The 140,867-nt window shown below is 49.7% G+C and overlaps 8 protein-coding genes across 26 annotated transcripts in view; 2 read left to right on the top strand and 6 right to left on the bottom strand.

The window, feature by feature from the left end:
• Positions 1-18,356, bottom strand: part of arid4b (AT-rich interaction domain 4B) — a 33,856-nt gene extending 15,500 nt beyond the window's left edge. For all 3 annotated transcript variants that reach the window (XM_047029114.1, XM_047029115.1, XM_047029116.1), the window contains exons 1-9: positions 18,154-18,356; positions 15,789-15,848; positions 8,536-8,646; positions 6,789-6,854; positions 5,846-5,936; positions 5,365-5,444; positions 5,128-5,219; positions 3,408-3,549; positions 1,920-1,999 (exon numbers count right to left, since the gene is read on the bottom strand). In XM_047029114.1, coding sequence (XP_046885070.1) covers positions 1,920-1,999; positions 3,408-3,549; positions 5,128-5,219; positions 5,365-5,444; positions 5,846-5,936; positions 6,789-6,854; positions 8,536-8,646; positions 15,789-15,794 — 668 coding nt within the window. In that variant the 5' untranslated portion in view covers positions 15,795-15,848; positions 18,154-18,356. The remainder of the gene's footprint in view (positions 1-1,919; positions 2,000-3,407; positions 3,550-5,127; positions 5,220-5,364; positions 5,445-5,845; positions 5,937-6,788; positions 6,855-8,535; positions 8,647-15,788; positions 15,849-18,153) is intronic.
• Positions 18,357-18,806: 450 nt separating this feature from the next.
• ggps1 (geranylgeranyl diphosphate synthase 1) lies at positions 18,807-31,793 on the top strand. 4 transcript variants are annotated; one of them, XM_047029363.1, is made up of 5 exons: positions 18,809-19,102; positions 21,100-21,200; positions 22,377-22,447; positions 29,877-30,074; positions 30,218-31,793. In XM_047029363.1, the coding sequence occupies exons 2-5, from the start codon at positions 21,128-21,130 to the stop codon at positions 30,842-30,844; spliced, it is 969 nt and encodes a 322-aa protein (XP_046885319.1). In that variant the 5' UTR covers positions 18,809-19,102; positions 21,100-21,127; the 3' UTR covers positions 30,845-31,793. The 4 variants fall into 4 exon arrangements, with proteins under 4 accessions (XP_046885321.1, XP_046885320.1, XP_046885319.1 ...); XM_047029362.1 differs by having other exon boundaries at positions 21,097-21,200; XM_047029365.1 differs by lacking the exon at positions 22,377-22,447 and having other exon boundaries at positions 18,807-19,102.
• A 6,485-nt stretch (positions 31,794-38,278) lies between these two features.
• Positions 38,279-45,145, bottom strand: b3galnt2 (beta-1,3-N-acetylgalactosaminyltransferase 2). The gene is made up of 12 exons (XM_047029361.1): positions 44,889-45,145; positions 44,275-44,398; positions 43,823-43,923; positions 42,208-42,401; positions 41,502-41,597; positions 41,057-41,167; positions 40,895-40,973; positions 40,358-40,541; positions 39,733-39,858; positions 39,255-39,414; positions 39,060-39,116; positions 38,279-38,709 (listed from the first exon to the last, which is right to left on the bottom strand). The coding sequence occupies exons 1-12, from the start codon at positions 44,992-44,994 to the stop codon at positions 38,569-38,571; spliced, it is 1,479 nt and encodes a 492-aa protein (XP_046885317.1). The 5' UTR covers positions 44,995-45,145; the 3' UTR covers positions 38,279-38,568.
• A 1,179-nt stretch (positions 45,146-46,324) lies between these two features.
• On the bottom strand, positions 46,325-53,398 carry LOC124473719 (guanine nucleotide-binding protein G(I)/G(S)/G(O) subunit gamma-4). 2 transcript variants are annotated; one of them, XM_047029366.1, is made up of 5 exons: positions 53,143-53,398; positions 52,948-52,987; positions 52,240-52,297; positions 51,666-51,771; positions 46,325-48,278 (listed from the first exon to the last, which is right to left on the bottom strand). In XM_047029366.1, coding segments are annotated over exons 3-5 (237 nt in total). In that variant the 5' UTR covers positions 52,242-52,297; positions 52,948-52,987; positions 53,143-53,398; the 3' UTR covers positions 46,325-48,149. The 2 variants fall into 2 exon arrangements, with proteins under 2 accessions (XP_046885322.1, XP_046885323.1); XM_047029367.1 differs by lacking the exon at positions 52,948-52,987.
• A 2,939-nt stretch (positions 53,399-56,337) lies between these two features.
• On the bottom strand, positions 56,338-111,525 carry lyst (lysosomal trafficking regulator). 8 transcript variants are annotated; one of them, XM_047029351.1, is made up of 55 exons: positions 111,472-111,525; positions 110,522-110,876; positions 101,484-101,575; positions 97,396-97,654; positions 93,247-93,337; positions 89,935-92,047; positions 87,760-88,720; positions 86,773-86,934; positions 85,370-85,535; positions 82,967-83,181; positions 82,659-82,725; positions 82,380-82,489; positions 80,211-80,547; positions 79,536-79,692; positions 79,085-79,258; positions 78,626-78,786; positions 77,703-77,893; positions 77,177-77,422; positions 76,669-76,842; positions 75,403-75,552; positions 74,690-74,827; positions 74,371-74,569; positions 74,133-74,261; positions 73,128-73,764; positions 71,243-71,420; positions 70,873-71,042; positions 69,827-70,057; positions 69,078-69,244; positions 68,786-68,938; positions 68,523-68,684; positions 67,514-67,705; positions 67,207-67,400; positions 66,671-66,880; positions 65,892-66,068; positions 65,548-65,624; positions 65,237-65,425; positions 64,793-64,938; positions 64,571-64,667; positions 64,349-64,410; positions 64,096-64,151; positions 63,806-63,958; positions 63,415-63,659; positions 63,215-63,281; positions 62,462-62,618; positions 60,786-60,926; positions 60,128-60,345; positions 59,641-59,871; positions 59,242-59,431; positions 58,906-59,042; positions 58,462-58,560; positions 57,544-57,683; positions 57,316-57,413; positions 56,977-57,133; positions 56,797-56,868; positions 56,338-56,572 (listed from the first exon to the last, which is right to left on the bottom strand). In XM_047029351.1, exons 2-55 carry the CDS (start codon positions 110,600-110,602, stop codon positions 56,434-56,436), a joined length of 11,715 nt encoding a protein of 3,904 aa, XP_046885307.1. In that variant the 5' UTR covers positions 110,603-110,876; positions 111,472-111,525; the 3' UTR covers positions 56,338-56,433. The 8 variants fall into 8 exon arrangements, with proteins under 8 accessions (XP_046885307.1, XP_046885310.1, XP_046885308.1 ...); XM_047029354.1 differs by having other exon boundaries at positions 85,370-85,532; XM_047029352.1 differs by having other exon boundaries at positions 111,467-111,513.
• Positions 111,526-112,356: 831 nt separating this feature from the next.
• nid1a (nidogen 1a) lies at positions 112,357-126,365 on the bottom strand. The gene is made up of 20 exons (XM_047029346.1): positions 126,010-126,365; positions 124,118-124,429; positions 123,782-124,008; positions 123,345-123,640; positions 123,057-123,197; positions 122,692-122,943; positions 121,572-121,772; positions 120,932-121,165; positions 120,558-120,698; positions 119,412-119,540; positions 118,836-118,979; positions 118,101-118,220; positions 117,227-117,454; positions 116,949-117,121; positions 115,554-115,680; positions 115,176-115,347; positions 114,802-114,959; positions 114,593-114,716; positions 113,651-113,763; positions 112,357-112,927 (listed from the first exon to the last, which is right to left on the bottom strand). The coding sequence occupies exons 1-20, from the start codon at positions 126,211-126,213 to the stop codon at positions 112,797-112,799; spliced, it is 3,627 nt and encodes a 1,208-aa protein (XP_046885302.1). The 5' UTR covers positions 126,214-126,365; the 3' UTR covers positions 112,357-112,796.
• A 2,685-nt stretch (positions 126,366-129,050) lies between these two features.
• On the top strand, positions 129,051-134,088 carry gpr137ba (G protein-coupled receptor 137Ba). 6 transcript variants are annotated; one of them, XM_047030043.1, is made up of 8 exons: positions 129,051-130,263; positions 130,746-130,795; positions 131,155-131,398; positions 131,612-131,761; positions 131,947-132,075; positions 132,868-132,989; positions 133,473-133,579; positions 133,652-134,088. In XM_047030043.1, the coding sequence occupies exons 1-7, from the start codon at positions 129,889-129,891 to the stop codon at positions 133,576-133,578; spliced, it is 1,176 nt and encodes a 391-aa protein (XP_046885999.1). In that variant the 5' UTR covers positions 129,051-129,888; the 3' UTR covers position 133,579; positions 133,652-134,088. The 6 variants fall into 6 exon arrangements, 5 of the variants coding, with proteins under 5 accessions (XP_046885999.1, XP_046886001.1, XP_046885997.1 ...); XR_006956788.1 differs by having other exon boundaries at positions 129,054-130,263; positions 133,473-133,795; positions 133,832-134,088; XM_047030045.1 differs by having other exon boundaries at positions 129,054-130,263; positions 131,155-131,227; positions 131,336-131,398; positions 133,473-134,088.
• A 584-nt stretch (positions 134,089-134,672) lies between these two features.
• LOC124473810 (serum amyloid P-component-like) lies at positions 134,673-136,791 on the bottom strand. The gene is made up of 2 exons (XM_047029495.1): positions 136,087-136,791; positions 134,673-135,725 (listed from the first exon to the last, which is right to left on the bottom strand). The coding sequence occupies exons 1-2, from the start codon at positions 136,145-136,147 to the stop codon at positions 135,094-135,096; spliced, it is 693 nt and encodes a 230-aa protein (XP_046885451.1). The 5' UTR covers positions 136,148-136,791; the 3' UTR covers positions 134,673-135,093.
• Between the last annotated feature and the right edge of the window lie 4,076 nt (positions 136,792-140,867).

Raw genomic sequence — 140,867 nt, 5'->3', positions numbered from 1 at the left:
CACCTGCACTACACTGAGATACAACACCTGCACTACACTGACACACTACACCTGCACTACACTGAGACACAACACCTGCACTACACTGAGACACAACACCTGCACTACACTGAGACACAACACCTGCACTACACTGACACACACTACACCTGCACTACACTGAGACACAACACCTGCACTACACTGAGACACACAACACCTGCACTACACTGAGACACACAACACCTGCACTACACTGACACACTAGACCTGCACTACACTGAGACACAACACCTGCACTACACTGAGACACAACACCTGCACTACACTGATACACACAACACCTGCACTACACTGAGACACAACACCTGCACTACACTGAGACACAACACCTGTACTACACTGACACACACTACACCTGCATTACACTGAGACACAACACCTGCACTACACTGAGACACTACACCTGCACTACACTGAGACACAACACCTGCACTACACTGAGACACAACACCTGCACTACACTCGAGACACAACACCTGCACTACACTGACACACAACACCTGCACTACACTGAGACACAACACCTGCACTACACTGACACACAACACCTGCACTACACTGAGATACACAACACCTGCACTACACTGAGACACAACACCTGCACTACACTGACACACAACACCTGCACTACACTGACACACAACACCTGCACTACACTGAGACACAACACCTGCACTACACTGAGACACACAACACCTGTACTACACTGACACACACTACACCTGCACTAGGTGCTGATCAGCTGTGATACTGCTTGGTGCTGATCGGCTGTGATACTGCTTGGTGCTGATCAGCTGTGATACTGCTTGGGGCTGATCAGCTGTGATACTGCTTGGGGCTGATCAGCTGTGATACTGCTTGGGGCTGATCAGCTGTGATACTGCTTGGTGCTGATCAGCTGTGATACTGCTTGGGGCTGTACAAATCTAATCTGATATGTAGCGAAGACTCACATTGTTGTTTTATTCCTGTGAGAGCCACAACACTGTTGTCAGCCTCTGTGTTAACAACACTACCATTACCATGCCAACAGACAACACTACCATGCCAACAGCAAGTTTTAAACGCAGGGACGAGTACATCATCGGAAAGTTACCGTTTCCATGCTGATAGGAGCATCTTATGATCTAACTGTTACTTTGAACATTCCGCGACACTTCAGTGTTTACAGAAACGGTTGGAAAGTTGCCGCCTTCCCATTAGCTCCTAACTCAGCCAAACAGATGTTGTTTCCCAACAATATAAACAACTATTGAAAGTCAGGGTCTTAGAGAACTCTGTTCCTAATGGTGTTGCTGCCTGTGCTGTGCCTAGCTGCAGCTCCAGGATCAGCCTGTAGAGGGCGCTCCTGAACCAAACCCAGGACAGCAGCACAGTTCCACTGTGTACCCTACTCACTGACATTCACCCACACACCCCCTCACACACCTCCTCACAGTCACACCCACACCCCCACACCAACCCACCCTCACTCACACCCTCAGCCCCTGACACACACCCTCACCCCCTCACCCCCTGACACACCCCCTCACCCCCTGACACACCCCCTCACCCCCTCATCCCCTCACCCCCTGACACACACCCTCACCCCCTCACCCCCTGACACACCCCCTCACCCCCTGACACACACCCTCACCCCCTGACACACACCCTTACCCCCTCATCCCCTCACCCCCTGACACACACCCTCACCCCCTCACCCCCTGACACACCCCCTCACCCCCTGACACACACCCTCACCCCCTCATCCCCTCACCCCCTGACACACACCCTCACCCCCTCACCCCCTGACACACCCCCTCACCCCCTGACACACACCCTCACCCCCTGACACACACCATCACCCCTTCACACACTCAAAGCGACTGAGGACTTACAACTTTCCGTCCTTGAAGGAGCGGACGAAGATGTTGTCCTTTTTCATGGTGACGTCGTCATGGCAATCCGGGGAGATGACCTTGTTGAGGAGAAACAGTCAGAGTGAGGATATTGTCTTTCATCGTTTATCAACTTTTCAGCTTTGTCACTGGTTCCTACGGATGTTAGTCAGTAAGACATAATGAATTATTTTGCCGTTCCAATAACACATCACTACTACCTGACCCACAATCTAAAATAACTCAAATTAAATAAATAAAAGACAATCTTCAGGCCTCTGGTGACGCTGTATCGATTGTGACGGCCTGAGCTCAAAATAAGCCATCAAATAAAAAACTAAGGAAGACAGAGCGAGATTCAATATGCTGGGAGAGTGCTCCCAGCATGCTTCACTCTGCTGTTTACTGTGTGAGGACGACAGCAGGGGTCTGGCCTGCGGAAGACTACAGGCTCCAGACTACAGGCTCCAGGACACTACCCACCTCCTGGAGGTTTGATCTACACAGCCAAGCCAAGCCTCATCTCCGCCCACATCGCAGTTTCCTTTCAAGATTTCTCATCTTTCATTTCCTTCTGTCCTTTGCCGCTCTCTCTCTCTCTCCTTCCCTGTTTCTCTGTCGTGAGTCTCCACCCCTCCCTCCCAGACTCCCTCCTCACGTCCCACCTGAGCTACAAGACATCTGTTTGTTCCTCCTCCTCCTCACCTCGCCTTAGCAACAGCTCCCAGCGTGCTGTGCGGTGCCACAGCAGGGCTCTGCAGTACCGCGGGCCGCCACCAGGAGGCAGTGTGGCGGCCGGCGGCAGCAACAGCACGCCAAGAACAACAAACCCTGGAGGCGGAGCCTGCTGACTACACAGGAACACTTAAAGGGCCAGTGTCTGTGTCTCTGCTGTTCCCCATGATCCGCCTGTACCACTTACATAAACAAACAAGGCCTGTCACTATGTCCCTGGCTGCTCTCCCCCACGCAGAGCAGCACACAGAGCAGCACGCAGAGCAGCACGCAGAGCAGCATACAGCCAGGGTGTAGGGTGGCAGGGAAGGGCACACACTGAGTGATGATTTACACATCAAAACACAAGCCAGCTCTAAGGCATTTCAGCTACTGGTTCCAAGGCGCTTGCAGAGCAGCTGCTGTCTTTAAAACGCTGCAGGATTCAGTCATCCAAACCAATACTGCTTTTCTGCAAATCAATCAAATTGAGGCACTTTTGTGTGTTTAAAAAAAACCCATCTTTAAAGAGGAGACTGCCTAGCCCACTGTAACAGCTAACAGCTCTGACAGAGCAGCCAGTTTGGAGAAATTACGTAACAGCTCTGACAGAGCAGCCAGTTTGGAGAAATTACGTAACAGTCCAGTTCAGATGAAACGCTCTAATCCTGAGGATGAAGAGAACGCCAGGGGGGTTAGACCAGCCGGCAGCACACACATGCATGTGTGTGTGTGTGTGTAAACATGTGTGTGTGTGTGTGTGTGGTCACTCACCAGAGCAGGGTACCACGTGGTCTTCTTCTTGTCTCCCGTGACGACGGCCTCCACACACACCACCTTCCCGAACAGATCCTCATTCTGCTTCTGGTCCCCCTCCTCCTCCTCACTGGAGGATGAAGATGACTCCTCCTCCTGGCTGTGAGGAAGCACACACACGTACACACGCTCAGACACGTCTACACCCAAACACCTCCACCACCTCCTCTCCCTGCCTGCCTGGAGGAGTCAGTGGAGAACCACGCCACAGCAGCAAGACTACAACCAAACAGGCCAATAACACGCTGAAGCAGGGAGACAGCGACATAACCAAGCAGACAGTGTTACTGTAACAGTGTCAGTGTAAGGGGGGGAGGGAGTCAGATGGCTGAGCGGTTAGGGAATCGGGCTATTAATCAGAGGGTTGTCGGTTCGATTCCCGGCTGTGCCAAAATGACGTTGTGTCCTTGGACAAGGCACTTCACCCTCCTTGCCTCGGGGGGAATGTCCCTGAACTGCTAAATGACTAAATGTGATGTAACAGTGTTACACTGTAATAGTGTTAGTGTAACAGTGTTACACTGTAATAGTGTTAGTGTATCAGTGTTACACTGTAATAGTGTTAGTGTATCAGTGTTACACTGTAACAGTGTTAGTGCATCAGTGTTACACTGTAACAGTGTTACTATAACAACCTGCGCAGACCCAGTTGTTTACTCCCAGCTCATTACAGCGGACAGACAGAGGAGCTCAGACAGTGGAGTTCATTGTGATGAAGACACAGTGCCAAGCACCGAGAAAACACACGCACACACGATCACAGAGCAATAAAAGCTTGCAGAAAGCCATGTCCGGCAGAGCTAGCAGAGCTAGCAGAGCTAGCAGAGCTCCTCTCCATCCTGGTTCACTATGTCAGAGACAGAGCACCTGTGACCTAGCTCAGGAAGCTTCTGGTGTAACTGTGGTGCAGAGAGGAGCCTAACAATCCAGACCCACTCTGTTGAGAATGTCTAACGTAGGACAGTAAGAAGCAGTCAGTCCTGGTCCTCCCTGAGACTGAAGCTGTACGGCTGTGCAGCCGGGGCTGTTCAGGGTACAGAGAGCAGAGCTATGAGATGGTGTCCCTGGGCCAGTCTGAGAGAGTGCACCAGGGCCGTCTTCAGCCAAGAAAATGATTGTGTCTACTGCAACGGTATACTGCTCAGACTGATGGACAGTCTTCTTTATTCTCTCCCTCACACACACACTAATGGGTTTACACACTCTCTCTTCACACACACACACACACACACACAGATTCCAAACTCGGAAGAAGAAAGCAGGAACTCCTCCCCCAGCCTCAGGGACTGTTACAGGAAGGTCGACAGAGAGGGAGGGAGATAGCAAGAAAGACACAGAGAGAGAGAGAGAGAGACACAGAGACACACAGAGAGAGACAGAGACACAGAGACACACAGAGAGAGAGAGAGACACAGAGAGAGAGAGAGAGAGACACAGAGAGAGAGAGAGACACACAGAGAGAGAGAGAGAGAGACACAGAGAGAGAGAGAGAGAGAGAGAGAGAGAGAGAGAGAGAGAGAGAGAGAGAGAGAGAGAGAGAGAACTAAGCTCAGAACCCTCCACCGCCTGCTCCCCCCCGTCTCGTCTCGTCTCTCCCCGTCTCTCTTCCCCTCTCCTCCCCCCTGGTCTCCCCCCCCCCCCATGCTGTGCTAACTCTGGCTGGTAGGGTGCTACTCACACTGGGTTTGAGCGCCGGCCACGGTTGCCCTTCTTGCCGATGACAGGAGTTCCAAAGTGCTCTGGGTTGGTGAGAGGCAGCCTGTCCAGGGTCTGGAACACAGAGTCAACATCTAAATCAGACCCAAGCAAACGAGCTGTGATTCACCTACTCCTGCCTGAGAGGAAACTGATGTGCATGTGTAGCAGAAAGGGGGTGGAGGCAGGGACGTGTTGTGGTGTTGACAGGGTGACTGGCCTCGCTCTCTGCAAAGTGACGCGCTCCTTTGAGACACAGAGAGGAGCGGCGGAGGGTCTTCTCATCACCGTCATCGAACACTGCAGAGACACAGACAAGGAAACAGCTGAATGTAGGACAGAGCGTCTGCACACACACACGCGCGCGCACACACACACACACCACTACCCTCCAGGGCCACACCAGACAACACACTCCTCCATCTCTGTTCCAGTATCCCTCCTGCTCTAACACAGCCCGCTGCTCCCACCGTACCATGAGAACTGTTGTTCTTCAGAAACACACAGCCAAGCAATCAGACTGTGTTCCAGCTCACTGCTTAATATCACTTCAAGGATCCCTCAACTGGAGCGTCAGAAAATAGGACAGGGAACGCAGCCCCCAGAACTGCTTCCTGGGAGGGTTTGTGTAACCTGCGTGGGAGAGGGGAGGGGGGATGTGTGGGTGAGACAGGAGGGGTAAGAGCTCTCCTCAGACTCACCCACAGTGTAGATGCTGGCATCTGTCAGCTTGGTGATGGTGGCTTCCTGATAAACTCCATCCTGGTTCTTGACCTCCACAGCAGCTCCCACCTGCAGAATCACACAGACACGTGTCACCTGGACACGCCCTCACCTGGACACGCCCTCACCTGGACACGCCCTCATCTGGACACACCCTCACCTGGACACACCCTCACCTGGACACACCCTCACCTGGACACACCCTCACCTGGACACGCCCTCACCTGGACACACCTCACCTGGACACGCCCTCACCTGGACACACCCTCACCTGGACACGCCCTCACCTGGACACTCTTGTAATGCTGCTAGAATGGTTTTATACAGGAACTAAAGCGTCAAATTGTGATTGAATGCTGCTGTGGTTTTCTGGATTGACATAGGAGCTGTTTCTGTAGTAAAATCACTGGTAAACATCTGCTACAGGATATGAGCAGCCGGAGAGCTGAACTCCGTAGCTCTGAAGTCGTATAAAAGAAAGCATCCCAAAAAAGATTCAGTAATGATCTGTTTCCAAAACAAGACAAGAGAGTCGCAGTGATGCTTAGAAAGAAGGACTGAACCTTCCTTGTAGAAGCAGAACTGAAACAGCACCTCCTCTCCCAATCACCTTCAAACTAGCTGCTTGTGTTGAACCCTGTGATGAGTATGGGACTAAAGTAACAGAGCTGTGTGCTGAATCCCCAGCCTAGCCCCAGCCCCAGCCCTAGCCCCAGCCCCAGCCCCAGCCTCAGCCCCTAGCCCAAGCCTCCAGCCCTCTGCCCCAGCCTCAGCCCCTAGCCCAAGCCTCCAGCCCTCTGCCCCAGCCTCAGCCCCTAGCCCAAGCCTCCAGCCCCAGCCCCAGCCTAGCCCCAGCCCCAGCCCCAGCCCCAGCCCCAGCCCCAGCCCCAGCCCCAGCCCCAGCCCCAGCCCCAGCCTCACCTTTAGAGGCCCTCTGATGTGTTCATCTTGGACCTCCGCTGTGGACAGATCTGGTTTAAAGGTCACCTGGGGAAGGGAGAGGAATCAGTAACCAGAGTATACAAATATTTCTCCAAAAAGGAAAGGGATAACACACACACACAAAAGTCTTCCACATAACACACACACACACAGCGCACAGACACACAGCACGCGCGCACACACACACAGTGTGCCCAGCTCCTGACTGCTGGGGTCTCTGGCCAGGGGGCCGGGGGGTCTCTGGTAGATCTCTCTGGATCGATAGCCAGGCTTAACATGATAGGGTAGTCAGGAGCAGGGAGGTCACTGTCACAACACCCTGGTGGTGGGGGGGCTCTTCCTGCCAGCACCCCGCTGGTCAGCCCTCCCCTCCCCCACCCTTCCAACCCTTCACTCCCCTCCCCCACCTCCCTCCCCTCCACTACCGCGGTGAGCTCGTCATAATCTGATCAGCCAGTGATAATCTTGCATGTGACGGCGTATGACAGGCAGTATCCAGCACCCTCTCTCTCCTGCCCTCCTGGTTCTGACATGCAGCATCCGGCACCCTCTCTCTCCTACCCCCTGGTTCTGACAGGCAGCACCCTCTCTCTCCTACCCCCCTGGTTCTGACAGGCAGCACCCTCTCTCTCCTGCCCCCCTGGTTCTGACAGGCAGCACCCTCTCTCTCCTGCCCCCCTGGTTCTGACAGGCAGCACCCTCTCTCTCCTGCCCCCCTGGTTCTGACAGGCAGCATCCAGCACCCTCTCTCTCCTACCCCCCTGGTTCTGACAGGCAGCACCCTCTCTCTCCTGCCCCCCTGGTTCTGACAGGCAGCACCCTCTCTCTCCTGCCCCCCTGGTTCTGACAGGCAGCATCCAGCACCCTCTCTCTCCTGCCCCCTGGTTCTGACAGGTGCTCCAGCTGCAGCAGCGCTGCCTGCACGGAACACATCCTCGTCTTCATGTGCATTATTAAGAGCAGCATGTTCAGAGTGTGGAGATGAAACTGGCCTTCTGTACGCAGCCCACACTGATGCTCCAGCAAGAGACCATGTCCTCTCCTCTCAGAGAGAAACCATGTCCTCTCCTCAGAGAGAAACCATGTCCTCTCCTCAGATAGTTAGACCATCTCCTCTGAGGGAGAGACCATCTCCTCTCCTCTCACAGAGAGACCATGTCCTCTCCTCTCACAGAGAGACCATCTCCTCTCCGAGAGACCATCTCCTCTCAGGGAGAGACCATCGCCTCTCAGGGAGAGACCATCGCCTCTCAGGGAGAGACCATCTCCTCTCAGAGAGAGACCATCTCCTCTCCTCTCAGAGAGAGACCATCTCCTCTCCTCTCAGAGAGAGACCATCTCCTCTCCTCTCAGAGAGAGACCATCTCCTCTCGGGGGTTAGAGGGGTATAGTAAGACTGTCTCTAACAGCCGTTGTTACACGGCATTGTTGACTCAATTCTGATTGGTCAATTACAGCATTCTACAACCTGTTATTTCTGAATAGCAGACCGTTGCTAGCCTAGGAATAACAAACCGTTGTTATGGACGCACTTCTGATCATTTTCACAAAAAGCGATTTTAAATTAATATGTTGTGTCAAATTATCGATATCTGTAATAAGCAGCTGTGTAATAGGCAGAATAATGTGCAGCAAGCTCATGGTGATTCAGAAGATATACTACAGGCTAAGTCGCACAGTCAGGGTGTTTATCGCCAGGTGTAAAGAACAGGTGAACAGGACTCACCTTGGCCTTCACCAGCCTCTTGGCTGTCTTGATCTTGGCTTCACAGAACGCCCCCCTGTACTTGGCACTGACGTCCGTCCCCACTGTCAGGTAGGGGGGTTCCTCCAGAGTCTGGGGGGGAGAGAGAGGGGGAGGTTAGGGGAATATCAACTCTGGTGTGCAGCCCTGGGTGTGGAGGATGTGCCTCAGGGTTAGGGTCAGAGAGCCTGTCCCTCAGTCACACCTCAGGGTTAGGGTTAGAGAGCCTGTCCCTCAGCCACACCTCTGGGCTGGTTAGAGAGCCTGTCCCTCAGCCACACCTCTGGGCTGGTTAGAGAGCCTGTCCTTCAGCCACACCTCAGGGTTAAGGTCAGAGAGCCTGTCCTTCAGTCACACCTCAGGGTTAGGGTTAGAGAGCCTGTCCCTCAGTCACACCTCAGGCTTAGGGTTAGAGAGCCTGTCCCTCAGTCACACCTCAGGGTTAGGGTTAGAGAGCCTGTCCCTCAGTCACATCTCTGGCTGGTTAGAGAGCCTGTCCTTCAGCCACACCTCTGGGTTGGTCAGAGAGCCTGTCCCTCAGTCACACCTCTGGCTGGGCTGGAACAGCTCCCTCCAGGGCACACGTCTTCAGACAAGCTGAAACTGACCCCTTTCCATGATTCATCTGGAAAAACTAATCCCATCTGCTGTTGGTCTGTCCTAGACACCAGCACATGATGCCGATGCCATGCTCAGCATAACAGCAGCTGTTTCAGTGTGAGCACAGCTCTAATGTCTGGTGTCATGACGACATGTTTGTACACTACCCCCAAGGCAGCGAAGACACAGACAGTAAAAAGTGTGCTTTGTTCGATCCATGTATTCCACTCCTCAGCGGGGATCAGCTACCTGCCCAGTAACAAGCGAGGCAGTGAATTCACCAAGACCTTCCACAAACATCAGAGGGCGAGCTACATTACAGCTTCATACTCACACTGACAGGAGAGAGGAGCTGTCCTCAGCAGAAGGGTTTTCACTGAGAACGAATAAAAACAAACATGCTTGCCAGCCCCTGGCAGTGCTCACACTGAAAGCCTCGGTTACACCAGGATACACACACACACACACACGCTTCTTCAGAGAAGGAAGACTGCTCCACCTCCAGCTCTCACACAAACACTTCATTACTATGGAAGCAGTTTAGCTTCACGACCAGCTGGCTCACACAGCTACATGACGGAACATCGATCTACAGCAGCCTCTGTCTGTCTGTCAGACCCAACACAGAGCTGTCTGTCTGTCTGACCCAACACAGCTGTCTGTCTGTCTGACCCAACACAGCTGTCTGTCTGACCCAACACAGCTGTCTGTCTGTCAGACCCAACACAGAGCTGTCTGTCTGTCTGACCCAACACAGCTGTCTGTCTGTCTGACCCAACACAGCTGTCTGTCTGACCCAACACAGCTGTCTGTCAAACCCAACACAGCTGTCTGTCTGTCTGTCTGACCCAACACAGATGTCTGTCTGTCAGACCCAACACAGCTGTCTGTCTGTCTGACCCAACACAGCTGTCTGTCTGTCAGACCCAACACAGCTGTCTGTCAGACCCAACACAGCTGTCTGTCTGTCAGACCCAACACAGAGCTGTCTGTCTGTCTGACCCAACACAGCTGTCTGTCTGTCTGACCCAACACAGCTGTCTGTCTGACCCAACACAGCTGTCTGTCTGACCCAACACAGCTGTCTGTCAAACCCAACACAGCTGTCTGTCTGTCTGTCTGTCTGTCTGACCCAACACAGCTGTCTGTCTGTCAGACCCAACACAGCTGTCTGTCTGTCTGACCCAACACAGCTGTCTGTCTGTCTGTCTGACCCAACACAGCTGTCTGTCTGTCTGACCCAACACAGCTGTCTGTCTGTCTGACCCAACACAGCTGTCTGTCTGTCAGACCCAACACAGCTGTCTGTCTGTCAGACCCAACACAGAGCTGGAACACAGGAGATTGACTAGACCTCCTGCCCTCAACCCCTTCTCTCATTTCCCTTTCACACTCCCTCCAGCCCTCAGAGCGGGGAGGCTGGGAGGTTATCTTGAAGTATGTGTCTGTTAGAGCTCTTAAAATCAACCAGGCAAGTCTGATAACAGACCCAGGCCAGATTTGCAGTTTGTCATAATCACATGACAGCTAGAATAGTGGTTTTGGGAGTAATTACCACAGATAGCCACTGCTCGCGGTGCATTTCTCACTGATATGAATGAAGGGCACATTCCAGATGTGAGCCACATCAACATCTCAGAGAGCCAGGCTCCAGATTAGCTTCCTCCTCCGTAGCACTCTCTCACAACCCATCTCTTCCCTCTCTCACTTTCATTTCTGCAGGCACAACCCCTCCCCCCCCCCCCCCCCCCCCCGTTCCTGCAGGCACAACCCCCCCCCCCCGTTCCTGCAGGCACAACCCCTCCCCCCCCTGTTCCAGCAGGCGCAGCTCCCCCCCTGTTCCAGCAGGCGCAGCTCCCCCCCCTGTTCCAGCAGGCGCAGCTCCCCCCCCCTGTTCCAGCAGGCGCAGCTCCCCCCCCTGTTCCAGCAGGCGCAGCTCCCCCCCCTGTTCCAGCAGGCGCAGCTCCCCCCCCTGTTCCAGCAGGCGCAGCTCCCCCCCCGCTGTTCCAGCAGGCGCAGCTCCCACCCCTGTTCCTGCAGGCGCAGCTCCCCCCGCTGTTCCAGCAGGCGCAGCTCCCCCCCCGCTGGCTACGCTAAGGACCCAGGAATCCCCGGGCCTTCGGGAGAGGAGCCGAAACTCGCTCTGATACGGAGCTCTTCAGACTTAATAAGCTTGAAACCTCCAGCGCCTTAACACCTACTGCCTGGCTGTGTGTGTGTGTGTGTGTGGCTGTGTGTGTGGCTGTGTGTGTGTGTGTGTGTGCAGGGAGAGCATCACCCCCAGCTCAGCAGCATCCTGGCTCCAGCACACTGCACCTGCAGCAGCCGATCTCTTCACACACTCCCTCTGCAGGAGGAGGAAAGTTCTCAGGTCCTTTCAGCTTTTTGATTCTTTCATTTATCTCGCTGGATTGCTACAGTGGCTTTTCTTTATGAATAAACACGTTTATCGTTGATTATTGTTTAGCAACACAACCCGTTTCCTGTATGACTTGCTGATCTGGGATTTTTGGATTGGACAGTCTGTAGTGTGCAGTGAGGATACTCGCTACGTTCATAAGAGACCTTCCCTTTGAAGAGCCTCATCGTCCAGCAGATCAGTCAGAACACAGTCCAGGTGTTGACCCTTTCACTCAGAGTCAACAACTCAAATATGTTGCATGACTGCATTATTGTCACAGAAGAGATTTGACGGTTATAAAACATGCATGAGGAGGCAGTGAGACCTTGAGCCGGCTCCGGTTAGATTACAACATATTTTGTCTTCACTTAGACAACAACATACAGTAGAATCAGCGTGAAAAGCACCCCAGCACCAGTTCAGCTCAATATAAGACAATCTCCAGGTGGTGACCTTTTCAACAGCTGGCTCTGCACATCACAGACACAGTCATGAAACAGTCAGCGCGTCAACGCTATTTCTGGAACAGTCCACAGGGATAGCCTAATCTTAGCATTCCACAACACCATAAAGACACATCTAAGATCCTGAGTTCAGCCTGGAGAGGGCTGTGATCCCAGGGAGCAGCGCAGCCTCCAGAGGGAGCCTGGCCGTCTGAGACCCCCAGGCAGAGGCAGGCTAGTCTGAGACCCCCAGGCAGAGGCAGGCTAGTCTGAGACCCCCAGGCAGAGGCAGGCTAGTCTGAGACCCCCAGGCAGAGGCAGGCTAGTCTGAGACCCCCAGGCAGAGGCAGGCTAGTCTGAGACCCCCAGGCAGAGGCAGGCTAGGCGGGGAGAAGCTGGCCGTCTGAGACCCCCAGGCAGAGGCAGGCTAGGCGGGGAGAGGCTGGCCGTCTGAAACCCCAGGCAGAGGCAGGCTAGGCAGGGAGAGGCTGGCCGTCTGAAACCCCAGGCAGAGGCAGGCTAGGCGGGGAGAGGCTGGCCGTCTGAGACCCCCAGGCAGAGGCAGGGAGAGGCTGGCTGGCTGAGACCCCCAGGCAGAGGCAGGGAGAGGCTGGCCGTCTGAAACCCCAGGCAGAGGCAGGCTAGGCAGGGAGAGGCTGGCCGTCTGAAACCCCAGGCAGAGGCAGGCTAGGCGGGGAGAGGCTGGCCGTCTGAAACCCCAGGCAGAGGCAGGCTAGGCGGGGAGAGGCTGGCTGGCTGAGACCCCCAGGCAGAGGCAGGCTAGGCGGGGAGAGGCTGGCTGAGACCCTGAGGGCCGAGCGTCTCCCAGCAGGCTGACAGATGCATGCAGGACCGCCATGACTGTCTGCACTAACACTGTAGTCCTACTTTGGATGGAGTCCCTGCACAAACTGTACAGCTCTTAATTTATTTGAGCAACAGTCATACTGTACACATATTATTAGTAGTGTGTATTAGAGTATTTTGCATCTTGTCAATTTTTATATTATGCCTTTTCCTTACAGAACTTGTTTTATGTTTCTATATATTTCTACGTACTCTGTTGTTCATGGTTATGCACCAACCCACCAAAGCAAACTCATGTGTGTAAACGTACTTCAGAAACTTCTGATATGGGATCCTGATCTCTGTATTTCTAGATCTTTCTCGACGTATGTAGGCTTCTTTTGGTACAATTAAATTCTGATTTTGTCCATTCCTCTCAGGAAAGCAGTGTATAAAAAAAAAAAAGATATCATACAAGACAATAAAAAACAAAAACAAATTGTAGATATCAATGAAAACAATACAAACATGAAAGTTCTGTGATCCATGTTAATGCAGCTGTTCTCAGCGCTTCCCCCCCCCCCCCCCCCCCCTGGATCAATAACATCCTGCTCTGCTCCATATCTCAACTTAACGATCGCTCCAAACGCTGAGACGTCCTATGACAGCGATAGAATGACAGACCTACCTACAGGTCGCTAACTGTCATCACCATTCCTTTCAATAAACTGGTCCTATTTTGATAATTGCACCCCTGGCGACTGTAATAGTGTTTCCTGTTCCCTAATTGGCGGTGTTACACACCCTGCACCTGGCATCTGTGGCCCATTAGCTCCCATAATAGACCCAGCATCCCATAATAGACCCAGCCCAGATTAGACCTCATTTGGTCAATAACAAACACCAGCACAGAATGCATCCACGTAGCTCGAGATTAGCCAACGTCTTCTAGAGATCACAATCATTTGGAAGGAGAGAGAAGGTAACGTCATCCAGCCAGGACTGCAGCCCCCTGCGGACCGTACCCACGGCCAGCCAGCCTGCCCCTCAACAGAGCCCTCATCACCTGAAGCCTCTACACGAACACCACGCTTTAAAGACCTCTGAACACACCCGTCTCTAAACACAACTGTCTCTGAACACACCTGTTTCTGAACACACCTGTCTCTGAACACACCTGTCTCTGAACACACCGCAACACACCTGTCTCTGAGGACACCTGTCTCTGAGGACACCTGTCTCTGAGGACACCTGTCTCTGAGGACACCTGTCTCTGAACACACCGCAACACACCGCAACACACCGCAACACACCGCAACACACCTGTTTCTGAACACACCTGTCTCTGAACACACCGCATCACACCTGTCTCTGAGGACACCTGCCTCTGAGGACACCTGCCTCTGAGGACACCTGCCTCTGAGGACACCTGTCTCTGAGGACACCTGTCTCTGAGGACACCTGTCTCTGAACACACTGCAACATACCTGTCTAGGGGGGGGGGGGGGGGGGGGGGGGGGTTGTGCGATAGCCTGATGAAGGCAGACTGGCGTTTTGGAATGGAGGGAGAAAACAGGACAGAGTGACACGGAGGATATCGCTATTTTCTTTACAACATAGTTAAGGCGGCAGGCGTGTGTTAACTGTAAATTGCTGCGGGAAACCCTGGCTGTTGCCCCATGAACTGTGTTCAAAAGATTTAAGTAATGCATTTGTTTATGCTGAACAACTGTGCACAGCATCCAGCTACTTCAGGTAAACCCACTATCAACCCACTATTAAACCCACTATCAACACGCTATCAAACACACTATCAACACTATCAACACACTATTAAAAATAAACTCAAGTATATCCATCAGTCCAGTGTGCTTCATGTCACCCTTTCACAACCCAGCAACAACAAAGTATTGTAACTCTTCTGTCCTAAGACTCAATATCTTCAGTTAAAATAACTCAATATTTGGATTGTTTTCTTATGATAACTTCGCGCGATATGAAGTTTTACTTTGAAAACATGTATTTCAAAACATGCTTCAAGATAACTCACCATAAGAGAGCCAGACTAAAGTCACACTAACTAAAACAAACAATATAATTCTCTGTGCTGCCGTTTTAAGAATGAACTGAAACTGTGAAAAAGAATGTGTACTACTATGTAGTAGAATCAACCCGTAATGCAACAAGGCCATTCTCAGCATCTACTGGTAAAGTATTAGCCACATTCATGCTAAAAATACCCCCCAAAAAGGCAGACATGAGAGAATCCACCCCATATTGTGCAACAATGAACGGGTTTGTAACGCTAAACAAAAGAACACGGAAAAGGTATGCAGGAAAGAATTAAGCTTTCTCCGTCAAGCTCACACGCTGTACAATAATCCCGCTTTCAATCACCTCTTTGTCCAGGCCGGTCACTAGCGCCTCGATGGCAGGGGTTGCCATGGCAATGCCATAGATTTAACAACTGAGCATACATTAGATGATTTATAAATTAAATGTTTTTCTTACTTGTTGATTTTAATAGACTGCACAGCAGTTTGCTTAATAGGAAACAACAGTTTGTTCAACAGATCCAATTATGATGCACTGAGCCCCCAAAATTATATATGTATATCACAGTTAAAAAACGGCATGTGTGTGTTCGGGGGATCGGTGTTGCCGTGAACATATGCACATTCAATAAGACAGTGCTCTCCAAACACAACATCTGACTCAACCAATGAGGACTCCTACCCTGCATATGGTTACCATAGAAACAAGAGCAAAAAGCTGCTATCGTGAAAGTATATAACAATCTAAACAGAGCAGCAACTTTCCTGAACGTTGATCGCTCCATGTTGAAAAGAACAAACGTGCAGGATGTCCATATGGCGTGAAATGTACCAACAGCTCAATTTAAAAAGTAACAAATCCTTCAAACAGAGGAAAGTATACACAACTCCAAACGGCATCTCCTGCTTAATGTAAACATTAGGTTAGAATATTAAATCTACTGTATTTACCTTCATCTCCGTCCAAGTCCTCTGTGTCTCTTTCGAGTGACCAGTATGGGGAATCTGACGCTGAAATGTAAAAGTTGAAAGGATATTAGCCATCAATAAATCTAATCAAAGTTGCACCTGCAAACTGCCACCGCAAATAACAAAACAAAATGCAAGAAACTGAACAACGCTAGCTTATTTCACAGTTCAGCTTGTTTAAGTTTGGGTTGTTTTGAGCTGTCATTACCGTGTTTTAAAGGAAAAGTCACGAATTTTCCATTAATCAACTTTTCCCCTACACCGCCACTGGCTTGATTCTCTCTGACCTATGTAACATAAGTTACAGTCATACAAAAGTGTAGTGACCATAGTATTCCGGGATGACTATTAATTTAAAATGTTAAATGTTAAATAATGTATGTAATTCCCTGTGTAGTCAAAGTCCCTAAGAGCGCGTGGAACCCACATCGAGGCAATCGGTTGGCTATCAAAGTAAAGTAGCCTGTGGCAAGGCAAAAAAGGTTCCCTCTTTGATTGCAAATGGCCAGAGGCGTTTTTGCTTTTAAAAAGGGGGTCATCGGTGGACGAAAATGAATCCTAGTGTACGGGAGAATCATGTGGCGACAACTACAGTAGCCTGTTTTTTTGACCAGGTTAGCGTAATGTCTACTTGTGTGTAATACTGCACTGGGCAGGCGACGGCAATGGATGACGCCATTTCTGTAGCTGCCAGTCTGCAATACAACATTTCACTAGTCGGAAGATCGCGAGCACTAACAATCGCATTCGGAAATATGATTGGTATCAATCTGTTTCTCAAAACCATTGCTCTATGCTATGCAGTGACATTGTTTTAGAATGTAATTGAGGAAATGGCGTTTGACTTATCATTGTCCGACTAAATCCTACTATCAACATGGCACAGTACGCAGCCCTCCACATATTCCGTTGCACAGTTGTGCGATATTGGTAACACAAAACAAGCAAGACTTGGTTAACAACTGACTCGAGTCGTTTATTAATGCTAAATACACTGTACGTTACATGAGATGTATTGGAACACGACAAAGTTGCTTGAAGTAACATCGCGGTCAGAGTGAAGGTATATTTCGCTTGCCGTCTTCACATGCATGTTGATCTCTTCGAGTATCGCTACAAATTTGCTGACGGTCGACGAGTAGCCTAAGCTACACGGGGCTGTCTCTGACAAAGGAACAAATTGACAAAACATCTCGCAACAAGGTCAAATGATTTAGATAACATGTCGTGATTGTATACACGAAACCGCAATTTCAATCGGATACGTGGAAATTGGTGTTTAAGATTATACACTTTAAACACGTTTCCAGACGATGTTCGCAGTGGCTACAATGTCACCCCAACCCAGACAATTTTCTGGTCTAGTCCTCGGTCTCAACATGTCAATGCATTGCATACGGGAGTAACCTTAGCAGGTATTCTCCCTTCGCCCCTTCCCATAACAAGCTGAAGTAAAGCCTGCAGCTTAGCGGTCAACTATTACAGCTTGCCCTGGCCATAACTATGATGGGCTGTGCCAGCCATTTCTGCTCACTCATATTTCGACTACGACTAGGACAACAGAAGTATATCTCCGCTCTGCTAAAAATAATTACATTCCTAATTAAATATCCAGCTATATAGTGCCTACACACAGCGATGTAATATGTTGTGGTCTAATATTAGTTAACGTTCGCTGCTGAAAATATGGCTAGTCTAGCTACATTGCACTCGGAAGCTAGCGTTTACGTTACAATGCACAAAAGAGTCTAGACTAGCTGGCATTCAATGAGACTTCTCAAAAGTCTTGATCAGATCAGTGCAACATAACAAACTTATTTGAAATAACACGGAAAATACTTTCCTTTGCTTAAGCCAAGTACCCTTACGTAAGGGATAGGTCCATGCTATCTACACAAACAGCATTTGACTAATCGGTTCAGCGGTGGATAGTTTGTTTTTAATAACGTTTCTTTGCTAGCTACACTCGAAAATTCCACCAGTCGTGTGCTATGCTCTCGCTGCATTTATTTAGCGACCGTGGCTAACGTAATCCACAATGTACTCGACACGAAAAAAGTAGTATTGCTAGTCAACCTATCTTCATAACATGTAGCCAAAATATTGATGGCTGGCAGTCTACAAGTTCAAATTGACTAACTGAATAAATATATGTAGTAATAGCTAGCCTTGCTATCTAGTTCATTCATTATTTTAGGGTATCCATCTAGTCAAGGTTTAGGCAAACCTAGGCAATCTTGCCCCACTGAGTTTGAGGATATTTCTTTTCAGCATTGAAATAGAAGATCAGCCTAGAAATCTTGTTAGCAATTTCTTCACAATGCTTGACAAAATACAAATGACTTACCTATGCAGTCAAGTTGAGAAACTGGTTTCTTCTTTGACTGAATGTTGAAATTAATCCATACGATCATTTACGTAAATAATGTGTCAGATTTTGAGCGTCGCCCGTTCTACAGTACCCGGTTGGTGTGGATTCGACAAAGTCGTTGCTAACTAGCCCTCCAAAGCCGTGTTGGTCGCCTGCTCTTTCTCTGATCTCTCGCCTTTCTCAAACTGAATGACAGAACACAAAACCACCCACAAACCACACTGTGTTTTTCCATTGGATAACTCGTTAGTGTTAACGCCCAATACTCGATATTATTGGTTGGTCTTGAAAAAAATAAAATCCTAACATTTTAATGACGACATGGAAAGGCCGAATTGAGGGGTAGCTGGGAAATGTAGTCTTACAGACTTCACGAGGCATACATTCACAGGAGATCATACTTGCCACTAAACTGCAACTCCCAACATTCTCCACGTGATGGGAATGCATAAAGAAGTGGCGTTTAGTTTTCTATTTCAGCGTACGCTTCAGGTAAGTAAGCGGCGATGGATACCAGAGAAAGTAAGGACAACAAGTGTCACGTCAGAAAGTATAGAAGTAGAGTATATCTGGTATAAAATATTTTATTTTGAAATATATTGAGTACGTTCGTGCGTTAATTGTATTGGGACGAGAAACTCTTTTGGACGACAAATATGGAACTAAAATTCTGCCCACCCATAATCACGGGCTGTGCGTTCCTGTACAAACAAACGTGCGGACCCAATGTTCGGTTCCCCACCCACTTTTGCGCTTGCTCTGTGAGGAAACCATGGCGCACCGTCGTTGACTAGAGCGAGCAGCATTGTATTTCGACCTGGTCATCCTAGCTTTACGTCTCGCCGACTCATCACATCCCATCAATGTTATGGCCTGAAGAATGTAAAGACAGTTGATTTTAGGACAGTTATTTTACACCAAATACGTAAGTCATATCAGATCAATTATCTTCATGTGAATGTTTTTCATCTGTGAATAAATAGTATTAAATGGCGTTAATTTGCTAGCTAAGCAGTTAGCTAGCTATAGACCTGCTTTCTGTTGTAGGAAATTTGCTAGTTAGCTAGCACGGTAGGTACATTTGAAAACGGAAGTGGAGTATCCAAGTAGCTAGCTCGAGCTTCCAGAGATGGGCGGAGCTATGGTTTTGCCTGTACAATGCGAGGTATCGACACTGTCCCCCCCCCCCCCCCCCCCCCCATTAAAGAAAATAAAATTTAACTTAAAATGTTAGTCTAACACCTACATAAGCAAAGGAGTGTAGCCACGTGAGTGGCAACTAATATTGCTACAAAAGTTTAGCTTGAGTAATACCCTGTAGCAGTATGTCCTAAAATGTATATCACGGTATAATTTTGTAAAACCGACAGTAACGGTAGGCTATATATATCACGATATATTCATTTTTCTTTGGATGGGGTAGGCTACGGCAGGTGTTGCATGAGTTTTTTTGCAACTTCTGCAGTGCTTTGCCACATAAGAGCTAACATGTAGCTTTCAACAGTACTTTTATGGGATCACAAGAACGATATTTGTAGCAGTCCGACCGATTGTGGTGGGCCGGTCTAAGCAAAAATGCCTGTGCAATATTTTTGTCCCAGCCCAGCCCACCACAATCGGTCGGACTCTGAGCCACTGCATCTGACACAAGAAACAGAGGGGGAGGGGTGAGCCTGTTAAGTAGGGGTGGGGGGGAAATCGATTCACATATGAATCGCGATTCAGTCTTCTAGCGATTCACAAATTCAACTTATTTAAATACCTATCATAGTCAAAAATACCTATCACAGTCAAATATAAAGTAACACTAAACAGCAAACTTGAATCAAATGCAAGCATATATTAATCGAAATTTGATTAAAAATGGAAAAAAATCGTGAATCGTGACCCCAAGATTCGAATAGTGAAATACTGAAAGATTCCCACCCCTACTGTTAAGAGATATGATTGGGTCAGCACAGTGTCAGTATGACAAATGAACCAATGGGCCGCTGTCCCTGCTTAATTGGCCGGTTGTTGGCCAATATTAAATTCATAAGAAAAAAAAGAAAAAAATATATATCAATCAAGTGCGTCGGCCCACCGGGCATTTGCCCAGTATGCCAGATTACCAGGATTACCAGGATTACCAGTCCAGGCCTGATTTGCAAGCTGTAACAAATTATTACATGGCTGAATACTCGATTCTGTTTGTCCACAATAAACATTTCCTAATTCTAACCAACTTGTCATGTTTGCTTGTATGGCTTCACTCCTCCATGCTGCATTTTTTACTTAAGTCTGTGTAAACGTTGAAAGTTGAGTCATTTCAAACCGAATAATAAAGGCCTAAAACTATGCTCCAGTCTGCTCCATCTATGTAATAATGTTTGAGGATACAGAAGATTGCTTGCAACGTTTGCGTAGATTGATTGCGATTTTTGCGTTTTGAGCCTACAGTCAAATCTGTGCCAAAAGTCATGTGCGTCAAATTGGTGCCAAAAGTCACGTGATCTAAGTTCAGCTTTTTATGGCATGAATCATATGTTTTGTTCGCAAAGCTCCCTCTTAAGTTGCTCTGCACCTCTGTCGAGGACCAGAGGGCAAGGAAAACCTTCACTGACCACTGCTGGTTTGTTTTAAAGTCCATATTGTATACTCCTAGTACAGCCAGCTATGTTTGAAAAATGCCGGTAGATTCTGTTGGTCATATTGTCATGGTAACCCCCTTGACGTAACCGGTTCTCTCGCGGTTCTTACTTCTAGTCCAGCTCTCTTTTGGGGCTAAATTGGAACCAGTTTTGGGGTTCTTAGCCGGTTCTTATGCTGTCGAAAAGCAAAGAACTGGTTCAAGATCAAGCACTGCCTCCGAAGCAGCAGCCAGAATGCGTTGGTAGAAAAGGGGTAATAGTAGTGTTTAATTATAGATCTTTCCTCCAGCAGGTTCAACTAACTTGTAGAGACAGCTGAAATGGATGGTGTCAAGGAACTTTCCTCCGAGCGGATTCTTCTGGAACCATACAAGTATTTGCTGCAGCTGCCAGGTAAATACATGAAATGGCATCCTTGAATGGTGCTCTTTTACACAAATCTCTCATGTGATTGACATCATCGTGTGTTCTGCCTACTATGTCCGTCCACTGTTTGCACTTTCACGGCATGCATAGAAAGCAGATTTCCATCTCTGTACTTCTCTGCCATGTAAAATGTTTCTAAGCCTTTGAATAATTCAGTTGATAGCCTTACCTGCTACTCTTGCATAGATGCTATGAATTGAAAAGGAAACTCTGAGATGTTTTCTGGTCTCTGAAAGGCTTTGTCTCTTAAAACGCACATCTCCAGAGAGGCAGGCAGCGTTCTCCATTCTGAAAAGCCAACAATGTTATGCGACCCACTTTTTCCCAGAGTAAATGAGATGAATCTTTCCCTGTACATAAGACCACTGAGGAGCTCAGTAGGCAACACCATTTGCTCTTCTTTGGAGCCAATTTATTGTAATTGTACAACTGTTATCTACTAGTTAACCTGCATCAAATACCCTCATCAGTGCATGAGCCATATGTGCTGGATATGTTTCTTTGAACATTATGACATTCTAATATTTCTGATTTGTAGGTTCTTTAGTGACTAGCAAACATTCGTCTTTGTGCCTTTAAAGTCTCTCTGAGTCATCATATCAGTTGGATGAACAGCTGGGCATGTCTCCAGAAAGCTCTGATGGGTTTCAAATTATATTTGAGTTTTTAACCGTTTAAATGGATATTTCTTCAGTATAGCTTGGCAACCTCTAACGGGGCATGGCATGCTCCATATAGCTCTGACTCCTTACGATGGGTCTGGAACATCTAAGAGTCTTCTCCTCACTATGTTGAAGTATTAAGTACTTTCCCTTCAGTCTTTTAAAGTTTGATACTAATCTCTTGTGTGGGTGGACATGGGGAAATGGCAGGGTATCATTTTGAGTACAGTCTGTGTGCTCTATCCACAAATGTTTTTCATTTAAATCCTCAGGAGATTGATATGAATACCAACCAGTTTTCAGATGCAACGAGTAGCTAGTATTACTTCTCTGTCCCTGCTGCTGTGTTCCAGATGCAAGGCTTGGACTGTTGGCAGTGGAGAGAAGTTGTAAGGCAGAGATTGTCCTTTGGTTTTGTACTGTGAGTAGAAATGTCTGTTAAACTCATCTCCTTGTCTCTGGTTATTTTTCATCTTTTCAGGAAAGCAAGTTAGGACAAAACTTTCCCAAGCATTTAACCACTGGCTCAATGTACCAGATGACAAGCTCCAGGTAAGACCAGACTCAGTACGTTGTAAATTGTAGTGATGGAAGTGGGCTGGTGAAATGGCTTTTTTGTTTCTTTCTGGCGTGGTAATTGACTTGCTACTTCCCACCTAGAAATATTGAATAAGTTGATGTTCTTTGCGTGGTTTGAAGAATACATTGTTGTCTGAGGCGTTCCTGTGTTTGGTGTTCTTAATGAATTATTGGCCTGTTTTGCCTTTATATCTAACATGGGGGTTCAGTGAAGTGACAAATGTTTTATCTCCGGGGGGCGGGGAGGGGGGGCGGGTGGGGAACCATGAGTACTAGGGTCTAACATCACTATGTAGGGTCAGGCCTCAGTTATGCTCTCCAACAAGCAGATGACTGAAATGAATGAGGGCTATAAATGTCTTGCGGCTTCCTTTGAAGAGTGACTTATTGATTCAACAAGTTCTGCACTTGCCTGTCGACTAACTGAATACTGGTATTTGAATACATTTTTTCCCTCAAAGATTTATAAAAGGGTCTATAGTCTGATTCATTGTTTTTTCAGACCTAGTAATGACATGAACTGGCAAGGCATGAGCATTTATTTATGTTACCACCAAACTACATCTTTTCCTGTTGTGCTTTGTTAGGCTATATATTCACTAAATAACGTTTTGGTTGTTTGAAGCAGTTGCTTTATTTTCGAACCTCAGAGTGTGATTACTGGCAGTCTTTTGTTGTCTCACTGTCTGAGAGGGAAATATTCAGACACATTTTCTGTCTAGTTTACTTCCTCATGCCTACATGTAGTCATGTGACCTGCCTCCAGACTGGTCAGGTGACCGGAGTGGGAAGTGATCACAGTTGGTCTGCATACTGCAGAGCTTGCAAACATGAAACACCAGTTATGAGCTGCCTGGGACACAACAGCAGTTTGGGTTGCAGGAAGCAATAGCTTTTCTGCTTCCCTCTACCTTTCTGTAGTCGAGAAGGGTATAGAATAGTTCTCCCAGCCTCTGGTCTGGTTTTATGTCTGACCTTTCAACATTCCTAGTGTGTACACAATCTTTCACTTTAGTAGAAAAACATCTTTCTCCTGCCCTCTCCACCTCCGCGCTCCTATTCTTCTTTTCTGTCAAAAAAAATCAATTCTAATGGATTTTGGCACTTAACCCATCTCACTGTAGGCCATTTCCAGAGTGCAGCTCCCCCAAATTGAGTTGGTGCCTCGGAGTGGTGTAGTGTTACTGGAGACAGTGAAAGCAAGAGTGCCATGTGAGTCCAGATGGCCTCAAATTATACACATGATTCTGTTCTTGTAATGGCATTCTGAAGCGAATCTGAGAGAAATCTGTGGACTGTGAGTTGCGAGAAGGACAAAAGAGACAGCAGAAATCCTGTCTTGTGTCAAACAAGAATCCCACTATCAGAACATGGTACCAGACCAGGAAGATAGGGCGTCTTCAGCTTACTCTACATGTCTCCTGTGAATTGAAGTTAAAAACAAAGAACCATTGATCTACATTTGCTGAATACTCTGTCTATGAATCCCCCAGAAGACAAGTTTCTGACCTCTCTGGACTGACAGCGTTACCATTCTGGTTGCTAAACCAGCCCTCTTATCTTCTGATAAAGACAGGCTAATCTTGTCTTTGTAAATCAGCTGCCCTTGCTAGCGTACTGGTACTGAGCCTGTCAGGTTGCATGAAGTCGGCTGTTCAATAGGTCTTAGTACTGAAAGTTTCATTTATCCTCACCAGAGAAAGGACCTGAAACTCAGCCTGCAGCTTCCTGGCTGCACTGGTCCAGAGTACCTGGCTGCACTGGTCCCAGAGTACCTGGCCGCACTGGTCCCAGAGTACCTGGCTGCACTGGTCCAGAGTACCTGGCTGCACTGGTCCCAGAGTACCTGGCTGCACTGGTCCCAGAGTACCTGGCTGCACTGGTCCCAGAGTACCTGGCTACTGGTCCCAGAGTACCTGGCTGCACTGGTCCAGAGTACCTGGCTACTGGTCCCAGAGTACCTGGCTGCACTGGTCCCAGAGTACCTGGCTGCACTGGTCCAGAGTACCTGGCTACTGGTCCCAGAGTACCTGGCTGCACTGGTCCAGAGTACCAGGCTGCACTGGTCCAGAGTACCTGGCTGCACTGGTCCAGAGTACCTGGCTACTGGTCCCAGAGTACCTGGCTGCACTGGTCCAGAGTACCTGGCTGCACTGGTCCAGAGTACCTGGCTACTGGCCCCAGAATACCTGGCTGCACTGGTCCAGAGTACCTGGCTGCACTGGTCCAGAGTACCTGGCTACTGGTCCCAGAGTACCTGGCTGCACTGGTCCAGAGTACCTGGCTACTGGTCCCAGAGTACCTGGCTGCACTGGTCCAGAGTATCTGGCTACTGGTCCCAGAGTACCTGGCTGCACTGGTCCAGAGTACCTGGCTACTGGTCCCAGAGTACCTGGCTGCACTGGTCCCAGAGTTCCTGGCTGCACTTGACTTCCATATCAAACAAGCACTGCCTTCTTTATTTCTTCACTCTCTCTCTCTCTACCACTCTCTACTTCTCTCTTCGTCTGCTGCTGCTGTGTGGTTTATTTGGCTGTAAACTCTCGCTGAACCCATCATCCAGACCGAGCACGCTCGCTGTCATCATTAACAACAGCCTGCCAGGAAGTCGCCGCCTTGGAAACGGTGCCCGAGGAAACAGGCAGCGACTGGCTCGTCCATGTCTGAATCATCTGGGCATCCTTTCTCTGATCACACGGCACATCTGGGGCTCTGCTGCCCTGCTCCCTGGCTGCCTGGCTCTTACTCGTCTCGCTCTCTCTCTCCTCCGCTTTGTCTCGCTCCCTCTCTCCTCCTCTCTGTCTCGCTCCCCCTCTCTCCTCCTCTATGCCTTGGGCTAGCTTGTGCCAGACCTGTCCTATTGGCTGAGAGCTGCTAGGGGCTAGTTCTAGACCTGTTCTAGGTATATGACTGGTCTAGGGGCTAGTTCCAGGCCTGTCCTAGTTTTGTGGCTGGATTAGGGGCTAGTTCTAGACCTGTTCTAGGTATATGACTGGTCTAGGGGCTAGTTCCTGGCCTGTCCTAGTTTTGTGGCTGGATTAGGGGCTAGTTCTAGACCTGTCCTAGTTTTGTGGCTGGATTAGGGCCTTGGTCTAGACCTGTTCTAGGTATATGACTGGTCTAGGGGCTATTTCCAGGCCTGTCCTAGTTTTGTGGCTGGATTAGGGGCTAGTTGTAGACCTGTTCTAGGTATATGACTGGTCTAGGGGCTAGTTCCAGGCCTGTCCTAGTTTTGTGGCTGGATTAGGGGCTAGTTCTAGACCTGTCCAAGGTTTAAACCCTAGCTGTTTTTTAAATAAGGATGCCCAGAGAAGGAGAAGCATCCTAAAGGATTCCTCATGTGTTCGGTTTGCAACGGTTTTCACTTGCAAGTGAAACAGGCTGATGCTATAAACAAGCCTGTATTTAAGTTGTGATGTTTTTGGAGGTTCTCAGTATATGAGTCAGTATCTCTGAAGCTCTTACTACTCAGTCTGGAGAGGCCTTTGGTCTCCTAATGGAGAACTGATTGTTAGCTTGGCAAATATGACTGAATTACCCAGCCAATAACATTCAGTAATCAATGAAGTAGAAGGGAGACCTGCAGCCTCTCCAGCATCATGCCTGCAGACCTGCAGTCTCTCCAGCATCATGCCTGCAGACCTGCAGTCTCTCCAGCATCACGCCTGCAGACCTGCAGTCTCTCCGGCATCACGCCTGCAGGCCTGCAGTCTTTCCAGCATCACGCCTGCAGTCTCTCAGGCGTCACGCCTGCAGGCCTGCAGTCTCTCAGGCGTCACGCCTGCAGGCCTGCAGTCTCTTCGGCGTCACGCCTGCAGGCCTGCAGCCTCTCCAGCATCATGCCTGCAGTCTCTCCGGCGTCACGCCTGCAGGCCTGCAGTCTCTCCGGCGTCACGCCTGCAAGCCTGCAGGCCGGGAGCCATGCCAGAGAGACTAGGCTCTCTCTGTTTGGTAGTGAGGTCGTTTCTGGAGATGTTTTTAGTTATTGTTACTGGGGGCCAATGATGTAAATGTGATTATTTCTGTCTCCCATGTCTATTCTCATCTGACAGCAGTGTTTCCCACACATAGACTAATTTGTGGCGGTGCGCCACAGAATCAACACCGGCCGCCACACATTGCGTTTCGTAAAACATTTTTTTTATCGCTATTTAGGTAAAAACACGCAGCGTATTCGTTCAGCTGCATTTCCTTTCCCTGCTCTCCCTCCGTCTCTTTCACGCACGCGTCTTTCTCACATACACACACAGTCACTACGTCAGCACACGTTAGCAACAATGCATACGCCGTTCTAGTGAGACCGACAGCTACATCAGAGAGCCTTCAGCATTAGTGCCGTAGCTAAAGGTCTAGGAAAGTTGAGGCTACTTTTCGCTAGGTACCGACGGACACGTCTTAATCGAAGGTTCCCCTTCGTTCTTTTGGTGAGAAGTTTCAAGAGCTAGCTACTTACCCGGCGTCATGGAGCCGACCAGTTAAATAGTTATTTAGCACCCTGTATGCAGCGTCACTACCTGCATATGCAGAAATTATTTGTTTGTTGTTGTTGATTTAGTGAATTATTTCGACCCCCCCCCCGCCACATATAGTTTTCTAATCTGTGGGAAACACTGGACAGGGACTTGGAACTCTAAGCTTCTCATTCGAATGTGTGCACTGAAAATAATCTCATCCCAAGGCAGCAATAAAAACTGTTGAGATTCATCCCCCGTCCTGCTGTTGGCAGCACTTCTGTATTGACTGGAAGCTTTGAATGTAGTAGATCTGCCATAGCTGTGTGTGTGTGTGGGTAGTGCATGTGCGTGTGTGTGTGTGGGGGGGGGGTGTTGTCTCTGTGTTTGTGAGGGGGAGGGGTGTGTGTGTGTGTGTAGTGCATGTGTACGAACGTGTGTGTGTGTGTGTCTATAGTGCGTGGTGTGGTGGCAGGGAGCTGCAGGGGGAAAGCTTGTGTTTGGAGGATGAACGTCCAGGCGGCCGGGGCCTTGGCCCCCTGCCCGGCCTTCAGAGACTGTCTTTGTGCTCCCAGCCCCACACACACACACACCATGCACACACCATTCATTACCCAGGCACGCCACTTGTCCTCTAAATCAGCTCCTGCCACAGCCAGCACCATGACACCCTCCTGCCAGCACACACCAGCCAGTCCTCACAGGTCTGGAGCACAAGCACTTGGCTGGCTGGCTGGCTGGCTGGCTAACCGACTGGCTGGCTGGCTGACTGGCTGGCTGGCTGGCTAACTGACTGGCTGGCTAACCGACTGGCTGGCTGACTGACCGACTGGCTGACTTGTAGCACAGCAGCGCTTTATCAAACAAACTCAAAGTAAACAGTTTGCTCTGTCCCATTGCAGCCTTTCCCCAGAACACATTCCGTCTCTTCCTGTTGTGCTTGTAGCTGTTCTCCTAGGTGGTGCGCCCCCTGGCTGTGAGAGTGATCAGAGCAGGGCTCCTAGTTTCCAACGCTGTAGTTTGGCCTGCTGTAAGTACTAAACAGAAATACACAGCAACAAAGCTCTAGTTAGGATTGAAGGACGTGTTCGATAATGCTGACGAGTGTTTGGCTAGCCACTCTGATAGCAGAACCTGTGTGTCTGTGGGGGGGGGGTCAGTTGTGGGTCAGGCTGTCTGAACATGCTGACACAGCAACCCCCCCCCCCCCGAGAAAGAGCCCTGAGCGCTGGTGTCATGGTTAATTATCCTAACGTTACTACGTCTCATAACAGCCCCTGGTCATCCTCACCATATGCTGGCTGAGCACTGTCCGTCTGTCGTCTGTCTGTCTGTCTGTCTCTGCCTGCCTGTCTGTCTGTCTGCCTGCCTGCCTGCCTGCCTGCCTGTCTGCCTGCCTGTCTGTCTGTCTGTCTGCCTGTCTGTCTGCCTGTCTGTCTGTCTGTCTGTCTGTCTGTCTGTCTGCCTGTCTGTCTGCCTGTCTGTCTGTCTGTCTGTCTGTCTCTGCCTGCCTGCCTGCCTGCCTGCCTGTCTGTCTGCCTGTCTGTCTGTCTCTGCCTGCCTGTCTGTCTGCCTGTCTGTCTGTCTCTGCCTGCCTGTCCGTCTGTCGTCTGTCTCTGCCTGCCTGTCTGCCTGCCTGCCTGTCTGCCTGCCTGCCTGTCTGTCTGTCTGTCTGTCTGCCTGCCTGTCTGTCTGTCTGCCTGTCTGTCTGTCTGTCTGTCTCTGCCTGCCTGTCCGTCTGTCGTCTGTCTCTGCCTGCCTGTCTGTCTCTGCCTGTCTGTCTGCCTGCCTGTCTGTCTGCCTGTCTGTCTCTGCCTGTCTGTCTGTCGTCTGTCTCTGCCTGCCTGTCTGTCTGTCTGCCTGTCTGTCTGCCTGCCTGTCTGTCTGCCTGTCTGTCTCTGCCTGCCTGTCTGTCTGTCGTCTGTCTCTGCCTGCCTGTCTGTCTCTGCCTGTCTGTCTGCCTGCCTGTCTGTCTGCCTGTCTGTCTCTGCCTGTCTGTCTGTCTGTCGTCTGTCTCTGCCTGCCTGTCCGTCTGTCGTCTGTCTCTGCCTGCCTGTCTGTCTCTGCCTGTCTGTCTGCCTGCCTGTCTGTCTGCCTGTCTGTCTCTGCCTGTCTGTCTGTCGTCTGTCTCTGCCTGCCTGTCTGTCTGCCTGTCTGTCTGCCTGCCTGTCTGTCTGCCTGTCTGTCTCTGCCTGCCTGTCTGTCTGTCGTCTGTCTCTGCCTGCCTGTCTGTCTCTGCCTGTCTGTCTGCCTGCCTGTCTGTCTGCCTGTCTGTCTCTGCCTGTCTGTCTGTCTGTCGTCTGTCTCTGCCTGCCTGTCTGTCTGTCGTCTGTCTCTGCCTGCCTGTCTGTCTGTCGTCTGTCTCTGCCTGCCTGTCTGTCTGTCGTCTGTCTCTGCCTGCCTGTCTGTCTGTCGTCTGTCTCTGCCTGCCTGTCTGTCTGTCTATCCGCCTTGTCTGTCTGTCAAGGCAGCAAAGCAGTTTGTCTGTCGGGAAGTCAGTGGCTGACTCACCTACAGCAGATTAGCTGACCCCTGCACACACAAGGTGGGTCTAGGTTAAGACTGGTTCATCTTAGACGGTGTCTGGGTGAAGCCCAGAGTCAGTCTATCCAGCCTACATCTCCTGAGATCTGCTGTCAGCCCCTCCCTCCTGAGACAGCCTGCTCACCTGGCGCCCTCCTCTGGTGAAGACATGCATCGCAGCAGCTAAGATGCTCATAAGGATCACAGGCTGGATGTTCCGGGTCTGAACTGGGAAACATGGAATATGTCTGTTCTGAACCCAGTTTGTTTGATGATGCATCTAAAATGTGCATAATAAAACTCTAGGCAAAGCTTAAGGGCCACTTTCAAAGTCATCTATTTGACAGACCCACATCGTTGGTTTAATGAGGTGTTAAGTCAGTCCAGTAAAGATGTGACCGTGATGTGTCTGTGTACCTCCCCTGCAGGTGATCATCGAGGTGACGGAGATGCTCCACAACGCCAGCCTGCTGATCGATGACATCGAGGACGGCTCCAAGCTGCGTCGGGGCTTCCCTGTGGCCCACAGCATCTACGGCGTCCCCTCCGTCATCAACTCCGCCAACTACGTCTACATCCTGGGTCTGGAGAAGGTGCTCACCCTACAGGACCCCGGAGCCGTCAAGGTGGTTATTTATTTGACATTTCACTGCAATGTTTTTATTTAATTTGTCATTCTTGTGCTTTTGCTATGATAATCATTGTGTGTATTGGTGTGGTGTAAGCTACTGGGTGCCTAAGCTACTGGGGGGTGTACCTGTGTCTCCAGGTGTTCACCAGACAGCTGTTGGAGCTGCACCGAGGCCAGGGTCTGGACATCCACTGGAGGGACACCTACACCTGCCCCAGCGAGCAGGAATACCGCACCATGGTCCTTCAGAAGACCGGGGGTCTGTTTGGCCTGGCCGTGGGCCTCATGCAGCTGTTCTCCTCCTGGCAGCGTGACCTCAAGCCCCTCCTGGACACCTTGGGGCTCTTATTCCAGATCCGGGACGACTACGCCAACCTGAACTCTCGCGAGTACAGCGAGAACAAGAGCTTCTGCGAAGACCTGACGGAGGGCAAGTTCTCCTTCCCCACCATCCACGCCATATGGTCGCAGCCTGAGAGCACGCAGGTGCAGAACATCCTGCGGCAGCGCACGGAGAACATGGACATCAAGCGCTACTGCGTGGACTACCTGGAGAAGGTAGGCTCCTTCTCCTACACCAGGCAGACGCTGCGCAGCCTGGAGGCCGAGGCCTACCGCCTCATCGCTGACCTGGGGGGGAACCCTGAGCTAGAGAGTCTGATCAAGCACCTGAGTATGATGTACCAGGAGCCTGAAGCCGGGGTCGAGACCGGGGTTGAGGCCGGAGCTGGGGCTGAGCTGGAGAGCAGTCCGGAGAATCACTGACCTCACATAAACCTGCTACTACCACACAAGCTCACCATCATGTATACTCCCAGGGCTGCATCCATCCAGAGCCAGACAACACTCCCTGTGACCTTTAGAGAGCAACGCATCAACAGAGGAGCTGGGCCGCACCACTCCTATTACTCCAGAAAACATGCCAAGTTGAGAGTGCCAAGTTGTAGGCACCTCTTATGTGGAAAAGATTACCCCCCACTTGCAGAAAAACACAGCATTGTTTCCATGCATGGCAACAGACTAAAGTGTGGATACCAACCCAGCAGTGCTTCAGTCTCTTGTGAATGGGGGAGAAAAACATGACATATTTCTCTGCAAGTGTGGATATCCCTTTTTCATAACATTTCTCATCAGTCACCCAGTTCCCGTCTCATAACCCAGACCAGGTGCTTGACACCGGCTCAGCAGCTCTCCAGATCGCTTCACAGCTCTGAGATACACAACCTTGTTTCTGTCAGGTGACCAGTCTGGTCTCATGTCTGCTGTTCTTCAAACCAAGCAGTTGTGTAACCGGTGTACTAAAGATTTATTATTGTCAGGGCGTAAACAATGTCCTTATGGATATAGAAACTCCAGACAAAATCACATGGCCTTTCAGGGTAAGACCAGGGTGAGAACCAAAGTCTTTACAGAAACTTCCACAGTGCAATTGATGAAAAAAAGTAATTGTTTGATACACATTAAAGTGCATGTGGATTATTGTGAAGATGAATGGATGCCCCCTCACTGAGGTGTCTGCCCACCACCTGAGTCTTTGCTGTGGGAGATCTTCATGTATGTGAATTGTTGTGTGTCCTGCAGGGTGGAGACTGAAACGATGCTTACAGGAACTATGTGATTATAAAGAGTCTTTTATAACCTTTTATATAAGTAAATACTGCAAAATGTTATGTGAATTTGCTCAATAAAATCCTATCATGAAAAGTTTTGTTGTGAACAAAAATGTATATGACCCAAGTTTGCTACCAAAGATGCACTTGCAAATGCGACACTTATGTTTGCTGTAACTGTCAATAGCAGTAACAAACTGTACTTTAACTACAGTAGTTCTGTTGTGGATGCAGACATGTCTATCAGACAGACTTTGGCAATCCCAAACCACCAGTTTCCTCTGCACACAACGCTCTGGACGATATTTCAATGACCTGAGAAGTGCTTCGTGAGCTGGCCTCTTTGCTGAGCATTTTCTTTGCCATTTGTACAGTTGTTATAAACTGGGTTTAGCAGTTCTCTAGCTGCCAACTAGACATCACATGTTGGACTGTATGTACATGCAGGCACAGCTGACTGCAGTGAGTTTGTCTCTCTCTCTCTCACACACACACACACAGACACTTGAACTGTTATGAAGCTCTGAGCCAACTCCTGGCTTGTCTTACACACTCTGCTTTCTAAAAGCTGATGACCTCAGCACAAGGCTCTTTATATTTGAGGAAACATTGATGTGTTTTGGGCAATGGTTCCTTACTGTCAGACTAAGGCATATGGATGGATCTGGTATTAGCTGTTGAGAGCCATTACAATGCTGTAATCATGACCTGACTACAGTATTCATGAAAATACACATGACTGACTAAAGAGTCAACACTGAGGAACTTGACATTTGAGTGTCATCCAAGATCCACAATCTTGGTGTAGCTTTTACTAGATTATTTCACAAAAAGTTGATGAATTCAAACATGAAGGCCCCAAGTGTAAAGGTTTTATGCAGATGCCAATCATAAAAACCTCTTCCTTGTTGAAGGGTTCGAAAGGCACATACATTTATCAGAGGTTCTTAAAGAAAAAAAAAAACTTTACAACCACTAAAACAAGGCATTAAATGCAGAATCATTTGATACCAAAGAGCAAATCAAGTGACTGAAGGAGGGACTGTCCTGTGATGATCACCCCAATACTGTCCTGTGATGATCGCCCCAGTACTGTCCTGTGATGATCGCCCCAGTACTGTCCTGTGATGATCGCCCCAGTACTGTCCTGTGATGATCGCCCCAGTACTGTCCTGTGATAATCGCCCCAGTACTGTCCTGTGATGATCGCCCCAGTACTGTCCTGTGATGATCGCCCCAGTACTGTCCTGTGATGATCGCCCCAGTACTGTCCTGTGATGATCGCCCCAGTACTGTCCTGTGATGATCGCCCCAGTACTGTCCTGTGATGATCGCCCCAGTACTGTCCTGTGATGATCGCCCCAGTACTGTCCTGTGATGATCGCCCCAGTACTGTCCTGTGATGATCGCCCCAGTACTGTCCTGTGATGATCGCCCCAGTACTGTCCTGTGATGATCGCCCCAGTACTGTCCTGTGATGATCGCCCCAGTACTGTCCTGTGATGATCACCCTGGAAATTGTCCTGTGATGATCACCCTGGAAATTGTCCTGTGATGATCACCCTGGAAATTGTCCTGTGATGATTGCCCCAGTACTGTCCTGTGATGATCGCCCCAGTACTGTCCTGTGATGATCGCCCCAGTACTGTCCTGTGATGATCGCCCCAGTACTGGCCTGTGATGATCGCCCCAGTACTGGCCTGTGATGATCGCCCCAGTACTGTCCTGTGATGATCGCCCCAGTACTGTCCTGTGATGATCGCCCCAGTACTGTCCTGTGATGATCGCCCCAGTACTGTCCTGTGATGATCGCCCCAGTACTGTCCTGTGATGATCGCCCCAGTACTGTCCTGTGATGATCGCCCCAGTACTGTCCTGTGATGATCGCCCCAGTACTGTCCTGTGATGATCGCCCCAGTACTGTCCTGTGATGATCGCCCAGTACTGTCCTGTGATGATCGCCCCAGTACTGTCCTGTGATGATCGCCCCAGTACTGTCCTGTGATGATCGCCCCAGTACTGTCCTGTGATAATCGCCCCAGTACTGTCCTGTGATGATCGCCCCAGTACTGTCCTGTGATGATCGCCCCAGTACTGTCCTGTGATGATCGCCCCAGTACTGTCCTGTGATGATCGCCCCAGTACTGTCCTGTGATGATCGCCCCAGTACTGTCCTGTGATGATCGCCCCAGTACTGTCCTGTGATGATCGCCCCAGTACTGTCCTGTGATGATCGCCCCAGTACTGTCCTGTGATGATCGCCCCAGTACTGTCCTGTGATGATCGCCCCAGTACTGTCCTGTGATGATCGCCCCAGTACTGTCCTGTGATGATCGCCCCAGTACTGTCCTGTGATGATCACCCCAGTACTGTCCTGTGATAATCACCCCAGTACTGTCTTGTGATGATCACCCCAGAGCTGGCATGGGTCTCATATCCTCTCTCCAGGGTTGAGTGATGTTCTCCCCCTACAGAGTGTCTAACCCTAACCCTACAGAGTGTCTAACCCTAACCCTAACCCTACAGAGTGTCTAACCCTAACCCTAACCCTACAGAGTGTCTAACCCTAACCCTACAGAGTGTCTAACCCTAACCCTAACCCTACAGAGTGTCTAACCCTAACCCTAACCCTACAGAGTGTCTAACCCTAACCCTACAGAGTGTCTAACCCTAACCCTAACCCTAACCCTACAGAGTGTCTAACCCTAACCCTACAGAGTGCCTAACCCTAACCCTACAGAGTGTCTAACCCTAACCCTAACCCTACAGAGTGTCTAACCCTAACCCTACAGAGTGTCTAACCCTAACCCTAACCCTACAGAGTGTCTAACCCTAACCCTACAGAGTGTCTAACCCTACAGAGTGTCTAACCCTAACCCTACAGAGTGTCTAACCCTAACCCTACAGAGTGTCTAACCCTACAGAGTGTCTAACCCTAACCCTACAGAGTGTCTAACCCTAACCCTACAGAGTGTCTAACCCTACAGAGTGTCTAACCCTAACCCTACAGAGTGTCTAACCCTAACCCTAACCCTACAGAGTGTCTAACCCTAACCCTACAGAGTGTCTAACCCTACAGAGTGTCTAACCCTAACCCTACAGAGTGTCTAACCCTAACCCTACAGAGTGTCTTAGAGCAGTGGGGATGTAGTGGTCAGGGAGAAGGCCCACCAGTTGGCTTTCATCCACTCCACACATCTTAGTCACACAGAGCCTGGTAGCATGTCCATCAGTACCAGAGCCGTTGAAACAACATTAATAATAATTCCTACCAAGTTAGGGATCATCATTATGACAAAACGTAGTCAAAATTTCAAAAGGAGAAAGGATTTATCAATAACACAACAGCATGCCTCCTGACCTCTAACCCTGTGTCCCCTGTGACTCGTGTCTGGCAGTGCCCCCTTCTGGAGCAAAGCTGCCTGTCAGAGGACGGCCTTGTTACCTCACTGACAGATCAACTCCCAAAATAAGACTTCAGAGTAGTTGTGATCTTGGTGTGCTTTTGTAGACACTGATCATTCACAAAACTGTTGAAGATTAACATGAATATATGTATGAGCAGAGAGACTAACTTGGCGTTAATTCCGGCAGATTGGCTGATGATTTTAAACCCGTGTAAGGAGGCTATTTGATGGTTTTGCAGCAGGTTACATCAAGTCGTTTCTGAGGGGCTCATCATTAACTCATCACCCCAAATATGAGCAAATTGATGTAATACTTCAGAAAGGTAGTTATTAGGACAGGATAGACTGTTTGATAAATGGTTTGGCAATATTTCATCTCTGGTTCTTTCATTACATCTGTGAGTTTTACACGGGTTAAGTTCCCCACTGAGTCTGAAATTAATCATGTTCTTTTAATTAAGAATCTGTACTGGGGTGTTTCTTCAGCTGGTAAAGCTAAACAAAAGAAACTAGGACATGAGTAGTTCATCACATGGATCCTAATGGCTCAAATACGTCAAAGTAAATGCACAATGTCACCGTTTTAATGAAGTCACTGTCTTGATGTTTAGTTTTTACCCCATGCTGCTAGTCTGCATTGTGTGGGCCAACGCACTAGGATTACAGAGACTATCTTCACTCTTGCAGATAAGACTTTAAATCCTAACGACTCATAGCAGTAAATGTTTGCAATTGTGGGGCAGCAAAGTAAGATTTTATAGTTAATATGGTAATGAGAAAACTGTGGGTGAGATGTCAAATTGGGGAATTAAAATGTTACTTTATGTTCATTTCCACCAGGACATGGCTGTGCCTAATAATATCTCCCATCATGCCTATGAATCATAATCAGAGATGCTGGGTTTGGATGCTGGGTGTCATGAATAAATGATTTCCTCCTCTTATGGCAAGAGGAGGGGGTGGTTGGAGAAGGGCTGTTGATTGACAGCCCCATGGAATCTACTCTGAGAAAAGTAAAGTTTGAGATGTGTGGAATAACTGTACAGACAGCAGGAAGGTTGAGTTCTTCTGCTGTCTGCAGATCTGGAGGCTAGCTGCTCTCTGGACTGAAAGGTGTTAGCTACCACACCAAGACGTCGGTTAGACAAATAATACAGGTGCTGATAGGTGTCTACTGGCAGGCGTGGGGCATAAGACGAAAGTCAACCGTAAATGTGTATTGTCTGTCCAGAATCAATCTACCAATAGCCTAACAAACGTTTCTTGACCTAAACTATCGTTTATCTTTCATATGATAATTATCTACTAGCATTAAGAAAGCCAATAAAGTCAGTAGGCTGAGACATACTCACTGGCGCTGAAACAGAGAAACCTTTTCTCCATTCACATTTCACTCCCGATTTCTGCCTGACATCTTATACACGCGGTGTCCAAGCCAAATCAGTGAATGCTGATGAGACGCGAACCGTTTTTCTTATCTGTTGAAGACTTGGATAGATTAGAAAAGGACAGTGTTATCATGCTGTTCACAGGAAGACGAGAGAAGAGGGGATGGAGGCGCGTGACTAAGGATAGCAGGGAAGCGAGAAAAACACGCCCACATGTCAAGCTCAGACACATTGCTTACCCGTACCCAGGTAGAACATCTCAAATGAAAAAGTTGGACAATGAGAAACTTTTCTTCACAAAGCGCAGACATTTCACAAATGTAATTTATTCCGTAGCTAATCATCACTCTTTTGTGCTGTTTGCAAGCATCGCTGAAAATGTCATCTTAATCATCCCTTCTTGTTCGCAGTCAAGTGTTTGGTGTTTACAGCCCTGCTGTCATATCTGGTAGGCTATCTTTTAACAATCCCCAGGGTTTTTTCGGTTTGTTTCAAACAGGTGTGATTGGCATGTAGACGACGAACCATCTGTCAATCTTACAAAAAATTAAGATTTTTTCTTTCTAACATATTTTGTCAACCTTTCAAAACTTTATTTGCCCACACACAGAAAAAGGAGAGGAAACAGATAAGCTACTGTAAGGAATTAAAGTAAAAAAAAGTTGTCAGAAAACTTAAGTACTGATACCAGAAAAAAACTATTTAATACAGTGACAAAGAATTTGTACTTTGTAACTCCAATGTCTGGTGATGACAACAGTGAAAGTACAAAAAAACAAGCCTTGTTTCTAGATGGTATCTTTATTTACAAACCTTGGGTGTGTTTCATAAAATAAGTGCTACTTTAATGAGCCCCATTTCAAATCCTGTCCAAATCTCCTGATGTTCTGCACAACTCAACTTTCATTTAAATATTCTAAATAAATTCATCAATCTCCAAAAACCTTCCATTATATCACAGATGTTTACATTTGGTATTTTAACAATACATTAAGGCCACACTATTTTCACAATGAAAGTTGTTACAGTGCTTTGTGTCACAAACCTTGTGTTAGATCAGATCTGTATTCTACAAATACTGTGGAGAACGTCGTAGTCAAGAGAATAATTTACAAGTAAAAGCAACTACAAGTGTCAGCTTCACAACCAGAAACCTCAAACCACCAACCTTTTCAGTAGCTGCTGCATGGAAGCAATTAGGCTCAAACATCAACACCATGCTTCCTGTTTCAGCATCTGCACCAGCCCCCTCTCTCTGCTCACAGACAAAGCTTGGATGACACTGCTCCATAAACACTACAGAAAACCCATGACAATCCTTCAAGCCCCTCTAAAAACGGTTGCCTAGTGTCAAGTGGTTCAGGTCTAGGTAGCAGCCGGAGTGTGGTCTCTGTGCGGGGTGGGCTGAGAGTCGACCCCGGGGTCAGAAGTGGCCCCAGGGACAGCTGCAGGGGTCAGAGGTGGCCCCAGGGACAGCTGCAGGGGTCAGAAGTGGCCCCAGGGGTCAGAGGTGGCCCCAGGGACAGATGCAGGGGTCAGAGGTGGCCCCAGGGACAGCTGCAGGGGTCAGAGGTGGCCCCAAGGACAGCTGCAGGGGTCAGAGGTGGCCCCAGGGGTCAGAGGTGGCCCCAAGGGTCAGAGGTGGCCCCAGGGACAGCTGCAGGGGTCAGAGGTGGCCGCAGGGGTCAGAGGTGGCTGCAGGGGTCAGAGGTGGCCCCAGGGGTCAGAGGTGGCCCCAGGGTCAGCTGCAGGGGTCAGAGGTGGCCCCAGGGACAGCTGCAGGGGTCAGAGGTGGCCCCAGGGACAGCTGCAGGGGTCAGAGGTGGCCCCAGGGTCAGAGGTGGCCCCAGGGACAGCTGCAGGGGTCAGAGGTGGCCCCAGGGTCAGAGGTGGCCCCAGGGACAGAGGTGGCCCCGGGGACAGCTGCAGGGGTCAGAGGTGGCCCCAGGGTCAGAGGTGGCCCCAGGGACAGCTGCAGGGGTCAGAGGTGGCCCCAGGGTCAAAGGTGGCCCCAGGGACAGCTGCAGGGGTCAGAGGTGGCCCCAGGGTCAGAGGTGGCCCCAGGGTCAGAGGTGGCCCCAGTGTCAGAGGTGGCCCCAGGGACAGCTACAGGGGTCCCCACAGGCCTGCTTCCTGCCCCAGAGGTCACGTAGCTCCTCCGCCGTGTGCTGTGGAGACGACAGCATGTCCACATAGCACTCCTTCTCACACAGCCAGCCTGCATCCTGGAACACACACACACACACCCACACACACACACACACACGGTTGGTTTTCCATCCTACTGGGGCTCAAACATTCACTTCCATTCAAAATTGTGTTTTCTAACCACTAACCCTAATTGTAAATTCTAACCCTAAAACCCCCTGAAGAAAGCACTTGAGGTTATGGGGTCCAGAAAAAGGCCCCACAAGGTCAAGTCTTTCATGTTTCACTTCTGGACATCTGGTCCACCACACACACAGCAATTTAATATTTTTTATCGTTTTGAATTATTTTGCTGTTATTAGCCAGGTGTTACCATCAAACCCCACAGTGGTGTTTCACAAGATGGCTAACACAGTGGTTAGTTTACCTGGTGTTTCTGTGGGCCGACAGCTGCCATCCAGATCCCCATGCTCACATCTTCCCCCTGGACAGACATCCAAAGAACACACATCAAACGCCTGACAAATTCACCTCAAACATGTCAGAACAGAAACCCTTCCTTTCGCTTTTCACAAGAAGTTGTTTAATGTTTAATAACTTTGGCTGCAACTTCGTGGGGTACCTGGTATGCTTTGAGTGTCTCTGCGTTGCTTGCCAGCCAGTGGACCAGGTCCTGGGAGACCACATACCCGGACCCACAGGCGAACGCAGGGTAAGTTGGACTGGGGTACTCCAGTTCCTGCCACTTCCCAATGCGGTCCACTGCCCAACTCTGCCTGAAACTGGGTCACAGATGTCAGAGTAAAACTACTTTGATCTTCTGCAGGACCGCGGACAACGGAATTGGTTGATAGCACTTTTCGGGATTAACTAGGTCCTAAAAAACTTCAAGAAGAAATCAAAAAGGATCAATGGGAACAGGGAGTTCTGCAGGTAAAATAAAGAGCAAGCATGTCCATCTGCTTCGAGTGCTCTGCAGTCTATAGGTTGTGTGCAAGCCTATCAAAACGAAGCAGTACTACTCAACAGGAACCAGTAGGGGACTTAATGTCAATATTACAAAACAGAAAGGTCAACTATATCACAAGAAGTCTACTTACTTCCCCCACCAAAAATTGCTTCTCTTCAAGCCCTTGTGGTCAATCTTCATTAATACTGTGTCCACATCGATAAAACAATCATCATCTGTCTTCAGGAGCAGATTAAAGTCAGCGTTTCCCACGGACCTATCAAAGGGGGAATTTGCAACCTTAATTAAAACTTCAACTGGTGAAGCCACAGTGATTCCTGAGAGCTTCGGTGAAGACTTACAGTCAAGTATCAGTCAAGCTAAAAGGAAGGAGTGTACTGGAACAACTCAGGGGGAAGAAGCACACTAGCATCCATCCCTTCTGTACCTGAGAGGGGGGCATTATAACCATCGACTCCATCACGATCACAGCAGCAATATTCAGCTTTCTCAGTCTTGCTGCTCAGCTGGTGGTTTTGGGGAGGACCCAGACAAGCTCTACTAACTACCTACCACCCAGACCAGCTCTACTAACTACCCACCACCCAGACCAGCTCTACCAACTGCCCACCACCCAGACCAGCTCTACTAACTACCCACCACCCAGACCAGCTCTACTAACTACCCACCACCCAGACCAGCTGTACCAACTACCCACCACCCAGACCAGCTCTACTAACTACCCACCACCCAGACAAGCTCTACTAACTACCCACCACTTGTAGAACTGCAGCAGTTTGGAAGGCACGTTCCTGTAGGTGTCCACCACGTCCACAAACACCATGTCCCTGTGCTGGAGGCTCTCCTGCTGCAGGGACGAGTCCTCCTGTCTCAGCCGGAAGCTGTGCTTCTCCAGCCTGCCTGCTCTACCCTCCAGCAGATCACACAGGCCCTGCGCATCTGACCCACGCCAGAGGACAAGTTCACATTTTAACAGACATACATAAAAATGATAGAGAAGGAAAAGGAGAGGGGGGGAAATATCTTACAATTTGAAACATTCACAGGGAAAGAGAAACAAACTGAAAAAGATGAGGGGTAGAGAGAGATAAAATCTCTCTTACACCGAGCATACTTCCTAGGCGACAATAGATAAAGCTAATCTGATGAGACTTCAAAGAGAACAATGTTCTCTGGCTCACTTCCCTTTGCTTTCTCCCCAGATCTCACATGGCGACTGGGTTTCACAAAGAGAAGGGACAGAAAGATGATTGTGCCCAAGAATTTAGAAAGTGATATGTCACTCGACCCACCATATATTGTGAATGTGAATCCTCCAGCCAAGCCTGGGAAGCCAAGCGCACGTCTGTGAGGCAAGATACCCTCTGCAATCTGCACACACACACGCATGATGCAGCAACATTTGAATGCACAAGGCGCATCACAACAAACATCACAGCGTGTTTCACACTTACAGAGGAGAACTTCAGGACCCCTCCTCCATTGTTGAGCGTGACCTTGGAGGCGTTGATGGTGGTCAGGCCAGCTGGGTCCAGACTCTCCCAGACCAGCGTCCCTTCAAAGCCCTGCGGCGGACAGACACTTCCACGTCACCCAGAGGAGGGAAAATGGTAACAAAAAAAGGATAACCATCATCCACAGCTGGTAGGGCCTGAGAGAGGGGGAGCAGGCTGGTAGGGCCTGAGAGAGGGGGAGCAGGCTGGTAGGGCCTGAGAGAGGGGGAGCAGGCTGGTAGGGCCTGAGAGAGGGGGAGCAGGCTAGGGTGAGAGGGGGAGCAGGCTAGGGTGAGAGGGGGAGCAGGCTGGTAGGGCCTGAGAGAGGGGGAGCAGGCTGGGCTGAGAGAGAGGGAGCAGGCTGGTAGGGCCTGAGAGAGGGGGAGCAGGCTGGGGTGAGATTCACCTTCGGTAGAATGAACTGCTCCACGGGTTTATACCACACCCCTTTCACCATCATCCCACTTCCAGCTCCACTGAAGCGCGCTGTCACCACGGCCTCCTGTCAAACAGACCTCCCGTCAGGAAAATCACCATCCCCTTCCAGCAACGGTGCCAAATACATACCAAACTATTTTTTCCTCCCCTAAATTAGACTATGAACAGTGCCTCAGACCACATCTGCATGGGAGCTTTCCACCCACGGCTGCTTGTCATGCCACAGTACAGGTGGCAGCATCGACACTACACAGTCTCTGTAGGTAACACATGAACTCTGGTGTGGGGGGACGGTATGGCTCAGTGGTTAGAGTATTTGACTGCAGATCAAGAGGAATTGGATGAAAGCGTCTGCTACATGAACACATTATGAGTGAGTATCTAGGACAAGCATGGTCATTCAGTTCAGTGGCTGCATGTTTGTCTGACCCCATGTCCAGATGCATCAACAGCCAGAGTGCCCTACCTCCTAGTCCTGCTACAGAGCCCTACCTCCTGGTCCAGTTACAGAGCCCTACCTCCTAGTCCTGCTACAGAGCCCTACCTCCTAGTCCTGCTACAGAGCCCTACCTCCTAGTCCTGCTACAGAGCCCTACCTCCTAGTCCAGTTACAGAGCCCTACCTCCTAGTCCAGTTACAGAGCCCTCCCTCCTAGTCCTGCTACAGAGCCCTACCTCCTGGTCCAGTTGCAGCAGTTTCACCGTCATGTTGCCCTGGATCTCCTGGTCGGGTCCACCAGGAAACACCCCCAGCCTGGTGATCACCACAGGGTGGAGCACCTTGAAGTCCAGGGTCACAGCAGTCACCCCAGCTGGTGCAAGCAGTGAGGGGTCTGACACACCCACCACCTCCACCTCCAGCCCTGTCACTGGAGGGGAGGCACAAGGGGGGAGGGGGGGGGGGGGGTGAAGGAGGAAAATAAACATACATTCATACATGCGGGACTCAAAAGATTGCTGACTATGTCTTTGCAGCGCTGGGGTTGTGTCTGAGACGAGGGGCGGGGCGATGGATGTTTCACCCAAGCAGTGATTTGGTTGTGTGGTTTATAACCTGCACCATCAGCACTGACACTCTGCTTCATAGGGCTGCTGTCTCCAAGGGCAGCTTCAAGTAGTCAGAGGGGTTTCTCAATTAGAAAAGAGCAGTTTATTACCCTGGAGATTGTTGAAAAATACAAGGCTGTTAAAATGAAGGAGGCTTTTAACAGTCCGACTCTCTCTCATCCCTTGACGAAAGCCAATTAAAGACAAAATATTCCAAACCAAGTCAGGTTTACAATAGCAGATGTCTACTTTAGCTGGAGGCAACAGTGATCAAGATGCATTTAGCTTTACCTGGATTTTTGAAGTCAAAAGGCTAATTAGCGTACACATTTCAGTAGTCTCGTCACGCACATATTAAAACCAACAAACCATGGAGAAGAGGGGGGGGAAAAAGAAAAATACTTCTGCGACAATTAATCCATTTAGCGTGCGCTTTGACCTGAATCCTGAGTTAGAAGCATAATTGCATTTTAAAACAGCAGTTTTAATGCGTCTCTCTCAATCACATGAAGCATTTAACAGCCACTAAACCCGGTTTTCTGGCCTGTCTATTTCTGAGGCCAATCATGCCAACACTTACAACCATTACGGGAAAATAACAGCATTGTGACTGCCAAGCCAAATGTCGGAAAACACCCATTTCGGCTAACAACGCGGCACTATCAAGTGTTTTGGATGAGAATCAGTTCTGGCTACGTGACTCAAATCATGTGGTGGACGTAGGAGACGGATGGAGAAATGTTGGAGCAACAAAGTGAACAGATAAATGGAAGCCACATAATACAATCCCATAAATAAAATAAAATCATCTGAGTGTGTTGTTGAAGCCCGGGAGCGATGTATAATTAACAGAACCACACACTGCTGCAGGCAAACTGTTCTTTCACAATGAAATTCGTTGGCTAGAATGAGTCGATCTATACCTCATTCCCCAAATTTGTCAAGAAAAAACTGACAAATCAAGTCATCAAGTCAGTGAGTGAAAGTCAGTTAGTAGAAGAAAACCGTTGCCTCGAGAGACAGTTATTTCCATCGTGGTCTTTGGTCTCAATCTGAATAGCTGTGTCCTTGAGATGTGGGTGAGCCTGAATGAGCCTGTTTTCCAGTTCTGAACATTTTCTTTCCTCCATTCCCTGCTCTCTGCAACAGCCCCTGAAGAAGTCTCCCAGACAGCACAGAGCTTCTCAGTACATGCACAGAGCCCAAAGCAGTCCTCTAGGTGGTCTGTCGTAGTTGGGGTTACCTGGGCGAGAGAGATTCAGCAGGGAACACGAGTAAGGGTCCTCTCTATCCTCCTCCGGAATGGGACATCCATGTTCACCTATGATAAACTTCAACCCCACCCTAAAATGAAAGAAAATACAAAAAACGCAACAGAATGCAAGCAAAGGTTCAAATGATGTGATTTACAAAATGACATTCATCCTTTCATCCATCCATTCATTCATCTAGCTATTCATCCTCGGTTACCATGGTTACGTAGGTTGGAGAGAGGCCATCTGATCGTTCTGGAACGTACGTGGACGTGCATACCATCACAGACGGACTCTGGCTTTGCTAGATACAAGCTTAAGCCAATGCAACGTCATGACTTATTGATGATGCAAAAAGGCTGTTGTCCATCCCAAAATATTATCTCCCTGCCCCCCCTCCCCTTCCCTCACTCACACATAGAACTTGATGTAATAAACCCACCGATGCTGGAACCGAGGGTCATCTCTGAGGTAGCCCCCCCACGTGCCTCTTATCGCCTGTCTGAGGTCATGATGGTGTCGCGCGGACAACACTCCCACCAGAACTTCATAGGCCGGCAACTCATCTGTCACAATAAATTATATTATTGATATGGTCCTCATCTACAATGACATTTTGAAAACTAATATTACTAAGTTACCTCAATCTGCAATGTTGCATTCATGAGAATTTGACCCCCTTTGTAACAAAATCCAAATAAAACAAAACGTCGCTTATACACACTTGACACTGTACCATAGTTTTACACCCTGAAAGCATCATAATAAAGGTTCTAATTCACAAAAGTTACAATGTAGAGGCAATCGCCAACATGGTCTGATGTTCAGAGATAATGTTCACAAAACATACTTCCGTCCTCTCAACACCTCAAGCGACGCCCAACCCCTGTGCACTGATACAGCGGCATGCCATTACGAGCATGTAGTGAGTGTGTATAATAGTGTGGATTCAGACAGCAATCCTCAACATCTTCTACTACACATAATTTCGTACAGTGCATTCAAGGAAGTTAGATTTAGAAGTTAGAAGTTCAGAGACTGAGGGAGAAACCGTACCAGTATCTTTGGGATCCAACGGGATGGTAGCTCGATTTGTTACCAACCACAAGTGCACCACGACCGCGACGCCACACGGGAGCAGAAGGAAGGCTAGGCTTCGCATGGACAAACTCCTTGGTAGAGATCCCAGCGTTTAACAGGTTGACATCGGATCTGTTCGCTGAGGCTTACCCACGTGCAGCCTAACACTGAATGTGAGGCTGAAACACATTTCTGCTCTGACTGTCTCATGTCTGCCTCCTGTGTTAAATGATGATGGCGGGTACACAGCCAATGGCAGTGCAGCGGTTGAAATGCTTTGCCTTCTGGGATATGAAGTTCTATTTATTTTAATTCTCCTTTCCGTCGTTGTGATCCGAATTTAACTCTTTTTCAACTCGATTTTCCTCTCGTGGTCGCTAAAATGAGTATAGTCAAAACAACAGACTTTGTCAAGTAATCCGACGGGACGGAGGTAGTCCAAGTTAAATCGAACAAAATTGATACAATTTTGAGAATGTTGATGGAAGCAAATCAGTGACATCATGTTTATAATTTTTTAAAGAATATTAATATTAATAAGAATACTTAGACATGTAAATACTACCGATTTTTTTCTTATTTTTTCACCTCTTTAAAATTGAAATAATGTTGCTCAAATTCGAACAGTGAAATTCAGATCCCCCCCCCCCCCCCCAAAAAAGAGGAATAAATTCAGATTGCAACATTCGGGATACCAAGGTATTGCTTGCCTCAGACCGGACCTCTGTCGTCAGACCCCAGGCTGTGATTGTATGACTGATCTACATGCATGACTGTCTGCAGCTGTCTTGCTGTTGATACATTTCGCCTAGGGCACCAGATGTGCCAGGGACCGGTAGTGGGTTCGATTGCATTCAGGCTCGATTGCCTTACCTATCCTTGGTTCACGGATGTTGCAATCAGAATTTTTTCAGCTCGAATATTTTCGATTTGAGCAGCCTGAATTGTTGTTGTTGTTCTATTTGAATTTCTGAAACTTGCAAAGAGAAAACAGGGGGGGGGGGGGGGGGGGGGGATCCGATTAAATTAAAAAAACAATTGAATTAAATTCATATTTCTATTTTAAAGAGGTGAACTCAAACCCAACAAATTTGGTGGTGTTTGAATTTCAATATTAATTATTTAATAGTTGTTATAGCATACTGAGATCCATCATTCTCATGCACATCATGGAAGACCTGTCAGACATTATAGTCAGAAACCTTGCCTAGTGTAGAATGTCATTTGGAAGTTAATACAGCATCTCCTGATGATATGCAACAGTTTAATTGCAAATAGAGCACTGGTCAAATGATGTCCATTGAGCCACAAAAGGTCTCTACTTCACACAAAAGATTCAACGCGATTCATTAACTTTTTGACAGCAACCGTCTAAAAACATTTTATAAAAACAAAACAGAGAACTTGGGTTGCTATTTCCTTTAATAGATTTTGGGTCAATCCAGGCGTTTACAAACACCTGCAATTTACTGCTTTTCTTGGTCAAAGACAAAGCAGATACAGTCCATCCAGACCTCTCTGACAGAAAAGCACTAATGAAATAACATTAGAGGCAATATTTTTCATCAATGTATTTCTCAAGTATCCCTGTTACACATAGTCAGAAATAATTCCATGCAAAATTCATGTTAGGCCATGAAATCCATACTTCACTTTGAGATTTGGCACCACCTTTTCACCGAGGTTTGTGAAAGTACCCTGAGGCAGTGTCAGGTTAACAAGACAGAAAAACAGGACTATTCTGCAAACAAAACAGTTTGAGCAAAATCTTGATATCTGATAGTTTCGGCTAAAGTTCTAGGGTGTATGATCATTATTAAGAATGCCTATTCAAATACCAACAGTGATTTGTTGTTGTTGTACAGAACCAAAAAAAGCTGATGCAAAAGAACCTGAACCATAGAAGGGATCATAACATGTAAACCGACCCTTATCAGTGTTTTTGTTAAAAAATACTCAAATCGTATTAATAATTGCACATATTATAAATGTTTCACCTAAGTATCATACAAGCTAAGGTAGCACTACTTCACAAGGATGTCAGTGCTGTGCAACAGATATTTCATAAACTACCAATAATAACAATAATAATTAACAATTCAAAATGCTGTAAAAATTACTACCATGTAAAGGAAACATTTGACATTGTGCTTTTTTCCAAACAAACAAACGTAAGATAGAAAGCCTGTGGGGTGACAGTGTAGAGAATACACAGCTCTCACAGATATTGGCACTGGTAACATACTGTACAGTCTACAAGACCAGGCCCCTTAAAATCCAAGGAGGCTGAGTTAAGGAGTAACATGCAGGCCTCTGATTGGCTCCATGTTCAAAGGCCGTGCCATTCAGTCCAGTACAGGCAAAGGAAACAAGCCCAGGAAACAAAGAAAGATGTGGAAATGTCAAATAAAATTAAAACGGAAAGTCGAACAGAGAGATACAAGTTTAGATTTAAAAAATCCACAAATGTAGCTATCTACAAGTTCTAGTTAACTCATGGTTCACTGGTGTATGATTGGGGGAAGAGGAACCACATTGTTATGAACTGAGAAAGGTCAGCTATATTGGAACAGGATTGGAGTTCTGTTTGAGGGTGTTTGTCTAGTGTAACATTGATGATCAATAAACTAGAACAATTGTAACTAATATTAAATGTTACAGGAAACACACATATCATGCTTCTAGTGCCTTCCATCTTCAGTCTTCCTGAATACAAACAGAAACAATTTCATGTGATTTTAGCCATTTAATTAAATTGGGATAATTTTAAATGTTTTTAATCTTCTCAAATATTTTTTGGGAAGATGTCGTTGGAATAGGGAATTTATTTAAAGATGAGAAAAAATCTGATTAGAATTGGAAGATACATTTTAGCATGAAAATGACGAGGGCTATCGTTATTTAATTTTAAATTCACACAAAAAAAATGACTTGTTTGTTTCCTGAGCCATTGAAATCTAGCACAACCAAAGAAATGATATAAAACATCTTTCATCTCATTAAGCACTGAGCAAGGCTCTAATAATGAAGCAATAACAAACCTATTAAACAAAACATGACAAGCTCACTTGGTGCCAGTGTAGCGGCTGGCCCTTCAGACCCCTGGGACAGAGCAGAACCAACAACAAAGTCCTCTAGGCCAACCTTCAACTCCATGCCCATGGCCAGTAGCTTCAGGTGTGGAGGTGACAGACAAGCCGGGCAGCGGTGAGCCTGGGCCTGCGGGGCGTTAGTCCATCAGAGGATGGTGCAGAAGAACTTCTTCTCTCGAAAGGGGTTCTCTGAGGCGGGCACAGGGATGATGAGAGGATCCTCGCGTATGTGTGCATCACAGTACGCCATCAGGTCTGCCGCCGCCTTCGACACCTATGGTGGAGAGACAAGGGAGAGAGGCAGAGTGGGGAGATAGAGTTGATCAGGCATGGCAGGCACTAAAATAACACTTCAGATCCAAACTTCACTGAATGAACAGTCTGGCTCAGTTTCCCCTCTGGATCAGGGGGGGGGGGGGTTATGGAAGGGTAGCCCGGTGAGGGAGAGGGGAGGAGCAGCTGTGTTGCAGGAAAGACTGTGGCTCTGGGAGATGAGTTGAGGCCTAAACCATCTGCCCCGTCTCTCTGAATGACCGACCTGTTCCCTCAATGGGGAATACAACTCCCACAATTCTGGCTGCAAATCTCAATTTCTGTGACTTTGATGGACAGACAGGGTGTGATACCAAAATGGTCATGCGATACTGAAAAGATAAGACAGCTTTTCATTCCTGCTGTAAACAACACCATGAGTAGCAGTAACATCGATTACAACTGGCTTGTGGTATGTGAGAGTGTGTGGGGTGTGAGATTGTGTGTGAGAGTGTGTGTTGTGCGCAATACAAATGACACAAACACCATCTCGAAAGCATGTCCAAGCATGATCGGAAACATAATGTTATTTGTTTTTCTATTAACAAATTGCGACCCTTCAGAAAAATTAAATAAAAAAGCCAGTTGAGGTGTATTAATAATGTAATAAAGCTCTTAAGAGCTTCTTAACGAATCTGGGAAACCCGGCCAATAACAGTTGCTTTTCAGAAGAGATCAGGAACAGGGACACGGGGCAAGGCGAGTCATCAAACACCAGGCTGTGATTACAGAGAACCCCCGTGACGAGAGGAGAACCCTCCTAATTAGCACGGATCACATTCCTTTGGCTGATTGAGCAATTAATGAGTACGGCGACCCCTCAATCAGCAGCACGGAGAGCCTGTTCCCCTCGGCGCCCATGTCTCTCTCCCCTGTAAGAACCCCTCTGCTGTGTTGTGTGTTCACACCAAACGCAAAGCGAATTATTCGCACGAATGAGTCGCGTGAATCGTCGTCAACCATTTCCCAAATTACTACTATAAACAAATACGAAGTAGTGTCGTATAGCAAAGGATGCCCAACGACAGCGACAATTCTCTTGAAATCCATTTATTCTAAAAACGTCAGTGACATTTCAACATTACTATACTTTCACGACACAGCATCAGGCGAATTTTTTGTGATGGACGCGAATAGCGCGCATTCCCATTGACTTTACATGTAATCTCGACGCGCGAATATTTCACTTAGCGTTTGGTGAGATCACAACATCCGAGATTTAGAGAATCAACAGAGGGAGACGACCTCTCTCCCTGTCCATTCTTCTGCCTCTCTTTCTCTCCCCCTCTCCTCCCTGTCCGTTCTTCTGACTCTCTTTCTCTCCCCCTCTCCTCCCTGTCCATTCTTCTGCCTCTCTTTCTCACCCCCTCTCCTCCCTGTCCGTTCTTCTGCCTCTCTCTTTCTCTCCCCCTCTCCTCCCTGTCCGTTCTTCTGCCTCTCTTTCTCTCCCCCTCTCCTCCCTGTCCCTTCTTCTGCCTCTCTCTTTCTCTCCCCCTCTCCTCCGTCTCCTTCTTCTGTCCCTCAGACTCTGTCTGTCTTACTCTACTAGATGTTTATCCCTGGCTCATCAGTCCTCCTCTCCCTTCCCCGCTCTCTGTCCTTCCACATGTTCCTCAAAAGCTGCGTTTGAGTGAAGGGAGAAGCTCCATGTTCGACTTGAGTTCAGGTAGGGCTCACCAGGACGAGAAAAACTAAGACAAGGACTAAAACTTTCTAGAAGGACTCCAAGGAGAGGTAATTAATGTTCCCCCCCACACACTCATTTTTTCCCGAGGTAATTGTTTTTCTCTACAACAGAGGGGAGGTGGGTTGTTCATGTAAGCCACCATTGTTGAGCTGAGCTGCACGATGCTAGATGGCAGCTCTCCAGACCAGGGAGCCGAGTCCAGCCCCTCGCTCCGGGGTGATCCCTCCCTGAGCACATGAGCAGCACACTGAATCAGATGATGCCGTGAGCTTTGAGGGCACAGGACCATTATGTCTTTGACAGAAAAAACACAACATTCAGCAGTTCAACTTAGTTAGCTCAGTCCACCGAACACCATCTTCTCAACACACGTGTTTGGAATGTATTTAGGAAAGAACGAATGAGACCAAAGATTGTGTGTTGATTCTACACACTGTAGACACTTAAAATACCTTATTCTGCAAAAAATATATATAAACTGGGAGGGTGGATGCATGTACCAGGAAAAGTGCAAGTCAATGACTCTCCTATTTCACTAGAGGAATGTTTGCAGTCTGCAAAATGATACAATCCCAGAAGAGGGAGATAAAAATAGAGGGAGTGTCAAAATCTTTATTGCAGCATCACAGTATGTGGAGAGAGAGGGAGATAGAGAGTGAAAGAGGGAGGGAGGGAGGGTAGCAGTGTCTTCCTCAACCTTCAGTCTCCACAGAGAAGAAGCCACATGCTCTACTCTCTCTGTGCTATTTGATAATTAAAACTTTAATTTACTGTATTTGTTTATTATCTTATAATCTGTTGTGCTTAGAATGAATGAGCAAACATCCATTCAAAGTGCCGGAAGACAGCCCAGCTCACCGTGTCTTCTGAAGCAGCTCAAGAAAAAAAGACACACCCTGACTGACTGTCAGTCCAAATGTTTAAGGAACTACCTGATATCTTAACCAATAGAGTAAAAGGGAATTCCCCTTGTATATATGTGGTTGTTAACAAGAAGCCATGGTCTGATGAAAGGGAAACTTTTCAGGGTGAACCAGGTCATGGTGATGGTCAGTTTGTCAATATCTTTGATACAGTTATTATTTAATTTGATAACAGCTTGTCGCAAATCTAAGAAACTCCCTACATTGACCGTGTAACTATTCTAGGAGGATAAAAGGATTTTTTCGAATGGTAATCTGATATAATTTAATGATCAAAACATCCATCACCTTTTGTTCAGCCTCAAGAAATTAAGAGCAACAGAACTAAATGGAAAGTATTGTTTAGTAAGGAATGTTTTAGCTGGACTCATTACTTTAGTTCTAAGTATCTCCTGACTTTCATTCCATATTGTAGGATTTGTTTAAATACCAAATGGGCTCATGATTAGAATGATGCTATTGAATTTGCAATTAATTCATTTGGACTGCAAGTCTGCATAAACTGGTAGCACATGGGCATGTACTAACTGAAACCCCACATCCGCTAATAACGTTAAATATTTAATGGTAAACGTCCACAAAGGCACCCATGCATCAACAACAACACAGTTAGTCATGTACGTAACTTCCCCTTCCAACAATAATCCATCAAAGAACAATTATAAGGTAGCAAATATCAGCCGGCACCCACAACACACACACTCCAGACTGTAGTAGTCGAGCACAGATGTGGGTTTACCTTTATCCTGTCCATGCAAGCCTCCATCTTCAGCTGCTCCACTGCTTTCCTGGCCTGGGAGATGCTGGCTGTGCTGTTGTTGGCGATGCCGTCCTTCATGGCACTCCTGTGGGGGTGAAGGGGGGGAGGAGAGGAGCACACATGAGCCAGGGAGCCAACATGCCTTCCATTAGACCCACCCAGCGTCCGCCCTCAGGGACACCCTGTCTATGCCCCCGTGAGACGTCAGTGTCATACACGGGGGGCACTTATCTCAAGAGGATCAGTTTAATCATTGTTTCTGTAGATTTTCTACTGAGATGCTCTTTCAGGGCCACTGAATGGGTCACAGCTCTGATGGCTTCTGTTCATCAGAACAGCCACTAAGGCTGCTCTTTCCTGCTGTTCTGCAGACTGGAAAGCCATCTTGTAGCCTCTGAGTTCATCTCTGGCTCAGCCTGTACACATGTGACTATGGAGACTCAAAATGATGTCTGTCACTTGTGATAGCTACTCTGGTTAAATCAATTTCAGTATCAAGCAGTACCACATGAACAGACTGCAATTTGGGCCGCACATAGTAAAGATTGCTTACATTTCTTTTTGACACGCTGAAGACTGGTGTTCCCTCTCTTGTTTCTTGAGGTTGGTCTCTGAGGAAGGTACAGGAGAGATGCTGGTGAGGTTCTCTCCAGTGGTGGTCAGGTAGTCATTCACAGGTGGGTGGGTTGGGTGTTGTTGCATTCAGAAAGAAAGAAACCTTCCGACGATTGGACTTGCACACTCAATAATCTTACCTCGTGACCCATGCGTTAAAAGCCAGCTCACCACAAGGCCACACAATATATTAGGGGCCTTGATGAATAGGCCTATTCATCGCAAATAAACCGTTACGTGTATTTTGTATCCTCATAATCAGAATCACTCTGTTATGCAGCAGTCTTTCTGATGACAGGATCAGTCACTGAACACATTTACCTGCCCTGCTCGTGCATGCTTGTAATGACAATAACGTGCGGTTCGGTCACTGAGAAGACACCATTCTACAACATACATTTTCTAGGTCGCGCCCAAAAGGGCTTATAACCAATTAATAACGAACTACATAGCCTCGGTCATATCTAGCCGTCTCCATATTTGTGAGTCGGATTTTTTGTAGGCGACCATACGATTGGTCTTAATAAACAAACGAATCACAGAGGACGTGATATTTACGTTTAATATTACAGCCGTGCGCTGTGGTAGTGGAAAGACGTTGTTATTTCATTTAAGTAATCAATATTAACCGTAAAATAAGCAATATCTGTGTGTAGCTGCACGTTGCAATTGTTGTAGCAGATATACTATAGAAAAGGAAAACACAAATCCCCACAATCAACATTTAGAATCAACATGCATCAGATCGCTTGAAATCAAAAACGCAAATAAGCTAGCATACACCAGTCATCATTGAATATTGAGGGGGGAAATAAAGAATAACCTGAGCGAAATAGCCTACCTGAAATATGTCAATGATTCCAAGATTGAGATTTCTGTGTTGACTCCACCCAACAAAAGGATCTGTCAAATTCGAAACGAGTGAAGGATCGAGGAAACCCCGTCTTGACCGCGACTGTTTATATTTATTGACGGTGATGCTGTTTTAGCCGCGTGCTGTGCTGCGTCTCGCCCCAAAATGTGCTGGGAATTTACGCATATTCCGTTCAAGGATGGTCTGTCTCTTGTCTACACAGCCAGACCTCGATTAGCACCCACTACTGCTGCTGGACCTGGAGAAATTACCCATACAGCAGGGGGGAAACCTCTTTATGACGATGGAATATGGGGCAGAAACCACTGAAGATAAACGAACGTTTTGAAACGGTGGCACGTAGGCAGTATGGGGAGGCAGGCATTCAGATCACTAGTGCCACAGAACCATCCAAATGCAGAACGTGTCCGCCATGTATCGTTTCGATAGTATTCATGAATATCTAAAATCAGACATTCCGGCAAATTATGGGAGGTATTACACATTGAATCTGGGTTTACTGCTGCAGGGCGCTTGATGGAAGCGGACACTCCCCTGCTTCGACATCCTACTGCACATCACTGGTCTCAGTGTCGGCCCTGATGGGTCCCGACTCCTGCCACAGCCTGCTCCCTGAAGGCCTATTCTTCTAGAAACCTGCTGACCACGGGGTGAGCCAAGGGATTTGGTATGAATGAGCTGTAAAATTGTTGGTCTGAATCTTAAACTTTCTTTATAAATATTAGAGAGAAATAAACACTTTAAATACAGGGACAATACACAGACACTCAATGTAAAGTTTCTTAAATATTTATATTTGTATTATATATACTGATCACTTAGTTTGTCCATACACATTTACAAAAACATAACAGGGCTCCACTCTTGAAACCAAATGACAAGGGCAGGCCAGACCCACGAAAGGGAAAAAATAATAAACAGCTTCAGAAAAATAAAACAATAATCTTGAATTTTACAACAACAAAAATTAACATTCTTTAATTTCATCTTACTCTGTCACAAAACAAATGACACAGCCCCCTTTCAAAACTTCTCCTGGTAAAAGTGCCTCTTTCACCAAATTGCATCCATGCAATTTAACATCAGGCCCCTCAGAAGGACCAGTCTCAGAAGAACCAGTCTCAGAAGGACCAGTCTCAGAAGGACCAGTCTCAGAAGGACCAGTCTCAGAAGGGCAAGTCTCAGAAGGGCCAGTCTCAGAAGGGCCAGTCTCAGTCTTGTGATGAGTCTGTACACATCCTGAAAATGTTCAGAGCTGGCAGAAATGTCTAGAAGGAGATGCACATGCAAACATACTGTACGAAGGGAACAGATACAAGCCCAAAAAGCAAAGCAAAAACCAACAAACTGTAAACATGTTCAGAGCAGGTAAGTAGCATCCCCTCTGCTTGAGGCTTCAGTTCCTCCTCACCGCCACATCTTCTCTGGACACACAGGCGACGGGTCAAGTCCAGGTTAAGGGATGAAGCCGTGTGGAAACAACGTTCCCTTTCTCGTAAACATCAGCACAGGCGTGAAATGTAAGACGTAATTTTGTTTTCTCAGACCAAGAGAAGACAAAGGCAAAATAAACCTTAACGCACCTCAGCGCATGTGAAAGTAATGCTAGGTATAGAAATGCAAGAGAGAATATTGCGTAACCTCCCACAGAATCATGAACGATCCTGAAGGTGATCTGATGGATTTTTTCACCCGCAGCACTTTGCTGTCACCCTTGCAGCGCAGAGGGGGGTGTACCCAGGGAGAGCTGTGGACCTGAGAGAGTGATTGTACTTGTGGAGACTCAGTGCAGACAGATGTTCATGTGGCTGTAAGTGCTCAGTGCGGTGTCAGGCTGAAGCCAGTGGACAGTGTCTCCAGGGCCTTGTGTAAGTGATGACTAATTCAGTTGTGTGAGAGATTATTCATCAGAGGAGGGGATTAGGGGTCCCGGGTGGCTGTATCCCCACGGGGGGCTGTAATCCCTGTCTGTGTGTGTGTGTGTCTGTGTGTGTGTGTGTCTGTCTGTCTGTGTGTGTGTGTGTGTGTGTGGGGTGGGGGTAAAGACTCAGAGCATTGTGCCAGTGCCGGTACTTGCCCCACCCTGAACTACCGATCTGATCCCTCTCCTCTATCCTGCAGACAGATAGGAGAGGACCCTCGCACACTTGATCCATTTGAGGACAGAGGGACGGACAAATACAAGAACAAAAGAAATACTTTTTTTTTTTGCTTTCATTGATAATAAATATAATAATAAAGATGTCTGTCATTGGACAGCAGTAAGAGTAGCTCAACACAAACAACAACCAAGTTAGTGAAGGAAACAGGCTGGCTGAACCATATCCAACCCAGGTTCACTCAGGTACACACACAAGGGCGTGACCATGGGGGAGAGGGAGGCGTGGCCATGGGAAAGAGAGGCGTGGACTTCAGGCTGGAGGCGTTGCCTGCCCAAACATCGGCGGATCAGAACGTGAGAACGAAACACTAAAACTGAGACATGAACGGAATCCAGTCCAAGAGAACACGTGTCCATGGCAACCGCAGCTACTGTCTGGGATCCATCCTGCCCTTTCGTTCTACTCCTGCATATCTAGAAATATATATATAAATATATATACACACACAAATACACTATTTTCATGTGATTGCTTGATGCTCGGAGCGTCTCCAGTCTGCTCGGAGGGGAATGGCTTCAGATCTGGGGCCGAGGGGGAGGGCTGGGGGGGAGGGCTGGGGGGGAGGGCTGAGGGGGAGGGCTGGGTGTCCGGAGCATGCTGACTGTTCTGTCTCCCGGAAAGAGAGATGGGGAGAGAAGCAGAGGGAGAGAGAGGAGAGAGACAGATAGAGTGACAGAGAGAGATAGAGCAGACAGAGGGGGGGAGAGACAGAGAGAGACACAGAGAGGCTGCTCATGGAGACCCTGAGTTCAGGAGGTGGAGAGATCAGGAGGTGGAGCGATCAGGAGGTGGAGGAAAGATCAGGGGGTGGAGGAGAGATCAGGGGGTGGAGGAGAGATCAGGGGGTGGAGAAATCAGGGGGTGGAGAGATCAGGAGGTGGTGGAGAGATCAGGAGGTGGTGGAGAGATCAGGAGGTGGTGGAGAGATCAGGAGGTGGAGGAGAGATCAGGAGGTGGAGAGATCAGGGGGTGGTGGAGAGATCAGGAAGTGGTGGAGAGATCAGGAGGTGGTGGAGAGATCAGGAGGTGGAGAAGAGATCAGGAGGTGGAGGAGAGATCAGGAGGTGGAGAGATCAGGGCGTGTCTCCCTCCTGCATCAGCCGGCAGCGTAGCTGCTGAGGAAGGAGTAGAACATGGGCAGCTTCATGCGCTGCTGGTCCCTGCGGCACCACGCCATCACGGTGCCCTCGCTGTTGGCGGTGTACAGGTGGTGGCCGTCACATGAGTAGGTCAGGCTGGACACACAGCGGGAAGGAAACAGTCAGCACCATGGCAACAGCATCTTATTTCGTAAAGTATTACGTATTCACTTGTTAGCAGATGCTTTTATTCAAAGTGACGTACGGGCTGGGGGGGAGGTGGGGGTGGATTTGAACCTGCGATCTCTTGATCTGCAGTTAAAACACTCTACCTCTGAGCTAAGACTCAGACCTAGGGAAGGTGTGTGTTTATATGGTACCTGATTATAGGCTTGTTGGACTTGGGGAAGGTGATCTCTCTCACTGGCTTCAGGTCCCAGGTACTCCACAGTCTGAGGAGACGACACACACACACACACAACATTCATTCAGTCAGTTTGTTTGAATATCAGCATTTAGAAAAGCACAGATAGACACCCACACCATCATCTAACCCTCACCTGACCACTCCGTTCTCGAGCCCTCCAGCTATGACGTTGACAGACACGCCCTCCGGCTGATTGGAGAAAGTCACGGAGCAGATGATCTCTCTGCAGTGGACGTGGCCAATCAAATCACCGTTCACCGTCCACAGGCGCAGGTCGCTGCCGCCGCCCACTAAACACGGGAAACACCGCAAGGGTTAGCATCCGCCGCGACCATCTTACCTGACGGAGGCCAGTTATCCAGAAGGCTAGAGAGCTAGCCAGTAGGTTAGAGAGCTAGCCAGTTAGCCAGAAGGCTAGAGAGCTATCCAGTTAGCCAGTAGGCTACAGAACTAGCCAGCGGTCGGTCCTCACCTGAGTCACACACGGTGGCGATATCCCCCGACGTCTCGCTGGCTGACACGGCTGTCACAGGGCTTTTGTGTCCCGTTAGACTCTGCACATAACACAACCTACACGCACACACACACACACAGGGTGTGTGAAGACTGGAAGAGTTGACCCGTGTACGGAATGATACGTGCTCAGCTGAACAAAGCTAGCATTAAAGCCCTGTAGTTGTGCCCCTGTCGACACACACACCTGTTAAGGTCCCAGAGGATGCAGGTGCCGTCTCTGCTGACACTGATGAGGAGGCTGTAGGGCTTGCAGACAAACAGGCTGGTCACCTCCCCCGTGTGGCCGTACAGCTGGACCTGGGACTCCACCTCCATCTCGCTGGGCTGCACACACACACACACACACACACAGTTAGCTTGTACACTTCCACGAACACCCTCACAAACACACTGAAGAACTCCACCCTGGGACCAAGACACTTTACAGAAGATCCAAGTTTCAGTGAGACTTCACATTCCATTCATTCACTGGGTGCTTGCCCATAAGACATATGCACTGAGTAACAGTTAAGCCTTTTTCAGAAAACCAGACGGTCTGATTCATCCTGTGTGGCTGATGAGTACACCTATAAGATCTGAGAGAGGCGAGGGGGGAGGGAGAGGGCTGGATGGGAGAGAGAGGAGGGGGGAGGGAGAGGGCTGGATGGAAGAGAGAGATTGGAAAAGAGAAGGGGGTAGGGCCTTGTATGGGAACAAAAGACAAAGAGAGAGAGAACGTGAGCAAGCGAGCTCGAGAAACAGAGATAGAGAGAGATGAAGAGAGAGACAGATAAATACAGAGCGATAGAGACACAGAGAGATGGAGTGTGAGCGGAGGGCAGGGAGCTGTCAGACGCAGGGGTAACAACAGTAAGAGACTGAAAGCCTCTCTAATGACTCAACTTCCAGACAGAGCCCACCCTGCAGGCCAGGAGAAACAGTGTTTCTAGGGCAACTGTGATATGACTAATGAAGCCGCCACAGCGAGGCCTGGGGCGGGTGTCTAGCAGGAGAGATAATGGAAGGTAGGTGGGTGTTGATGTGGAGGAGGAAGGTTGGAGGAGAGGGAGGGAGAGAGGGGCGGGCGGGCGGGGGAGGGGAGCATGTCGTCATGGAAACCCACCGTGGTGCTGGTGAAGCGGTTGCCGTAGGCGGTGATGACTCCACCCTTACTGCCTGTGAACAGCTGACAACCATCCGGTACCCAGGCACAGCTGGTCACCTGGGGGAGAGAGGGAGGGAGAGAGACATAGAAATAGAGTAAGAGAGTAATAAAGAAAAAGAGACACAGAAAGAGAGAGAGACAGACAGAGAGAGAGAGGGGAGGAGCATATAGGCTGAGAAAGGATCAAAATAACCCAGTTGATAAGGGAGTTCCTCCGACTCCATGATGAGTTGAAGAATATCGATCACACTGAAAGAGAGGGAGGAATTCCTTTCACCAGAGGGCGCTATGGTGCATCCCTGGCCTCTCACAGGAGATCCCCGGCCTGATTCACTGCTCCACTCCTGGTGCAGAGAGGGGTGAGAAGGAGGAGGGGAGGAAGAGGAGGAGAGGAGCGCTCACCTGGTGCAGAGGGGAGCTCTGGATAAAGCTGAGGGGAGGTTCACTCTGTTTGCTCTTCAGACGGAGCATGTTGTCAGCGTAGCCCCAACTCAAGATGGCTGACCACTGGATGTCTGTGCTGTGCATGCTCCTCACTCCTGTGGAGAAGAAGAGGCTGTGAGTCTGGACCACGCAGAGTCATACACACACACACCTTCCTCAGCCAGACCCACACACACACACACACACACACACACACACACACACACACACACACACACACACACACACACACCCCTTCCTCAGCCAGACCCACACACACACTGCCCCCCCTGAGCCCCAGGCTGGAGGCCTCACCTTGCTCCTTGCTGTAGATCATCATGAGGCAGAACTTGCGTGCCAGGCCGCAGACAGCCCTGGTGGGCAGGGCGAGCAGGGAGCCGAAGCGCTCTCCGTGCGGCTGGCTGAAGCACACCACAGGGTCAGGGGCGCAGGGGGAGCCCACGTACTCCCCCCACTTCAGACCCTTGATCCAGGGCAAGGGGCTCTGACAACACAGGGTCCAACACACAGTTAGGAAGGACAGGAACAGCTGTATACCTGCTAGCTGATCAGTGTACGGTACAACCTCCTACAGATCTCAGCACACAGTCTCTCTCCACATTGCAGCTAGGGTCACACCTCAGCACACAGTCTCTCTCTAACAAACAGAGCACCCAGCCGTCACAGCGGCTCCTCCAGGCTGGCCAGACTGACCGGGCAGATGATCTCCTTAGCCTGCTCCCTGGTCTCTCTGAAGGCCAGCTGCACCAGGAGGCCCATAGCGGCTGGCAGCTCCCCGTCCATGCTGAGGCGGGGCGCGGCCCTGCCTGCGTGGGCCGTGCTGAACAGCTGGCGGGGCGTCTGGCCGTACGTTTTGATCATGGTCTCCAGGGCGCGGCGCTGCACAGGGTCCTCCACTGCAGACACGTCCATGCCGAAGTACGTCTGGAGAGAGGAGAGCTCCGTCATCGCTGGAAACACTGTTTTAGAAATGTTCTCTTCAAATACATGATTTCATTAGTCGTGAGGACGTTCACTTGACAGCGTACAGGTAACATTACAATACAACCAGGCGTGACACAAACCCAACAATGAAGTTCTGCAGGAGGGGATCATTGGATTTGGAATGTGAACTCTCAGGGGAGTAAAGCGTTCATGTGTGTGTGTTTTCCTCTCTAGGAGGTGTGTGCCCGAGCCTTACAGCGGGGTGGAACACGTTAATGGCCTGGACGGCTGCCTTGCCCTTCTGCTTGAGGCCGAACACCAGGTCGATCCACTGGCTCAGGGTCTGGGACACCTGCTCCGACTCCAGCGCCTGACGGTGGATCAGTACAAAGAGCCGGGGGTCGTTCCGGGCCCAGGGGGGCAGGTTCACATGGTTGACCCTCTCGCTGTTCTGACGCACCCCGAAGTCGAACCCTGCAGGAGACCAGCAACAGTTTAAGCACTTGACTGGGTTAGAGGTTCTCTGATGAGAAGAGTAACGAGATAGAGAGGGAGGGAGAGAGAGATGGGTGAGAGAGACAGAGAGAGAGGCACATAGAGAGAGAGAGGCAGAGAATGTGAGAGAGAGAGAGGCAGAGAGAGAGAGAGAGAGAGGCAGAGAATGTGAGAGAGAGGCAGAGAATATGAGAGAGAGAGGCAGAGAATGTGAGAGAGAGAGAGGCAGAGAGAGAGAGAGAGGCAGAGAATGTGAGAGAGAGAGAGAGAGAGAGAGGCACAAAGAGAGAGAGAGGCAGAGAATGTGAGAGAGAGAGAGGCAGAGAGAGAGAGAGAGAGAGAGGCAGAGAATGTGAGAGAGAGAGAGGCAGAGAGAGATCTGGACAGGAGCAGAGATCCTAAACAGTCGTGCTCCTGACCTTCTCTGTTGACCAGGAACTCTGGGAGGTAGAAGAACTCAGGGATGAGCTCCTTGACGTCGGTCATGGACTCGTACGACGACAGCCTCCACGTGGTGTTCATGGAGTGGAACGTCCGGTCAGGGATATCAAAGCTCTGATCTGAAGAGGCAACAGACCACAGTGATGAAAGCAGTCGAGCTCTCAGGGAGCCTCTCTTTTACCGCCCTGTGAAACACCGCTGGCCGCTACACACACACACACACATCCAAAGACTGAAACATCAGAGGATGAAGACACAGAGAGAGAGAGCGAGAGAGAGAGGTGGAGGACTAGAGTACGGACGTGTAGAAAGGAGGGAGGAAAAGGAAGAGGGGGGAGAGCAACAGAGGAACAGAGAGGAATTGTGAAGAGAGCAAGCGAGAGAGATGAAGAGAGACAGATTGAGAGAGAGATGAAGAGAGAAAGATTGAGAGAGAGAGATGAAGAGAGACAGATTGAGAGAGAGAAATGAAGAGAGACAGATTGAGAGAGAGAGATGAAGAGAGACAGATTGAGAGAGAGAGATGAAGAGAGACAGATTGAGAGAGAGAGATGAAGAGAGACAGATTGAGAGAGAGAGATGAAGAGAGACAGATTGAGAGAGAGAGAGATGAAGAGAGACAGATTGAGAGAGAGAGATGAAGAGAGACAGATTGAGAGAGAGAGATGAAGAGAGACAGATTGAGAGACAGCCCAAGAAGCATCCTTTGATGGCTAATGCACATGATGCAGGTCCAGTACTCCCATGAGCACTGCTCAGGTATAGACTAATGTAGGTATAGACTAATGTAGGTAGTATAGACTAATGTAGGTATAGACTAATGTAGGTAGTATAGACTAATGTAGGTATAGACTAATGTAGGTATAGACTAATGTAGGTAGTATAGACTAATGTAGGTATAGACTAATGTAGGTATAGACTAATGTAGGTAGTATAGACTAATGTAGGTATAGACTAATGTAGGTATAGACTAATGTAGGTAGTATAGACTAATGTAGGTATAGACTAATGTAGGTAGTATAGACTAATGTAGGTATAGACTAATGTAGGTATAGACTAATGTAGGTAGTATAGACTAATGTAGGTATAGACTAATGTAGGTATAGACTAATGTAGGTATAGACTAATGTAAGTATAGACTAATGTAGGTATAGACTAATGTAGGTAGTATAGACTAATGTAGGTATAGACTAATGTAGGTATAGACTAATGTAGGTAGTATAGACTAATGTAGGTATAGACTAATGTAGGTAGTATAGACTAATGTAGGTATAGACTAATGTAGGTATAGACTAATGTAGGTAGTATAGACTAATGTAGGTATAGACTAATGTAGGTAGTATAGACTAATGTAGGTATAGACTAATGTAGGTATAGACTAATGTAGGTAGTATAGACTAATGTAGGTATAGACTAATGTAGGTATAGACTAATGTAGGTAGTATAGACTAATGTAGGTATAGACTAATGTAAGTATAGACTAATGTAGGTAGTATAGACTAATGTAGGTAGTATAGACTAATGTCAGTAGTATAGACTAATGTAGGTATAGACTAATGTAAGTAGTATAGACTAAACAGAAGCTCAAAACTCCATCCTACTCAACTACAAAATCAACGCAGCGGATTGGTGGATGGGCTGGGGTAGGACTCACCCTGATAGGCCAGGAACATCTTGGTGAAAGGGGGCATGCGGACCAGGAAGTGTAGCACGGTGCCGCTGTTGGAGTAGTGAGAGCCGTAGTGGTAGGGCTGAACAGGGGGCATGGGGTCATCCTCGCGGGCTCCCTTCCTGTACTCCTCTTCCAGGTACTGACACACACACACACCTCAGATGTCTGCTGCTCGGAACACGCACACACCCAAACCCCTACCTCCCTCACACACACACACACACACACCTCAGATGTCTGCTGCTCGGAACACGCACACACCCAAACCCCTCACACACACACACACAGACACACACACCTCAGATGTCTGCTGCACGGAACACGCACACACCCAAACCCCTACCTCCCTCACACACACACACCTCAGATGTCTGCTGCACGGAACACGCACACACCCAAACCCCTACCTCCCTCACACACACACACACACACCTCAGATGTCTGCTGCACGGAACACGCACACACCCAAACCCCTACCTCCCTCACACACACACACACACACACACACACACCTCAGATGTTTGCTGCACGGAACACACACACACCCAAACCCCTACCTCCCTCACACACACACACACACACACACACCTCAGATGTCTGCTGCTCGGAACACGCACACACCCAACCCCTCACACACACACACACCTCAGATGTCTGCTGCACGGAACACGCACACACCCAAACCCCTACCTCCCTCACACACACACACACACACAGATGATGCTGAACCTGTACCTTGTAGTTGTCTACGTAGCGATCCTCCTTCTCTTTGGACTGCACTGCGATAGGTTTGTTTAGATTTCTAACACCAGAAAAATGAAAAAAGGTCAATTTAAGGTTCTGGGTGCCCAACATTGTGCAATGTGACTATTGCACAACCATAACTCCTCCAGCTGGTGGGGTGGGGCACACACATCCTCATGTCACACACTGACCTGTAGATGGCGCTGTCCTGCAGGTCCAAGGTTTCGCTGATGTAGTCCCGCAGGATAAAAGGGAACACGGGGTACTGCATGAGGTCGTTGAAGGAGCGTCCAGCGTGCTTGTTCAGGTGAGTCAGGTACTCAAAGTTGGAGATCTGTCCTGAGCCCCACAGGTGCGTCAGGGCCGTGATGTTGCCGTACTCCAGCAGGTTGGGGAGGTCAGAGTTCAGGATGTTGTGGTAAACATCGTCACGGAACTGCGGACGAGAAGCCAGACAGGAAGTGAGACGGTGTGGCTGAGAGTTTTGCGATGAATTCAACAACTTTAATTGACATGATGGGACATTTCCAGGTCAGGGCCGGGTTTTAGGGTAAGGGGTCAGGGTGAGGGGTCAGGTCTTGCCTTGGTGTTGTGACAGGCCAGCAGCAGTGTGCGTCCGTTGGTCAGGAAGATCTCCAGGGCGTTGTCCCTCAGCTGCCACCAGCGCTTGTGGACCTCCTTGATCTCCTCGTACGTCCAGGAGAACGATGCTGCCTCCGTCTCACCATGGATACTCTGCCACGGAGAACACACACACACACAGACACACACACACACAGACACACAGTTTCCTCAGAGGCCAGACAGATCCAGCCCCCTCACTGCTGAGGAGAGGGGAGCAGCAACAGCAGACAGTGTGACAGCAGACTCACCTGGCTGTCTTGAGCATCAGCAGCATTGTCCTCCACAAAGTACATCCCAGACTTGCCTGCAGAGGAGACGCACAGCGTTAGCATGGAGACTTATAGAGAGGGAGACTGAGTCTTGTGGATGAATCTCTCTCGTGGCCCGAATGGCATTTTCTGTGAAGCTGATATTGGATGTGAGGAGTGTGTGTGTGGTGTGTGTGTGTGTGGTGTGTGGTGTGTGTGTGTGAGTGGTGTGTGGTGTGTGTGTGTGTCGTACCCAGCAGGAGTTCCCCTGCTGTCTCTCTGGAGGGGGCCACACTGATGCACCGCCTGGTGAACCTGAACACAGGGAGGGTTAGCTGGGAGGAAAACACACACACCCCTCTCTCCCTTACACACACACACACACACACACACACACACACACACACACACACACACACACACACACACACACACACACACACACACACACACACACACACACACACTCTCCTACCTGATGGGTTCGCTGGTGGCCTTGTCCTTCACGGTTGAGGAGAAGGAGGAGTGAGTCTTGTCTTCAAACAGGAACGACAGCGGAGGTTTCACAGGCTCTGGACACATGACACAGGGAGAGAGAAGAGTCAGAGTCCTGCACAGGTATGAGGTCAGGAGGTCAGAGGTCAGGAGGTGAGAGGTCAGAGGCCAGGAGGTCAGAAGGTCAGGAGGTGGGCCTTACCGTCAGGTTTGCGGCGGTCCTTGAGCAGGTACTTGTTGGGGATTGTGAGGTAGCAGCGCTGCAGGCGTCGACGCTCACGGTTTGGACCCTCGGTGGAGTCGAGCTGCCAGGACGTTGGGTAGGAGGTCTGGTCGTACCACACCATCCTGACACACACACACACAGTCAACCAACACACACACACACGGTCAACCAACACAACACACAGACACCCAGTTAGACACCTCAGTTTGTATGTGGTTATCTTTTTCCCCACTTGTCTTCCTCCCAGTGTGTGTGTGTGTGTGTCTCACCGGTCCACTTGTCTTCCTCCCAGTGTGTGTGTGTGTGTGTGCGTCTCACCGGTCCACTTGTCTTCCTCCCAGTGTGTGTGTGTGTGTGTGCGTCTCACCGGTCCACTTGTCTTCCTCCCAGTGTGTGTGTGTGTGTGTGTGTGCGTCTCACCGGTCGTGTGTGAGCTGCTGCAGCAGCTCCTGCCAGTGTCTCCTGGCACTCAGGTCGCTCTTGTAGAGCCCCCGGATGTGCAGGATGACCTTCTTCCTCTCCATGCCCTGCCGCAGGGACACGTTCTGGGTGATGTCCGCCGCGATCTTGGAGATGTCCTTGGACTTCCCGTCCAGCCGCTGGATGAGCCTAGAGAGCCACAGAGGTGAGAACAGCCAGGAAAGGACACCCAGCACTAAGTCCTGTCCCATTCTACCCCTTCTCAACCCATCTACCCTCTGTCCTCTCCCTCTTTCTCCCCCTCCTCTCACCCTTTCTGAGTGTTGGCCATCTTCTTTTCCCAAGCTGCTTTGCTGTTTTTTTCCTCTCCTTCGTACTTGTATTTCTCCTGGAGGAGGGCATGAGAGGAGGAGAGGAGGAGGGGAGGAGAGGAGGGGAGGAGAGGAGGAGAGAAGGAGGGGAGGAGAGGAGGGGAGGAGAGGAGGAGAGGAGGAGAGGAGGAGAGTGAATCAGCTGTGTGACCAGACACCGTAGCTTCTATACCTGTAACTCCAGTCCTCCTGTGGGTGACGGAGGGGGAGGTGACACAGAGGACAGATCTACTGTCCCCTGTCCTGTGTGTCTCAGCAGGGACAGGAGGAGGGAGAGCTGGTACCTCTCGGATGGCCTTGAGCAGGTCAGGCTTGTGAGGGGCACTGGGGGGGATGCAGCGATGGCCACACAGCTTGAGGGAGGTCATGAAGGTTCCGGCCAGGCCCTGCTCCTCCTTGGTCAGGCTGTCCTTGTGATCATGCAGCATCTCGTGCAGGAACAGAGCCAGCTTGGGGCCGTGCTGGGAAGGACACAAGTCACAAAGAGCTAAACAGATCCATTTAGGGTTCTATTACATAACATTAACTACAGCAAGATTCATATTCCTCCTTGTCTCCAGCAAAAACCTGGATCTGTCTGCAGCATCTGATGGATCACTACATGACAAGCAGACAGACTGCAGTAAAAGTTAAAAACCAGTTGACCTGACTTCTGACACTGAGGGGAGGGGGGGGGGGGGGGGCAGGCAGAGTGTGTAACTCTGCTGTGGTCCCAGTGAGGGCTCCTACACACAGGGTTCCACCCAGAGAGACCACACCTGCACCTCCCACAGGGTGAGGGGAGGCTGCCATGGCAACGCGAGGGGCTGGTGAGGTAGAGACGTCTTCTTCCCTGAGCCGAGGCCTGGCAGCTGTCTGGAAACTCCACCGTACGTGTGAAGAGCCTGACACACAATGGTATGTGCTCTCTCTCTCCATCTACCTGTCTCGCTCTCTCTCACTCTCCCGCTCCCTCTCTCCCTCTCACATCAGACAGCGTCAGACAGCGTCAGACAGCGTCAGACAGCGTCAGACAGCGTCAGACAGCTTCAGACAGCGTCAGACAGAGCGGGCTGCGTCTCACCTCCAGCCCCGGGCTGAGGCTCTCTCTGAGGATCTCCGGGTGGCTGGGGTCCAGAACAAACTCCAGCGCCTCCTTCCTGTCTGCCAGCGGCCGTGTGGGGCTGAGGGCGTGCACCAGGAGACGGCCAATCTGGACCCGGAACGTGTCGCGGCACGACCACAGGACCCGGCGCCACTGCTGGCGAGGAGCGCTGCCCCGCCCGCTGCTGCCCTGAGGAAACACAAGCACGACCACAGGGTCAAGCAGGGGCGCTGGTGCTGCCCTGAGGAAACACAAGCACGACCACAGGGTCAGGCAGGGGCGCTGGTGCTGCCCTGAGGAAACACAAGCACGACCACAGGGTCAGGCAGGGGCGCTGGTGCTGCCCTGAGGAAACACAAGCACGACCACAGGGTCAGGCAGGGGCGCTGGAGGCCCCTCCCACACAGGCTGGCTGCTCCAGGACAGCACACATCACCCCTGTTCCCAGTTCAGTGGCTTAGTTATGTTGTTTCATCCAAACAGCTGGTACAGGATGCAGAGCCCCTCACACTGACCAGGCTGATCTTGATGGCCTCCATCATCAGCTTCAGGATCTCCTTCTGGAAGCTCCTCATGCTGGCGGGGGGGAGGGGGAAGGGCGGGGCGGAGCCGTTCTCCCCGGGGGGGGGGTCTCCGGGGTCAGGAGTGGGGGGCGGCTGGTCGGGGGAGTCGTGGAAGGTCAGCAGGTCACAGAAGTCCTTGCTGACATCTGAAAGGAGAGGGAGAACACAGCTTGGTGGTTAGAGCTGTCCACTGCAAACAGAGAGGTTGCAGGTTCGAATTCCCCCTCTGTACGTGGCTTTGGAGATAAGTGTGTCTTACTGTTGTAGATGAGTCTGTTGACGGCCAGGACCAGCAGCCTCTGCAGGCGCTGGATGAACTCGGTCTCGCTGGCTCTGATGGGGTTCTCCTGGCTCATCCTGCGCTGCATCAGGTGGCCCAGCTCATCACTGGCCACCGAGCGCATCCTCGTCAGCAGGGAGTCGGACTGGGCCAGGGAGAACCTGCGCCGGCCTGGGACACACACACACACAGTCACACACACACACACAGCCACACACACACACACACACAGCCACACACACCACACACACACACACAGCCTCACACAGTCACACACACACCCAGCCACACACACACACAGTCACACACACACACAGTCACACACACACAGCCACACACACACACAGTCACACACACACACAGTCACACACACACACAGTCACACACACACAGTCACACACACACAGCCACACACACACACAGTCACACACACACACAGTCACACACACACACAGCCACACACACACACAGCCACACACACAGTCACACACACATATTCATATACATGCGTATACACACACACAAACAACAACACAGATTCAATTAAATCAAATGATGAATTGGAAATATCACAGGTTTTCTGTCAGGTGTTAGGAAGTTTTGTCGTCATTCACACATGCAGGCATCTCATGAGCAAAACCAGCTGTGAAAACCGTGAACTTTTAGGGGACGCTCTATTGGAAAAAGTGCTCATATGCCATGCATCTGTCCCTCACTTCACAGCACATACGTCCAAACAGCATGTTTAATCAGCATCGGAAAGACACTGATCCCAAAAAAGCAACACATGCCCACTTGTAGATGTAGAAATCTTCAAAGTGTCAGGTTAAACACACACAGGCACCAGTACTGGTGTCGGTACCGGGCAGGTTAACAACCAGCCTCTTCCTCGTGCAAGAGAGGCCCGGAGGAAGAGGGACAGGTTAGAGATCACCGCATAGGAGGAGACATGGCTCATGTTCTCTCCTGCTGTGTCCCGCCAGGCTACCTGGGTCTGAGGACAGCAGAAGGGAGGCGCTGCTGGAGGGGGAGGGGAGGGGGCTGTCCTCAGACAGGAAGCTGAAGGCGTGGGCTAGGGGAATCTGCCCGTACGAACAGTAGTGCTGTCTGGGGAGGCGGGGGATTATGGAGTCTTTCATGGCCATGGAACCTTTGTGGAGGGGTGGAGGGTGGAGACACAGGTGTACAGGTGAGTCTGTGGTGACAGGAATGTTTGCTGGCTGAACAGGTGAGTGACGGGCTGGTGCTCACCTGCGATGCTGCGGCGTTTGGGGTGGAGGGCGTGGTGGGGGGAGGGGGGCAGGAGCACAGAGCTGCTCAGAGGTTGGGGATCCTGATTGGCTGTGGTCTTGATGAACTCGATGGCTGATTGGAGGACGCGGAACTGCAGTGCTACGGCCATCTCTGCAGGAAGAACAGGAAGGATTTTTGTGAGCCCTTCTTCATGGTAAACACTTTGGTACTAGTACCCTGGTCGTATACTGTATAGTGTCTGGTCTGAGAGGGGTGACCAGCAACATGGCCCCCTGGTTGCCAGACCTACCCTGGGTGCGGGGCATCTTGCTGGTCTGCATGACCCCCAGCAGGGTAACCAGGTCCTCGATGATGCGGAAGTACTGCGACCCTGAGGAGCTGCAGGAGTGGATGGTGACGGCCACCAGCAGCTGCTGGATGTCTCCCACCAGCAGCCTGTAGTCATGCAGGGGGATCCTGGAGGAGAGAGCACAGCATGAGGACAGAGAGCAGCCTCACGTCTCTCCTGCAGGAGGGAGAGCCCAGGGGGAGAGGGAGGAAGGGAGGGCAGGGGGTCCTGGAGGAGAGAGCCCAGGGGGAGAGGGAGGGAGGGCAGGGGGTCGTGGAGGAGAGAGCACAGCATGAGGACAGAGAGCAGGCTCACGTCTCTCCTGCAGGAGGGAGAGCCCAGGGGGAGAGGGAGGAAGGGAGGGCAGGGGGTCCTGGAGGAGAGAGCCCAGGGGGAGAGGGAGGGAGGGCAGGGGGTCGTGGAGGAGAGAGCACAGCATGAGGACAGAGAGCAGGCTCACGTCTCTCCTGCAGGAGGGAGAGCCCAGTGGGAGAGGGAGGAAGGGAGGGCAGGGGGTCCTGGAGGAGAGAGCCCAGGGGGAGAGGGAGGGCAGGGGGTCGTGGAGGAGAGAGCCCAGGGGGAGAGGGAGAGAGGGAGGGTAGGGGGTCCTGGAGGAGAGAGCCCAGGGGGAGAGGGAGGGAGGGGGTCGTGGAGGAGAGAGCCCAGGGGGAGAGGGAGGGAGGGCAGGGGGTCGTTGAAGGGGGTCGTACCCGGCCTCCATGCCGTTGAGGGTGGACAGCGTGTTGAAGAGCACGTAGAGCAGGCCGTGGTCCAGCAGGACGTCGGCCAGCTTGGGGCAGGCGTTGATGAGCTGCAGCAGCATGCACAGCACGTTGTGCACCAGGGCGTTCTCACACAGCGAGTTCTCTATCAGGCCCAGCACAGGGATAATGCAGCGCTTCCTGAAGGGAGAGATGCCATCCATGTCCTCCAGGTCCAGGCTGGACAACACAGGACAGACAGGCAGACAGACAGACAGACAGGCAGACAGACAGACAGGCAGACAGACAGACAGACAGACAGACAGACAGACAGACAGACAGACAGACAGACAGACAGGCAGACAGGCAGACAGGCAGACAGAGACAGACAGGCAGACAGGCAGACAGGCAGACAGGCAGACAGAGACAGACAGGCAGACAGGCAGACAGACAGGCAGACAGGCAGACAGGCAGACAGGCAGACAGACAGACAGACAGACAGACAGACAGACAGACAGGCAGACAGGCAGACAGGCAGACAGACAGACAGGCAGACAGGCAGACAGACAGGCAGACAGGCAGACAGACAGGCAGGCAGATAGGCAGGCAGATAGGCAGGCAGGCAGACAGGCAGACAGACAGACAGACAGACAGACAGACAGACAGACAGACAGGCAGACAGGCAGACAGACAGAGACAGAGACAGAGACAGAGACAGAGACAGAGACAGAGACAGAGACAGAGACAGAGACAGAGACAGAGACAGACAGAGACAGACACAGACACAGACACAGACAGACAGACAGACAGAAAGACAGAAAGACAGAAAGACAGAGACAGAGACAGACAGACAAACAGACAGAGACAGACAGACAGGTTCGTTATTCACCATCACCAATCCACCAAATCAAACTACTACATCATGTATATGATGTTTGTAGAGTGGTCTCTCAGTAGCAGGGTAAGAAGGTGAGGCTGTTGGGTCCCTGCAGGCACGCCTGGGGACGACCTGAGCATCGTTCAGCAGACAGGATATCCTGGATCTGTCCACTTACTCCTCCTCCAGACCCACGGGGCGGCCGAACAGCATCTCCAGGAAGCACTCCAGCAGGCCCTGGCTGCCCTGGTGGAGGTATAGCTGGTTGGCCAACAGAGAGAAGCCGTGGTTCTTCAGGAACTTCTCTTTCTGCTCCTTGAAGGCTCGGCTGAAGTAGGCATCCAGCAACTGGGGGATCAGGATCAGAGGATCGCCATCCGGATTATTGCCAAGAACATTTTCACATTAAGGAATTTGCTTTGGTAGGTTGGTGCATAACAATACACATCAAGTAAGTAGAAGTTGCTACATTCAGGTGTCCGTCTGATTGGCTATCATGTGACTCATCATTTCCCTGTCTAACAGGACGGTAGTGGTGGACAGCTGACCTTCATCACCCCCTGCTGGATGAGGGGAGAGGAGTGGTTGACCAAAACGATGAGGGCCTCAGGCTGGATGAGTTTATCCATCACCTCCTCCAGCATCAGGTCAGGCAGCAGCAACAGCACTCCTCTCAGCAGGTCGTACAGGCCGCAGCACACCAGCACCAGGCAGTCCTCTGTACTCCTGGAACACAGCGGCTACTTATTCAATATTCATGTTTCTAAAAGGTTGAGCTTCATGAGGGGGGTAGGTGCATTACACATAAAGGGAGAGATGTCACACACACTTTCTAAAAATTGAAAATGTGCACCCCCCGGATAAGAAATTCATTTATAAACAACCCTGGTCCTCGGTTATTAAAAAGCTGGATTTCTACGTCAGCTCTCTAGAACCGATATGGCCTGACAGCCTTATAGCACAAGACAGGATTTACAGGATTCAAGTCCAGGGGGGAGGAGCTAGAGTCCAGGGGGGAGGAGCTAGAATCCAGGGGGGAGGAGCTATAGGCCAGGGGGGAGGAGCTAGAGGCCAGGGGAGAGGAGCTAGAGGCCAGGGGGGAGGAGCTAGAGGCCAGGGAGGAGGAGCTAGATCGCATGACGGGGACCATGTGACCTGCAGATGTCTCGGGTGGCTTTGGAAACACAAAGATGAGCAAAGCGGAGAGAGGATGTAATTAGCCAATCGGCTTCACTGGAGGACCATGTTAAAACCTATGAACGAGAGCTTGATGATACTCGACAAGAGACCAGGGAGGGTGAAAAGAGGCGGACGCAATTCGACAGAAACTCATTTCCACAGACGGTTCAAGAGACAACGTTTAGCATAATCACTTTTGTATGAATCAATATGCAAAACTGAACAGAGGTTCTTATGCTGTCACAAGAAGAGGAAGTCAGTTATATTAACGATGTGTAGTTCTGCATCACAAGACTAGTGGGGCACCTCTATTTCTCAACCATGGCAGGACGGATGACGAAGATTGTGGCGGACTCCTCCCACCCTGGTCACTCCCTGTTTCAAACACTCCCCTCCGGCAGAAGGCTGCGGTCCATCAGGACCAAAACCTCACGCCACACAAACAGTTTCTTCCCTTCTGCTGTTGGCCTCCTCAACAAGGCCAAGAGCTCACACTGACTCTAATGACTTCATGTCTTAAAACGTTTTACTTTTGCACTACATTCAATTCCTGTAATTTTGTATTTTATATTGTATTTTATATTGTAATTTGTCAATTTATATTTTATTTTATGCCCACTTTTATTCTATTTTAGTGTATTTCACTTATTACTGCTAGTTTTAGTATCGTTAGACCACATATTTAAATTTAAGATTCCTATATGTTTATTGTATGCACCTTCCTGCCAAAGCAAATTCCTTGTCAGTGCAAACTTTCATGGCAAATAAATCCCATTCTGATTCTGAACTAACTGACCTTTGCGGTAGTGGAACTGAATCTTGGTCAGGGTTACTTAAGGATAGTCACAGTGCACGAGTCATGAGTTATACAAGGTCTTGAACTTTATGTCCACTTTCGTAGTATATTTGGACAGGCCTTTCTTTGTTGTTTTTTTTACCTTTCAAAAACGTTTCCCTGCACACTAGAAAAGAACGGCGCAAAAACTTACGTAAAAAAAAAAAAATCTCAAATATTTTTGCAACCTTTCGAAAAGTATTTTTTTGCACACAACATGACACGAAAAATATGTTCAACCTTTCAAAAAAAAAAAAATCCCCATCTACACAACACCCCAAAAAAAAATATTTTGTGAAACTTGTTTGAGAAAATATTTTTGTAACCTTTGGAAACTTTTTTTCCCACAACACGTTTACATTTTTTTCTACTTATTTGAACCTCTTAAAACCCACCTACCTACCCCGTTAGATGCGTACCTGTCATTGGAGTCGGCCTTGCTGTGGGCCCGGTCGTAGCCGGGAGAGTAGGTGTAGCTCTCCCAGTCCTCGGGGAGGCTGCTGCGGTCCCCCAGGCTGGGCCAGCGCCCCACGGCCAGGGAGCCGTTCTGGGCAGGGAAGGCTAGGCCCAGGCTGGCCAGGTTACTCTGGCTCCTCTGGAAGGACTGGATGCCCTTCAGGCTGTCGGGCCTCCGTGGGGCCTCGTCGCTGGCCCAGTCGAAGCGGTCCTCCTGCCCACCTACGCTGCCCTCGGCCAAGCTGCCCTCAGCCAGGCTGTCCACCTCCGCCTCCTCCTCCCGCTCCTCCTCCACGCTGATGCGGGGCGTGTTCAGGCCTCGGTCTTCCCCCTGGCCCTCCCCCCTGCCCTCCCCAGCCTCCCCCCTGCTCTCCCCAGCCTCCCGGGAGTCACAGATGGTCTTGGCTGACTCACAGCTGCTCAGCAGAGGGTCATCTCCAGTGCTCCTCCTCAGGGTCTCTGTGCTGCCCAGCGCCCCCTCGCCCCCCCGCCCCCCCCGGGGGGACAGGGTAGGGGAGGAGTAGGGGGAGGGAGCCAGGCTTGGGGGCCGTAAGGACCGGTCCTCCCCCAGGTGCTCAGGGGAGGGACCCTGGATTGCTCCTGTAACCCAGGTAACACACAGATTAACGCTGGTCCTGTAACCCAGGTGTAGCCCTGAGTAACCCTGGCTGGATAAATAGCACTAATTCCTACATTTACATGTGACCATCAATAGACCTACATCAGCTCTAATCAAAGCTGTAACCTCTAAATCAAAACCTTGTGTAACAAGAATACTTTCCCCGTAGACAGACAATGAAGTCCTCTCTATTACAGCTCTCAGCCGTAACAAAGAGATATCTGAGGATATTTCCAGTACTGGAGACTTGCAAATTTTTAAGCACCACTGCTAGGGGAGACAGCGTGCTGGCCTGCAGGCCTGCTCAGCGTGGGGAGAGAGCAGCAGTATGGGGTGATTCACTAAGTACCTTCAGGGCCAGCCTCAGAGAAGACCATCGTGGAGAGAGACATGACGGAGCTGCTGGTGGACTTGCCTCCACTACTGGAGTGTCTCAGGTACATGATGGACTGGACCTTCTCGTGGTACAGCTTACCATCTGGGGTGGGAGAAATGTGAGCAGGTATGATTCCATGTATCAACATGAGTTCATAGGAGGGGTTTTCGGGAGTTCAATAGGGGTGAGGGGTTGTGAATGAGCGTCTCACCAATGTGCAGGGAGAAGTAGAAGTTGGAGGGGGTGTGGCACACGTAGGTGTTTGTGGGCGGGTGCACGGCCAACAGGAAGTTGTAGACCAGCCTGAGCAGGTCCAGGTCTGGAGGAGAACCCAGCACTTCCTGGATGATTTTGACGAACGACATGCACACTTCCTGTGGGATGGAGGTGAGGTGCTCGTCCCGATTCTCCTGAGGAGAAACAACACACATGCGTGAGACTCCGCTTCACGGTCACCACAGGGGGAGGAGCCGGGTGACAGGGAGTTCTCTTCCCGTCCCTGTGGGGGCGCTGTGGAGCTGCTCTCCTACCTGCAGCACCTGGCAGGTGAGCAGAAAGCGCTGCACCACCTGGGCGTTGAGCAGCTGGCGGATGTTGAACACCTGCAGGGGGTGATGCACCCTGATGAGGACCTCCAGAGCTGCCAGAAGGGTCTCCCACACGCCTCCCTGAGACACACACACACACACAGAGTTCAGATGTTAGCTTTACTGTAAACCAGCTGTCGGTACCTGAGCCCTGCGTGGTGTGTGTAGGTGTGTACCTGAGCCTTGCGTGGTGTGTGTAGGTGTGTACCTGAGCCTTGCGTGGTGTGTGTAGGTGTGTACCTGAGCCTTGCGTGGTGTGTGTAGGTGTGTACCTGAGCCTTGCGTGGTGTGTGTAGGTGTGTACCTGAGCCTTGCGTGGTGTGTGTAGGTGTGTACCTGAGCCTTGCGTGGTGTGTGTAGGTGTGTACCTGAGCCTTGCGTGGTGTGTGTAGGTGTGTACCTGAGCCTTGCGTGGTGTGTGTAGGTGTGTACCTGAGCCTTGCGTGGTGTGTGTAGGTGTGTACCTGAGCCTTGCGTGGTGTGTGTAGGTGTGTACCTGAGCCTTGCGTGGTGTGTGTAGGTGTGTACCTGAGCCTTGCGTGGTGTGTGTAGGTGTGTACCTGAGCCTTGCGTGGTGTGTGTAGGTGTGTACCTGAGCCTTGCGTGGTGTGTGTAGGTGTGTACCTGAGCCTTGCGTGGTGTGTGTAGGTGTGTACCTGAGCCGTGGCCCAGATCTTCCAGTCCAGCAGCAGTTCTGCCAGAAGCCTGGTGTCCTGCACCACAGCACAGGACTCGGTGTCCAGGCGGAAGTGTCCGTCCTCCCCCAGGGTCAGGATGGGGGCGCTGCAGCAGCCGTCCAGCAGGGTCTGCAGCCAGGGGGAGCACACACACTTTAACACAGGAGAGTCTCTCTGCTCAATATGCCACCTCGGAGAGCAAGTCTCAAGTCTTTTATTTGTCAGGTACACACAACAACACAAGGTCAGACTGGGCACTGAAATAACATAACATAACATACACAGAACATAATTAACATCTATGCTGAGCTTAAATAAGTGAAACTTCATAAATATAAAGATAGCAATAAATAATCCACTATACTAACCCTAAATGCTCATAGAATCTATTCAACCTTTAACCTATTCTACCCTATGTGGAGTACAGAGTACAGGGACTGCTGTAATTACAGCACTGGTCCTCTATGAGGGGGGCCAGACACACCCACATTTACAATCTACAGAAATGTCACCAGCCGCACTCTCGATAGAGGGGATTGAGATTGGCAATGACAGGAGGAAAACCAATATTCTCCTTGTGGACCACCGTCGAGCACTTATCACTGTCAACACAACTACCCGTTCTACCCCAGAGAGAACCTGTCTCTAGCAATCAGACGGGGATACTGTCCAACATCACTGCAGGGGAGATCAATCAGCTGATGGGTTCTCTGTTAGAGCCCTTCACACTGACTACACCTCGCTACAGTCTCCAGATGTTGTCTTTAGTATCCACACTGTTGAAGGGTTAATAGACGGCTGGATCAGTGAAGCATGAAGGCGGTAACACGATGGCCGGGCCTGCACTGGAACAAGCCAGCATGAAGCTCTGTCTCTCCAGCTCTCGTCTGTCCCACGAGTCTTCACCTGTCCTGTCTAGACGTCCTGTCTGGATGTCCTGTCTGGACGTCCTGTCTACCAGACAGACGTCCCGGGCCTCTCAGCTGAGTTACGAGCAGGGCTCAGGTAACAGAGGCATCAGTTCACACAGTCTCACAACAGCAACACAGCCTCGTAAATAATCCTGCTGAGCAGGTATTGAGTGGGAAACTCCACACACACTGTTACAGAAACTCCACACACACTGTTACAGAAACTCCACACACGAACGAACATGAACCACAATGAGTGTCAAGTTAGACAGCTGAATGGGATTCAGTTGTGGTCATCCTAACATCATATGAACATGAACTTGATGTGGTTCACCTTGAGCATGTGGTATCCCACAATGCACTTGGACTTGATGAGGACCTGGTGGATCATGGCGTAGCCGTGGCAACAGTCCATCTCGTGGATGCGGTGCTGGTTGAGTTTAGCCACGGACAGCAGTACCTGGAGGGCCAGGGCCTGGGTCCTCTCACAATCACTCAGCTCTACAGCCTGTAGGGGGGGGAGAGGGATAGGGTTATAGTACATGCTATAACCCTGAGCTCTACAACATGCTATAACCGTGAGCTCTACAACATGCTATAACCCTGAGCTCTACAACATGCTATAACCCTGAGCTCTACAACATGCTATAACCCTGAGCTTTACACCATGCTATAACCCTGAGCTCTACAACATGCTATAACCCTGAGCTCTACAACATGCTATAACCCTGAGCTCTACAACATGCTATAACCCTGAGCTCTACAACATGCTATAACCCTGAGCTCTACAACATGCTATAACCCTGAGCTCTACCCACTAAGCTCCTCTCCGTTCATCCTACCCGGGCGAAGAGGAACACAAAGTTCCCGGTGCCTCCGATCTTGTGCAGGACGCTGTGCAGGCCCTGGGGCTGGGAGGGCAGTAGGCTTCGCAGGCTCTGGGGGTCCAGAGAGGAGCTCTGCACCTCCTTACAGCTGAAGGGCCTCTGGGACGCCACCACCCTGGCATGGCCCTTCATCCGGATCACCGGCTCGTAGATAGTGTAGCTCCTGGGGCTGCTGGGGGCAAACACCACTGCCAGGCCCTCCTGCGTCCACACACACACACACAACAACAACATGATTAACAACATGATTAACACACTCCTGTGAAGACACATTTACGATATTCTCTCTTTACTATGTGGACACACACAGACACTTCTAGAACCTTCTGTGCTGACACACACATGTTTATAATAAACAGTTTCACAACAACATGCAACACGGGACACTGGTGTGGAGAGGACCAACTGTGACTGTTCAAATGTAAATGTATGATGTGTGTGTGTGATGGCAATAAGCATTAAGGGCGACAGAGGAGCTCACCACGAGGCTGGTCGTGTCCACGTCCTTGTTCTTCATCAGCAGCTCTCTCACCTGCTCGCACCTCAGCCCCTCCTGGGTCAGGTACTTGGAGAACACCCCCTGTTGCTGCCCGTACCTGCAGGGCATGATGGAGGTGAGGTCGGGCCCACTGGCGTACAGGTAGTACGCCTCCTCCGGTCCCATCCTGGAGCCTGAGACACACACACACACAGTGTAAACACACACACACACACTCTTAGGGTTAGCCTAGCGAGCCAGCGAGGCTGGGATAATGACATCAGTCAGGTTTCTGAGGCTGGTATGACTGCACACCATCACAGCCAATTACAGACAACAACAGGCCGTTCTGTAGGCAGCGTTCCCCTGCTCTGAGAATGTGGAGAATCCACATCCACACACACTGAATCACAACATCTGAGAATGCAGCTAGTGGAGCGAAGCAGAACATTGGATGGTGAAAGCTGAAGGGAGGAGGAGGGAGGTTGTGTCTCAACCAGTAGAGAGCAACCTTGAGGCTCTCAAAGAGCCGGCCTGACTGGCTGAGGGGGGGGGAAGGAGCACAACGCAACAGAGTCAGAGAGAGAGACAGAGTCAGAGAGACACAGAGAGAGAGTCAGAGAGAGAGTTAGAGAGAGAGACAGAGTCAGAGAGAGAGTTAGAGAGAGACAGTCAGAGAGAGAGAGAGAGAGACAGAGAGACAGAGTTAGAGAGAGTCAGAGAGAGAGACAGAGTTAGAGAGAGAGACAAAGTTAGAGAGAGAGACAGAGAGAAGTTAGAGAGAGTGACAGAGAAACAGTTAGAGAGAGTCAGAGAGAGAGAGACAGAGAGAGAGAGTCAGAGAGAGAGACAGAGTCAAATAGAGAGTCAAAGAGAGAGACAGAGTCAGAGAGAGAGAGTCAGAGAGAGAGACAGGATGTTTGTACCGTTGAACAGCAGCACAGTGCCCATGTCCCAGGCTCCGCCCTGCCTGGACGGCGTCTCTGACGAGGCGAGGCAGTGTCCCAGCAGGCAGAAGGTCTTGTTGCTGTCGGACGACAGGCTGGCCTTCCTGGGCAGGGTGTAGTCCAGAGCCACCTCACACTGCCTGGGGAGGGACAGGACCTCATGTTGGACACTCACACTGGACACCTTTTACTAGTCATCCTAAATAACACCTGTTGTGAACGACTCGCCTGGATAAACAGAGGCTCAATCAAACACAAAATAGGATGAGGTACTTAAAACGATGCATTTCATCATCTGTGTTTGACTAGCTGTAATACCTCCCCCTCCTTCCCTCCCCTCCCCCTCCTCCTCCTCCTCCTCGTCCTCCTCCTCCTCCTCCTCCTCCTCCTCCTCCCCCTCCCTCCCCTCCCCCCTCCTCCTCCTCCCCCTCCTCCTACCTGACCCCGCAGACCCAGAGAGCGAGGCTTCCGTGGATGTTCTTCTTGCCTTCAGGCTGTTGGCTGTATGTGATCCCCAGGTGCTGCCAGGGCCCCGGTCTGACCACGCCCGCCCCAGACTCCGCCTGCGCCAGCAGTCCAGCCTTCATCTCATCGTTAGGGTCGACACACATCCTGATGACAGGACAGTCACCGTCACACACAGGAAGTCACACACAGGAAGTCACACCACAGAGACCACATTTCGTTTACGTCAGGTTAGTAGGTTGGACAGTTTGTGTTTTACTGTCACTGTCAGACACTGCAATGCTTCCTACGTTAGTGGTCAGACAGTGTTAGTGGTCAGACAGTGTTAGTGGTCAGACAGTGTTAGTGGTCAGACAGTGTTAGTGGTCAGACAGTGCTTTGCACACCTGCCATGTCTGAGCCCTGGGCCAGGTGTAAGACTCACCTGAAGGTGAGAGACCCAGAGGACAGGTTGGCCCACACTTGCAGCATCAGGGCCTTGGAGCCCATGGACAAAACATGCACCAGGCCCTCCTCCACCACTCTTTGCCCCGCCTGGGAGGCCCCCAGCTGGGGCTCGGCCGCCGTGGTCTTCCCCTCCTCTGGAGCACACGGAAGGAGAAACGACGAGATGTGAACACAGGCTGGAACACAGCATGCACCACACAGCAGACACAGCAGACACAGCAGACACAGCAGACACACAGCAGACACACAGCAGACACACAGCAGACACACAGCAGACACAGCAGTCACAGCAGACACACAGCTAGCATAGCAGGCACAGCAGATACACAGCAGGCATAGCAGGCACAGCAGACACACAGCAGGCATAGCAGGCACAGCAGAGACACAACAGACACACAGCAGACACAGCAGTCACAGCAGACACACAGCAGACACAGCAGTCACAGCAGACACACAGCAGGCATAGCAGGCACAGCAGACACACAACAGACATACAGCAGACACACAGCAGGCACAGCAGACACACAGCAGACACACAGCAGACACAGCAGACACACAGCAGGCATAGCAGGCACAGCAGACACACAGCAGATACACAGCAGACACCACACAGCAGACACAGCAGACACAGCATCTTGACCCAGCATCTCACCCTTCTCTCCAGATCCCTTCTGTTCGCCAGGCGTGGCCGTCTTCAGCCACAGAGAGGCGCTGAAGCCACTGGCCATGTGAGGCCAGCAGTTCTGCCCCACCAGGGGCAGGTGCAGGGGGGCAACATGCCAGGGTGAGGAGAGCAGGTGACCCGGGGATGGCTTGCCCCTCCAGAGCAGCCCCCCTCCTCTGCCCCCTGCACCCCCGTTCTGCCGCCCCCCGGGGGACGAGCCCCCTGGCGCAGAGCTGCCGAGGATCATGGGAAAGGACAGGAAGTACAGAGGCTCCATGTCCACGTTGGCCTCCACGATCTGCAGAAGCCCCTTTAGCAGGACGTCCTGGAGCAGAGAGGAAGCATGGTTACCATGGAAACATAACCCTAACTCTTCATCAGGGAGCATGGTTACCATGGAAACATCACCCTAACCCTTCATCAGGGAGCATGGTTACCATGGAAACATAACCCTAACCCTTCATCAGGGAGCATGGTTACCATGGAAACATAACCCTAACCCTTCACCAGGGAGCATGGTTACCATGGAAACATCACCCTAACCCTTCATCAGGGAGCATGGTTACCATGGAAACATAACCCTAACCCTTCATCAGGGAGCATGGTTACCATGGAAACATAACCCTAACCCTTCATCGGGGAGCATGGTTACCATGGAAACATAACCCTAACCCTTCATCAGGGAGCATGGTTACCATGGAAACATAACCCTAACCCTTCATCAGGGAGCATGGTTACCATGGAAACGTCACCCTAACCCTTCATCAGGGAGCATGGTTACCATGGAAACATCACCCTAACCCTTCATCAGGGAGCATGGTTACCATAGAAACATAACCCTAACCCTTCATCAGGGAGCATGGTTACCATGGAAACATCACCCTAACCCTTCATCAGGGAGCATGGTTACAGTACATGGTAATAGGCGTGAGCACAGCCACCTCACCTCTGTAAGATTTACATTTCTGATATTTAAATTCAGTTTAAATCCTTTACAAAGACGAGGCAGATGAAAGGTGGTTTGCGTGTTTGGGTGATAATATAATGCTGTAGACAGCCCATCCAGAGATGGTGTTGATGAAAGCAGACGTGACCCTGGGCTGGAAACAGACGTAAGCATGACACTGGGTACAGTAGGACACAAAAGCCCACAGACGTAAGCATGACACTGGGTACAGTAGGACACAAAAGCCCACAGAGCCGGACAAATATATAGGCCACACACCACACACACGCACTTCGCACACCGCACACACACCACAAGTATGACCTGACCACCTTGTTATTAATTCCCATATCACCAAACAAAAGGTAGAGAATATTGAAAACTGTGGACCTGCGTCCCCAGGTTTGTCAGGTTATAAATAACCCTGTTCAGAACGAAGAAACGGGTTATTTAAGCAAGCTTCAACATAGCAATTAACAACTACCTCAGCGTTAATAAGTTGCCTCGTCAAATTAATTCCCAACACTTAGGTGCTAATTGCTCAGGACTGTATGTGATGTTTATGGACAATGCTATTGGAGAGCTTGTGTGAGATCCAGCCCACTGCAGTACAGTACACATGATCTACACTGCAGTACAGTACACATGATCTACACTGCAGTACACATTATATACACTGCAGTACAGTACACATGATCTACACTGCAGTACAGTACACATGATCTAAACTGCAGTACACATGATCTACACTGCAGTACAGTACACATGATCTACACTGCAGTACAGTACACATGATCTACACTGCAGTACACATGATCTACACTGCAGTACAGTACACATGATCTACAGTACAGTACACATGATCTACACTGCAGTACAGTACACATGATCTAAACTGCAGTACACATGATCTACACTGCAGTACAGTACACATGATCTACACTGCAGTACACATGATCTAAACTGCAGTACAGTACACATGATCTACAGTACACTACACATGATCTACACTGCAGTACAGAACACATGATCTACACTGCAGTACAATACACAAGGTTGGTAACCACTGGACTATAGGATTGGGAAGGGCTAAGGGAGTGGGAGTAGGAGGGGCTACACAGAGGGGAGTGGTTACTGGAGTTGTTGTGGCTGCAGGAGTGGGAGTGACTACATGAAGAGGAGTGGTTACATAAGTGGGTGTGGCTACTTACAGTGGGAGGAGTCTTCTCCAGGAAGAGACATATCAATAGCGCCAGTTCTTCAGCTGTGATCCGTTTGCTCACCATGGCAACCAGCAGCTCAACTAGCAGGGCCTGGCAGTCTGGACAGACCATAAACAACACCCTCAGTCACCGAGACAACAGCACAGCATGCAGCATCCATGAAACATCATGAGAAGCAACCCTGACCACACCCACTAGGTCTGATCCCCCTCACCAACATGCTGAATCACACCCTGGAGATATGGTGTTAAAGTGCTGCAAACCCACCTGTAAACGAGGAGTCCGATTGGGTGAGGATGGTGTGGAAGCCAGTGAGGATGGTTTTAACTCCTCCCTGTTCAGAGTAGAGTAAGACTCAGTGATACAGTCTCCCTCTCAGGAGGCAGGAGGGGAGGACACAGGCAGGGTGAGCAGGGAGACAGATAGGGAAGTAGAGAGACAGGTACACAGACAGGGAGGCAGAGAGACAGGTAGACAGACAGGAGACAGACAGACACAGGGAGGTAGAGAGGTAGAAAGACAAGACAGGAAACTGAAATCTGCTATCAGACCAGAAGACGGCTTGTCAGCCTCACCTGGTCGTAGAGCAGAGCAGCGTTGAGGGGGTTGGCTCTGACGGCTCCCAGGAGACTGTGGAACACGTGCTTCATCACCCCCAGCTCAGGGGAGCCGGCGGCCAGTAGCTGCAGCTCCATGGTGCAGATCTCTGGGAAGAGCAGCACCCCGCGCCCAGGCCCCTCCGGAGGTCCCGGCCCACACTCCCCCAGCCCCACGCCCTCCACCTTCAGCCCTGGGAGGGGAACCAGAGACGCCGGGGTGAGGGCCCCGAGCAACACAACAGCCCACACTCCGAGTCCTCCGAAAAACAACACTGAGTCAAGCTCATCAAGCGATGAGCACGATTCACATCCATGCACAGCTACGGTTCACCTCCTGCAGCATGTACACAGTGTGTATACCAGCAGGCACCCCCCCTGCTCCTGAAGGGCTCCCTACTCTACTGGCATCCCCCCCCTTTGCTCCAGCCGGGTCTGGGTCCACCCCCTTCTCAGGGGCGGCTCGTCAACACGAGGGAGCCCTGAGCTGTGAGTGCTGAGCCCAGCTGGGGAGGGGCAGCATGGAAGCCTGAGTGCTGCTGGGGAGGGGCAGCATGGGAGCCTGAGTGCTGCTGGGGAGGGGCAGCATGGGAGCCCTGCTGGGGAGGGGCAGCATGGGAGCCTGAGTGCTGCTGGGGACCCCCTCTCTTCCTCCCTCCCCCTCTCTCTCTCCCTCCCCCTCTCTTCCTTCCTCCCTCCCCCTCTCTCCTCCCCCTCCCCCTCTCTCTCTCTCTCTCTCTCCTCCCCCTCTCCATTTCTCCATCCCCTCCAACTAAATGTTTCCCTTCTTACCAAAATCGACTAAAACATTTACTGTAAACAAGTTTGGACAGGGAACCCAGGAAGTTAAGACTACAGATTAAATAAATAATAAACAACCTGATCTGAAGCATTAGTCCTCAAGCCTGTGCTTTCCCCAGATGTCAAAGCTGCTCATTGAAACAGAAGCCTGAGATAGGAGGAGGGAGGGGTGAGAAGGGAGGAGGGGTGAGACCATGTTGAGCTCCTGATTGACTTTGGATCAATATTGTACTCTACATCTCCTCCATGAAATCACTCTCTCTTCATCAATCTCTCTCCCCTTTCCTTACATTTAAAAACACGTGACCTTGGAGAAGATCGACATAAAACTGAGGCTGCCACATACAGTGTGTTTACAGTATCAGCCTATCTGTGTGTGTGTGTGTGTGTGTGTGGGGGTCGGCAATAGCGACTGGAAAATACTACATGAGTCACAAGCTTGCTAATGAGGCCCTGCTCTGCACTGGTCTTACAGCGTGCTGACAGGAAAACAATGGGTGCATTCTGAGAGGAAGGAAATGTTAAAAGCGAGTAGGTCTCCACCCCCTGCCCCCTACACACACACACACACACACACACACACACACACACACACACACACACACACGTGAGAGGGAGTCAGATCAGAGCCAGCGTGACCTGGCTGGTACACTTACTTACTGGGTAACAGTCACTCAATGCAGGGACCTGGGTTAGAATCCGACAGAAGCCATTTCCTGCAAGTCTCCCTCTCAAGTCTTCCCCTCAAGTCTTCCCCTCAAGTCTTCCCCTCAAGTCTCCCTCTCAAGTCTCTCCCCTCAAGTCTCTCCCTCAAGTCTCCCTCTCAAGTCTTCACCCCCCTTTCTCCCTCCCTCTGCTTTCCTGTCTCTCTCCAACTGCCCAGTTATTACAGCTGAAAAAAGCCCCCAAAAATATAATTAAAAAGTTAAGAAAATCTGTCTGCCCTAACTTCATGATGGATCACCTCCGTCTCGGGAAAGACCCCGGCTCTCAGTTTCCCAGGGCTGTGTTGGTCTTTACTCTGGAAGTCAAGACAAATGGAGCCAACCCTTTGACCCCCCAGGATCAGATGAATCCATCATCAACAACCAGCAGACACGGAGCACACGAGGAGGATGTGTAAACAGTGATCCCACACAGTCCTGATGATGAAGGATACAGCCCCAAGGCTGGCTGTGGGAACACAGCGCTGAGCAGAGTTAGAGGACTGTCTCAGTTAGAGGACTGTCTCAGTTAGAGGACTGTCTCAGAGGACTGTCTCAGAGGACTGTCTCAGAGGACTGTCTCAGTTATAGGGCTGTCTCAGTTAGAGGACTGTCTCAGTTAGAGGACTGTCTCAGTTAGAGGACTGTCTCAGTTAGAGGACTGTCTCAGTTAGAGGACTGTCTCAGAGGACTGTCTCAGTTAGAGGGCTGTCTCAGTTAGAGGGCTGTCTCAGTTAGAGGACTGTCTCAGAGGACTGTCTCAGAGGACTGTCTCAGAGGACTGTCTCAGAGGACTGTCTCAGAGGACCAACTCAGACTGTCTCTAGTTACCTGGTCAGGTCCTCTTGGTTGTGTGTGTGTGTTTGTGTGGTGGTACCTTCGCCCTGCTTGGCCAGCAGGTCGTCAGGGTTACTCTCGCTGTCTGCGTCGTAGCCTTCCTCCTCCTCCTCCTCCTCCCCCAGAGGGCGGGCACCCTGCCCCTCCTCCACCTCCTCAGACAGCTCCCCCGCCGGCACCCCCACCGGCACCCCCACCTGCAGCTTCTGACACACACATGCAGGCACACACACACACACACATGCAGGCACACACAAGTACACACACACATGCAGGCACACGCATACACACACACCGAGGAGATGAGTGTAGGCAGGATAACAGCAGACATGTTTGCATGTGCAGGAGCATCCAAGTTCACACAAACCAAGCACCAATAACCCACAGAAACATTCAAGTAACTACCATCCAAATCAGATAGTACACCTGCTCTATCAGCCATTGTCTTGCTGTGACCAAGGCTGTGGCTAAGCTAACGCTGTGACCAAGGCTGTGGCTAAGCTAACGCTGTGAGCTAAATTCATCTGTGGCTAAGCTAACGCTGTGAGCTAAATTCATCTGTTGCTAAGCTAACGCTGTGAGCCAAAATCCATACGCTAACACAAGGAGGACGGTGTTCCTTACCCATCGACTAGCGCTTCCACTTCCTTCACTCACTGAGAACACTACAGGACGCTCTCTACGCAAAACAAGTCAATCCCACTGTCTTACCACAGCGGGTAAACAAAATGTTTTTCGAGAAATTGAACAAATAAAAAAGTACACAGGATTTTGGTCATGAGACCAATATCAGCTGACCAACAAGGCATTCACTCAACATCCCTGAGGTGTTTAGTGAGTCAGTCATCTGCATGTGCTCTCTCTCTCACTCTCTTTCTCTGTGTCTCTCTCTCTGTCTCTCTCTCTCTCTCTGTCTCTCTGTCTCTCTGTCTCTCTCTCTCTCTGTGTCTCTCTCTCTCTGTGTCTCTCTCTCTCTCTCTCTCTCTCTGTGTCTCTCTCTGTGTGTCTCTCTCTCTCTCTCTCTCTTGCTCTCTCTCTGTCCCTCTCTACAGACAGATTACTAATCTCTCAAGACCCTCACATTCACAGCTGGTCAGTACATACCTCAGACCAAAGCATTGAGAGAGACCTGAGCTGTAGCAAAATGGGGATCACTGGACCGTAAATCCATTATATAAACATCTAAACCCTGGACGAAGGAAAAGGCTTAATCTGACTGGCATGTTAAGACCATCTGAAAACACACCGGACCAGGCAACACAAAGCATTGATGACAATAAGCTTCAGTAAAACCTATTTGACCAATGGATTTCCATAACCTGGGTAAACAATGCAATGACCTTTGACCCCTACTGTCGTGCTAAAACTCTGACGGAGGGCAGGAATGTCGTGCTGCACCTGAAAACTCACCTGAATGCCAGGTGAGAGACCAGGTGAACTCACCCTATCTGGCTTCTCCTCGGGGGGGCCGGGGCAGGACGACACCTCCGCCAGGGCTACCCTCAGCAGGGAGTCGAACAGGGGCACGGCCAGGTCAGAGGTCACGACCCCGGAACGGGACAGCTGATCTCTCACCTCGCACAGTGTCTCCTCCACAGACTGGAGCTGCCGGGGAAGGAGGGAGGTACAGTAACTGGGTCAAATTGTTGAAAGTGTCATTTCTAGAAGGTGTATTATTTTATGGTTAAAGACTTGTTTCAATGGCACTGTGGATTGTTGTGAAGCTGATGAAGGCTGATGCATGTCCAGTAAAGCCATGGGAACGGTAAAGGCAGAGAAGTGTCATTTCTTTCATTGGGTGTGCTTGCCTTTGGCCAGGCACCAACTATATTGTCTGTCATCTTTATTTATTATTCCCCACCCTAACTAGTCCCTCAGTTTTAGCACTCCATAGACATACACATACATTTTTCAGTGTCAAAATGTGTGTCTTGTTCCCGAGACACAAGCGTTGCTTGAAGATTCCATTGCACGGATAAGTGAAGCTAATGGTAGCTAACTAGCTAGCCACAGTCACTAACGTCACTAATGTCACGAAACTGCGCGCGTTTTACCGACAGTAATTTCAGTTCAGTCGCTCGTTGGCTTCGGGAAATAGCTATAAAATATCCGATATCCAGTTTTCCATAGCACCGGATGTACCAACTGTTATGAATGTTATGAATGTTCGGATATGAATGTACCATTCATATCCGAACGATTGGCGCGGATAAGGCTAACACTAGAAGCGAGAGGCGGTTTTCTCTATGTAACGCTACTTATTTGTTAATTTTTTTGGTTGCATTTTCACCTTTCGAAACTTTTTAAAAAATATATTTTTTTTGCCGTGTGAGGCAGTGTAGTGAGTGAGACATGGTAGTGGGTGAGACATGGTAGTGGGTGAGACATGGTAGTGGGTGAGGCAGGGCAGTGACTGTGTGAGGCAGGCACCTGGTAGGAGAGCTCAGGCTCGGTCCTCAGGAGGGTAGAGCTGGAGCTGTGCAGACAGATGCCCAGCAGGGCTTCCAGGAGACGGATACTCTGCAGAGGCCACTCCTCCTCCAGCCTCCTGGAGGGATCCCTTCCCCTGGCCTCGGCCGGGCCTGGGCCCAGACCCTCAGCCTGCTCCAGGGTACAATCCTCCTGCTGCCCTGCAGAGCCCGGCTCTGCAGAGACGGGGGTGGACGAGTCCAGGTGAGACGGGCTCACCTTGCCCTTCCCCTCCCTCCTCTTCCTGGCCTTGCCGTCCCTGGTCTTGGAGGTGAGCTTCTGGATGACCATGGAGGTTAGGCGGGAGCACACGTCCAGCCCGCCCAGCCTGAAGAACTGCCTCTGGAACACGGGGCTGGCCAGGTAGACCCCGCGGCACAGCGCCCACACGTCCGCAGCACGCCGCACCTGCTCCTTGGAGGGCAGGGCCACGCTGTCGGGGGCCAGGCATGGCATCCGGCCCCCCAGGGGCTCACTGGCCGTGCTGTCGTACCCGGACGTGTCCTCGGAGTCGTTGGCCGAGTCACGGTCCGAGTCGGCCTCTTTGCTGACGCACAGGAAGGCCACACAGAGGAACAGGTTGATGGTGTTGAGGTGGGCCTCGCCCCGGCTACGCCCCGCCCCCGCCCCGCTCCTCCGGCGAGGGCAAGCCTCCTTCAGACCCTCGTAAAACTTGCTCAGGCTCTGGGGGCCCTCTCCGGCCCCCCGGGAGCCCAGGTCCTCCGTCAGCCCCAGTACGGCCTCCCTCTCCTGGGCCTCGGCCTTCTCCAGCTCCTGGAGGGCTCGGTCCGACTGCTGGGGCCCCACACCCAGGATCAGGGTCTCAAACACCTTCAGCGCCCAGGAGCGAGTCTGGTCCAGGTAGATGAGCTCTGTGATCTGGTTCAGGCCGTTACAGCTCAGGAACAAGTCTCGGATCACCCTGGGGGGACAGGAGAGTAACAGAGACAGACTACATCAGAAGTCATACGTTTTATAGTGAAACTACACAAGGCCGTCAACATTGTGTCTCCTAACCGTCAGAAACTGAGAGAGGGGAGGAAGAGGAGAGAGAGGGAGGAAGAGGAGGATCAGGCTGAAGGAGGGAGTGGGGCTGAACGAGGCATCATTTTCCTCAGCGAACACAAAAACAAAACAGCCATTTCAGCCTCCTAATTGCTTTAGCAACATTATACACACAGTATTTATAATGCACTGATGAATAATGAAACAGCCCCTCGTGGGAGCGTAGGGGGAAAATGGCCTCAAAGAGATATGATGTAACCGAGGTTAGAGGCATATCTGGTACAAGGGGGACCGCTGCCCTCTCACAATCACAAAGCCATTATCAGCCTGACTAACAAATGAACATGATTCAGTTTAATCAGACACACAAACAACTCCAAGCTCAAACAAACACAGGAGCAAAAAGATGATGCACAAATGAATGAGGTCTGCCGATGAGCACATTAGTCTAACATGCAGACAAGCCCTCACAACAGAGAGAGCCTCATTAGAGTTGTGGTTTAACCAAGCTGGAGATGAGATGCAAATGACATGCAGACAAGAATGCAGAACGATATTGCAGCATGGATCTGCAATGCCAGTCTGGTCTGGTACATCCCACAAAGCAGAAGGGAGAGTAGTCTGACCAGAGGAACACAGACCACAGCAGACCAGAGGAACAGGCCCATTTCAAGGCCTGAAAGCCAGTTTGAACCAGCAGTTAGGAACAGAAAGACACTCCAAAAGCAGGAAACCAATACCGTCTTAAACGACTCACAGCTAAAGACAATTAACTGAATAGTAGACTCTAAAACAGGTCAAACATTCACTGAATCTATTCACTGACAGCTCCTGTTAAATTCATGCTAACCTGTCTACCTGGCTGGCACCAGACTGCAGCTCAGTCAATACCCTGCCGTCTAGCTTGCCAACAAGGAAGAGATTCATCATTTACCAGTCTAAATTAGCAATGACTCGGCGAAACAGATCTGATGACAAACGAATGTCAGAATGGATTACCAAGCCAGAACTCCAGTTGACATGTGGGAGGATCGGTCTCTACAGAGGCCCAAAGAGCACAGTTCAGAGAGAGGAGAGGAGACAGGAGACAGGAGAGAGGAAATGTGACAGGAGGACAAAGTGGATGATCACCTTGACTTGATCAGGGTTGGCAGTGCCTGCAGATAGACCAGCAGCACGTCCACAGGCAGGCAGTGGGTATGATAGCTGCACACCTGGCTGCACACCGTGGACACCCCCAGCTGCTGGGCGTGGTGTGCTAGCTCCACCCCTCTCTGCAGCACCGGGCTGAAGATGTGCGTGTAGAGCTGCCACTGCACCACAGCGTTCCCGCGCAGCGTCAGGTGGCACACGTGCCCGGCGATCTGCTGGCTCAGCTGCCGGTCCTCTCCAAACACCAGCTCCTGGTAGGCCTCCAGGGCGTCCCACCTCCACAGGATGTCCTCCGCCCCCCCTCCACTGGGCAGGATGCCCTGGGAGCGGTAGGACAGGCTGAGGGAGGCCAGCGAGGGCTCCCCCTGCTGCAGTGTCTCCTCCAGGCCCGGCAGCTGGCTGCTGTCCAGAGTGCAGATGTTACAGGAGGCTAGCCTGGCCTTCTCCGAGGGCTGGCCTCCTCCCAGCTGCTCCAGGATCAGCCTGCTCAGCACGCTGAGGACGTGGGCCTGGTAGCTACGCAGCCCCGGGGCCTGGAAGGCGTGGAGCAGGGGCCCCACCACTGAGCGTGGGTCCATGCAGCAGCAGATGCCGGTGGCCTGGACCCCGGCCAGGACCTGGAGCACGGCCGGCCCGCTGGGGGACAGCCGCTGCAGCAGACGCAGACACTGGTGGGAACAGGCCGCCACGCAGCAGCAGCGCTCCGGGTAGCGCACCGCCTCCCCCTCCAGGCCCTCGCCCTCCTCGTCAAACGGGTTGCGGCGGGCGGCCTGCTTGAAGGCGGAGACAGGCAGACCGGAGAGGTCCCGGTGGTGATGCAGGAAGTGAGAGTACTCACAGCGCCGGTGGCGTCGCCGCGCGCACACTGACTGATGCAGCTGCTCCGACTTGGCCTTCTTGACGGCGCCGACGATCTTCAGGACCCCGGCGATGAGGCCCTTCAGCCTCTCGGCGGCTTCGCCCCCGACCTCCGTGGCCTCGCCCCCGACCTCCACGTCCCGGGCCCTCACCAGCCCCTCCAGGCGCAGCGTGGCCGCCTCGAACAGCTCCAGGCCGCGGTGCTGCACGAACTCGTGGAGAAGCTCCAGCGCCTGGCTGAAGAAGAAGGGGTTGGGGGCAGAGGCCTGGAGGCAGCCCAGCAGCAGCTGCAGAACCCCCTCCAGCAGCTCGGGCAGCAGCAGGGCCCGGTGCCGGTAGCGGGAGAAGGAGAAGTCGTCCTGGACCTCCGCCAGGGTCTTCTTGGGCCGCGGGGCGAAGGGGTCGGCCTGTCTGTCCAGGCAGCTGCGGATCTTCAGCGTGGCGCGGAGCAGCTCGGTCAGGCTGCGGCGGAGGCTCTCCGGCAGGGCCTCGCTGGGACCCACGTCCACAGACATGAGGTGGAGGATGGTGCGGAGGAGCATCCTCTGAACCAGGGCTACCGGCTCCTCCCCCCAGCCCCCGGCCAGGTCCTCCCCCCCACCCCCCCCGGGGCCGCAGCAGTCCCCGAACTCAGTGAGGATCTCGGTGAGGGTGGGCACCACGCTCACGGCCAGCCCGGGGTTGTGGTTGATGCCCATGTCGAACTTGCACACCTTCTCCAGCAGGGACAGCAGCACGTGGCAGAGGTCGAAGGGGGAGTTCTCCATGCGGTTGAAGATCGACATGGCGGCAGGGTCTGTTAGGGTCTCCGTATCCAGGGTCTGGGGGCCCGGGGCCCTGGGGTGGGGGTAGGGGGCGCTGGGGTGGGGGTAGGGGGCGGTCATGGCGTCGGGGGTGGGGGGTGGGGGAGCTTGTGACCGGTGGTGCTGACAGCTCACACGGAGTGTGGTGCCGTGAGCTCTCCTCGCCCTTGCCCCGCCCCCCCGGCCCGCGCTTGCCTCGTCCTCAGGCGCCGCGTCCGAGTCTGAGGAGGTCAGCTGGGACCGCCGCGCCTCCTTCACCGAGTGGCGTTGGGAAGTTCTGCGAGAACGCCGCAGCTTCCAGGTTCCATCGGCGTGAGATCTCCTCCAGGAGCCCGGGGCGTCGGGGCCGGTCTTGTCTTGCCCTGCCCTGGGAGGGGCGCTCCTCACCTCCCGGGTCAGGAACACCTCCAGCAGGGACGGCAGGGCGAAATCTGTCAACACAGGAAACAGGAACGCCTCCGTCAGATCGGTCACACCTGCAGGTTCATCCTTCTCAGTGTTTCAAACCTCCAGGCAGCTCCAGGATAATGAGCTCGGTAAGGTTACAGAGAGTAAGACACCATGACTAATCTATACATTTAATGAGTCTTTGATGCCACCGGAGGGAAAATACATTTACATTTACATTTAGTCATTTAGCAGACGCTCTTATCCAGAGTGACTTACAGTAAGTACAGGGACATTCCCCCCGAGGCAAGTAGGGTAAAGTGCCTTGCCCAAGGACACAACGTCAGTTGGCACGGCGGGGAATCGATCCGGCAACCTTCTGATTACTAGCCCAACTCCCTCACCGCTCAGCCATCTGACTCCCATATATACCTTATAAATACCTTGCCTGACCCCAGCTCTTCCCTGGCATATGCGACATCTACTCAAGGGTAAACCTGTTTTATAATCCAAGGCTGAACTGGGGTGGGGAATCAAGAATACCCAATTTTATAGTAAAATTACTTTCCTGTCATTATAACTTCATGTCTTCAGATCGAAAGGTTTTCTAATTAGCCTCAAACTTCATACACACCGGTTGTTCTAATCCAAACCGGTTTAAACCAATTTGGAAATCGTATTGAAGCTAATAGAGGAAAAATGTAGGAAGACCATGTTGGAAGAGATTAGCAAGTCCACACGAAATACCTGTGTTGTCCCTGTGTCACCAGCAGTCTCTGCTCTCATGTACAACAGGGTTTTTAAGAGCAGTTTATCCCTGAACTAAACTAAGAAACATCAATGATGGTAATAGACTGGTGAACAATTCATGAAACAATCTTTTAAAATGCTGGCACATTGTCCAGTGTATTAGACTAGAGTAGGTGAGGTTTCACAGCAAGTGAAACATTAGAACCTCGTCGAGGAAGATGAGCCTCTTCATAAGTGTGTGCTTAGCGCTTAGTGCCAAATCCATAAAACAATGCCTGAAAGTAATACATGTTCCTGTCTACTTTATTAAATCATGTCTCACTCCACAAGAAACCATAACCTGTATTTGTCGGGCTACAGTGCACACCGTGTTGTGAGAGTAATATCGAGCTAATTCAGAAGCTGCTATTGAGGCTAAAGTGCGGTGTTGAAGCAGATGTTAGCTTTGGAGCAGAGTGTGTGTGAGTGTGTGTGTGTGCTAGTGTGTACAGACCTGGAGCTTTCTCCTCCTGGACGGGGATCTTCCAGACCAGCGGCAGCAGAGACAGCAGCAGAGTCAGCAGCTCCTCTCGACAGGTCAGCTCCTGAGAGACCAGGCACAGACAGTCACCTCCTTTCCCTCACAGAACATTACCCCCCCCCCCCCCACACACACACACACACACACACACACTGTCTCTATCGGTCTGAAGTCACAGTGACGCTCCGACTCGTTCTGAAGAGACAGTTCCTCCCCCAGAGCCAGCGCTAACACTTCACATCTAACACTTCACATCTCCCCAGAGCCCCTGGGAGGAAGAGGAGACCGCCAGCCCAGAGCCCCTGGGAGGAAGAGGAGACCGCCAGCCCAGAGCCCCTGGGAGGAAGAGGAGACCGCCAGCCCAGACGGGCTGTGAACGCCGACCAGAACCCAGGCTGACCAACCTGCAGGGGAATCTGGATGGATAAACTACCAGAGAGTGCTAACGAGCAACATCAATGTCTTCAGAAAAGTCCCAGACCAGAATGTCGCTGCAAAACCGTGTTAAAGGGGGTAAGTACGTCTTTGTCAAATCTGACCCTCAACACAGCTACCTTGGGAAGTCTGCAGAAACCAGGAACTCTTCTGTCTCCTTAATTACCCATTTCAGCTAATGTCGGCCTCCAGGGTTGGCTATGTGGCATCTGCTTGACAGCCTTTCCCTAAATACCGGCTCAGTCTTCACCCTGCTGTGGTTCGGGGGAATTCCTCACACAGGAGAGAGAATGCACTCCTGCATTCTGCACTCCTGCATGTGTGAATTAAAGACAAAGAAGAGGGCCCCGTGGCCTGGCATCAACAACACAGGAGATGTGAGGGGCCCTCAGGGATCGCTGGGAAACCCCCACAAGCTCAGATGGACAGGAGATGAACCCAAGACAGATACGCCCTCATCACACCCAGTGTGACTTCACCAGAATCCCAAAAGACAGAAACACTTAGTGGATGAAGAGGAGGTGGGCTAGATTACCACGAGTGTTGAGGACTGTGATAAGACTGTCTCACTGCTGACTGCGACCAGCTAGATGATCACTGATGAGTCAGCAGACCCTCTAGACAGAACAGCGAGGAGTCCGTCTAAACCACTTTAGGTTAAGCTGACCTCACTCTAAAATAGATCAGAATAGCACTTACCGTAGACACCATAACGAAAGTAATGTGACAATTTAAAACCCCATTCCAGAGATGAGAATCAGAGCAGTCCCATAGTCTTTCAGCTGAGGAACTCAGGAATCCTCCTGTTCACATCCAACCTGGTGTGTGTACTAACAAACATGTATCAGATTTCCATGGTTACACAGCCGTGTTGAGAAGGGATGTTTGGGAGAGGGAGCAAATGTGATTTGTGTGAAGTAATGACCTGCACAGCAGATGATGGCACTGTGTGTACCTGAGGATATTATGGTATGTCCCAAACCACAGCTTTAATGAGACTAACAGCTGTTGCAGGCGACACCCCTACTCCACAGATAAACACATTAGCGTCTAGTGAGGCCGATCCAGCCTCTAGTGACACAGATCCAGCCTCTAGTGAGGCAGATCCAGCCTCTAGTGACACAGATCCAGCCTCTAGTGAGGCAGATCCAGCCTCTAGTGAGGTGAGGGCCTGACGGAGACCCAGCCAGTGTAGGGCCCAGGGAGAGAGCAGGGAAACATAACACTCTCTGAGGCTGAGTTAATGCATGTGGACAAACTATCCACGACATGTCACATTTTGATTAACATGACTTAGCTGTCAGTGGCTAAACTGCTCGATGCAGGGTGAGGTTTCTCATCCTTTGGTACATGATCATCTGATTTGACAGTTGATCTTTTCTGTGAATTGAGCTTCATGCTCCATTCTGAATTCCTGACTGAGTAGAAAGCCACTGCTTCAATGTGGCGTTTTCTTTATTTACTGACTCATATACGACTCACATTCTGAGTCATAACACGAGTCGAGTCATTACATGGACAGTAGTTCCTAGTTCCTCTCTGAGTCAGACCTGCTCTCCATCCTTGGTACCTGCTGCATCCTGCAGGTCTTCCTCAGGTCTGACTCCACTCCCTGAGGGGGGTTAGGGTTAGGTCCTCAGGTCTGACTCCACTCCCTGAGGGGGGTTAGGGTTAGGTCCTCAGGTCTGACTCCCTGAGGGGGGTTAGGGTTAGGTCCTCAGGTCTGACTCCCTGAGGGGGGTTAGGGTTAGGTCCTCAGGTCTGACTCCACTCCCTGAGGGGGGTTAGGGTTAGGTCCTCAGGTCTGACTCCCTGAGGGGGGTTAGGGTTAGGTCCTCAGGTCTGACTCCCTGAGGGGGGTTAGGGTTAGGGTTAGGTCCTCAGGTCTGACTCCCTGACGGGGGTTAGGGTTAGGTCCTCAGGTCTGACTCCCTGAGGGGGGTTAGGGTTAGGTCCTCAGGTCTGACTCCCTGACGGGGGTTAGGGTTAGGGTTAGGTCCTCAGGTCTGACTCCCTGAGGGGGGTTAGGGTTAGGGTTAGGTCCTCAGGTCAGATGGGAGTCAGATGGCTGAGCGGTGAGGGAGTCGGGCTAGTAATCAGAAGGTTGCCGGATCGATTCCCTGCTGTGCCAAAATGACGTTGTGTCCTCGGGCAAGGCACTTCACCCTATTTGCCTCGGGGGGAATGTCCCTGTACTTACTGTAAGTCGCTCTGGATAAGAGTGTCTGCTAAATGACTAAATCTCAGGTCTGACTCCCTGAGGGGGGTTAGGGTTAGGGTTAGGTCCTCAGGTCTGACTCCCTGAGGGGGGTTAGGGTTAGGTCCTCAGGTCTGACTCCCTGAGGAGGGTGTCCCACCCCAGGCCGAGCACAGGCCCTGGTTAGACTGCTCCTCCCTTTCTGGAAGCTTCCATGGTTAGACACTGCTAATGGAGGTATGGGCGCATTAACATTCCTCCCATGAAGGCTGTGCCAGAAAGATATCAATACTCTGGGATCAATGCTGGAAGTAGTTCCAGGGGCAGGCTAGGGCTGACTCCATGCCAAGACACCCATTTGAATGAACCAATGTCCTTGATTGAATCAATCACATGCGCAGACACAACTACACAGCTACACAGTAACACAGCTACACATAAATCTACTGGTCCTTAGTTACGCACGCATAAACTCCCCCTATGTGTCGTATGTGTTCAGTGTGTGTGTATTATCAGTGTTTGGAAGGCGTTGTTAGGACGTGACTGTGTGGATGAGATCTCCCAGTGTCACCGCAGGGTCAGTCACAGGCCTTGTCACAATTATCAGAGGAACAGAGTGAGCCTGTGTACTAGACCAACAGACAACATGCTCTCAATGCTCTCAGCATTATATTTAAAAAAGCCCAGATCATTACAGAGAGGCAGAGAAGACAGGAGCATTCCCGAGGATAGGGTTACTGACTGGAGGATAGGGTTACTGACTGGAGGATAGGGTGAGGGACTGGAGGATAGGGTTAGTGACTGGAGGATAGGGTGAGGGACTGGAGGATAGGGTGAGGGACTGGAGGATAGGGTTAGTGACTGGAGGATAGGGTTAGTGACTGGAGGATAGGGTTAGTGACTGGAGGATAGGGTTAGTGACTGGAGGATAGGGTTAGTGACTGGAGGATAGGGTTAGTGACTGGAGGATAGGGTTAGTGACTGGAGGATAGGGTTACTGACTGGAGGATAGGGTTAGTGACTGGAGGATAGGGTGAGGGACTGGAGGATAGGGTTAGTGACTGGAGGATAGGGTGAGGGACTGGAGGATAGGGTTACTGACTGGAGGATAGGGTTACTGACTGGAGGATAGGGTGAGGGACTGGAGGATAGGGTTACTGACTGGAGGATAGGGTTAGTGACTGGAGGATAGGGTTAGTGACTGGAGGATAGGGTTAGTGGCTGGAGGATAGGGTTAGTGGCTGGAGGATAGGGTTAGTGGCTGGAGGATAGGGTTAGTGACTGGAGGATAGGGTTAGTGACTGGAGGATAGGGTTAGTGACTGGAGGATAGGGTTAGTGACTGGAGGATAGGGTTAGTGGCTGGAGGATAGGGTTAGTGGCTGGAGGATAGGGTTAGTGACTGGAGGCAGCCTGTCTCCATCTCCTTCTCATTTCACTCAGGTCACATCAGTGCTCCTGCACCCAGGTGTGTTGTGCTGGCTGTCTCACCTGGTCTATGATGGAGTCCAGTGTGCTGAGTAGCAGGAAGCCACGCCCCCTAACCAGGTACTCTCCCAGCGCCGCCATGTGGCTCTCCTCCTCGTCCTCCTCGCGTGACTCCGCCCTCTGAGACTCCGCCCTCTGAGACTCCGCCCTCTGAGACTCCGCCCTCTGAGACTCCGCCCGCTGAGCCACCGCGCTGCACAGCTGGTGAACGTCTGTCAGGAACTCCCTCGCCAGCGTGTTACTGGCCCCACTCATGTCCGAGCTGAGAGAGGGGGCGAGAGACATAGAGATAATGTAGAGAGAGGGGGCGAGAGACATCGAGATGATGCAGAGAGAGGGGACGAGAGACAGAGAGATGATGTAGAGAGAGGGGGCGAGAGACAGAGAGATGATGTAGAGAAAGGGGGCGAGAGACATAGAGATGATGTAGAGAGAGGGGGCGAGAGACAGGGAGATGATGCAGAGAGAGGGGACGAGAGACAGAGAGATGATGCAGAGAGAGGGGGGGGAGAGACAGAGATGATGCAGAGAGAGGGGGGAGAGACAGAGAGATGATACAGAGAGAGGGGGGGGAGAGAGAGAGATGATGCAGAGAGAAATCGAGATGATGCAGAGAGAGGGGACGAGAGACAGAGAGATGATGCAGAGAGAGGGGACGAGAGACAGAGAGAGATGGAGAGAGCGAAAGTGATGGAGAGGGAGAGAGACAGAGTGAAAGTGTGAAATAGAGGGATGGGGCGAGAGAGATAAATAACACATGATGCAAAGGATCAAGTTTTTTTTGATACAGACACTAGCAGCGGGAAATGTGATCAAGTCTCTAGACCTCCAGTATCTCCAGAGGAGCCAATCAATTAGTCTGTGGACTCACCAACGATCCTGAGTGATGCTACAATACTGGACGTTAGCGTTAGTGGATACACGATGAAATGAATAAAGACATGTGATACAGCCAGAAGTAAGTGATGCTTATCTGATGGTGTTTTACAAACATTGACTAACAAATGGAAACTTGGGCCTGAAATGAGTCTATGGGTTCACTGGAGGCTTATCATCGGTGATTGTTTATAGATAGCTAAACTATTCCATCTGAAAGTGTTAGAGTAGAACTGAAAAGGTTTAAAGCTGCTTGAAACTTGTTGTCAAAATGTTTGCCATGTTGGCAGCAAGTGAACAGGAGCTAATTTAGGCTCAAACGTTTTAAGTGAAGAAACAACATGAAATCTGGCGGCTCCTTGACAGTTCACACGACGACGTCCACAAAACTTCATCTGACTAGGCATGAAAGCACCACACACACCTAACTACCCACCCACATAGCCTATGCCTCATCTCAAAGGTCTGCTCACCAAATGTTCACCAAACACACAAATCCACAACATTCCTTCCACCAAACCTCAGAGGCAAAATAAGCCAAACAAGAGCATAGGAATGTTCCTTAATCTCACCAGAGGTTAGATGTGGGAAAACCTTTCTTCCCCTCATTGTGAACCGTGCGTTCCAGGCTAAGACGCAGATCCCCTGGTTGTGTCCGCATTCTTCCACGCAGCACTGACTGAATTTTCTGTCCCGCGGCACAAATTCCATTAAATCGGAATTTCAAATGGAAACGTTCCAGATTTGCAGTTGATCAGTGCGTCACATGAAAGCATGTGCTGTCACATGATGCTGGTGCTGGCCCTGGGACGCTGACATGCCCCCTGCCTCCTCTGGAGCTCCAGAAACCTCCTCTGGTGGCTCCAGCCAGCCTCCAGGGTGCCGGCTAGCACCCAGAGATGTAGGTGGAGTCATACTACAGCGACACAATGGCCAGTTTGTTGGCTTTTTTTTAAACCTTGTTAATAAAAAAACTACTACTTCAGGTGGGAAAAACTGAGCAGTCACTGACGGGAAACTCTCTCTCTCCCAAACGTCCACAAACACCAACTAAAAAGTATTTACAACAATTGATTTATCTCTCCATGCCCTTAACAGTCTGATAGTATGGGTCGCTGCTGAAGCCAGACCTGTCCCGCCTCTCTGCAGAGGATTTTGGTAGCTTCTATAAAGACGACTGTCTAGGATTGCTCAGGCCAGCTCCCACAGCTCCACAGCCCCACAGCCTCACAGCCTCACAGCCTCACAGCCTCACAGCCTCACAGCCTCAGCTCCACAGCCCCACAGCCCCACAGCCCCACAGCTCCACAGCCCCACAGCCCCACAGCCCCACAGCCCCACCCCACAGCTCCACAGCCCCACAGCCCCACAGCCCCACAGCTCCACAGCTCCACAGCCCCACAGCCCCACAGCCCCACAGCTCCACCCCACAGCTCCACAGCCCCACAGCTCCACAGCCCCACAGCCCCACAGCCCCACAGCCCCACAGCCCCACAGCCCCACAGCTCCACCTCTCCCTGCCCCTGGGTCTGTCTGGATACGGCAGCCTGCCTCTCTCCTATACTGGCCTCTCCTGGTCAGATCACTCTCAGCCCGGGCCCTGGTGCACAGCTAGTCTGGCAGAGAACAATAGTTGGAGTTAACATGCTTCTGCAGAATCCTCACACAACAGGCTTGAGTGTCTCTGTGTGTCTTGTGCAACCACAAGGACTGGCAGAAGCATGTGTCCCTGCAATGGCTGGGTTCCACTTCCAGTGTGTTGGTTGTTTGCACTGATCTCACACTGTTGTGTGTTTGTACTTGTGTGTTTGTGTAGTCTTGCGTACTCTGTTGCACCCTGGTCCTGAAGAAACACCATCTTGTCATCATAAGGGCCTGATTCTGGAGGGTAAACACATCCCAGTCAACGAGGTCTTCACCACGAGACTGACAGTCCAAAGGAAGTCTCCAGATTACACTGTAGAATCTCGTGAATGACATGTGAGCCACTGAAATTCTATGATCAAAAATCTAATGTACTGTGCTAAGCCAGCAGGAGCGCTACAGAGCAAGCTGGCTAGGGAGGAGATGTAGCTGATTACAAGTCAAACACCCAAAAGGGCATGAATCTGACAACTCTGCAAAGAATGAAGCTTATATATGTGTATATATATGCACGCACGCACGCACACACATATATATAATAAAGCATGACACATTCTAGGATCACATATAATGATAAGGTTATACCTTATGATTCATACAAGCTTTCTTCTTGTAGAGCAACTGTTCCCACAACCTGATACTGGGACTGTTACTAAGAGACAGTCATTACAAACCCAGCGATAAGGAAGGCTTGCCGGAAACCATGCTACTGCACACAGGATCCTTTCTTCAGCACGTCTGAAATGTCATGTTCTTTCCATCTCCGCTAATTAAAGGGGCACTACTAGATCCTGAAACACTTAGCTTGTTTTTGCACGTCCTGTAGAGTTTATTAGCAGATCTGCCTCCAAAAACTACATTTCCTTCTGTCCCACTTCACAGCGCGACAGAACACAGTTATGAGGGGCCAGGGGTTTACAGTACACCACTAGCGGCTTACTGCAGTATTCAGGGTCAGTAGACATACAGGAGGGTGTAGCTCAGGGTCTATACTGGAGCGGTGAGGAGGGTGTAGCTCAGGGTCTATACTGGAGCGGTGAGGAGGGTGTAGCTCAGGGTCTATACTGGAGCGGTGAGGAGGGTGTAGCTCAGGGTCTATACTGGAGCGGTGAGGAGGGTGTAACTCAGGGTCTATACTGGAGCGGTGAGGAGGGTGTAGCTCAGGGTCTATACTGGAGCGGTGAGGAGGGTGTAGCTCAGGGTCTATACTGGAGTGGTGAGGAGGGTGTAGCTCAGGGTATATACTGGAGCGGTGAGGAGGGTGTAGCTCAGGGTCTATACTGGAGCGGTGAGGAGGGTGTAGCTCAGGGTCTATACTGGAGTGGTGAGGAGGGTGTAGCTCAGGGTCTATACTGGAGTGGTGAGGAGGGTGTAGCTCAGGGTCTATACTGGAGCAGTGAGGAGGGTGTAGCTCAGGGTTTATACTGGAGCGGTGAGGAGGGTGTAGCTCAGGGTCTATACTGGAGTGGTGAGGAGGGTGTGGCTCAGGGTATATACTGGAGCGGTGAGGAGGGTGTAGCTCAGGGTCTATACTGGAGCGGTGAGGAGGGTGTAGCTCAGGGTATATCTACCAGAACTTCAGGGTGTCCTTGTTCCTCCGGAGGTGAACGTGACCAACACAGTGGAACATACACAGGAAGCTCTCCAGACACTGTAGACTGACCTGCACACAGAGAGAGAACACACACACACACAGGATCACACACACACACACACAGAGGAAACACACATGTCAGAGATAATATTCAACACAACAGCAGCTGAAATGTTGCCTATTACTGATTAAGGACTGGGTCAAGCTCTCTTGCGGCTCTCTAACCCTTTGAGATCAAAGAAGATATGCAGAAGATGTTTTTTACAGTTCAAAGTCTGGTGAATGTAAAGGCTCCAGGTGTCTGTTGATTAAAAACATTGGTACTCAGAGAGGATCCTCTGGTTAGTCAGAGGAGTCAGGCTCAGTGACATCAGATGTAGTGTGGAGATACACTTTCCTTTACTAGGCAACGGTTCTGTTTTTTATTCCTTCCACAATCATCTTATCAGTCACACTAGCTCTCTCTACGCACCAACGCACAGACACTGACAGTGGGTCCACACACGCACACACACACGACAAACCACCTCATTCACATTACTACCAGACACGACTGGTTAAAACACACACACAACACCCGTGGGTCACCATGACGTCTAATTAAGCCTCACCAAAGCCACTTCCATGTGAGCAGGCACACTGGCCCCGCCCCACTGGCCACGCCCCACTGGCCACGCCCCACTGGCCCCACCCCACTGGCCCCGCTGGCCACAGCACGAGAGCCCAGAGGAGCTGGTTCTGTCAGGTGTGTGCAGCCAGCTCACCAGTGTGCTCACCAGTGTGCTCACCAGTGTGCTCACCAGTGTGCTCACCACTCTGCTCACCACTCTGCTCACCACTCTGCTCACCACTCTGCTCACCACTCTGCTCACCACTCTGCTCACCACTCTGCTCACCACTCTGCTCACCACTCTGCTCACCACTCTGCTCACCACCCTGCTCACCACTCTGCTCACCACTCTGCTCACCACCCTGCTCTGCTCTCAGTCCCTCACATCACACTGCTTTCACTGTTACATGAGGCTAGACTCTTCCTTCCTTTTAGTGTTACGACAGCAGCAGCTTCTTGACTCAGACTCACCCCCTGAACCAGACCAGTCCCAGCTCACCCCAGAGGAACCAGGTCACCGTGACTACGCATGTTCTGGTAGTTAATATGACCGTGTCACATGATCACACAACAGGAAGTCCTTAACACACCTTGAGGTTTGAGGGCTAATCAAATCAGACCGTCACATTTCGAGTGCAGTAAAAAAGGAGAGTGCAGATCAGGAGAAACCATGTTTCTGTCTGACTCACCAGTGCCAGGAGGGAGGGGGCCCTGGGTCCTCCCCCTCAGGCCAGCAGTGGGCCCCCCCACCCTCCTCATGGGGTCACTGCACACCAGAGGACTGGACAGCACCACACAGCCCACAGGGTGTGGGAGAGGAAGACTAAAGCAAGAATGAGAAACACAGGAGTGATGGGGTAAAGCAAAACAGGAACATAAACACACAGGGAGAAATGAGTCTGGTGTCAGATGAAAGTAAAGACATGAAGAGAGAGAGAGACATAGAGAGAGAGACAGAGAGACATAGAGAGAGAGAGAGACATAGAGAGAGAGAGAAACAGAGAGAGAGAGAGAGAGAGAGAGAGAGAGACATAGAGAGAGAGACATAGAGAGAGAGAGAGACAGAGAGACATAGAGAGAAAGAGAGAGAGACATAGAGAGAGAGACATAGAGAGAGAGAGAGAGAGAGAGAGAGAGAGAGAGAGAGAGAGAGAGAGAGAGAGAGAGAGAGAGAGATAAACAGAGAGAGAGACAGAGAGAGAGAGAGAGAGAGAGAGAGAGAGACAGAGAGAGAGAGAGAGAGAGAGAGAGAGAGAGAGAGAGAGAGAGAGAGAGAGAGAGAGAGAGAGACAGAGAGAGAGACAGAGAGAGAGAGAGAGAGAGAGAGAGAGAGAGAGGGAGACAGAGAGAGAGAGAGAGAGAGAGAGAGAGAGAGGAGTCTGGTGTCAGATGAAAGTAAAGACATGGAGGATGATGGACGGGGGGGCAGGGAGAGGGAAAGATGTGTTTTGTAAAACTACTTCGCCAATACAAGCAACTGGATTCAGGCTGGCACTCATGTCGATGAACAGCCATATTTCCTGGCTGCAGAACACTTTGGCAAACAATTGCAGGCACGTACGCACACTGAACCTGTGCTGAATGCAAAGTGAAACTAAGGTTTTATCAGAGTGCAACAGAAGCTCTCCTAACTAGCCAGCAAGGCTGTTTACCTTATTATCTGATCAAGTACAGTATAAGCTAAACACAGCATTATCAGAGCAGGAGACAAACCATAGCAGGAGAGGGATTTGATAAAGGTTGAGGGAAACTTCATAATAATCACCAGCTTTTCAAAGTCCTCTTCCCGTAAACAGACAGAGAAACTGGCCTCTGGAACCCTAAAGTTCATCCAAACTTCCTCATAGATACCAGTGTCATACCAGTGTCATACCAGTATCATACCAGTGTCATACCAGTGTCATACCAGTGTCATACCAGTGTCATACCAGTGTCATACCAGTGTCATACCAGTGTCATACCAGTATCATACCAGTATCATACCAGTTGGGCACTCATTCTATCTGGCAACACACAAACAATTCTTGGTTTCAGTAAAAGCTCTGTGTAAACCTGTCTAATACCACGTGACTAAGTCAAGATGCTGCTTTGCATGCACGCTGCAGATGGCCTCTCTTCACACTCTATATCTAGCACCACATGTTAGAAACAGAACAGTGAGACTGAACACCTTACGTCTCACCCATAAGAGACATCTCTGCTTTGTTCTGGATCCTTCTGTAGTCACAGCTGGCTCAACCAAAGGGTTATGAACGCGTGGTGTCGTACCATGAGGGCGACGGAGCCATAGAACACAAGTGGATTATTGAATGCGATATCTGCATGCAGTATTCACACTGCTTTAGAAATAAACAAAGGCTGACATGTTGAAAGAGACAACACAGAGTGTTCTCTGTGACTCATTTCTCTCTGGCTGGCTGTGTCTCCATCACCACTTCCTGTTACAGCAGGAGGGGGAAGACTCAAACCATCCGGATCATGATGGACCCAGACAGGCTACACCACGTGTGTGTGTGTGAGTGAGTGAGTGAGTGAGTGAGTGAGTGAGTGAGTGAGTGAGTGAGTGAGAGAGAGAGAGAGAGAGAGAGAGTTGCCTAAATCCAGCCCCCTGATCATGAGAGGTCTGGTCATGGGAGCGATGCTGGCTGAGTCACCCAATCCATTAGAAAACGTCCTTTCCCGCTCTCGTGGCTATTCATGTTCCTGGTGGGGGGTCTGGGGGGAGGCAGCGAGCGACGTGATCCCATCCTCGTGAGAGAGCCCTGTAGTCACATCATGTTTTTCCGGTTGAGGAGCGAGCTGATCTAATCTGACATCTGAGTGATGAGCATCATGAGGTGTCCCGGGTCCAGGACCCTCCGACTAGCCAGAGAGCACACACACACACACACACACCCTCACCTGCTACACAGGACCAGCACACACACACTCACCTGCTACACAGGACCAGCACACACACCCTCACCTGCTACACAGGACCAGCACACACACACACACACACACCCTCACCTGCTACACAGGACCAGCACACACACCCTCACCTGCTACACAGGACCAGCACACACACACACACACACCCTCACCTGCTACACAGGACCAGCACACACACCCTCACCTGCTACACAGGACCAGCACACACACCCTCACCTGCTACACAGGACCAGCACACACACCCTCACCTGCTACACAGGACCAGCACACACACACTCACCTGCTGCTACACAGGACCAGTACACACACCCTCACCTGCTACACAGGACCAGCACACACACACTCACCTGCTACACAGGACCAGCACACACACACTCACCTGCTGCTACACAGGACCAGCACACACACCCTCACCTGCTACACAGGACCAGCACACACACACTCACCTGCTACACAGGACCAGCACACACACACTCACCTGCTACACAGGACCAGCACACACACCCTCACATGCTACACAGGACCAGCACACACACCCTCACCTGCTACACAGGACCAGCACACACACACACACACACACACACACACCCTCACCTGCTACACAGGACCAGCACACAAACACCCTCACCTGCTACACAGGACCAGCACACACACACTCACCTGCTGCTACACAGGACCAGCACACACACCCTCACCTGCTACACAGGACCAGCACACACACACACTCACCTGCTACACAGGACCAGCACACACACACTCACCTGCTACACAGGACCAGCACACACACACTCACCTGCTACACAGGACCAGCACACAAACACCCTCACCTGCTACACAGGACCAGCACACACACACTCACCTGCTGCTACACAGGACCAGCACACACACACTCACCTGCTGCTACACAGGACCAGCACACACACACTCACCTGCTGCTACACAGGACCAGCACACACACACTCACCTGCTGCTACACAGGACCAGCACACACACACTCACCTGCTGCTACACAGGACCAGCACACACACACTCACCTGCTGCTACACAGGACCAGCACACACACACTCACCTGCTGCTACACAGGACCAGCACACACACACTCACCTGCTGCTACACAGGACCAGCACACACACACTCACCTGCTGCTACACAGGACCAGCACACACACACTCACCTGCTGCTACACAGGACCAGCACACACACACACTCACCTGCTGCTAGAGACCAGCACACACACCCTCACCTGCCACTACTGAGGGCGAGCACGCACACACTCACCTGCCGAACGAGCCTAAACACACGGCTAGCTGGATTACCTCTGGCTACCTCCGCTTGCATCAGCTTGTAAACACACTCTGGTGCATACAGAGGCAGCAAGGCTACACAGGAAATGAGAAAATAACGACTTGCTGCTTTCAGCTGCAGTTAGATGACTTCTCAGCCCCTTATTATGTTTTTTTTTCACCTGAGATCTAGTCCTGAATAATGTTTACTACTTCTGTGTTGAACCAGCTAAAAAAAAGCTGTCTAGTCTTTCAAAACTGTGGTCCATAAAAGGACAACAATGCTACTGTACTGTACATCCAACACCCCTCACAGCTGCCCCTTCAGGGACAGGAGAGGAGGAGGAGGAGAGGAGGGGAGACAGGAGAGGAGGAGGAAGAGGAGGGGAGACAGGAGAGGAGGAAGAGGAGGGGAGAGGAGAGGAGGAGAAGAGGGGACAGGATAGGAGGGGATGGTTCCAAAAGGAGAGAGGGAGGGCTAATGACATGCCCACTGGTGGAAGAAAATAACCAGGGTAGTGCAGAGGTTGAAATTTGACTCAGCAGAGCACCAGAGAGATTAATTATTCACACCTTAAGTCAACAGTTTGGAACCAAGTCAGACCCCAGAACGAGCCTAGGGTAACGCCTAGGACAGTCTTAGTAGGACTAGGCTACTGTACGCAACATGGCATTTTGCATACCCGCATATCAAAAACACTCAAATGTGGGTGATTCAAATACATAGCAAATTAGAACCCCCTCACCCCCCAAAATGTTAAGCTTGTTTTCTAACATGCCAGTAAAAGGCTGACTTCAGAGGCAGGAGTCTGGCCGGGGCGGCAGGAAGCTGAACATGTGGTCAGGATCCTTCATGTGGGTAAACTGCTCTCAAACTAACTTCCTCTCACTGAGGTAACTTTCAACTGTAAACAATACGCCCACACGAAAACAAACTGTGTGGTCTGCATTACTGGGTCTGGGTGATTCTGTAGGTTATGAAAGTCTGATAGCATGATAACTCGCTCCTCAAACCCAGATAAACCTGGTTTGGTTTTACTCACAGGCTCTCTCCCTGGAGCCCCGTGAGGCCCGATCAGCCACACACCCACACCAGTCTGCCTGAGACAAGGACCAGGCTGCCTGAGACAAGGACCAGTCTGCCTGAGACAAGGACCAGGCTGCCTGAGACAAGGACCAGCCTGCCTGAGACAAGGACCAGCCTGCCTGAGACAAGGACCAGGCTGCCTGAGACAAGGACCAGCCTGCCTGAGACAAGGACCAGTCTGCCTGAGACAAGGACCAGTCTGCCTGAGACAAGGACCAGGCTGCCTGAGACAAGGACCAGCCTGCCTGAGACAAGGACCAGTCTGCCTGAGACAAGGACCAGGCTGCCTGAGACAAGGACCAGCCTGCCAAGTCAGCAGAGCCCCAACTTAACTTCCACTCCTCCTTGATTCAGCGTGTTTTACTCAGAGCACAGTAAGTGCTGCAGTTCGCTGACTTCTCAGGAGTTAGGCTACACTGCAGTCTCACTGAAACGAGAGTGTTTCTGCCATACCCATCAGCATTTAGCTGCACATAAATATCCACTTGGTAGTAAATGGAGTGTGGCGGCGCGTGGCGTGCGTCCGGGCGTCTGAAAGGCAGGCGATGGATGAGGGAAGGCTGTGACCAGCCCAGATAGGAGACCGTACACTAGACAGCTTAGGGAACAGAGTCAGTGTGGCAGCGAGCCTCGTTCGCCCCTCTCTCTGACGGCTGGTCTATCACCAGTGATAACGCCGCCCCTCTTATCGTGTCGTCTTCAGCAGAAACGTTTTAATCATAAGGTACCGACACAACAGGAATTAGCCCACTGGCAAAGAACACTACAACTAGATATCTGTTCAAACCAGGGTCGGACTGGCCGTCGGGAGTCGAGAGATTTCCTGAACGGCCGGTCAAATGGCCGCGCATGATGCAAAAACAAAAATATATATATATAGAAATAAAATGTGTCCACACTTTTGACTGGTACTGTGTATATATATATATATATATATATATATATTATAATAATACACGGTCGTGGGCCGGTCTGCATTTCAAAGTCCCGGGCCGTTTTTCAGTCCCAGTCAAGACCTGCTTCAGACTGTGTCAAACCTGTCGGATGTGTAGCAGTTTTAAACACTTACATTTGTAAGACCAGTCCGCTCTCTTGGTGAGTAGAAAGTGTAATCAGTCACACAAACAGCTTGTACAGTAGGGCAGCCAAATTAATTTAATATCAATCCAGGATTTATTAATAACATCTGCTTCTAAAAACAGCAAGAGGTGGTTTACTGCTGTGGTCTGACACTTGTTGGAGTATAACTAACAGATCCTCCTTTCTACAGCATGAGACTTTCACTTTCAGGTTTATTGAAGGATCATGTGAGGCCACAAAACTTGACCTTTGAGTTGTGCCCTCTGCCAGAGACCGTAGATGATAAACCTCTGCTGTTCTACCTGGCAGGGAAGTTCCCTAAATTTGACTGGTTCGTTTTCCCTGCACACTTTGTCTGATCCACAGACGTCGGATTTCCCTTCTTAAATCCCCCTGATGGGGCAGTAGTGAGTGGAGGCAGCCTTCAGGTGATCACAGAAGACAGGAGGAGCTGATTCAGACCTCTGGATATCTGGGGTTCTCCATTCATTTGCACTTCTTATCTCTACTCTTGCTGCATGAGTTCAGCTTCTGGTCGGCACCTCTCTGTGTCTCCGACTGTCTCTGGAGGAGAGGAGCTCCCTCTAAGTTTGACTGGGAGTTTTTCCTCGTCTTCTTTGAGGATTTAGGTTGGTTAAGGGGCAGTTCTCTGTGACATTGCGCGAGTGAGTGATACACATTAGTGTAACAATCACAAGTGTCAGCTATGCAGGGACATGAAGCAGAGTGCTTCAGTTACATAGTAAAGACTGACTCTAGTGAAGCTATCACGATGTGAAGAGGCAGCCCCAGAACAGGCACACTAACAGGGGAAACACATCTGTCCTGGTTTATGTCCGACAGAGGAGGAACCGAAGGAGCAGAACAGTTCCACAAATGAAATGTACATTTAGACAGAGCACTTTAGCCACACTACCAAAACAAACAAACACAGAAATAAGACCTTTTTAAACCAGAGAAGCACAAAACAGCTGCTTCCATCTTGCTGAGGAGGCGTCAGCGTCGCCATAGAAACGAGAGACATGTGAGTGGTGGTTCTCACCCTGTGTCAAGGAGGAAGCAAAATGCACAGTCTGTTTGTTGACAGAAGCCTGGCCCGGAGCATACATAGCAGTAACGAGCAGGAACCAGGAGGCTGGTGATAACCACCGTACTGGAGAACACAAGCTGCAGCAGGCAGCTAAGGCTGGCTACAATAAACAACACAAAAACTGACAAGGCATCCTGTTTGAGGATCGTAACACTGGTGGGCCTGTGTGTCATCATGTGCCTCATTCACACCCCACCCTCATAAAATACCCATAACCCCTAAAGGCCCCCTAGGTTAAGGACTAGCGTCTAGGCCAGATGGCTGTTGAATCTGCTGTTGAATCCCCAATCCTGACTAGAGTAGAGACACTAATCTGAATCCCGTGATCTGGCTGCTGTGGCTGGTTGTGTGTGTGTGTGTGGGGGGGGGGGGGGGGTTGCAGCAAGGGAGGTCAACTCTCATCTCCCAAGACAGCTTCCTGTAATCAGTGAGAATTAACCCCAAAAAACGACATAGCCAAGCACAAACTTCAGCGCCAGACTGGACAGCACTGCGCACTGTGGTTGACACCCGCCTAAACAGGTCCGGCTTAAACAGCTCTGCAGTACCCTACTGTGGCTCACACATGTTGCTTTAAGTGCAACCGAATACAGTGAGATTACTCAAGTCCGTTAACACCCACCCACACAATCTGCCTGCAAACACACACACACACAAACTGTTGTTTAATATACTTGTGACAGACCTACTGCACTCCCTGTAAGGCAGTTTTACAGGACATCCTGGCAACAGTGTAGGTATAAATCTTAGAGACCTTAACGGAAAAATATACCATCATGTCTGAACGCCGATCTGGGAAGAGACTGCCATTGACTGTATAATCCACTTGATATCAAGCAAGCCTCTTCCTTTATGGAAACAGGCGATTGGCCTGTCACCTTACCTGAAACTTGAGAACTCATACAGGTGTAATGACTTCAGCCATGACATTTACCTGTAGATCCGCGCCCTGCAGTCTGCAGTCCATGTAGTTCTCCCAGGCAAATGACAGATTAGCCAAGTGTGGATTGGCCATGTCGGAAACTTCTCCAGGCACAGAGGGGTAATGTTAGGTGGATCAGATCAGTCCTCATCGAAGGAAAGGGTAAACTGGGGGAAGTTCAAATCGCCCCACAGTCAACCAAAGTGCAAAATCACAGACGATTCCTATTTTTACGTCAGTAATCCATTGAATTGCTTCATCTCTCTGTAGTCGGCATCACTCGGCAGAGCGAGCGCTGCTCAGTTAGAACTTGGAAGGACCGATGCGAAATCATATCATCCAGCTCGTGCACAGCTCCAACACAATCCTGTAAAGAACATACATTAAATGATAAATACACTTACCTAACTTAATTATGGTAGCTAGCGAACTGTATTGATGTCCACATCTCTACACACGCACTTGCTTCATACACAACGTTACAATGGGCTTTGTGATTGTTTTGACTAGCTAACCGGGCAGCAAGCTAACGGGTTACGTTAGCTAACGTTGGCTGGCGTGTAAACAGAATGATGCGTATAGCTAGTGCTGCTAGTTAGCTAGTAAAGACAAAAAACCTTAAGCTTCCAGACTCGATAATATACAAATAACGAACGTAGTTTGCAAACTAGCAGGGACAGCACAGTACAGTATCCGGCAAGAGCGTCTCGTGCACAGAGCAGCAATTGAGTTAAGGGACCATTTTTCACCCCACGTTACTGTAGCCTGTCACACAGTATCAGCTGTCAAACACTGTCCCACCGCCGCATAATGCTAGCAATCTAGCTAGGCGACTAAAGCTGGCAACGAATGACGTCTAGCAAATACATATATCAAGATTCAATGTGTTAAACTCTGTGAAAACTCCAAATTGTCATGTTGTCACTTTAAGATCTACAGAGCAGATTTCTGGCATACCTGACCTGTTCAATGCGACTCCAGGTAGCTTCCAGCCAGCGATTCAGTCACTGGGAAAGAGACGTACCGAAGTACACATTCACGCCCCCAAAAGCCTGCTTTGTGATTCTATTGGATCAAAACGGCTAAGCCCCTATCAATCAAATATTTTCTTTCAAGAGATTCAATTACTCGCTAATCACTCATCCTACGTCAGCAGTGTCCCCCTTTGTGGGTGTAAACTCACGGATAAGAAATATTAAACATAAAACGAAGCTTGTATATTAATACAAGGCATAAATACATTTATTTGTGAACGCATGCTGCTTTCGAATAGACGATTAATAGATTCACGATGACACAAGTAGCACAGTAATGAAACATGCAAACTTGGACTTCAACACAATATCATTACATCAGCTGTACCGGGATTTGAAAATACTGGATAGAAATGATATTCCGCTGAAACTGATCCCATGGTTCCATTTCGTCATCCGTCTCTGGTTGAGTTATTCAGCGCTGTCCTGTCAATCACTCAAGGCTAAACACAAAGAGATGATCTCAACAGATGTTTTACTTAACATTTCCACTAGGGCTTGCTTTAGCAGGAGTATGTTTTTCGTTAACTTTATTAGAAACATTTTCGCACATTGGAACAACCAGCCCTCTTTAGCACAGCTGACATAAAAGCAGTTTTCTTTTTTCCTTTTGTCGCCGTCTAGACAGAAATGACAGCTCCGACATTTCGTTTGGCACGAAGCAAGCAAACTGAGTGGACAGCGACCTCTGGTGTAATAGTGAAAAATCTTCAAAACGACATAAGCAATAAAGCACAGATGCCACAAGATGGCGTCGTTTCTTCTTAAATTCCAATCACTGAGACAGCTCTGTCTGAAAAAATAATTTCACGCCATTGTTAAAAAAGTTTTTATTTATTGGATAGCTGCACAGAATGTAAACTTATCTTCCCCTCCAATACAGTCAATTCTTTAGCACTATTATACTTCAATCCTAATTATGGAATGAGTTGCATATGCCAACATCATATCACAAAGCTAGGAGATGAGTGTTTGATTTAACTAACTTCACATTCAATTTATTCCTTGAGATATTCAAGATATTCAAAATGTCAGCACCTATAAATGTATTGATAAATATGTATTCAGTATGAACAATTCCCCAAAAAACTATAAAGGGATGATGGAAAAAAGTTGTGTTTTTTTTCGTCATAAAATGCACAGCAGGATTTCAGTGAAGTTTTTTTAAACAGCTATAGTTTAGAACAAGTGGCAGCCTGACTCAACATCAGATAGGACATTTGAGGTCACTCAGAGCTCTTGACACGTGTACCTCAGTACCTCCCCTCTCTCTCCACACAGCTTACGCCCACCGTGTTTTTGGGACACATGCAGGAGCGTCCTACAGGAGTGGCTAAGCAGAGATGCGTGCAACCTCCATTGTTCACGGTACAGTAGTTTTGTCCTGATGGCAGAAATATTACACGTAAAAAAAAAATCTGAGAAAGACAGTATATATAATTCATTTTGTTGTCAAGCATTCCTTTCATGCTCAGTATGGTAATTCTTGTAAACTGGTATGTGATTGGTTTGTGTAACTGATCTCTTGAGACATCACTAACATCATCTGAGGGCAACAACCTTTTTCTCTGTTTCACAGTATTTGGAGACAAAACACAGCGCATCCCAGACGTCAGGGGGCCTCTGGGCCTTGACATTCTCTGGCTTTACGTAATCTTAACCAGAGACAGGGTGCTGTGTGGAAGTCCATTGCCTTAATGCGCAACAGTAACCTTAGTGTTCCCCCGACTTCATCTTGACTAGGCTTCCTGTTGCTTTCAGATTGAAGAGCATGTCAGAAATCTCACTCTGTTCTCTGTAAAGGCATCACCAGGACCAGAAAGGTCAGAGAGCTGAGTCTTTGCACCGTCACTGAAGTTACAGAACTGAGGAAAACCCACACTTGGCTTCCTAAAGGTGACCCCAAACTATGTAAGGGTCACTCCAGTTCATGGAATGATTTAGAGGACGTCCCAGAACAGAAGTGATGTTTTGTGTTTTACTGTTGTAAGTTCTTATTTTCCTTTTCTTATCTTCGCCCCTGACACTGAATACTTACCCTCGCTACAATTTACGGGAGACTTAACCAGAACTGGTCACACAGGGCTAATAAAACAAATCTACACACCCGATGGACACTGTGCGTAGGCTGTTGTGATCCCGTACAAGCGTGTTCGCTTCTGAGGCTGAAACTCATCCGTCTCCCTCCCAGTGTTCCGGTCCACAGCGATCACTCCATCCCTGACACGAACACAAACACTCGCTTAACATTCTGGGATTTCCCAACTGGCGGGGGAAAAGTTAGCTACAGCATAGCTGTGATGAATACTATGTGTGGAAAGTTAGCTGTGATAGCTATGATGATAACTCTGTGTGGAAAGTTAGCGGTGATGATGTGCAATAAACAGCCCCCTGATGAGAAGCGTGGGACAGTTAGGGAAGGGGGGAGTGCAGCACAGTTGTTAAGTTTATTGAGATAGTTTATCCTGTGGTCCAATGCCCCACTAGTCCACAGCCCCCCTTCCAGCTCCCTCCGGCAGAGCTGTGCCCCTGGTGAGATCTGAAGAGAGGCCCTGGACAACCCAATCACAGCCACATAAGAGTCTGAGAAATTGCAAGCAGCTGCCACTTTTCAAAAAGGTTCCCTGACCCCCGTTCCCAACCCCCAGGCACCCTCCCCTTCTCAATGGCAAACACACATAGATGGCATGGTCTGTCTGAGGAACAGGGCCCCACTCTGAGGGGGGGGGGGGGGGTAGAGCCCTCATGCTGCTCATGCAGCAGGAGTGAAGTCTGTGGCGTTCATCTGACCTCTGACCCCATCCCCCTCCCAGCACCCCTCCCTTCCTGTTTGGGTAACACCTTCACCGATTCTACTCCTGGAGTCACACACTAAACCAAATACTCTGGTGTTCATTCTGTGACACCTACGACTTGTGAGACTACTGTTGCCCTATAGTTCAGACTTAAAAATGGAGCGGAAATATTCATAACAGTCTCAAATTCAATGAGTCAAAGAGTGAAATTCCTGCCGGGGAGAAGGAAGTTGTGGTTTGTGTCTTTACCCTACCTTTTCCAGTCAGTATAGTAGATGTTCTTTCCATAAGAGGTCATTCCAAAGGGGTACTGAAGGCCTTCCATTACCTTTCTCCGGTCACTCTGGCCTGGGTTGATACACTCCATCTTATGCGTGCCTGCAGACAAACAATCACATCTAATCACAACGCTCGACCACGGCACGTCCCAACGGAAGATTGTCCCCATTTGAACCCAGCCTACCTGCATCAGTCCAGCACAGCAGAGAGCTCTGGGTGTCAAAGGTCAGGCCATTAGGCAGGCCCAGACCATCCTTCACCAGGACCCTCCTGTTGGTCCCGTCCATGTAAGAGGTCTCGATTTTGGGGGCGTCCCGGTTCCAGTCAGCCCAGTACAGGTTTCTATCGACAAGACCAGTTACAGTTTAAAACAGATTGGACAAAATCTGAAGTGTTTAAAGGGAACACACAAAGTCTTCAGTAAAACGGCTAAGCTCATTTTGGTTAACAGGCCAGGCTTCAGTAATCGGGTCCCACATTCCCAAAAAGCAATGCGGATCAGACGGGGAATCGTGTCCCTTCCCACAGAGCAGGAGGAGGAGGAGGTACAAGGCTCACCCTCTGGTGGGGTCAGCAAGGATGGCCCGGGGATTCACCAGCTCAGTGTCCACCAGGACACGTCTCTGAGTCCCGTCCAGGGACGCCACCTCGATCCGGTCCTTCATAGAGTCCGTCCAAAACAGTGTCCGGCTCAAGTGGTCTATCGCAATCCCCTCCGGGCTCTCCAGATCTGTAGAGGAGCAACACGAGACAGAAGATTTGACTGTCATACATTTCACCCCTGCAGCCAATGAAGCAGTTGTCTTCATAAGAATGGCATTACTGAGCATCAAAGGGATGCTTTCCAGGGTCACAGGTGATCCAGCTCTTAAGAGAACTGCCATGAGAAACAGATGTGTGATTGGAGCAAAGGTGAACTCTGACCCCTGACCCCACCTGATCTGATGACTTGAATGGGTTCTCCCCCCTGCAGGCTGGCCTTGCTGATGGAAGGGGTTGTTATGTCTGTCCAGTACACCATCTTCTCCACGCAGTCGTACGCCACCCCGATGATTATCTTCTCCTGTGAGAGAAGTCAAGTAACCGTGAACCTCTGAAGAACAGTTCCTTCTGAGCGCATGGGTGTAACCGTGAACCTCTGAAGAACAGTTCCTTCTGAGAGCAGTGGTGAAACCAGGAACCTCTGAAGAACAGTTCCTTCTGAGAGCAGTGGTGAAACCAGGAACCTCTGAAAAAACAGTTCCTTCTGAGAGCAGTGGTGAAACCAGAAACCTCTGAAGAACAGTTCCTTCTGAGAGCAGTGGTGAAACCGTGAACCTCTGAAGAACAGTTCCTTCTGAGAGCAGTGGTCAAAACCGTGAACCTCTGAAGAACAGTTCCTTCTGAGAGCAGTGGTGAAACCAGGAACCTCTGAAGAACAGTTCCTTCTGAGAGCAGTGGTGAAACCATGAACCTCTGAAGAACAGTTCCTTCTGAGAGCAGTGGTCAGGGACCTGAGGCTCATTTTGGGCGACAGACGGAAAAGCTTGTTTTCCGACGTCAGTGTTTACGTCAAGAAAAAAGGCTACAAATAAAAGAACTTGAAACCAAGTGTAAGCGTTGGCAGGAAACTGCTAGTTTGGTAATCTTGTTGTGAAGAAATTGTGTGATTTAGACGATTTTACACTGATGTTAACAATTAGAGTAAAAATGTCAACATGTGGCTGTGATATTGCCTTAGCCTTCAGTAGCATATGGTAACCAACACCACATGCTGGTAAGGGCTGGTAGAGAAATTAAATGATCCTACATGCCAAACTGATGATGTGTAAAACTAAAACATTTCCTGAATCTAGTCTCAATCGATTTTCCAAATGATGACACATGCCCTGGTAATAGTGTCCTGAGCTTCACTTGAGGAGATATCACATCAATATTTAGCTTTACTAAAAAGCAGACCCAAAAACTCGTCAGTGACCGAACCGGAAATTTTAAACAAATAATGACAATGTACCAAACAGGATCTATATCACCCTGAAATTGTTTAACTACAGCTCTTAAAAAATGTAAACAAGACTTTGAGCAAGAGAGAAGTTTTCGTCTACAGAACTCCCATGACTCGTGACTAAGTGGAAGGAAGGCCACAAACAGGAACAACGGTTTCAACGGAAAAAGTATGCCAAATTAAACCACACAAAAGATTTAAATGCCACCAGAACAAAATGAAAACAAAATGAAAACAAAATGAAAACAAAATGAAAACAAAATGAAAAATCTTAGAGATTGCGTCAGGACTTCAGAGTCACTGCTATCCTAACCTCATGGTAAAAGTAGCGGTGATTGAGGACTTACAGGTAGGTGGAGGACGGCCTTGGACTCACTCTTCTTCATGTCATACCCCTCCAGAGGGACAAACTCAATCCTCCCACTCTGGGCAAACAGAAGATGTGTTCCCGGGGGCAGAGGGGACACATCAGGCCTGGTAGTGGGTCCCACCGGTGGGGGAATGACCTCTTGGTCAATGCCTACTCACAGACCAACACAAGAGTGAAAGGTGATTGCTCAAGAACTAAGCCCTACAATGATGCTGCACAGTAGCGACTAAAGGACAGGAGGTCTGGTTTGCTCACACATCGGTCTGCTCCCAGGTCCAGTTCGGGTCCCTGGGATCTCCTGCCCATTGCGGTTCACACACCAGCAGTGTCCCGTGCTGCCGTGACACTGGGTGGCTTCATAGGCTCCATGGGGATCGCAGGTGGGGACGTACTGGCCAGGGACAGGGCGTGGCCCTCGGGGGCCAAACTCAGTAGAGCCCAGAAGTCTGTCTCTGTGGGTCTCACACTGGGTTTTTGTCCTCTCTGCAGGAAGAGAATCAACAAATCAGACACATTTGTATTCAAATGCAGGACTGAGTTGATACAATAAATGAACCTGTACTTTATTGTTCGTGCAGAACTCACCGCCAAAAGGCTAACTCAAAGACTTTTCTGTCAGAACTAACTGTTGATATTATAAATACGGTTGGGTTAAACTACAAACCACAGTAAAACACAGTCTCTTCCCACTACAGGACATGAGCATTTCCTTTCCTTCTCCACCATTCTTGGGAAAGAAAAGCACATTCCAGCTGGCACCATCTGGCTTTAGCAGGGATCTCAAATCCAAACAGGAATAAACAACACTGGGACTGAAACCAATCTGGACTTTACTTTTGTTCGATCAAAACTAACAATACAAAACCTTCAACACAGTAGCCACACTAACAGAAATCCTGAACAGCTAGAAAACTGAAACAGTAGTCACACTGTATTTGTATACAATTTGATTTGATTTGACTGCCTCTGGTGTGTTGCAGTCAGATGTTGATGTGGACTTCATGGGGCTGGGGTTGTGTCTGGACTCAATTACTTTTCCACAATAACTCAATAGACTTATCTGATAGACTTATCTGAGGTTGCGGGACCCGGGGATCTCAAACACACACTCAGGTACTCCAGGACTCACCTGAGGTGCAGTAGAATCCATCGCCGTAGAAACCTGGCCTGCAGTGGCAGGTGAACGATCCCTGGGTGTTGTGGCAGTCAGCGTCCTGATGACACCTGCCGGGCTGGCACTCATCCACGTCTTCAGGCCCGGAGGAACAAGGGAGGGAGGGAGGGAGGGAGGGAGGGAGGGAGGGAGGGAGGGAGGGAGGGAGGGAGGGAGGCAGGGAGGGAGGGAGGGAGGGAGGGAGGGAGGGAGGGAGGGAGGGAGGGAGGGAGGGAGGGAGGGAAAGGCAAAGTAAATATAATCTTGTGTCTAATAACGCCTCATCATTTAGCTAGTGCCTTTATGAGTGTTTTTAAAGCCCCTGAAACAAGGCAGTGTAAACCCTTGTTAACATCCCCTGTGTTTGAGGAACACGCAGCGGGTGTCGAGAGGACGGGAAATGTGAGTCCTGTTGGTATCTGTTGGACAGCTCTGTGTCTCTGTCAGCAGGGCCAGGCACATGTCATACTCATTTGCTCTTTTACGTCCTCCTGTTTAACCTCAGCAGATGACTCACATACCTCAGAGCTGAACTCCACCAGGTGGTTAACCAATCACGTCATCAATGCCCTAACAACAGACACCTACAGGACTGCTAATCTCTGGTTATCACGATCAAGACTGAGAATGCTCCACTGTGTCTCATACACTAGATGTGTGATAGATGTCTGGTCGGCTGTATACATGCAGGGCAGATGGTTCCAGCTGTACCTTGACAGTTGCGTCCGTCTCCTACGAAGCCTGGCAGGCAGGAACAGATGAAGGCAGAGCCTCCGGTGTAGCTGCAGCGAGCTCGCTGAGGGATGTCACAGTTGTGGCTTTCATCTGAGCAGTGGTCAACTGGGCGATTCACCTCTGGAGGAACCAATACAGACACTCTCAGATGAATCACAACCCTCACATTGTCTGTTCTGGGTCTAGATGGGGTCAGATGGCTTAGTGGTTAGGGAATCGGGCTATTAATAAGGTTGCCAGTTCGATTCCTGGCCCTGCCAATTTACGTTGTGTCCTTGGGCAAGGCACTTCACCTTTCTTGCCTCGGGGAGAATGTCCCTGTACTTACTGTAAGACACTCTGGATTAGAGCGTCTGCTAAATGACTAAATGTAAATGTTCTGAAAGGTGACCAGACATGATGTCATGTGTTTTTATTTGCTGCCAGATGGCATTGTTTACCGCAAAGAGGATCACAGCCAAACAACATGGACATGTAGACCTTAAACAGTGTGTTTTGTTTTTACTCATGCTCTGACGAAAGTGTTCTGTCCACAGACAGCTGTGTACACACCGCTGCATGTCCGTCCATCGCTGGCAAACTGGTAGCCGTCCAGACACTCGCAGCGGAAGGTTCCGGGATGGTTGTTGCAGATGGCGTGGAGGCCACAGATCTGGGGCGTTTCCCTGCACTCGTCAACGTCTGGAAGAAAAACACAGCCTAAACATCCCTCTCTGTCACAGCATCAGCACAGCAGCCATCAGCATGATGTCAGAGTCTGTGAGTCCTGATTCTGCCTTTGTCTTCCGATCTGACAATCAAAGGCGTTTCAGCGTCTTCCCTCATCAGATAACGACTGAGGATCAGACGGTAGAACTTAATCGGGTTTCCTAATTACGAATGGTTCCAGATAGCATCTTTCCTGTGTCTGTGAAATATCCTTGTTTCTACTCCTGTGCCTGGGAGCACTTCCTCAACAGTCCCCAGACACAAGAGCCAAAGACCCTGGTCGCGTAAAGACTCTGGTGTCCGTCTCAATCTCCGGCTGAACTATGGGTGTGGGACCGCCCCTTAATGGAGAGGGCTTCTGTTTACAGGGTGGCCTCTCAACCAAGACTGTTCTGTGACAAGCGACCAGTTACCCAGGAAGGAAGGGATCAGCAGGAATGCTGACAGGATATTAAACTATGGCTTTAAACAGATGCAGACCTAAATTGACTTGGAAGGGAAGAGTAGGGTCTGGAAAAATCAATGTCTCCTCCATTTATAGTCAAAATACAAGTCTGTCCTTGACTTTAGATTAGTGAGTTCAAAATATTTCCGGCGGTCCCCACAGCGTAAGTATTTTTTTTTCTCTCAAAATGGTAGCTTGCTATCTTAGATTGCTGCCGGACTAAGTTACCTAGCATTGACCTTGTAGCAATGCTACTACCATGCTACTGTATTTTACCATACTAAAGCGTTTGTCGCATAGTTTTTGTCTATCTGAAAAATATTCAATTAATTTTGAAAGTTCGAATCACATATTTGTGATGTGGGGCCCACATTCGAACGATCACATATTTGTGACGCTACTCCTTAACAGGTTAAATCCCAAAATACTCCCTCTATCCTGGTAGGGAATGCTTGAAGACGCACCTAGTTGTAACCGTTTGGCACACAACTCCATTCCATTTCAACAACCTTTTATGTGTTAGTGTAGACGTTTTGCGGTTGTACCATGGCACGTCCGGCCATCCCCGATGAAGCCAGCGCTGCACTCGCAGGTGAACAGGTTCCCCTGTCCCGGCCGGCACACAGCGTTGGTGTCACAGCCGTGTCTTCCCGTGAAACAAGGGTTCTCCACTGGCAGGCCACCCCCTGAACACAACAACACACCCTTTATTGCATTGACAACATTTCAAAACCAACAAGTCAATCCCATCCCATCATACTCAACAACCACTATCTTTCCTCTAATTATCCCCCCAAATCCACACCGCTAGGGGTTTCAATCAGGAGGGGAATCTGTTTTCTCAAACCAAGAAGGAAGTGACATCAGACCAAGGTTGAGACAGGAAGTCTGAGACTGAGAAGAGGCTGCGTGACCTCACCATTGACATCTCCAATCTTGTTGGTCATGGCGTAGCGAATGAGCTGGTTTGGGACGTCATACATGACGAAGATCTGCTCAACCCGCAGCATCTGAGAGGGCAGCGAGGTGCTGGAGGTCTCGTCATGGGCACAGCTCTGGAAGGTTATGCTCTGCCTCCACTGGTAGGTCTTGGTCTCTGAGGTGACACCGCTCTGACTCACCACGTAGTCTCTGGTGGAGGACGATGTGATCACTGCAGGACAGGACACCAGGGTTAGCCAGCAGGTCACAGCTGGGACTAACCTATTTACGTTGGATGTGGATTCTCAGTTCATTTGGGTGGGGAGGGTCGGGGGGGGAGAATGTTTCATGCTTTTTGGACAGTTTTAAGTGGTGTGACAGGAAAGGCAAAGAGAAACAGAGAGGGGAAGACATGCAGCAATGGGCCACGGACAGATTCTCTGTTTTATCTACACAACCTCAGATCCAAATATATGTGTGCCTCAACAACAACAAAAACTATGTTGACTTTCAGCCCTGTTTGTGGTGTGGCCAAGTGGTTTTCAGAAATCCAGCCTTGAATCGAATACGACAGATCACGCTTTGTCTCGGGACATTCCACAATCGCGGCACTTCCAGGACCGGCCTGGTGGACTTACTGTTGCTGCTGTACTGGTAGATCTCTGAGTAGGGCTCTATCTGCACAGAGGCACCCTGGGGAACCTCTGGCACACGGCCCTCCAGGGTGGTGCTGACCACCAGGTGGTCGTGCTCATCGATGCCTTTGAACTCCTGCCTGATGGTCAGCTTCTCGTTGCCAGGCGAGAAGGTCACCTCAGCCTGTCGAGTGAATTCCCCACCTTGACAGAGAGGGAGGTTATGAGGGAGGTCAAGACTCTTGTAAACATTCCTGGCACCAGGCGAACTGTGTCTCATCGGCCCCTGTCTGTACTGAGGTGATCTGAGGGGAGTTTGGGGGAAGATAGATACTGTTCGTGGACTGGAAGCAGCTGGGCCCATGCAGCTGCAGGGTTGTGAGATCTGAAACAGCTGTGTGTCCTCTTCATCCAGGCCGGATGGATTCAATGACTCAATGTTTTTGCACAATGTGAATAAAGGAATGTGAAAGTAGTAAACCAAAGAAGCTTCACAGAAAGACCTCTACAACGTACTGTTAGTGCTGTTAAACAACATGGGGCCTCCCACTCTCGCTCTCTGCTTCTCCCTCCCTCCCTCCCTCCTTCCGTCCTTCCTTCCTTCCCTCCTTCCCTCCTTCCCTCCTTCCCTCCCTCCCTCCCTCCCTCCCTCCCTCTCTCTCTCTCTCTCTCTCTCTCTCTCTCCCCTCTCCCTCCCTCCTTCCCTCCCTCTCTCTCTCCCCCTCTCCCTCCCTCCCTCTCTCTCTCCCCCTCCCTCTTTCTCTCTCTCTCCCTCTCTCTCTCTCTTTCTCCCTCCCTCTCCCTCTCCCTCTCCCCCCACTCTCCCCCCACTCTCCCTCCCTCTCTCTCTCTCCCTCTGCCCCCACTCTCCCTCTTCTCTCCCTCCTTCTCTCCCTCCCTCCCTCTCTCTCTCTCTCTCTCTCTCTCTCTCCCCCTCTCTCTCTCTCTCTCTCTCTCTCTCTCTCTCTCTCTCTCTCTCTCTCTCTCTCTCTCCCTCCCTCTCCCCCTCCCCCCACTCTTCCTCCCTCTCTCTCTCTCCCTCTCTCCCCACTCTCCCTCCTTCTCTCCCCCCCTCCCTCTCTCTCTCCCTCCCTCTCTCCCCCCCTCCCTCTCTCCCTCTCACCGATGATGCTGAAGCCGTTCTTGAATCCGGGCTGCTGCAGGGCGAAGGCCCAGCCTATGACCCCTCCCAGGGCCGACAGCGGCTGCAGAGAAGGCCCCAGCTTGGCAGGGACGGTGCTGATGGCCACGTAGGCCCGCCCCTCGTTGGCCACCACGTACGAGTGCAGGTCGTTGCTGCTGAACTCCATGGGTGACGGATTGTTTCCCACGAACACCCTCCCGGTCACTTTACCGTTCATCCGCTGGGGCTTCCCTGAAGAGCAGAGCAAGACTCAGCAAGCGCAACATAGAAGTATCCTCTTGGCAACATGGATGATAAGAGAACAGTGTACATGTTAAAGGGTAAACAGGATGTGTGGAACATACCCTCAGCCACACACTGAACTCCGTTGCCGTAGAAGCCAGGCCTGCAGTGGCAGCAGTAACCGCTGGCGTAGTCCTTACAGTCTGCAAAGGTGGAGCACTTCTTCCTGTTGTTCGCACACGTCTCAGAGTTGTAGGAGAAGACTGTGAAGCGAGAGGGGATGAAGGCAATTGTTACGTTTCTGGGAGGGAACTTGGGAATAAGTTCATCAGAAGAAAAATCTAAAACAACGAGGCTGAAATTACACTTTGGTCCTTGAGGTGGGTTGCTCCGTACTGTTCAACTCTCACCGTCAACATTGATGTCTCCTCCGTCGTCCACAATCACCACCTGGGGGTCTTGTGGCTGGTAGTGGGGTTGCTGGGGCTGGAACTGGACAGTGTGGATGGGGATCTGGCCCCCGACAGGGCCCTCCTCCTGGGGGTCCGGGGCTGGATGGTAGGGGGGGTACTCCACCTCCTGCTGGTCAGGGTACAGAGAGCCCTCCGTGGGCAGGTCTGTCACCTCGCCTGGGGCCACGTCTGTGAAATACGGAGAGGTGCCCATCTCGTACACCCAAACACCTCGCTGGCCAGAGTTTGTCTCCCTGGAGAGACAGAGAGACAGAGAGAAAGGGAGAGAGGGAGGGAGAGAGAGAGAGAGGGAGAGGGAGACATTGAAAAACGATGAAAAGTGTGATGAGTTTGGAAGCGCAAGAGACAAAATGCGGCAGAGACAATAGGCTTACTCAGCTAGAGCCCTGACAGACGTCTCGTGGTTTGTGGTGGTGCGGTAGTACGGCCCCTGCCTGCTGAACAGGAAGGAGCTCACCAGGCCCTTACTGAAGCCGGCCTGCAGGATCTCACTATTGCCCCTCACAGGCGTGGAGACAAACTGCAGCCCTTTCCTCGGGTAGAGAAGGATGGCAAAAGAAGCCCTCTCCAAGGAAGCAATCACCAGCTGGAAGGTGTTTCTCTGTGCGACGAGATGTTCACGGGGAAAGAGATAACACATTCTGTAAGTTGTCGGTCACGATTCGGAATATCACTGGCTGACAATGGCACACCAGTCCGGATGAGCTCACCTCCTTGTCCACACTGTCCAGGCTGTCTCCTCTGCTGTGGGGCTGGTAGGAGGCCACGTCTGCCCAGGTCACCACCAGGACGTGGATGGGCTCCACCTCATCATCCTCCGGGAAGGCCCTGTTGATGTGGTCTGCTGCCTGCTGCAAGGTAGACACGCTGGCGTCCTGGCGGAAGTACACCTTGCCCACCCCGTCACTCGTGTCCAGGTCCCCATGCAGAGCTGCGATCATGCCGAACCCAGCCGGCATCTTGCCCAGGTATGTCGCTTCACTGCTCGGCTTGGCCGTGGCAACAAAGCCGTTGGTGTTGAGCTGAAAGGTGAAACATACTTTCAGTCAACCTGCAAAAACTAAGCATGTGACTTATGGTTTTTTACGACGCATACAGGTCAACAGGACAGCCGCTCCACTTTGATCTCCATTGAAAACAAGTTGAGCTAATGATCCAGGTCAGTCCTATGTAAACACATGAAACAACAAGACGTGGTTTAATACACCGTTCTACAGAGTTGGAACTTTCCGTATGAACCCGTGCTGTGCTTGTAAAGAAGCTCAGCTCATGGCAAAAACACATTTGTGCTCCTTCCTGTGTAAAGAGAACACAACAACTATTCCTGGCCACAGATGGGGGCGCTTCCTGTCCAAACCTCAAATATCCAGCTCCAGAGATCCCCAAGATCGCACAGAAACCTTTATTAGGAGAACTTCCTGTTTAAATGCTAGATAAAGTTGAGAAAATATCTGTTGACATATTTTTCTGTATGAAATATTGAACTCAAAGGCACTCACTTTTTCCAGACATGATAATCAACATGTCTGCTTCACAAAGCATGACTATTTCCCCAGTGGGCTCAGACAGTTTAGGACAGGTACTGACTCACTGTTCTATGCTGAGTATGAAAGAATTTAGCTCTCCTACTTTCGAGAAAGTGTCTGTGATTAATGATATGCTCTTGAAGGGTGTCTTGGAGCACAGGAAAATCATTCAACACTTTGATGTTTGCCATTTGATTTAAAGTCTCTTAATCACTTTCTGATGGAATAAATCTGACAAATCTTTCTTGATGTCAATAAAACCTCTCCTGCTCAGATGTTCCTCCACCATGTAGCATGTTTATCTCTCTGATCTATAGTATGAAACTATTCTGATAGCTGGCCTTAATCCACAACACCATTAGAGAAAGGATGCAGCATTTCTTCCTTTGTAAAGCAGAATCAGGAAGATAAAGAGCCGTTTGTCTGACCAGCACAATACCACAGCTTTTCCTTTATGCTGTTGCAATTGCTCTTGGGCAATTAAACATGCTCCACAATGACTGCACACTGTGAGAATTAGGTTGATGAAAACATCAAAAAGTCTGTTTCAATTTGACTCATTTGTTATTCTAAATCATTTGGTCCGGGAGGTTGTGGGGTGTTTCATTGGGGCAAAGTGTTATACAAGTCACATATTGCTTTACAATAGTGTGTCTAAGTGTTGCAAACCCATGTAGGAGTTTAACATGAATTACTTGAGTAGATTGCAAAACCAGGTCATTTCAGTACTTTAGCCTCAGGGGCAACAGTAAAATGATAACCTGAAATGTTGGGACTACGTTATTTCCACAACCAAATATAAAGTATTAGCAACGCAACATGATTGTTCATGTGTGCTCATGCCTTAGAAAAGATTCATAGAAATGAATGATCAGAACATATGTGGTGTTGTCATTTTAATTATGTCTTTTTTCAAACGAAGAGCAGAAATAAGCGGCGTGCCGTCCCCGGTGTACTCGTGACCCTTATAATAAATGCGCAGCTGCTCATTTTATGTCAACATTACCTATAGTCACTATTTGACTGTCAAATTAGTTACTTGTTACGATACTCTTTCAAGAATGTTGTGAACTTACATAAATCTTCTTGAATTTTCCATCGTAAAACAATACAGGTTTGTCTAGGGTGAGTTGGTGCGTTTGGTCATTCCCTTGTTCCAGCAACTGGTCTCCAGCGGTGACACCGAATGGAAAGAAATCTCCCCGTGTGATACTCTGCACCGATACCGCAAGCCCGAGTAAAGTAACGGTGATCAACCAGCCTGGTTTCTGCCAGCCCATGTTTTGATATTTAGATACTCCTGCCCAGACGCTGGGTTAGTTCAAATGAGTAGGCTAATAGGTAACGGGAGAGTAGCGCCGAACTTGCCCCCACGCAGAAAAAGCGCAAAGAGATTTACGTCGAAGTTGACAGGATAGACATGGAGGGGTATGGAAGGCCGAAGAGGGCGGGGTGGAGAGGGGAGCGGAGCGGAGCATTTCTAGAAAGAAATTCTCCGAAAGAATTCATAAAAAAATGTTTAATACAAAAAGGAGGTAAAGATAGTTTCAGGTTTCAGGATATTTGACAGATATTTGGCTACATATTTGGATACACATGATCCCAAAATACAAAATGTAAACATTTGAAAAAAGGTTATTCAAAACAATAATAATAATAGGCTATATGCAACTTAATATGTAACTGGGTGAAAATTGTATGTTGTAATAGTGGAAGATAATTATAAACGTGTTAAGAAATACATAAATGGCAAATACTGAGTTTTGTCTTTACAAGCCTGTGGATGGCACCACGGTGTGTTCAGCCGGGGCACCGCACACACACACACACACACACACACACACACACACACACACACACACACACACACACACACACACACAGAGAGAGAGGTCTGGCCAGATGCCAAGGGAAGAATTACTAGCACTGTTGTGCCCCCTGTTTTCTTTCTCTCTGTCTCTTGGACATATTATATAAACTTTGGGGACGGTACACAAGTCACTGTACCATGACTAAGCATGTGAGGGAAGCCGCAATCAGCTTCTCGCCTGGCGGGAATAACGAGGAGCACGCGAACAGGCCTAATCCGAACGGGAGTTTGTGTTGGCCAAACTGCCTGATACTGAACAACACAATGCTTGTTAGAGCTCGAGACCACATGTTTCCTCTTCACCAAACAACATGTATTAAACCACTGGAGGTATCACATTTGAATTTAAACTCAGGGTTTAGAATTAGGCTACGTGTCTTTTTTAATAAATAATTTATAGGTGGGGTCCAAATATTTCGTGTCAAGTCTTACATTGGCCAGTTAATTGTGAATTCAGTGTAAAATACCAGAGCCAGGTTCGCTCTTGTGTTTTACTCTAGATTGGACGGTCAAAGGGACAAGGTTTCAGCTAGATAACGTGTTCTAGATTTTGGGCCAACTACTTGAAATCTTGTATTTTATGTCTCCAGGAATTTTTGGGAAAGTACAGCTCATTAATGCCATCTCCTGGTCATTCATAAAAATGCACTTGGACTTATGGTCTTGGTTTTGACATGATCTTGAACGTATTTGTGTACTGTGTATTATTATCCTGTAACTACAACCACTGTTAAAATTGTGAACGATTAAACGCCAACATGCTGATTTTTTCAGTTATAAATGAATGAATAAAAATGAGGATTTACGGAGTTCACTGGAACTCAGAGACAGGTGCCGGGTATCCTCAGGCGTCAAGCCGCCCACCCATCATGCTGTCACCTGCAGCCTGGGAACCTCCCATGTCCCTACACCCAGACCTGCAGCCTGGGAACCTCCCATGTCCCTACACCCAGACCTGCAGCCTGGGAACCTCCCATGTCCCTACACACAGACCTGCAGCCTAGGAACCTCCCATGTCCCTACACCCAGACCTGCAGCCTGGGAACCTCCCATGTCCCTACACCCAGACCTGCAGCCTGGGAACCTCCTGCCTGGAGTCTAACCAGACCATATTTAGGAAGGCTGCAGACGCAATGGCTGACAGCGAGCATGAGAGAGAAGGATCGACTCTGACGCAAGAATGACACAGAGGAAGTCTCTCACCAACCACCCATTTTCTCTCTCTGTGTCTCTCTCTCTGTGTCTCTCCCTCTCCCTGTATGTCTCTCTCTCTCTGTCTCTCCCTCTCCCTGTATGTCTCTCTCTCTGTCTCTCCCTCTCCCTGTATGTCTCTCTCTCTGTCTCTCCCTCTCCCTGTATGTCTCTCTCTCTGTGTCTCCCCCATCTCTCTCTCTCCCTGCTTCTCTCCCTCCCTGTGTGTGTTTCTCGCTCTATCTCAAACTTTCTCTCTCTCTCTCTCTCTCTCTCTCTCTCTCTCTCTCTCTCTCTCTCTCTCTCTCTCTCTCTCTCTCTCTGTCTCTTTCTCTCTTTCTCCTTTTTAGTTTCATTATGGATATTGTCCTTTTGACAAAAGAGGAAGAGTATTCTTGAGGACTAACACTATCTTGTCATGTCAAAACTCATTCCTGTAAGAGACAAACACATGCTATTAGGATTTATCTGGACTTGATCATGGGGTTGTATATGTTAGTACTAGTCTTCTTCTTTTTTCTTGTTTGCCTTTGTAAGCAAAATGACCTTTCGTAATATATCTAGCTAAAACCCTGGGAGTCTACAGGGAAACCCTGTGTCAGGTTACTGGGAAGTAGATGGCCATTTGCTTGTTTAGAGGGAGGTTACAGAATGTGTCTGAGCTGGAAAAATGCATTGAAAGGGTCAAAGGTGAGTTGTAGTGACCTTCAGGTCTTGCCTCCCTCTCGTTCACATGCCCTAATCCAGTCAAACAAAAATACGCAACCACAGCAAACCTTGCTTGGGAATTGTCTCCCAGACCAGTCCAAGGCCTCACAGTCTTCTGTGAACTGTCAGCATCCCAGGCAGTCGTAACTTTGCATGTATACTAACTTTGCATAAATTACTTATTTTTAAGACAGGAAACCTGTCTTTTTATTTATTTTTACCTCACAGCCCAGTGCAAGTCAATGTAACAACATAATACGATTTAAAATGAAATCATGTCCATGTTTTAGAAGTAGTAGTAGTAGTAGTATCTGATGCAGCAGTAGTATTTGAGGCAGCTGTAGTATTTAAGGCAGCTGTAGCAGTTGGGATTTAAGGCAGCAGTGGCAGCTGAGGCAGGCCCTCTCCATGGAGGCAGCAGTGGCAGCTGAGGCAGGCCCTCTCCATGGAGGCAGCAGTGGCAGCTGAGGCAGGCCCTCTTCATGGAGGCAGCAGTGGTAGCTGAGGCAGGCTCTCTCCATGGAGGCAGCAGTGGTAGCTGAGGCAGGCCCTCTTCATGGAGGCAGCAGTGGCAGCTGAGGCAGGCCCTCTCCATGGAGGCAGCAGTGGCAGCTGAGGCAGGCCCTCTCCGTGGAGGCAGCAGTGGTAGGAAGCCCCAGTACAGGGTTAAAGGTTCAGTAGAGTGCGTCAGCTGATGCGTATCGTAGCGTAAGTCCTGTAGGCTCTGCCCTCACTCTGAGCTCACAACACAACACCGTTTCCTGCTCCCAGCTCCTGACAAACGGCTCGTTCTCTACACAGATCATGTGCCTCACCCTCTCGCCCACAGAGCGCTGCAGCAGGAAGTCAGCCTTGTTTTCTTTTTTCTACCCCCCGTTCCACTCTGCTCTGTTCTTCTCTCTTCTCAGCTCCTGACAACCTCCGTTCACACCCTTTCCTCTGTCCCCTCTCGACTCTCCTCTGCCTTGCTCTCTCCTGCTCTCTCCTGCTCTCTCCTGCTCTCTCCTGCTCTCTCCTGCTCTCTCCTGCTCTCTCAGGCGTGAGAGCAGCTTGTGTGTGCATCTCTGTAGCCCGGGCGGACGGAGAGAGGGCGACCCAGACAGCCAGGCTGAAAGAGGAGGGGAACAGCCAGCAGGCAGCCCTGGGAGAGGGAGTCTTTGTCTTCGCTTCCTTCTCTCCGCGAGCCATGGAGGCCCCTGTGAGGGAGCGGGCCCTGGGCAACGAGTCCGTGCCCCCTCCTACCCTCAGCCCGGCCGTGCCCCCCTACGTCCGCCTGGGTCTGACGGTGGTCTACACCATCTTCTACTCGCTGCTCTTTGTCTTCGTCTACGCCCAGCTGTGGATGGTGCTGCGCTACAGGCACAAGCGGCTCAGCTACCAGACAGTGTTCCTGTTCCTGTGCCTCCTCTGGGCCGCCCTGAGAGCTGTGCTCTTCTCCTTCTACTTCAGGAACTTTGTGGCGGCCAACACCCTGGGACCCTTCCCCTTCTGGCTGCTCTACTGCTTCCCCGTCTGCCTGCAGTTCTTCACCCTCAGCCTCATGAACCTCTACTTCGCTCAGGTGAGAGGGAGGACTGCTCTAACACTGTATCTTATGGAACGGCGTGTGTATGTCATAGATCTGTGTCTGTATGTTATGTATGTGTGTTAGTATGTTATAGACTTGTGTCTGTATGTTGTCACACTGAGGTTCCTGTCATGTACAGCAGGATGACATGACCAGGTTCCTGTCCTCTCAGAAACATGTCATGTCGAGGGTTGGAGAGAGGTTCCTGTCCTCTCAGAAACATGTCATGTCGAGGGTTAGAGAGAGTTTCCTGTCCTCTCAGAAACATGTCATGTCGAGGGTTAGAGAGAGGTTCCTGTCCTCTCAGAAACATGTCATGTCGAGGGTTAGAGAGAGGTTCCTGTTTCCAGTCACTGCCCGCTCACTTCTTACTGGAGGAAAAGCAGAAGTGAGAGAGCTCTCTGCGTAGACTGCAGGACAAACCTGCACATCTGACGGTTGACAAACAATTTGAGAGGATCTGTGTTTTTTCACAGGTTGTATTTAAAGCCAAGTCTAAATATGCACCAGAGCTTCACAAGTTCAGGTAAGAAAAAACGCCAATAAATGACCTGACAGGCAATCATGCAATCACAATGTTTTGTGGATCGATAAACATGACGGTGTTGTTAATGAATCTGAATGGAACACTATAAACTTTAGTTTAGTTTGTATGTATGCTTCATGTTTTGACTGCTTGCAATGTTTGGGACTACCTCGTTGTTATGATCAGTGACCTATGCTCTTTTGTAAAGCTCTCTCTTGGAAGTCGCTTTGGATAAAAGCGTCCGCTAAATGCATAAATGTAAATGTAAATAAACTGGGAGACATAAACAGTGGCTCTGGCTGCTTCAGGGTCTCTTTTTGCTAGCCAGATGCTAACTTTTCTCTCTTCCTGTTCCCCAGGTTCCCTCTGTACGTCCTCTTCCTGAGTCTGAGTGTGGTGTTCCTGGTGGTGAACCTGACCTGTGCCCTGCTGGTGAGAACCGCCTCAGCAGACGCTCAGACCATCGTGCTGGTCAGGGTGGCCATAAATGACACGCTCTTCGTCCTGTGTGCCGTCTCTCTCTCGCTCTGCCTCTACAAGATCGCCAAGATGTCGCTGGCCAACATTTACCTGGAGTCCAAGGTGAGGGAACCAGTGTTGATGGTGAGCTCAACAGAGTTATTGGAATGTAAAGATATATTTCTTGTAAAGAATGAATGTGTCAAGTCTAACAAGATACAGAAAGTATTATTAAGGTGGCAATCGAAAGAAACCAGAGTGATTGCAAAACTAATATTACAAGAAGCTGTACCTGGTTGGTCTGTCACTACAGCATGTCTGAGATCAGACGTGTTCCCTTCCCACAACTCTGTCCAGGGCACATCCGTCTGTCAGGTGACAGTCATAGGAGCCATGGTCATCCTCCTGTACATCTCGCGGGCCTGCTACAACCTGGTGGTACTGGCCCTCCCCAGCATCAAGAGGATTAACTCCTTCGACTACGACTGGTACAACGTTTCTGACCAGGTACCACCAGGATACGTTTGGTGACTAGTTTGTATTTGGACAGCTACTGAAAACACCACCTAAAATCCCTCCTGTTGACTCTCACGATTCATCCCAAAATTAACATTGATAACGGCGTAGATTTTCCTTTCCATGTAGAACCATCATTTGTGTCCAGAGTTGGAAAAGCATTCTTGGTTCCTCAGGCAGATTTGCAGTCGACCCTGGGGGAGGCAGGGTACGTGGTGTTCGGGGTGATCCTGTTTGTGTGGGAGCTGCTCCCCACCTCTCTGGTGGTCTTCTTCTTCAGAGTCCGACGGCCACCACGGGACAGGGTGAGGACACACCCACCAGACACATGTTTTCATTCTGCATGAATCTGAACTCTCACGACATTCTGCCATCCCCTGACCAGAGTTCTACCTGACCAGGACCCGACCAGTGATGTATCTGACTAGGAACTGACTCTTGTGTTTGTGTTGTGCCTGTGCTGTGTGTCTGTGCTGTGTGTCTGTGCTGTGTGTCTGTGCCGTGTGTCTGTGCTGTGTCTGTGCTGTGTCTGTGCTGTGTCTGTGCTGTTTCTGTGATGTGTCTGTGATGTGTGTCTGTGCTGTGTGTCTGTGCTGTGTGTCTGTGCTGTGTCTGTGCTGTGTCTGTGCTGTGTCTGTGATGTGTCTGTGATGTGTGTCTGTGCTGTGTGTCTGTGCCGTGTGTCTGTGCTGTGTCTGTGCTGTGTCTGTGCTGTGTCTGTGATGTGTCTGTGATGTGTGTCTGTGCTGTGTGTCTGTGCTGTGTCTGTGATGTGTCTGTGATGTGTCTGTGCTGTGTCTGTGCTGTGTCTGTGCTGTGTCTGTGCTGTGTCTGTGATGTGTCTGTGATGTGTGTCTTTGCTGTGTGTCTGTGCCGTGTGTCTGTGCTGTGTCTGTGCTGTGTCTGTGCTGTGTCTGTGATGTGTCTGTGATGTGTGTCTGTGCTGTGTGTCTGTGCTGTGTCTGTGATGTGTCTGTGATGTATCTGTGATGTGTGTCTGTGCTGTGTGTATGTGCTGTGTGTCTGTGCTGTGTGTCTGTGCTGTGTCTGTGCTGTTTATGTGCTGTGTCTGTGCTGTGTGTGTGCTGGGTGTACAGAGTTGCTCTGGGATCCCAGGACATATCTTCTCCTCTAGGGGTTATTTCTTTGACAACCCCCGGCGCTATGACAGTGACGATGACCTGGCGTGGAGCATCATCCCTCACAACAGTCAGGCCAGGTACGTACTGAGGACTGCAGCTGAAGACACACAAACTGAACCGTTAAAATAACCGATCATTTTGGATGTAAAAATGACTTAAGCAATAAGCCCCAAGAGGCCGTGTTTTGCGCTGATGTTAGAACAGGTAAGGGGAGTTGTTAGGCACAACACAAAGGCTCCCACCACTCGTCAAACGTCAGCCCACCCAGCAAATCAACATTTACAAGAAATTCTGCCATTCTCTTTACGACTAGGTTGCTTGCTACCTTGTAACTTTGCAACGTCTTTTTTTATTTGAAATATTTCGATGCAAAGTAATATGTAATGCTATAATAGAATGTTATGAGGACAACTTAAAAGGTAATGCTGGATTTTACAACGGCATGGAACGCGATATAGCCAATCACAATCAAGGATTGGAACAACGAGTTTTAGAAATCGAATTTAACCAACCATCAAGTTAAAAACTAACAGGGTTTTAATGAATGACATTTGTGCCAGTTTTACTGCAGACAGCTATGACTGGGGCAGCCGGAACAGCAGTCTCACCCCCTACACAGGAGGCCAAGATCCCTCTCCGCCCCCTGAGGAACTGAACCCTTACTGAGGTCCTCCGCCCCCTGAGGAACTGAACCCTTACTGAGGTCCTCCGCCCCCTGAGGAACTGAACCCTGACTGAGGTCCTCCGCCCCCTGAGGAACTGAACCCTTACTGAGGTCCTCCGCCCCCTGAGGAACTGAACCCTTACTGAGGTCCTCCGCCCCCTGAGGAACTGAACCCTTACTGAGGTCCTCCGCCCCCTGAGGAACTGAACCCTTACTGAGGTCCTCCGCCCCCTGAGGAACTGAACCCTTACTGAGGCTCTGGGCTCTGGGCTCGTACCTCACTGCACGTTTCTCCGCTGGTGAAGACAAATGAAAATGTAATTGTGACTTTGCAGCTAACATGGCAGTGGACACTGTGGGTAAACATTCCCCTAGACTCCACATTGTAGGACTCTATTTTCTACATTCTGTTCTGTCTTGAGGTCAGAAATTGTGTGTGTGTGTGTGGATGATAGTACTTTTTGTAAACATTGTTGTATATTCTTTGAACGGAAATATAATCAGAGAAGTCACTGCATTGATCATGTTATATTTTTTCCAGATCTACATATGCAAAATGTATTCCATCACCCTTTCATTGTCTCTTGTGTATGGGGCTTACTCGTGTACACATTCATTAAGGCAGGAAGAACCATGTATAGGTAAAATACATTTTGTTCCAATGGATCTTTCTGGTTTGTGGAACTGGACAAACCCCTTGTGGTTTATCGTTTAGATGAGCTTGTCTATTTAACATTAAATAACTGTTGTTAAAGTTACTTTGTAGACCTGCATAGCTTTTGATCATTCTAAACATTAAATTTAATTGTCTGTTTTTAATGCAGATTTTAATCATCTTTAAGGGTTTTCCAGCATACATCTCCACCATATGTTAAATGCCCACCACTGCATTACAATAGTGGCACAGGAATCTTGCTGATGAGGAATATAAGACTAGAGAGCCAGTTTAGTACAGAAAAGCAGTCCAGCAGGGAATACTGCCCCCTGGAGGCAGGCTCTGGATACTGATGGCTAACAGTCAGTCTAGCTGCACCCTCTGTGGGCTGTTTGCTCAACACATGATTTCACCAGTTCAAACATCACAGCAACAACTGAACACGTTCACAAGTTTTATTGGAGTAAGTAAAGCTGGTAGCAAAGACAAGCCTGTTGCAGGATGATGCTGATAGCAAAGTCAATGATTACATTTAGACATTTACATTTAGTCATTTAGCAGACGCTCTTATCCAGAGCGACTTACAGTAAGTACAGGGACATTCCCCCCGAGGCAAGTAGGGTGAAGTGCCTTGCCTAAGGACACAATGTCATTTTTGCCGCGGTCAGGAATCGATCTGGCAACTTTCAGATTACTAGTCCGATTCCCTAACCGTTTAGCCATCTGACTCCCTCTGATTAGAATAATTTGACACATTCGAAAACTGAAAATAATGTGTTTACTGTATAAAATGCAAACAAAAGTCTTGAATGAATGTATGAATCAAACATTCCCTAAAAAAGCATGACCTTTAAGACTTTTCTTAATTGCAATGGTAAACAAACCCCAGAACACTGGTCTCCTCAACTACAGCACCAGTTACAGTAAACACCATCTGCCTCCAGTCTACCACATTCCCAGGTCTCACTATAATTCCAGTCATGTAGTACTGGATCTCCTTTGGAGAAAGAACAGAGTCCCACATGTAGACATCAGTCATAGAGCCAACAAAAGACTGTGCCGCTTCAAAACCGCCACCGTAAGAGTCCTGATCCTGACCCAGAATGATACTGGGAATCCCTCTGATAGAATACCCAGGACTGACAGACTTCCTGGGGCTGGACTTGGTGTTCAGCCACACCTGGGCCAGTCCTGTGGTGGTCTCCCAGGTGGCACAGAGAGAGTTCCACTGATTCAGCACGCCTTTCAAACCAGGGAAAACCACTTGATCATTCACATATACTGAGTAAACACCATCCTTCTCACGCCAAAGAAGAAAGCTGTTGGCTTGTTCTGGGAGGGCGAGGGAGAAGAGAGAGTAATCTCTCGTTAAATGGGTGAAGAAGCGCAGACACACAGTCACTGTGTTGATAACGGTCTGTGTGGACTTAGGCATGATCCTCACATGAGTGGTCTTGGACTCCTCAGGAAAGGTGAACGCACTCTCAAACAAATCTAGTGCCGGAGAGAAGAGACACATTATTTCAGAAATTGTTGAGTAATTTTGAAAGCAGACTGACAATCATCACATTTGCATTCAAAACAGAAACGTCAAAATGTCATGAACGACACCTGAATTATCACTTTTGCACTTATGTTTTTTCTTGTCTGTATAAATGAGCTGTCTGACCTTTGTGCCAAATGCCTTTTCTAAAGACATACTGTCTCCTCCATGAGATCAATATTATTTTCTGGTTTCACTGTCTACCAGCTGATAAAAAAGCTAATACAATTATTTCAGAGTTGTTGAGTCATGTTGACAGCAGAATGACAAATCACAATTTGCCTTCTAAATGGAAACGTCAACATTTCTTACCTTCAGTATTTTTCTGAGCTGAGCAGACCATCAGCATGACGAGGTAAACCAGCTTCTTCATTCTGTTGTCTGTTTATTTGATTCTGACTACTGTCGTAGAAAGAGGTTTGAATGATCTGTGGTCAAAAGGTTGATTATACAGCATCCAGCACACACTCTAATAATGTACCACACCTTGGTTCTAAACATCAACATGGCATGACAGCCCTTCCCACATTCCGAGTCCTACTAGCCTTGTTTGGGGTTGTTGTAACGTCTTCCTGTTCCATTGATGCTGAGAATGTTTGGTTCATTAATTCAAGTCCTTCTGTGTATTTGATTCAGTAAACACATTCAGGTTGTGTTTGCACCAGCCTTGTTCAGTCCGGTTGAAGCGAACCCTGGGGCGTTTACCCCCTTAATGCGGTTTGTTTATGGTGGAATGAACTGCGGAATCGATCTCGTTAGCGGACAAACAACGGCTCTCTGGCCCGCCTCGAAAGGTTGGTGTCGGGCCGCTTTCAAGTGACCTCTGGAGCGGTTAATTTCTGGTGAGCACCGTTCGAATCAATGACAAGAAGCGTACCATGTTATGGGTTAAAAGTTTTTCCTTTCCTGTTTTGGTTACTGCTTTGTCTATCAATATGAGTGTCCACATGCATGCAGAAAGTCCGAGCTTTATTCAAATAGAGGTTTTGTGTGGCAAATTTTATGCAAATAGGTTGTGGTAGAGTCTCATCAGAGCCAGCCTTCTCTAATGATAATATCTTCTGATTGAAGAGCGTCTTCTTTGACATGCCAGTATAGCCTAGGCTATTACACATTTTAATGCCGGCTGTTTAACGAGACGTTCATATTTGTGGTCTTGTATTCCCTGTGGATTGCGTGTGGATAGCCCGCTTTGTAACATTGCAGTACATTCTTTGAACGGAAATATAATCAAAGAAGTCACTGCATTGATCATGTTATATTTTCCAGATCTACATATGCAAAATGTATTCCATCACCCTATCATTGTCTCTTGTGTATGGGGCTTACTCATTTACACATTCATTAAGGCAGGAAGAACCATGTATAGGTAAAATATATTTTGTTCCAATGGATCCTTCTGGTTTGTGGAACTGGACAAACCCCTTGTGGTTTATCGTTTAGCTAGTCCATTTAACAAAATAATTGTTAAGTTACTTGTAGACCTGTGTAGCTTTTGGTCATTTCTAAAAATTATGTAATTTTCTAAACATTATGTAATTGTCAGTTAATGCAGATTTTAATCATCTTTAAGGGTTTTCCAGCATACATCTCCACCATATAAATGCCCACCACTGCATTATAGTGGCACATGAATCTTGCTAATGAGGCCTTAAGACCAGCAGGGAATACTGCCCCCTAGTGCCAGCCTTTGGAAACTGACAGCTGACAGTCTAACTGCACCCTCTGTGGACATTGTGCTCAACACCTGATTTCACCTGTTCAAACATCACAGCAACAACTGAACACGGTCACAAGTTTTATTGGAGGAATTAAAGCCGGTAGCAAAAATCTTGCGTCCTTTGGAAACCTGAGATCACAGCAACACTAGTTTACCCAATGGACTAGTTTAGCAGGCAGGAGACTTGGTGTGGTTGGAGTCCACAGGGTGCCTGGGAAGGAGCTGGGAAAGGTAAGATGGTTACAGGTAGTACACATGAGGTGTAGACACAGGTGGGCTGGTGGAGATGTGCTCTTCTCCTGAACCTCAGTTGTGGTCAACTCCACCTTAGTGAACAGTACAACAATGTGCAATACAATAAAATAATTGAGACATTAGACTGAATTGATACATTTACTGAATCAAAAGCAAACAAATATTCTCAGCGACAATAGAAACCCTAAACCAACCCATGATTGCAACGGTGAGCAAAGCCTAAAACACTGGTCTCCTCAACTACAGCACCAGTTACAGTAAACACCATCTGCCTCCAGTCTACCACATTCCCAGGTCTCACTATAATTCCAGTCATGTAGAACTGGATCTCCTTTGGAGAAAGAACAGAGTCCCACATGTAGACATCAGTCATAGAGCCAACAAAAGACTGAGCCGGATCAAAACCGCCACCGTAAGAGTCCTGCTCCTGACCCAGAATGATACTGGGAATCCCTCTGATAGAATACCCAGGACTGACAGACTTCCTGGGGCTGGACTTCCTGTTCAGCCACACCTGGGCCAGTCCTGTGGTGTTCTCCCAGGTGGCACAGAGAGAGTTCCACTGATTCAGCACGCCATTCAAACCAGAGAAAGTTACAAAACTATCATTCACATACACATGGTAAACATCATGCTTGTCTCTCCACAACACCAAGCTGTTGTCTTGCTCTGGCGAGAGAGAAGAGGCTATAACCTCTCCATGTGTCGGTGAAGAAGCGCAGACACACAGTGGTGGTGCTGATGAGGGTCTGAGTGGAGTCAGGGTTGACTCTCACATTAGTGGTGTTGCTCTCCCCAGGGAAGGTGAACATGCTCTCAAACAAATCTAGGGCCAAACAGAAGACATTTCAGAAATGGTTGAGTCATTCTGACAGCAAAATGAAAGTCCTCATTTAATCAACATGTCTTACCTTTTCTCCCTTCTGAACAGCACACCATCAGTATGACAAGGAAAACCAGTTTCTCCATTCTGTCATCTGTTTATTTGAGTCTGACTTCTTGATGCTGCCCAACTGGTATTTATGGGGAAGCAAGTTCAGCCATGGCACTGAACCAGGCAGCTGATCTCAATCACTCTTCAACACACCTGATTCAATCACTCTTCAACACACCTGATTCAATCACTCTTCAACACACCTGATTCAATCACTCTTCAACACACCTGATTCAATCACTCTTCAACACACCTGATTTAATCACTCTTCAACACACCTGATTCAATCACTCTTCAACACACCTGATTCAATCACTCTTCAACACACCTGATTCAATCACGCTTCAACACACCTGATTCAATCACTCTTCAACACACCTGATTCAATCACTCTTCAACACACCTGATTCAATCACTCTTCAACACACCTGATTCAATCACTCTTCAACACACCTGATTCAATCACTCTTCAACACACCTGATTCAAATGAGGGGTCATAAGCAGGCTTCTGCAGAGTTTGGTAACGACCCAGTATAGCTTCCCCGTACCCTGAGAAACACCGGACTTTCAATCAGCACCTCTGCACCAACAGTCTCCTGCCTGCTAAACTAGCCCATTGGGTAAACTAGTGTTGATTTGCTGTGATCTCATGTTTCCACAGGACGCAAGCGGATTTTTGCTACCGGCTTTAATTCCTCCAATGAAACTAGTGAACGTGTTCAGTCGTTGCTGTGATGTTTGAACTGGTGAAATCAGGTGTTGAGCACCGTCAGTCTAGCTGCACCCTCTGTGGGCTGTCAGCAATTAGTTTCCAGAGGCACAAACCACTTACCTCTTTTTAAAATGTGTGTCATACAACTGAGACAAAGATGGTGAATGTAGAGTTTCCATCAGCCAAGGCCCAAAATTTAGCAATTTTGGCTGATGTCAAATCAAATCAAATTTATTTGTATAGCCCTTTTTACACGCAAGCATGTCACAGAGGGCTTCACATGCGCCCATAGAACTGCCCCTCAACCAACCTAAACCCTCAAGGAAGACAAGGAAAAACTCCCAGAAAAACTCCCACCGGGAGAAAAAATGGAAGAAACCTTGGGAGGAGCAATTCAGAGAGGGATCCCCTCCTCCAGAGACGGTTGGTAAGAGAGAGGAGCAGAACACAAGCTAAACATAGTCATACAGTGTCAATGGGTTTTGAAACACCAAAATCCATTGTTCGGCTTTATAGACGTTGGATGGGACCGGGAAACTCGCTGTTGGCCGTCATGGAGACTGGATTCCGGGTGACGACCTGGTTCAGCGTAGGCAGACCGACGACCAAGCAGGTCCTGACAGCTCAAACCCCCCACACCACAGGGAATGTGTGGGGGGGGGGCAGAGAGGAGAGCAGGGATTAGAGAATGCCAGGAGCAGCTAACAGTTACAGTCATAATAGAATGAGATCCCCACCGGTCAAGTGTGGACTAGTGCAGCAATTTAACAGAGCAAAAAGGGTATTTGATGCAGCCCCACACACCAAAACAACGACAGCCCCCCTCAGTTGGAACATGAAATCTGTTCCAGGGGAAAGAACTCTAAAGTAGGTTATACTTATACGAATAAGGATGAAAACAGCCAGTCCCCCGTTGTCTCCAACTAGTAATAAAAACTATAACAGTAACAATATACAGCAATGGAACTATAATAATAATAATTCTTACATGTCAGAAGGAATTCAAATTTGAGACAGTACACTTCAAAAAATAAACTATAAAGAGGCAATGGGTAGTGTAGCTTGTTAATATAACCACTTTATCCTATATACATTTTGAATAGAACCTTAAACCTTCTGAAACCAAAGGTTTGTTTTGAATGTTGACAAGTGGATGCAGTGGGCAGGGGGATGAACACATTTCTGACTGATCAAAGATGTCTTTAATTTAGTTTCAACTGAGGAATAAACGTGTGTTCAACCCAAACCTGTCTAATTCAATCATCTTTGGAGAAAATGGTAAAACAATGTTGCAAAAAGCTGTGTTCAAGCCTACCATGTTTGTACAGCAGGGGGCACTATAATATAACAGTACTGTTAGTACACTGTCCTTACCTACCCCACATGACAAGGGGGGGACACTTGTGAGATGTAGCACAGAGTACATCTGGAATTTTACCGCAGCATTGAGTGCAGTCAACACGTATCAGCA

This window comes from Hypomesus transpacificus, chromosome 11 (genome assembly GCF_021917145.1).
Source record: "Hypomesus transpacificus isolate Combined female chromosome 11, fHypTra1, whole genome shotgun sequence".
NCBI lineage: Eukaryota > Metazoa > Chordata > Actinopteri > Osmeriformes > Osmeridae > Hypomesus > Hypomesus transpacificus.
The sequence above is the reverse complement of the archived record's forward strand: the minus strand, read 5'-3'. Positions and strand labels throughout refer to the sequence as shown.

Coding starts and splice junctions, on each gene's coding strand:
- ggps1 (XM_047029363.1), top strand. CDS start 21,128: ATGGATGGTGTCAAGGAACTTTCCTCCGAGCGGATTCTTCTGGAACCA. Junction 22,448..29,876: donor TACCAGATGACAAGCTCCAG/GTAAGACCAGAC, acceptor CCTCCCCTGCAG/GTGATCATCGAGGTGACGGA. Junction 30,075..30,217: donor AGGACCCCGGAGCCGTCAAG/GTGGTTATTTAT, acceptor CTGTGTCTCCAG/GTGTTCACCAGACAGCTGTT.
- b3galnt2 (XM_047029361.1), bottom strand. CDS start 44,994: ATGCGAAGCCTAGCCTTCCTTCTGCTCCCGTGTGGCGTCGCGGTCGTG. Junction 39,859..40,357: donor CTGCTGCAGTTCTACAAGTG/GTGGGTAGTTAG, acceptor CCCCTTTGATAG/GTCCGTGGGAAACGCTGACT. Junction 38,710..39,059: donor TCGGCCCACAGAAACACCAG/GTAAACTAACCA, acceptor TGTGTGTTCCAG/GATGCAGGCTGGCTGTGTGA.
- LOC124473719 (XM_047029366.1), bottom strand. Junction 48,279..51,665: donor CTTGCATGGACAGGATAAAG/GTAAACCCACAT, acceptor TCTCCACCATAG/GTGTCGAAGGCGGCGGCAGA.
- lyst (XM_047029351.1), bottom strand. CDS start 110,602: ATGGCCAATCCACACTTGGCTAATCTGTCATTTGCCTGGGAGAACTAC. Junction 74,828..75,402: donor AGATCTGGGCCACGGCTCAG/GTACACACCTAC, acceptor TGTGTGTCTCAG/GGAGGCGTGTGGGAGACCCT. Junction 63,282..63,414: donor CAGGACAGCGCCATCTACAG/GTCAGTGTGTGA, acceptor TTCTGGTGTTAG/AAATCTAAACAAACCTATCG.
- nid1a (XM_047029346.1), bottom strand. CDS start 126,213: ATGGGCTGGCAGAAACCAGGCTGGTTGATCACCGTTACTTTACTCGGG. Junction 124,009..124,117: donor TGGACAGTGTGGACAAGGAG/GTGAGCTCATCC, acceptor CTCGTCGCACAG/AGAAACACCTTCCAGCTGGT. Junction 122,944..123,056: donor AGTTCAGTGTGTGGCTGAGG/GTATGTTCCACA, acceptor TCTGCTCTTCAG/GGAAGCCCCAGCGGATGAAC.
- gpr137ba (XM_047030043.1), top strand. CDS start 129,889: ATGGAGGCCCCTGTGAGGGAGCGGGCCCTGGGCAACGAGTCCGTGCCC. Junction 130,264..130,745: donor TGAACCTCTACTTCGCTCAG/GTGAGAGGGAGG, acceptor GTTTTTTCACAG/GTTGTATTTAAAGCCAAGTC. Junction 130,796..131,154: donor CCAGAGCTTCACAAGTTCAG/GTAAGAAAAAAC, acceptor CCTGTTCCCCAG/GTTCCCTCTGTACGTCCTCT.
- LOC124473810 (XM_047029495.1), bottom strand. CDS start 136,147: ATGAAGAAGCTGGTTTACCTCGTCATGCTGATGGTCTGCTCAGCTCAG. Junction 135,726..136,086: donor AGCTCAGAAAAATACTGAAG/GTAAGAAATGTT, acceptor CTCCGGCACTAG/ATTTGTTTGAGAGTGCGTTC.